Source organism: Mesocricetus auratus, unplaced genomic scaffold (assembly GCF_017639785.1).
Source record: "Mesocricetus auratus isolate SY011 unplaced genomic scaffold, BCM_Maur_2.0 Super-Scaffold_100045, whole genome shotgun sequence".
Classification (NCBI taxonomy): Eukaryota; Metazoa; Chordata; class Mammalia; order Rodentia; family Cricetidae; genus Mesocricetus; species Mesocricetus auratus.
The window spans coordinates 953,426-1,097,604 of NW_024429222.1; the positions used below are offsets into that span (position 1 = coordinate 953,426).

Below are 144,179 nucleotides of genomic sequence, written 5' to 3' on the forward strand. Positions count from 1 at the left end.
TGGGAATTGGTCCAGATGCAAGCAGAGGGGGACTGGCTGTGGGATGTGACAGGCTTGTATTTCCCTCTCTGCCCAGTGGGCTGTGGGATGGGGCTTGTGTTTCTCCCTCTGCCCAGTGGGTTCTGGATCTCTGCGTGGGTGGATGGGAACCCACACAGTCATCTCCTCGTCTCCTCCCAGAGGAAGCCTATCCAGGGCTGAGAGAAGAGAGTGCTTTCTGCTCCAGCTCTCATCCTGAGGGCTGGTACAGCCACACGTTCTCATGGTCTTAGCCCTAACCAGACTCCCTGAGGAGAGCGGGGTAGGAAAAGACTCAGGTATGTCCTCTATCCTGTGACCAATGTTCTGACTAGCAGTTTTCAACCTGTGGGTCATTACCCCTTTGGCAAACCTCTATCTCCAAAAATATTTACATTACAATCTATAACAGTAGCAAAATTACAGTTATGAAGTAGGAAAAAGCAATGTTATGGTTGGGGTCAGCACACACGAGGAACTGTATCAAAGGGTAGCAGCACTAGGGAGGTTGAGAGCCGCTGCTCTAGACAGCCCTGATTCTTGCTTCTTTCCAACCCCCTTCCTCCAGGGGTGGCAGGCACGTCTGGCTCTCCATAGTTCTCCCAACCCCAGGATCTCTTCTGGAGTCATGGGACACATGAATGTTACCTTTGGGAATCCTGACTCGATGGTAAACATGGTGACAGAGGTAGATATGTGTAGAGAAACTTGGGTGGGGCCTTGTCTAAAATGTTCATGGTGGTCATCTTCAATTGAGGAGAGAGCTTGGCTGAGCTTCGATTTACTATTACTATTATTATTGCAGCAACTTAGCTGGGTGGTGGTGGAGGTGCACGCCTTTAATCTCAGCACTTAGGAGGCAGGGGCAGGGGCAGGGGCAGGGGCAGGGGCAGGGGCAGGGGCAGAGGTGGTTCTTTGTGAGTTTAAGGCCAGCCTGGTCGACAGAGTGAGTCCCAGGACGGTCACGGCTACACAGAGAAATTCTGCCTTAAACAAAACAAAACAAAATAACAACTACCTAAATATCTAAATACTGGGATTACAGGTGTATTCTTACTGGTACACCAGGCCCTGATTTTTTTTTAAAGTTTTTCTTTGAGACAGGGTTTCTCTGTGTAGCCCTGGCTGTCCTGGAACTCACTCTGTAGACCAGGCTGGTTTCAAACTCACAAGTCTCGGGCCAGCCTGTGCTACACAGCAAGACACCACCCTACCTCAGAGAGGGGTGGGGAAAGACAGACAGCGAGAGGCAGAGATAGAAAGACAGACAGAGACAGAGAGAGTCTGGGTTGTATGTTTGTGTTAGCGATGAGCAGAGGAGCAAGAACAGCCATGGCTGTGAGGAAATTTGCTGGAAACCCCTGCAGGGCAGGAGATATTTCCCAAGTGTGATGATTCCCAGGGATTCTTGTTAGCCAATTTGCCAGGAAGGCTAGTTTATATCACAACTGGTTAGACCGGGACTGCTTGCTTTGTGACCTCCATAATAGAGATAAATTAACCTCAGAGAAGCTAAAACCCTGACCAAGGCCATGCGAGAAGTACAGTGAGATTTAAGACAGAGACCTCGCCTAAAAATTTCTGGATAAAGCTTATATTGTGAAATAATCTTTTTGTACACTGTGAAGATGTGTCACTCTAGTTGGTTTAGTAAAAAGCTGAATGGCCAATTACTAGGCAGGATCTCCAGCAGAGAGGACACTGGGAAGAAGACAGAGAAGCCAGTCAGAAATGGAACAACTTAGACACACAAATTGGGATGGAGGTAAAAGCCACATGGTAGACCATAGATTAATAAAAATACGGGTTAATTTAGGTTATAAGAGCTAGTTAGGAACAAGCCTAAACCATAGGCTGAGCTTTCATAAATAATAATAAGACTCCATGTCATTATTCGGGGGATGAGGGTCCCGACGAAAAAGTCCAACTACAAGTTTAAGTAGCACAATTTTTGTTTCTTATGTCCTAGGCTGCCCTGGCTTCTGCCCTCCCAGGGACTTATCAGCCTGGCACTTAAGTACTCCACATCAGGGTGTATGACTGAGGCATGCCATGCGTCCAGCCCTGGTCCTTCTGCGGGGGGAGCTCGGAGACCAGGAGGGATGGTGGGCCCTCAGAAGGAAGCCGTGAAAACATGTGGAGAGATCAAGAGGTATCCAGGCTGTCTAGAACTCAAAATGTATACTGAGCTTCCCCAGTGACCACCATTCTTAAAAACACAGTTGGGTGAGGAGGGACACATACCCCGTCCCTAAAGAGTGGTCCCCATGTACCCCCTCCGTAAGAAGTGGTCCCAATCTGTAAACAGGCACCAGCAATAGAGTGAAGAGAGTGAGCAGGAGAGAGAGGAACTATTTTCAGGCTTCTGTTTGATCCAATCGTGGTCTCTCTTTCCTTCTGAGATAAGAGATTTGGTTCTGTTCAGACTGAGAAAACAAAAACAAAGTACCAAAAAATCTACCTTGATTACTAAAGACTCTTTTCTGTCATCTGGATAACCTCAGAGCTGGTGATTGTCCAAGGTGTTTGTGTGGGGTGTATGGCATTTGGGTGGTGTGGAAGAGGGCAAATAGATGCTCAGGTCCCCCTCCCCATTTCTTTCCAAAAAAGAAGCCGGCAAAACTAATCAACACCAACAGCCAGAGTGGGAGAAATTCATTAACAGATCTAGTTTTGCATAATTTAGTCCCTGGCATTAGCAAATTAAGCTTGTATGCATCCCTCATTGTAATGGCCTTGGAGAAGCGGAAGGAATTGGATTAATCCCGCAGAGGTGAGATACTGTTTATACCGGCAGACATAAACTGCTAAACCGCTGCCCAGACTGTGGTCTGCTTCCACGCGGATGCTCATTTGCTCCTTATTGTTCTAGAGGAGGAAGATGGCATGGATTAATTTTCTAGTGAGTGACAGGTGTTGGACTAATGGAGATCATTGTCACATGACCAATGCTTCCCTCCCAACTGGCCACTGCTGTGGCAGGCCTGCTTCCAAAAAGGGTTGTACTGGACATGCATGACAAGGCATCAACTAGAGATGCCGGGGTGTGGGCAGTGGTTTGGGAACTCTGTGGCAGCACCCTTATCTCAGGTGTGGGTTTGTCTTCCAAAATGCCTTAGGTCAGTGGTCCTCAATTTCCCAGTGCTGAAAGCCTTTAGTGCAATTCCTCAAGCTGTGGTGACTCCAAACCATACAATTATTTTGTTGCTACTTCATTACTGTAATTTTGTTATGGTTATGAATCACAATTTAAGTATTCGATATGCAGGGTATGTCATACGAGACCCCCGATGGGGTCACAACCCACAGGTTGTGAGCCCCTGACGTAGGTCAATCATTTCCCCTTTTCGTTGTTGTTAACTGAAATAGGCCCACCATTCCTTGGGCTCCTCTGATGGGCTGGTATATTTGTGCTGTGGCCAGCCCTCCTGAGCCCGCCCTGCCCTCATCTGTGTCCATTGTGCTTGCAGCCGGTGGCCTTGCCGACGAGGGCGGGCGCAGCTGCCTCTGCAGGTGACTCTGCTTTGTCCTGTGGTGATTTCACAGTTCTGCTCTCAGAAGGAAACCTTCCTCCTTGTTCTGCAGTCGAGAAGCGTCTGTCCCCTCCCAGCAGCCCTCCCCTGCCTGTACAGAGAACACAGAGAAACACAGCACACGGCTCTGCCTTCTTCACAGCCGGATGGGACAGGCTTTTGGATAGTGAACTACACTTCTGAGGGCTCCTTCTGGCTCCCCTTTGCCTTGAAGACTATTCAGTTCCAGGATGCTGATTCACAAAGGAGTCAAACCACACCAGGAAGACCCTGGCAAACACTAGCAATGTTGCAGAGAGTCGCCACTGTGGCACCCTGGTGTGCAGGGATCTTTGGGCTTCCAGGGCTCCAACAACCTTGTGTGGCATCTCTCATTCTCAATGCCCTTGCTGAGCATTGCAGGGTCTAGGGTTTTGTCACTTATCCAGACAGCATGGATCCCACTGCTTTCAGCTCTTCCTCCAGCCTGTGCCCAGCGTGGACTTCTCGAGCCTGAGAAGGTCTCTGCTGAGTTAATGAAGGCATGGGTTCTAACGGCACACGTTAGCCAGAAGTCAGTGTCTAGGTCCTTGTTAGAGCTGCCAGAATTTAGCAAGACTCTTTCTCTCCCTGGGTTGGCCTCCAGACACCCTGTCCTCCTTTGTAAAATGGCAAACACCAGAACCCATTTTGCAGTTATAGCATAGATCTCAGAACCAGGCCTAGTGCTCAAGAAACAGTGTGGACTGCTGGAGGCTGAGCCCAGACCTTGTGAATGCAAGCATACATCCTCCCGCTGAGCCCCAGCCCAGGCCCACTAGCTCTTCTTATTCCTGCTTGGTCTCTGACATTACCTTTATTTCTCTTACTTCCTGCCCCTACCTCTCTCCTTGGAGCAACACCATTGCTTCCTTCCAGAAGGGAAGTGCACACAAAGGGCTCTGGGTACTTCTCCGTGAGACACTGTGGCTGGCCTGAGTGGGATGCGCCTGCCCACTCCCCTCTCTCACCTGAGATCTTTGCCTCTTAAGGTCTCTTCAAGAAAGTTGTTCTCAATCACTGACTCTCAGGGTGCTCCCCTGATTGTACTGTGGCTTCTGGGAAGTTAGTGATGGTGGGGGCTGGTGTGTGTGTGTGTGTGTGTGTGTGTGTGTGTGTGTGTGTGTGTCATTCACACCAGAAGTTACACTTTATTTTTGAGGCAGGTTTCTTTGCTGAACACAGAACTCACTGATCTAGCCAGCCAGGCTAGACGGCCCAGGGTCCTGTCTTCATCTCCCCGAGTGTTGAGAAAATAGTCTGGCATAGGATCTCTGTGGATCTGGAGATTCAAACTTAGTCCTGCTGGCATGGCAGGTACTCTAATCCACTGAGCCGGCTCCCCAGCCCTGCCCTGCTCCCCACTTTAGGTCACAGTTACATGCCATCTTTGGAGCCGTGAGCTAAACAGACTTCTTTATAAAAAGGTTAGAACCAGGTGTGGTGGCACGCACTTGTAACTCCGGCACACTGGAGGTGGAGGCAGGAGGATTAGGAGTCCAAGAGTTTGAGTCCAGTCCAGGATACAGAGCTGTCTCGAAATCTTTTTTCTTTTTAGCCTACCTCAGACTGAACAGACTATACAGTGTGTTAATGGGTGTGTGCAGCACGGGATCTTTGATGACTGGCAGTCGTGATACTCAGGGGACATTTGTGGAATAAATTGGGCCTGGAGGAGCAGGACTCTAATCTCTAATCCCAGGGAGGCTGAGGTGGGATGAGTTCAAGGCCTGCCAAAGCTACAAAATGAGTTCAAGGATAATCTCGGCAATTTACTGAGACTCATCTCAAAAATTATGGGCTGGAGAGATGGCCCAGCAGTTAAGAGCATTGGCTGTTCTTCCAGAGGACCCATGTTCAATTCCCAGCACCCACATGGTGGCTCACAGTTCTTCTGACCTCCAAGGATACCAGGCATGATCATGGTGTAAAGACAACATACCTACACATTTAAAAAAATAATTACAAAGGTAAAAGGTTTTAGGACTCAGCTCCGTGGTGGACGGTAACAAGGCCTTGCGTTCAACCCCAGTGCCACAAAAGAAAGCAAACCCTGAGTATTTGGGGAATGAACATTCAGGTCACAAGTGGGGTCTTAATGGATTGACAAGAACAGCAACCTAAAGACAGGTCTGAGGGCATAAGCCAGAGAATGGATGAGGGACATCAAGGCAGTCAGCATCAGACAGCTGCAGTTAGAGCACCCCAGGCAAATGCTGAATTCTGGGGCCTGGGCTGGCTTCTAAGACTCCTTCCTTCCAGTTCTAGGCTCTCTGTTGCCAGTCAGTCAGACACTCAGTGGCTACACCAGGAAGGTCTGAGGTATGAGAGGAGTCATGGGCGCTGCACCTGGAGTTTCTCCCAATGTGTGGGAGCGCTCCATACAGATAAAGGGACTCAGCAGGACTCCACAAATGACCACTGAGACTAAAGTCTAAAGAACAAAATGATGTTACCCAGCCAGAGAAAGAAACCAGACACCTAGAAAAGACATCAGCAGAGAATCTACCTGCATGGTCACCTGAGCTGGTCTCACTGCAGGGTTCAGATCTCTGGCCTTAAATTTCAGGTATCATTTTAACAGCATAGCCATGATATACAAGTTTTCAGTATGTCCAGACCTGGGCAGGCATGTGGTACATCCACCACCGGGAGTCATGGGTGAAGGGAGAGGGCCAGAGAGCCTGTTGTCTGCTTAGAGTCTGCTTAGAGCTTCAGGAGGCCACACTGTGGAGAGGTGGTCGCTTGCTGTTCCCAGGCAAATGTGTGAATGGCATTAAAAGGGAGTGGCAGGAAAGAGCCTGGTCTATCAGGCAGGACAACATCTCCAGGTTTCTGTCTGTGGTCACCAGCTGTCAGGGGAAGATACAGACAGTACTGGAAATGTGTCCAGGGCGATAGTTTCCGGTATAAAAAATTAAACTTCTATTTAAAAATGGATGCTGAGGCTGCACAAAATTATAAACACTATACATGGTGGATGCAACCAATACTATATCATATGCTTGAAGATCCCTGAGTAGATTTCAAGTGTGTGCTAGCTAGATGAAGGGCAAATGGCACTTCTCTCAACTATTTTGAACAACTGACAACCCTATGAGTCTATAAATCATTCAAAACAAAGTTTACCGGGCTGGAGAGATGGCTCAGCGGTTAAGAGCACTGGCTGCTCTTTCAGAGGTCCTGAGTTCAATTCCCAGTAACCACATGGTGGCTCACAACCATCTATAATGAGACCTGGTGCCCTCTTCTGGTTTGCAGGGATACATGCAGGCAGAATGCTGTACACATAATAAATAAATAAATCTTTAAAAAAAAAACCCAAAAAACAAAGTTTACAAAATTAAGACAGGTAAAAATGGCTGGGCATGGCTGCACATACATACAATTCCATCTATGAAAGAGGGTGAAATGACAGGTAATTTGAGCTCAAGAGGTTGAGGTCAGGTTTAGTTATATTAAACAACACAAACACACAAACACACACACACACACTACACAAACAACAACAAAAATGACTAAAGATTTTTTTCAAATATGAAAAAAATAAACATTCCACAATGGAAGGTTAAAAATATAAAGATGAAAATTTATACCATGAACAATAATTTTGCAAAGCTGGACTGAATACATTGATTAGAAAAAAAATCAAATTTCAGAGTGCGAACCACTGCCAGGGACGCAGTGGGTGAGGCTGTAAGGATAAGGGGCTTCATTGCATAGACAAAGTGAGCTTAGAAGAGAGCTGGAAGGCTTGCAACTCCTCTGCAGGGTGTGGAGAGCACGCAGCAAACCCCCAACTCCTGAGGAGGGGGCAGGGAGACCAGAGCAAGACCCAGGCTAGAGACCTACAGAGCTAGTTCTAGGCCAGGCTTAGAGTCAGAGCAAGACCTTGTATCAAAACAAAACAACAAACCGAAAAACAAAACAAAGCAAAAAACAAACAAAACCCAAAACAAAACAAAACAGAAACAGAAAACGAAGGAAGAACTCCTTTCAAAACAACTCCAAACAAACAAATATAAAACCTGACAGAAAAAGAGAGAAAGTAGGCAAGCAGATAATAGTGGCTTAAGGAAATTAACAGCTTTCAATACCAGTTAGAAAGCAATCGGCAAACTAGGGCGGAGGGCAGATGGGCAGTCCACACGGATGTCCTCACCAGGGCAGATCTTCTTGGCCTCTGTCACTAAAAGCAGAATTTAGCTCTTTTAAATTATGTGTGGCTGCAAGCCGTGCACAGAGCTCACAGGGGCCTCATCTCTTGTGGAGCTGCAGACACAGTCGCTGGTGAGTCACCTGATATGGGTGCTGAACTGAGGTCCTCTGCAATGTTCTTAACCACCAAGCCATATTTCCAGTCCCCTAAGTAGAAATTCTAAAAATAAGCAATATTATCATCCAAATTACATACTAATTGTACAGCGGAACACAAGCTGGGTGGTAGCCAAGGGACTATGTATCACAGCAGAAATCAGAACAGATGGGAATGCTGGAAGACTGAGACAGGAAGGAATTTTCCAAAGCTGATAAAAAGCTGTCATAAGAATCATGAAGTCACCAGAATAACACATGTTAGCTTTGGATGCCTTGCTAAACATAATATTATAAATCAATAAAAAACGGAGAAGCAGGTCACCGGCTCCTGGATTCAGATTTACAAAAGCAGCCAGATGATCCTGAAGGGTCCAGAGAGAGCAGCGCTGTCGGGGGAGGCAAGCAGGGAGCACTGCCAATGATTGTGAGGAGATTCTCAGAAAAACCAGATCACCAGAGTCCATGAATGATTCTAAAAGACAGAGGGCAGTGGTTCAGGACAGGGTGAGACGCAAGCAGGCAAGAGAGAATGAACTGATAAGCAAAGGAAACTTGGAATAGTTACCATACAAACAAAACATTCACCGCTCCAAGAGCTAAACAAGATAGAAGAACTAAGACGCTGAAAAAACACACAAGATGGGGACGCTGTTAAGGATTCAGGCATTACGCTGGCCTGCCCCTATCACCTGGCAGAACGCACTCAGGCAGCACCCTGATGAGCCCAGGCTTTCATGACTGCTAGTCTGCACGCAGGTGTAAAAGACCCCTTTAAAAGACAGACTCCCACCCACTTATGCTCTCTTTCCTGCTGTTACCCTGGGGCAGACAGGACTTTCCTGTCTCCCCCTTCTGTCTTCTTTCTGTGTCTCTGTGTCTCTTTCCTTCCCCCACTCCCCTTTCTAATAAAACTTCTCCCTAAGCTCTGTCTGCCTGGCATGTTTGTAATCCTCCCTCCATCACCCTCGCCTGCCATGGAATCCACCAAGGTTCCCCACTCGCTTTATCATAACAGAGACTGCTGAAGGTAAGACTTTATATAATTCTTTATCAGAAAGAGGGTAGAAATATTAATTTAGGTTTTCTTGATTATGCATGAGAAAAATCTGAAAATAATAAGGTTGCTTATTAAGAAAATAAGCAAAATATTTATGAGTTCTAAGCAGCACAAGCATGGCAATTACAAATGCAGGATTGGGCCTTTGGAAAGTGGAGTGGGAAGAGGGAAAAGAAATGGAAATCATATTTGAGGACATACCCCCACCTTTAAGACAGTGTCTTGCTATGAAGTCGAGAGGGAGAGAGAGGAGAGAGAGAATATATCTTTTAGGAACATTCATGTGGGGGTCAGCTTGTGGGAGTTGGATTCAAGTGTTGGTTTTGGGCACCAAACTCAGGTCAGCCAGCAAGTTTCCAAACCTGCTGAGCCATCTCACTAGGCCAGCAGTATCTTTTAAAGCAGGGTTCTGTGTATGGGGTGCTCATTGCTCTTTGTATTTAATCATGCCCGAACTAATTAAAAAAAAAAACGAATGCAGCATCATTGGTGCTTTCATTGTTTTAAATCCCCAGCCCTCCTATAGCAGGGGTGTTTCTCCGGAGGCTCTATTTTTATCTGCCACCCTCCCGCAGGGGACATTATCCACTTTCAGTGGTTACCACTGGGGGGGGGGCAGGTGCTGCTGGCATCTATAGTCAGGAAGGCTGCTCAGTCTTCCTGACAATGCACACAGTAGCCTCCTTACTGCCAAGGATCACCAGACCAACATCAGGCATAGTGATGAGCTTGAGAAACTGTTACAAGAAAAAAGTAAGCTTTTTGAAAATTGGATTTTCTTCTTTTATTTTAAAAGGCATGGAACAGAATTATTACCACTTGGCAGCCTGTTTGCAATGTTTCTTGTGTACATAGCTTCTTCAGAAAGTAAAAATGCTTGGTCAAAGCCACCAGGAAAACTCTGCAGTACGTAGAAAGCATACTTCAAGGCATCGGAAATTCACCTCTGCGTCAGTACCGCGGATATCAGCACCAGCACCGAGGTGCACATCTGTAAGCTCAGGCAAAGAACGAAAGGGCGAGGCAGAGAAACAGTTTGCGCTTGCTGGCTGTAGCACATGGGTGTTCCACAGCGGACCAGATGCTGCAGCTGTCGCTTTGATGTCTGATTAAATTCCCACCTTCCACACTTGAGATGTCAGCCACAGTCCAGTGAATCAGTGCTCTGGGGTTTTAGTCTATGGAAACCCTCCATGAAGAAAACACCTCATCAGGGAGCAAAGAGCAGCAAGCTGTTTCTTTTCTAGGGATGGAGCTTGAAGTAGAACCCTGCTTTGGCACTGTTTTTAAGATGTGGCTTTTGGTAAAGCTAATGTCTGTCTCTAAGAGGCCGCAGTCTACTGCTGACAGGCCCGATCTGCTGGTTCCTTCCTTCTCAGTGCCCGCCTCTTCTTCAGAGAATTTGGTTTGTGTGGTTTCTGAGCAGTGAAAGCAAGGAAACCAAAGCAGATTTTCAGGGCAGGAAGTGCTAAGAGCAGGGCAGGAAGGATTTAACTGAGGTGAATTCTTATGTAAAAGCTAGCTACAGGGCACTCAGAAAGGCATTCTTCGGGCTCTGTATAAGACAAACTGAAGTACTTCAGGAACACAGCTACTGTGGAGACTCAGGGAGTATTGCTGGGAGTCTGAGGTCAAGTCCCTAAGAAACACCACCAGCAAAGCCACAATAACAACCACTGTGTACTGGCTTTATGTCAACTTGACACAAACTGAAAGGAGGGAACCTTAACCGAGAAAATGTCTCAATAAGCTCCAGGTTGGAGGGCATTTTCTGAACAGTGGTTAATGGTAGAGTGCCCAGCCCACTGTAGGCGGTACCATGCCTAGGCTGGTGATCCTGGATTCTTTAAGAAAACTGGCTATGGTTGTTTGAATAGGAATGGGTTCCATAGACTCATTAGTTTTAATGTTTGGTCCATAGGGAGCGGCACTATTAGGAGGTATGGCCTTGTTGGAGTAGGTGTGGCCTTGTTGGGGGAAGTGTGTCTCCATGGGGGCAGGCTTTGAGGTCTCACACATGCTCAAGCTACACCCAGTGTGAGGCAGTTCACTTCCTGCTGACTATAGATCAGTATGTAGAATTCTCAGCCCCTTCTCTAGTACCATGTCTGCCTGCATGTGACCATCCTTTTTGCCAGGATGATAAAGGACTAAACTCTGAAACTGTAAGGCAGCCCCAACTAAATGTTTTTCTTCATAAGAGTTGTTGTGGTTATGGTGTCTCTTCACAGTAATAGAAACTCTAAGACACTGCTGAGCAAGCCATGATGGGTGAGTCAGTAAGCAGCACCCCTCCTGGCCTCTGCATCAACTTCTGCCTTCAAGTTCCCATCCTGCTAGAGTTCTTGTCCTGACCTCCTGATGGACTAAAATGTGAGGGTGTAAGCCAAATAAACCATTTCTTCCCACCCTGGCTTTTGGTCATGGTGTTTCATCACAGCAATAGAAACTATAACCAGGACACATGGCTATTGACTGCCATCTAGAAACTGAAAACGTCAGGATGGGCACTGAGAGTAGAGATTAGTGGTGGAGTTCATGGTTCCACATCCAGCACATCAAAGGGGTGGGGTGAAGCTAAATGAGGGTTAGGAGTTACAGATGGTTGTGAACCATTTGTGTGTGCTAGGTCCTCTGGAAGAGCAACAGCTGCTCTTAACTACTGAGCCATCTCTCCTGCAACCCCCCCCCTTTTAAGGATTTCTATTTTATGTGCTTGAGTGTGTGTGTGTGTGTGTGTGTGTGTGTGCATCACACAAGTGCCTGAAGAGGCCAGAAGAAGGCATCAGATCTCCTGGAACTAGAGTTACAGGTTATGAGCCATCATAGAAGATTGTCTTATCTTAGAAATTTCCAGCTGTAAGTGCGTTTGTACATTAAAAGCTAATGACTAAGAAATTCCTTAACTGAATTTAAAAGGCTTTGATTTTAGAGCTGAGCCAGTTGACTACCTTGTGTTCAGAGCTAATTATCTTATGAGGTGTGCACATAACAGAGTACCAACTCCAGGAAGAACTCTCCTCGAAACTCAATGCAATTTCTCTAAAATCACCAACAAGACAAGGCTGTCCACTCTCGACATATCTCTTCAATATTGTACTTGATGCTCTTGCTAGAGCAATAAGACAAGAAAAGGAGATCAAGGGGATACAAATTGGAAAAGAAGAAGTCAAACTTTCACTATTTACAGATGACATGATAGTTTACACAGGTGACTGGAAAAACTCAACATGGGAAATCCTACATCTGATAAACAACTTCAGCAAAGTGGCAGGATACAAGATTAACTAAAAAAAAAATAGTAGTCCTACTATATACAGATGATAAATGGGCTGAGAAAGAAATCAGAGAAACATCATTCTTTACAATAGCCCCAGACAACATAAAATATCTGGGGATAATGCTAACCAAACAAGTGAAAGACCTGTATAGTAAGAACTTTGAGTCTTGGAAGAAATTAAAGAAGATACCAGAAAATGGAAAGATCTCCCATGCTCTTGGATTGGTTGGATCAACACAGTAAAAATAGCAATCCCTATCAAATACGGGCACAATTCTTCACAGACCTTGAAAGAACAATACTCAACTATATATGGAAAAACAAAAGATCCAGGATAGCCAAAACAACCTTGTATAATAAAGGAATTTCTGGAGGCCTCACCAACCCTGACTTCAAACTCTATTATAGAGCTATAGTCCTGAAAACAGCTTGTTATTGGCACAAAAATAGACAGCTAGACCAATGGAATCTAATTGAAAAACCTGATATTAACCCATACACCTACAAACACTTGATTTTTTACAATGAAGCTAAAATTATACAATGGAAAAAAGACAGCATCTTCAACAAACGCTCCTGGCATAACTGGATAGTGGTTTGTAGAAGACTGCAGATAGATCCATGTGCATTGTCATGCACAAAACTTAAGTCCAAATGGATCAAAGACCTCAACATAAATCCAGCTACACTGAACCTCTTAGAAAAGAAAGTGGGAGGTATTCCTGACGGCTTCCTGAACATAACACCAGTAGCACAGACACTGAGATTGATAATAAATGGGACCTCCTGAAACTTGAGAAGCTTCTGTAAGGCAAAGGACATAGTCAATAAGACAAAAAGGCAGCCCACAGAATGGGAAAAGATATTCATTAACCCCACATCTGACAGAGGGCTGATCTCCAAAATTTACAAAGAACTTAAGAAGCAAGTCTCCAAAACTCCAAAGGATTCAATTCAAAAGAACTAAACAGAGAATTCTCCATAGACAAGTCTAAAATGGCTGAGAAACACTTGAGAAAGTGCTCAGTATCCTTAGCCATCAGGGAAATGAGAATCAAAACAACTCTGAGATACCATCTCACTCCTGTCAGAATGGCTAAAATCAAAAACACCAATGACAATTTATGCTGGAGAGGATGTAGAGAGAGGGGAACACTCCTTCACTGCTAGTGGGAGTGCAAACTAGTACAGCCACTTTGGAAATCAGTATGGAGATTCCTTAGGAAAATGGGAATCAGTTTACCACAAGATCCAGCAATTCCACTCTTAAGCATATACCCAAAAGATGCATATTCATACAACAAGGATGTCTGTTCCACTATGTTCATAGCAGCATTATTTGTAATAGCCAGAACTTGGATGCCCCTCACTGAAGAGTGGATGAGAAAATGTGGTACATCTACAAAATGGAGTACTACTCAGTGGGAAAAAAAACCCAAAGGAATCTTGAAATTTGTAGGGAAATGGATGGCACTAGAAGAAACCATCCTGAGTGAGGTAACCCCGTCACAAAAAGACAAGCATGGTATATACTCACTCATATATGGATTTTAGGCCTGAAACAGGGGAGTGCCAGCTTACAATCCCACAGTCAGAGAGTCTGGGAAACAGGAAGGACCCTAAGAGAGATATGCATGGTACCCCAGAGAAGGGGAACAGGACAGAATCTCCTGAGGAGATTGGGAACACAGGGGTGGGGCGGGGCGGGAGGGTGAGAGAGGGTGGGAGGGTGGGGGCTTCGGGGGGTGGGGAGGAAGCTGAGAGCAAGAGAGGGGGTGAGATGAGGGGAGAGGAGGACATGGGGGAGTAGGAAGGTTGTGTTGGGAGAAGAATAGAGGAGAGAAGGATGAGACATACCATAATAGAAGGAACCGGAACCATAATAGGTTTGAAGAGAGATCTGGCACTAGTGAGATGTCCAAAGACCTACAAGGATGACACCAACTGGCAATCTAACCAACCCACAGAAACTGCTGACCTGAACAAGGGGGAATTCATAGACCCCAGACTGATAGTTGAGAGGCCAGCATGGGTGTCAGGCAACAGATTAGCATTTATCCCTGGCATCCAGATGGACTTTGGGAGCCCATTCCACGTGGAGGGATACTGTCTCAGCCTGGACACATGGGGGAGGGCCTAGGTCCTGCCCCAGATGATATGACAGACTTTGGAGATCCCTCATGGAGGGCCTCACCCTCCTTGGAGAGTGGAGTGGGGATTGGGTGGGGAGTTGGGGGAGGGTTGAAGGGGTGCAGTGGAGGAGGGGAGGGAGAGGGAGAGGGAGCTGGGATTGACATGTGAAGCAAGCTTATTTCTAATTTAAATATAAAAAATAAATAAAATAAATAAAAGAGAGAATTCTCCTCCTTTTCTTTTTCCAAAATTTGATTATAGTTCTCTGAAACACCACTTAACACAATTCTACAATGTTACTAATGAAAAATAGAAGATTTGAAAACAAAGCATGGTTCAATACCTAGATTTCTGATGAAAATTCCTTCCAGCAATCAGCATCCTGTCTCAAAATTGCAAAAAGAAATGTTTCAGTGATAAACTTGCAGGCTGAGAAGACGCTAGCATCAATGCTGTAGACAGAGGATGACAAAGATTGGAAGATGACAGCACTCTCAAGTGAAACCTGACTCGACCCCAGATAATGCAGGAAATACAACTGCTCTGTAATCAGGAGTGGAAAAAATTTCTTAACTCCCTCTGTTTCTTCTTTCCTTGTTCCTGGGTGTGACTGTAACAGTTGGAAGAGGGGAGTTTCTTTCCTTGGCCCTCCCCTCAGTGTATATATACTTCTAGAGATCTATCTATTCATCCTTACTAAGTGATGGTGTGACAGACACACTTGGCATCTGAAAGGAACAGTGTGGGATGGGGATACACTTCAATTATTAGAGCACAAAGCCCTAGTACCCAAAAGCTAGATACGGGAGGATCAAAAGTTCAAGGAACATAATGAACTAAAGGGTAGTATGGGAAATACTAAATCTTGCTAGCAATTTACAAAAGATATGCAATTTAAAAGGATATTCAGTGATTAGAGAGACAGCTCAGCAATTAAGAGTGTTTGGAATCTCCAGCTAGGAGCCCCATTCCAGAAAGCCCGCCATCGGCGGCTCCTCCCCCAGAGACGCCCAGGACCACGCCTATTGGCTATTTAAGACCAGCTAGAGCTTCAGCGTGTGCCCTCATGTTCCCATTTCCTGCCTGAGAGTCATGGGGGGGGTACTCTGCATTGCATTGCCCTGTTTATTAAATCCGAATTTATTAATTTGGTTTCATTTGGCTTATTGCATCGGCGGCAGAGGAACCCAGCAACTGGGGACCTCATACCTAACAAAGAGAGCTGGCTATTCTTCCAAAGGACCCAGGTTATTCCCAGTCCTTACTTGGAGGCTCGCAATTGTGTGACTCCAGTCCTAGGGGATTCAACGACCTTTTCTAGCATCCGCAGGCACTGCACACATGTGATGTATAGGTAGAACACACCTAGACATAAAAATAAAGGACATTAAAAAAAAGATTCACTTTTATTTTTCGTGAAGGTATACCACATGTGTGGGTGCCCTCAGATCTCCAGACGCTGGAGTTACAGGCGGCTGGGAATCCAACTTAAGTCCTTTAGAAGAGCAATAAGGGCTCTTACCGGCACTGCTGAGCCATCTCTCCAGTATACAACTTTTTTAAAAAATGAATTGTTTGTTGTAATTTTGCTTTGTGTTTTCCTCCCTTTCTTGCATTTGTTGGATTTTTTTGGTTTGTTTTTTCTTCCATTTAAGGGATTTTCTCGTATCCTCTTTGAAGGCCTCTATAATTTTCATGAAGGTTTTTTTTTTTTTTTTTTTTTTTTTGGTTTTTAGGAGACAGGGTTTCTCTGTATTGTTTTGGAGGCTGTCGGTCCAGCTTGGCCTCGAACTCACAGCGATCCTCCTGCCTCTGCTTCCCGAGTGCTGGGATTAAAGGCCACCACCGCCCGGCTCATGAAGGTGTTTTTAAGGTCATTCCTTTCTGCTTCATCTGCATTGAGGTGTTCAGGATTCAGAGAATGTTTAAATTTTTTTAGCTTTTATTTTATATATTCTTACTTTTTTGAGATTTTACTTATATCATCCCCTTTTCCTTTCCTCCCTCCAACTCCTTCCATTCGCTCTCATTCAAATTCATGGCCCCCTTTCCTTTAATATTTGTTGTTGTTGTTATGTGTGTGTTGCCTATTTCCCTAAATTAAATCTCTCCCTCTCTGTCTCCCTCCCTCCCTCCCTCCCTCCCTCCCTCCCTCTCTCTCTCTCTCTCTCTCTCTCCCTCCATTCATCTCCTACCTCCCTATCTCCCTAAATATATAGATACAACTTGCTCAATCTGGATAATGTTACTTGTATGTTTGCTTTCAGGACTGACCATGCGATACTGATAAGCAACCACTTGCTGTGCTCCTTCCCTGGGGAAGACTATCTCTCCAGTTCTCAGCAATCCTTAGTTGCCTGTGGTTCTTTGTCTATAGTTGAGGTTGAATGAGTTTCCCCTTCCATGCAAGATATCTACTGATGTCATCTATGTCAGATCATATTTATATAGCTATGTTAGTGAGACTTAATGAATATAGCTTTTCTGACATTTCAAGGAGACAAAGTCTCACAGCAAACTCTTTGTATCTGGCTCTTATAATGTTTCCACCCTGTCTTTCATACAGATCTCTACACCTTAGGTAAAGGAGTTGTGTTGTAGATGTATCAGTTGGGATTGACTTCCACAACTCTGTAATTGTGGTTGTAGTTTCTCCAGTGGTCTCCTTCCACTGGAGAGACAAATTTCTTGAAGAGGGGTGAGAACTGTACTTGTCTGTAGGTATAAGGGTAAATATTTAGAGTGTAGTTAGAGATTGTATTGGTTTAGTAAAACGGCAGTTATAGGTTCTCCTCCAAGATCCATGACTTTACTAGCCCTGGGAAGTTGACTAGTAGGTCTCCAGAGTCACAGATGATTTCCCTCTTGCTGAGTGGGCCTTAAATCCAATTAGAAAGCCATTAGGTATAAACTTTATTTCATGTATTATGAGTGTTTTGCCTGTATGTCTGTCTGTGTACAGCATACATGCCTGGAACCCACAGAGGCCAGAAAAAGGAACTAGATTCCCTGGAACTGGGGTTACAATGGTTGTGAGCTATCATGTAGGTGCTGGGAATTGAACACTGGTCTTCTGGAAGAGCAGTAAGTACTCTTTACTGCTAAGTCATCTCTTCAGCTTCCCAACCTGTAACTTTTTTTTTAAACACCTTGTCTTCTCTCTCTCTCTCTCTTTTCTTACGAGACAGGGTTTCTCTGTATTGTTTTGGAGGTTGTCGGTCCAGCTTGGCCTCGAACTCACAGAGATCCGCCTGCCTCTGCCTCCCGGGTGCTGGGATTAAAGGCGTGCGCCACCACCGCCCAGCACCTTGTCTTCTCTTAATTTGGAAGTAAAAAATGTTTCTTAAGCTTAATACTCATCCAAAGTTGTTTTAACAAATAAATCTCAACTCTGACTATTTTATCTGGGAAGTAACAGATAGGAAATGCCTACTCTGTCCTAGGAAGGGCATGCAAATGCTGATGTCCAAAGTGGCCTAAATATTTTATTTTTATACACTTCAGAAATTGAGGCAAGCAAGAAAACCAAAACAGGAGTTTTTATTTGCAGTTCAAAGGCTAAATGGTTTAAAGTGCCAAATATGGATGAAGTACATGAGAATTCTTACATGATCTGGAAGTGCATCTCTGGTAAAAATGTACAGCTTAAAAAAACAAGTGTAGATAGTATTCACTATACGTGCACCCTCATTGTTAGCTTGGTGGGATTTTTAAGACAGTAAGCCAATCAGAAATATAATCAAAAGTATATTAAAAAGCTTAGTAAAGAAGAACTTATCACCAGTAGAGGTATATAAAACAGTAATTGATGGTGCAGGAAGCTAAAAAGATATCCCAGGTCAGCTTGTTTTCTTAAAGTGGTTCAGAGTCAAATAAGTTTCAAAACTCAAGATGTTGTACCCCAATTTTTAATTCTGTAATGTGCATTGTTTCTTTTAACTTATAAAACATTACAAAAGAGAAAGCACAGACACTTTCTCTTTGGCGTCACTCTGTGTGCTGCTAATCAGCACTGTTTATTAAGAATTCACAGAACTTACATATTTTGCAAGTGCCACAAAACCTGGTAACAAAAATGACAGGACAGCAGTGTATAAATTAAAAAGGGAAAGGTGGGAACCCCAATGTAATCACAGCTTACATTTTAGGTAAGAATAGCTAACAAGTTTTGCATGGGACATCTAGGCTGATGTTTACAAGTTTGTGACTTTTAAAAGCTAAGCAGGGAGGGAACAAGAAGCCAGGGGTGAACACTGGGCTCGGAGTTCAGAGACACAGGAAGCCACCTCACCTTTAGGTTTGGTTTTCTCTTTAGCAAAACTAGACTATATCGTCTCTCTTGGATCTTTAAAAAGAACAAAACCTAAAGTTCCTCCTTTCCTTCTGTCCACAATCAATGTGAACTAGGTATATTTCCTTTAGTATTTGCAATAAAGAAACATGGACACAGAGCAGACAGCATTTTGCAACAAAGTGTAATCTCTGACTGCTTCCTGGATGATAGCCAGGCCTTCCTCCTCTTCTCTCAGCAGCTGGCATGCTCCGGAAGCAAGCAAGCATCCTCACTGGGTAGTGACAGGACGACAGAAGCATACAGAGCCGACTGCAGTTCCTCAATGCTTAGCAATTACACAAAACAGCTAGGACAGTGACAAAGGCTCTGTTAAGTCAAGGCGAAAGGAGACCTTTACAGGTGAAATGTGAGTATCTGTTGGGTTTGTTAAAAAATTACATTGGCTATCTCTCCTCTGCAAAAGGAATAGCACAGTTTATTCCTATGTCTTTAAGATAGTGGATGAATGAGTTGTAGTCTGTGGCCACTGGGAGCTGACAGCTTGTGCTAACCCTGGGCTGGAAGGTGGGGAAGGTGACATCATATAGGGTACTTTGTACTCTCTTGACTGGAGACTTCACCACCTTCCTGCTTTACATTTTTTGTCAGAAGGCATTTTTAGTACTGGAGTAAGTACTCTGAGGGTGTAATAACTCAGATAAGATGGCTAAATTTCATGCCTGCCATTACTAAATGTATGGCTTTACTTTAGCCTCTGAATGCAAGTATTTTTACCATGAAAAGTGACAACTTTCAGGTTAGTTGTCAGAGAATTTAGAATCAAATTACCATCTAAGCTTCTTTTGGCTGCACTGCATGAGATCATGCAAATCTACTGTTGTAGCATCCAGTGTTTTCCATAAACATCTGTGTTTTGTAAGCCTCTTCAGATTTCTTTAAAATAGGATAGTGTTAAAAATAAGATAGTTACAAGGGGTAATGATGTATAAAATCATACTATAAGCTCTACAACCCCAAAATTAAGGATGAGTATGGCAAATATTTTTATAATGGGTATAACTTCATATAGGAAGCATGTTAATTTTTCTTTCTTTATGAGATCACAGCTGTCAACTTAAGTATTTACTATGCTGCTGGGACACTAAGTCACCTAATAAAATGCCTATTTAATCGTTACTGAAAGAACATGGTTATATAATCTTTCTTGGACAGTTAGTTTAGTGATTACTATGTTTTGAAATTTCTTTTACTTTTCCAAGTTCTATTTTTAAGAAGCAGGAATGTTTATTGACTTAAAAAAGTAAATCATGCTTATGCTAACTGTAGGTTTTCCTATCTTATTGATATAATTTCCTTTTTGAAAATAAAAATGTTGTACAGAGAACACACTTTGGGCATAAAGTAGATCACATTGGAGGTCACAGCTGTTAGCAATCTGAGATCAGATTTACGTAGTACTTAAAAAATTAATAAAATCTAGTGAAACCTGAACTTTTTATTTCATTGAAAATATACAGAAAATGAGAATTTGCATCTTTAAAACGGAATTATTTATATTAGTTATCATTAGATACATTGAGTCTTCCCCATTCACAGCTTATCCAAAGCATTCCTGCTATAAATAATGTAATTGAAGGATTATGTAACAATGTATACTTTAATATAAGATTTCTGTTGTGATTTGGAACAATAAATATCACACATGAAAAACTTATCACCAACTAGATACAGCAGCAAAAGAAAAAAAGCTTATGTACATATCACCATGACCAAGGTCTTTATAAGAGTTTATAGTACAGTCTCATCACAGCGTATTTCTACACAAAGTCACTATGAACCCTGTCTTGTATGTCTTAAATCTTGGTTTAATAAAGTTTGTACAGTATCAAATAATATCAAAAGTCTAAAAAACACAATGAGTTTTGATATCATGTTTATAAATTATTGTTTTATATACTTTAAAAAACATAAGGTCAAAAGTGCTTTTAAAAAAAAGTTGAAGTTGCTATTCTTGATGATAATGGCTAGAAAAATGCACTGTTCCAAGCAGAAGCTATGTAAAGGCTCACACATTTCTCAGAGGATTTCTTTAAGCTTCCATTAACTATGGTTACCATGTGTCAAAGACAAACCGATACCAAGAGAACAAATAAATCTTTCTGAACAATGACAGGGACATAGATTGGCCAAGAAGCTCAGCATGGAGCCATAATTAAAGGCCTGCCTACAAATGAGTTCTAGGACCCTGATTCCTGGGTGAATGTCTGTCACTGAATGAGACCCAACAGGGACAACTTCAGAGGTTGCTACACGTTTTTAATCTTTTTTAAATTTCCACTCATGACTAACTGGTAATCATAAACCGTGGGATTATTACTTTTCTAGTATAACTAAGACGAAACATGATTTAAAGGTGATAAATCATTTTATCTACTACTTCCCACAGGAAAACAGGACTAAAGATGCAGCTATTAAAGACAATAGTATAGAAATGATCCACGGAGAAATGAAATATGACTGTCTTAAATTGCCGTTCATCACAGGACCAGCCATATTCTACACATTTAAGAGCAAATCCATGCCAATGTTGAATTAAGTGACACATTACCCACTTATGCAGGAGATGGGAATGGTAAAACTACAGGCAAATAAACACACCAGAGAAAGGAAAGACAAAAGGAATATAAAGAAAAATCTTACTTTTAAATTTAATGTGGGATCAAATTGATGGGGCTGTGCGAACCAAAATAGTACCCTGATGTCAACACCTCCAGGCTGTTGAGCCTGGCTCAATATGACCACTCGCTCCTCCGCTGCTATTGAACTGGTGGTATTTTGTAGATAAGATATCAAGCAATGGAAGATGACTTTTTCCACTGAATAAGATAAGTTCCTTGGTTGGTTTCACATTGATTGCCTGAGATAACAAAATCATCAGCATTATGACAAATTATGAAGGTCTTTCTAATTTTGACAGAACAAGATTGTTGTTGAGACAGAATGGGTGTTGGTGTAGGCTGCATACACATACTTAATACTTAATGCTCTTAGCTGACAATTAGAAGTCGATGGATATGGATGCTTGTGCAGAATCATCTCGCCCTCTGACATAAATTTCACAGGGGATCTCCTCCATTACTCTGTCCTCTAGAGCCTGTTCAGAGCACTCATGTGCCTGTTTGAAAGTATAGCTGCTTTTTTTGAAGGTGCTATTAAATGTTTTCATTGGCTGTGGTTGTGCGAAATCATTTCGGAAGGGAAGTTCCATGGAACTGAGGTTGGTCCTCCTTTCCTTGACACTGGACGCTTGAGATCCACAGTGGTGGTCATGAATGCACCGGGAGGCCGTGGAGGAGCGCCGCATCTTCTGGTAGTTGTCAAGTTCTTCTGACAAATCCGCCAGGTCTGCGGAAATCTCTTTCTCTCTTAGTGAAAACAGTTCATAATGAGGAGGGTCAAATACTTCCTGGAACCCAGTTTTATTAAATGCAGTTTTGCAAGCCATAACCTTTTTCCGGGGCTGTTTCACTTGTACTAAAATAGAAATAATGAGAAGAACCAAGACAATCCCTGATGTAATGCCAATAATTGTTCCATGAGTCTTAGTGATTTGTTCAAATAGTCCAGCTTTCTTCTTCTCTGTAAGAAAGAAATGTTGGGGCTTTCACAATTCATTAATAGGAGTTCCAGCACAGACTGATTAGACATCTTTAGGTAAAACAGGATATTTGGTTCAAATATATCAGAGATAATGCAACTGAAGAATTCTTTTTTAAACAAATAGAAAATACTATTACCATGATTTCTGAGAGAACTAACAAATCACAATATAGCTAGCTAGGAACAGAAAAACTAAAGTACTTGGTTCCCTTACTCAAAAGGTTCACAAGTGCCTAGAATTTGCAAATTACATCAATATAGAAAATGTCAGAAACAAATACTCTTGATCTATTAAGTTTAGTTTTCTGTTATAAGGCAGATTTGAGAAATTCTGTATAGATTCCCATCTGTGGGATCAGGCTAACAATCCAGATACACCACATGGTCTACTGTTATAGAATGATAAATACTTGCATGTCAGGCAGTTAGTGTTGCCTTCAGATTACATTGGCTTACCACAGTAAGATATGTATTTATTCAGCTCTGAGGAAGATGAAAGACATACATTTTATTTATCCAACTGCATGACAACCAAGTTGCAGGTGTCTATTGTCTCTTATCATCACGTTTGACTTTCAGTATATGTTAGAAATAGAAGTAATTTGATAAAGAGAAATAAAGAAAAGCATTCTATATAGGTTGCTTTTATGTCATTTCAATAACCTATCAGTCCTTCCATCCTCAAGGCTATCCTCTAAACTATCTGGTAACCACATAGTTCAATGATAACGTAATACAGGCATGAAATACGAAGACACACTTCTGAATAACTTGACAATACACTCCAGAAAGAAATGCTTTTGTTGCTTTTTTATAACATCCCAGAAGTCAATTATCCTTTAAGAATGCATGCCTTTTATTTCAGCACTCTGGAGGGCTAGGAAGGCAGAGCTCTGAGTTCTAGGTCAGCCTGGTCTACAGGGTAAGTTCTAGGACAGCCAGGGCTACAAAGAGAAACCTTTTCTTCAAGGTTGGGGGAGAATGTAATTATGTATCTAGCTCTGTTACAGCAATTGTATACCAGTAGAAAAAGACATTTTAATTCCTTTCTTATGAAAGGAACCCCAACTCCTCAAGAAATGCTGGCCTTTGCATCAACTTACCTTTGCAGTGATTCTCATCCCAAGGGTATGCACAGTTTTGAACCCCATTACAGACCAAAGAATTGTTGATGCACATGTTGCTATGGCAAAAGAAAGTGCTGCTTGTACAGGGGGCTGCAGGGAGAAAGAAAACAATGTTGCTAAGAACTGTGACATGCAGAGTACAAATCCATTTTCATTTATTTTGTACTTAAGAACTGAACTTTAGCCTGGTGTGGAGATGTATGCTTTTAATCCTACACTAATGAGGCAGAAACAGGTGGATCTCTTAAGTTCAATGCTAGCCTAGATTATATAGGGACCCTGTCTCAAAATAACTAACTAACTAACTAACTAACTAACTAACTAACCAACCTAACTTTGTAAGAGTAATTTCTTAGCTTAAAGATCTTTTCATGAACACACTGTAATATACAACCAGTAAGACAAAGGTCAGTATTCTATAATTCTGGTTCATACAACTTTTTGAATGCCGGACACCAAAAGGTTATTTTTAGTGTAATTACAATATGAGTATAGATATGCCCCATACTTCTTAAGGAATTTCTACATAGGTGAGAAAAATTTTCCAAAACTTTAAAAGACCATGTTAGCAATTGTGATGGCTTATTATGAGCTGATGGGATTCTGCCTAGGAGACAGACCTCTGGACATGTTTGTGATGATGCTTCTGGAAAGGGTTAACTGAGGTACCACTGGCTGGAGCCCCTCACTGAATGAAAAGGAGAAGGTCAGTGTAGTAGTTCATTGGTTGGCTTCTGCTTTCTAACCTTGGACTCACATGACAAACTGCCTCTTGTATCTGCTGCCATATCTTCCTTGCCATGATGGATTGTCTCCTTAGACCATGAGCCAAAATAAATCTATACCTCCTTAAGTTGCTTTGGTCAGAGCAACAAGAAAAGTAACTAATACACAAGACATGGAGGCATTAGGGGCCTTCTATGTGTTGCATGTGGGAAAATAAGCCATAAGATATTGTGGAAAACTGATTCCTTCTCAAAAAGTTGAACACAAAATTATCTCATGATCCAGAAAAGCTATTGCTAACTATAATATATCCAACAGTACTCTGTAGGAGCTCAAATTGGTACTTGAATACTAGTGGAGGGCAGTAGGCAGAAGCAAACCCCCTGTCCATCAATGGCTGAAAGAAAATACGACAATGGAATATTAAGAAATGGAAAGAAAAGAAAAGAAATTGCTGCATACATGGATGAGAGCTGATAATATAATTCTAAGCAAATAAGGCAGCTATTTCAGTTCCCATAATTAGATAGTAATTATTGTATGACAAATACATATGACTTCATTTACATGAGGTACCTGAGAAAATTCAGAGATCAAAAATAGAACCGAGCTTATCAGGTACTGGGGAACAAAAACAGTTTTCAATGGAAAGAGTTTCAGTTTGGAATGATAAAAATGCTTAGGAGCGGCTTATGAGAAGGCTCAGTAAATAAAGGTGCTTGGTATGCAAGACTAGCTTGATTCCAGTCCCTGGAACCTACATAAATTTGGAAGAAGAGAACCAGTCCTCCAAACACATGCTTATCCTCCATACCCATCGGGCTTCCCACATACGTGCACAACATACAGAAGAAAGGAGACAGTAGTAATGGTTGTACACGCACAACAACGTGAATGTATCTGATGCCACTGGATCATACAACTAGAAGTTCTGGGCCTGGGAATGCATATGGCTTAATGGAAGAGTACTTGCCTAGCACGCATGTGGTCCTGGTTTTGGTTCACAGAAATGAAAAAACGAAACGAATTTTGTGTTATTGATTTTTCTGCCAAGATAAAATCCATTCTTTAGAATTACAAAAAGGACCTCTTGCTTGAAGAATAAGACAGATATGAGAAGCCAGGTCATGTATTTTCACACTCTGTAGGTCGTTCTTTCAAGAGGGAATGTCTTCTTTTCTTAAGGGCTACTATGTTTTTTTGCTTTTCAAGAGAATCCTTTTTTTTACTTGTTGGTTTTCCGAATCAGGGTCTCATCCTGAAGGCCAGGCTGACTTCTAGCTTTCAATCCTACTGCCTCAAGTCCCCAAGTGCTGGGATTACATGTGTGAGCCCTTATGCCTAGTTCAAGAAAATCTTCCATGTTTTCCCATATATAAGAAATGCCCTTCATTCTCCTCTGGTATGCTTTTGCAATGCTCCATGCCTCTCTCTTTGATATCTCGCTCGTGTACAGGTGAGCATTTATTATGCTGGGTCATGATGCAGTATGCTTGCTTCTGCTAAGTAAAACTACACTGCAGAAAAAAACTGAGCACAACAGTATCATATAATCCAGAGTGTACACACACACACACACACACACACAAGTCAAGGAGAGAGGCGGCTTAATATTTTCCATCATTAAACAAGATGGTAGAGGTATAACAAAGCCTGTCAAACTCAACTCTTCTAATTTCTAAAGATTGTACTTTTCAACTTATAAAATGTATATCCCACCTAAGTATACTTTTTATTTTTAGAAAGTATATTATTTTTCAAGGAAGAATAGAATATTGTGATCTGTTATGCTGACACACACATATATATTTATATTGATATATTAAAAGTTTCTTTTCTTTTCAGATGGCTTTGGTGGCACACACCTTTAATCCTAGCATTCTGGAGGCAGAGGCAGGTGAATCTCTGAGTATGAAGCCAGCCTGGTCTACAGAGCAGATTCCAAAACAATACAGAGAAATCCTGTCTCGAAAAGAAACCAAAGAGTGTAGTCTTGGGTGATGTTGGAATGCCTGGTCATCTCAGTGCCCACCAGCCACAACTTTAGTCTTTGCCACTGCTAATAGGTATTTATTGGGCTCTCAGAAAACCCTAAACAAACTCTGGAAGTGTGGTTGAATGGAAACTACCCCAAATTTCTTTGCTATGAAAGCTGACTCCCCTATAAGGTGTCATTCACTAAAATAGCTGTGCAACTGGTAATTAATCCATGGCTAGTTATCATGAGCTACAGTATGTTTCAAGAAACAAAGAAATACAAAGATTGTTGGGCATTATGGAGACAACTGTAATTCCAGCACTTGGGAAGCAGACACATTGTGAATGCAGCAAATGTGAAGATAGTCTGGGCTGTGTAATGAGTTTCCCTGAGACCCAGACTCAAGAAAAGAACCAGAGACTTCAATAGCAACAATATATTCCAGAGTTCTTGGTTCTAAGAGCTAATAGAGCAACGCATCAGCAGTCACAGTAACATGGGTCCTTTTGCCTTTAATATAAGTATAAAAAAGGTTCATAACTAATAACTGATTTATTACACTACTAACTTGTAAAAACACCATCACTTAAGGGATTACTCAAGCAAGGTTTCATTATTCACTCAGTCATTGATTTTTGGGTGCTGGGGATTGAACTGAGGGCCTTGTTCATAGGAGACAAGCATACAAGCATTCTTGCCAATTGAGCCTCTAATCAAGTCTCAAGATTCTATGATTCTTCAAAGTGCATGGTGGCTTCAAAACCCATCATGAGGTGAGAGGCATTAGTTATATAATTAAGTCACCAGACTGAAGGTTTTCAATGAAAAAGCACAATTGCAACTTATTTACTTTGTAACATTTGCTGGTGTACTTATTATAGTTGTGCCATGGGTATTATAAAACTGTATCTATAATGAATGCACTTAAAGTATAAAGAATGCCCTAGAGAAACAGCAATTTTCACAAACTGTATTATACACAATGAAAATCATATTTTAATTCTATAACTTATCTTATATAGGTCACAACTAGAGATCCAGAGGAGATAAGTTACTTTTAAAAGATAAGTTGAATGAGGCTATAAACATCATTATGGCTCCTTGGTATTCCGATCTACTTTAGAACACCACGTGACCACATTTTGATGACTTTCTAACTCTGAAGGTGTTGTAAAAGATAGATGAGGAATAGAGTAGAGAACCTATTGATCACTTTTAGGGAAATATTTTTAGTTTTTATTACATATTATTTAATTTTTAAATCACATCTTAATTCATGTATTGGGTGTACATGCCACAGCACATATGTGAAATAAAAGAACAACTTGCAGGAGCTGGTTTTCTACTTCTCCTATGGGGATCCTGGGGATCAGAATGAGGTCATCAGACTTCATAAGCAAGCATCTTTACTTGCTAAGCCATCTTGCCAGCCCATTAGTACAGGTTTTTTTTTCTTTTCTTTTCTTTTTCTTACAACTATTCTCTATATTATTTAAAGTAACCAGGAGATTTTACTGATATAGTCACACTGCTTTGCATACAATTGTGAGTTACATATTTGTAAACTTGTCTCATTGTGATACTTTCATATGTGCATATAGTGTGCTTTGATCATATTTACTAAGCTATCTATAACTGCAAATCTGCTAAGCTTTATGAGTTCTCACTACATAAGCATAGCTGTTTAAGGCGGGTTCAAATTAATAAATGGGATGTCCTGAAACTGAGGGGCTTCTGTGAAACAAAGAACATGGTCAACAAGACAAAATGGCTCCCTACAGAATAGGAAAAATCTTCACCAACTCCACTTCTGACAGAGTACTGACATCCAAAATATACAAAGAACTCAAGAAACATCAAACTACCAAATAATCCAATTAAAAAAAAAGGGTACAGATCTAAACAGAGAATTCTCAACAGAACAATCTCAAATGGTGGAAAGACACTTAAGGAAATGCTCAACATCCTTGGTCATCAGGTGTTGGGGAAGTCCTATGTATATGTTAATAAAGCACTGCTGGCCAATAGGAATCTAGATAGGTGGGACTAGGAGTCCAGGAGGACTCTGGGAAGGAGAAACAGAGAGTCAAGATGTAACGCCATGGGGTAGGAAGCCCGGAACTATTCTCTGGTAAGAGAAATACTTAGATTAACAATTATGGGGTAATTACTTAAGTCAGAGCTAACCAGTAAGAAACAAGCAAGGCCAACAGCTTCATAATTAATATGGCCTCCTGTGTGTTTATTTGGGACTGATGCGACTATAGAACCAGGCTGTCGGGAAGGCTTCTCTCAAGGAAAAGGCTGCCCTTTACATAATGGTGATCAGGAGTGGGATGATGAATTTCCACGTAGAATGACAAAAGCTTTAAAGGAATTTTAGAAACAGAAGAACGGAGGGAAGCACAGATTTTTGATAGCAACATTTTTCTCAGGTGGGCTCTGTTTTGCTAGTGACAAGCCGAGATTCACGTTACTCGCTTACCGGAGTCTTCCTGACTCGGCATAAAAAGAAAAAAAAATCCCAGCAAGGTTCTTTTAAGAGGCTTTGCTAACGATTTAAAGCTAGAAGTGGCAGTGACCACATCTCCAAGCCGGCAGCTGGAGTCACACTTACGCCCGCCATCTTGGAAAAAACGGTAGTTTAAAACAGCTGCGGTTTTCTTTTTGTTAAAAAACTATTATGTATTTAATTTCCAATGCTCATTTTATTGTATAAAATAAATGCAATATAACAGATAATAAAAACTTGAAGTCATAATATCTTTTTTTAAATTTTGATATTGCTCAACTTTAAAAAAAATTTTTTTTTATTATTTTTTTTATTTTTCATGTCAATCCCAGTTCCCTCTCCCTCCCCTCCTCCCGCACTCCCCTTCCCCCCAGCCTCCCACCCTATTGCCAATTCCTTCCACATAGGGGATATCTAGAGTCTGTCATTTCACTCCGGGTAGGGTCCAGGCATTCCCCTAAGAGTCCAGGCTGAGAGAGCATCCCTCTTTGTGCTATGGGCACACAATGACTGTTTGTATTCCAGGGATAGACACTGATCCACTGCTCAAGGCCCCATAGGTTGCCCAGGCCTTCTCACTGACACTCACATTTGGGGGGGTCCAGATCAGTCCCATGTTAGCCTCCCCGCTGTCAGTCTGGGGTCCAAGAGCTCTCCCCTGTTCAGATCAGCTGTCTCTGCTGGTTTTGCCAGCCCATTCTTTGCCAATTTGCTCATCACTCCTCTCTCTCTGCCACTGGGTTCCTTGGGTTCAGTTCAGTGTTTAACTGTGGGTGTTTGCCTCTGCTTCCATCAGTCACTGGATGAAGGCTCCCAGATGGTTATAGACATTAAGTTCATTATCAGGTATGGGCATTCGAGGTGGTCTCTCCACTATTACTTAGCTTGCCAATTGGTGTTATCCCTTTAGATCACTAGAGGTCACTCTGGTGCCTGATCCGTCTTCTAACCTATGATTCCCTCTTCCCCCTATTCTACCCCCACCCACTCAACTTCCTGTTCCCCCATGACCTACTCTCTCTTTCTCTTCTCCCCCTCTCTTCTTCCCAGCTCCCACTCCCCCTTACCCCTCACCGTGATCCCCATCCATTCAGAGGATCTTGTCTCAATCCTCTTCTCTTGGGTACTATGCATATATGCATATCTTTTAGGTTCTTTCCTGTTTCCCAGACTCTCTATCAGTGGAAGTGCAGACTGGCACTATTCTGATCCATGACTAGAAACCATATATGAGTGAGTACATACCATGTTTGTCTTTTTGCGACTGGGTTACCTCACTCAGGATGGCTTCCTTCAGTGCCATCCATTTACCTGTGAATTTTAAGATTCCATTGTTTTTTTCTGCTGAGTAATACTCCATTGTGTAAATGTACCCCATTTTCTCCACCCACTCTTCAGTTGAGGGGCATCTAGGTTGCTTCCAGGTTCTGGCTATTACAAATAATGCTGCTATGAACATAGTGGAGCAGATGCCCTTGTTGTATGAATTTGCCTCATTTGGATATATGCCTAAGAGTGCAATTGCTGGGTCTTGTGGTAAACTGATTCCCATTTTCCTAGGAATCTCCACACTGATTTCCAAAGAGGCTGTACAAGTTGGCACTCCCACCAGCAGTGGAGTAGAGTTCCCCTCTCTCCACATCCTCTCCAGCATAAATTGTCTTCAGTGTTTTTGATTGTAGCCATTCTGACAGGAGTAAGATGGTATCTCAGAGTTGGTTTGATTTGCATTTCCCTGATGGCTAAGGATGTTGAGCACTTTCTTAAGTGTCTCTTGGCCATTTTAGCCTCCTCTGTTGAGAATTCTCTATTTAGGTCTGTACCCCACCTTTTAATTGGATCCTTTGGTGTTTTGGAGACTTGTTTCTTGAGTTCTTTGTAAATTTTGGAGATTAGCCCTCTGTCAGATGTGGGGTTAGTGAGTATCTTTTCCCATTCTGTGGACTGCCTTTTTGTCTTGTTGACTGTGTCCTTTGCCTTACAGAAGCTTTTTAGTTTCAGGAGGTCCCATTTGTTAATTGTCGATCTCAGTGTTTGCGCCACTGGTGTTATGTTTAGGAAGTGGTCTCCTGTACCAACTCGTTGAAGAGTATCTCCCACTTTCTCTTCTAAAAGTTTCTTTATGTTGAGATCTTTGATCCATTTGGACTTAAGTTTTGTACAAGGTGATAAACATGGATCTATCTGCAGTCTTCTGCATACCAGTACCCAGTTATGCCAGCACCATTTGTTGAAGATGCTTTCTTTTTTCCATTGTACAGTTTTAGCTTCTTTGTCAAAAATCAAGTATTCATAGGTGTGTGGGTTAAAATTAGGGTTTTCAATTCGGTTCCATTGGTCTACCTGCCTATTTTTGTGCCAATACCAAGCTGTTTTCAGGACTATAGCTCTATAATAGAGCTTGAAGTCAGGTATGGTGATGCCTCCTGAAGTTCCTTTATTGTATAGGGTTGTTTTGGCTATCCTGGGCCTTTTGTTTTTCCATATAAAGTTGATTAATGTTTTTTCCAGTTCCTTGAAGAATTGTGATGGAATTTGGATAGGGATTGCATTGAATCTGTAGAGTGCTTTTGGCAAGATTGCCATTTTTATTATGTTGATCCTACCAATCCAAGAGCATGGGAGATCTTTCCATTTTCTGGTATCTTCTTTGATTTCTTTCATTAAAGACACAAAGTTCTTGATATACAGGTCTTTCACTTCCTTGGTTAACATTATCCCCAGATATTTGATGCTGTTTTTGGCTATTGTAAAGGGTGATGTTTCTCTGATTTCTTTCTCAGTCACTTCATCATCTGTATATAATAGGGCCACTGATTTTTTTGAGTTTACCTTGTATCCTGCCACATTGCTGAAGGTGTTTATCAGCTCTAGGAGTTCCCTTGCAGAGTTTTTTGGGTCACTTATGTAAACAATCATATCATCTGCAAATAGTGAAAGTTTGACTTCTTCTTTTCCTATCTGTATCCCCTTTATCTCCTTTTGTTGTCTTATTGCTGTAGCTAGAACTTCAAGTACAATATTGAAGAGATATGGAGAGAGTGGACAGCCTTGTCTTGTTCCTGATTTTAGAGGAATTGCTTTGAGTTTCTCTCCATTTAGTTTGATGTTAGTTGGTTTACTGTATATTGCTTTTATTATATTCACGTATGTTCCTGTTATCCCTGATCTCTCTAGGACCTTTATCATGAAGGGGTGCTGGATTTTGTCAAAGGCTTTTTCAGCATCTAGTGAGATGATCACGTGGTTTTTCTTTCGCAGTTTGTTTATATGGTGGATTACATTGATAGATTTTCTAATGTTGAACCATCCCTGCATTCCTGGGATGAAGCCTACTTGATCATGGTGGATGATTTTTCTGATGTATTCTTGAATCCGGTTTGCGAGTATTTTATTGAGTATTTTTGCATTGATGTTCATGAGGGAAATTGCTCTATAGTTCTCTTTCTTAGTTGTGTCTTTGTGTGGCTTGGGTATCAAGGTAATCGTAGCCTCATAAAAAGAGTTTGGCAGTGAGCCTCCTGCTTCTATTGTGTGGAATACTTTGAGGAGTATTGGAATTAGCTCTTCTTTGAATTTCTGGTAGAATTCTGCACCAAAGCCATCTGGGCCTGGGCTTTTTTTGTTTGGGAGACTTGATGACTGCTTCTATTTCATTAGGGGTTATAGGTCTGTTTAGATTGTTTATCTGCTCTTGATTTAGTTTTGGCAAGTGATATCTATCCAGGTAATTGTCCATTTCCTTTATATTTTCAAATTTTGTCAGTTGTTATGTCCCCTTTTTCATTCCTGATTTTGTTAATCAGCATGCTTTTGGTTAGTTTGGACTGAGGTTTGTCTACTTTGTTGATTTTCTCAAAGAACCAACTCTTTGTTTCATTGATTCTTCTCAGTGTTTTCCTGGTTTCTACTTGATTGATTTCAGCCCTCAATTTGATTATTTCCTGGCATCTGCTCCTCCTGGGTGAGTTTGCTTCTTTTTGTTCTAGAACATTCAGCTGTGCTATTAATTCTCTAGTATGACTGTTCTCCAGTTTTTTCATGTGGGCACTTAGTGCTATAAACTTTCCTCTCAGCACTGCTTTCAAAGTGTCCCATAAGTTTGTGTATGTTGTGTCTTCATTCTTATTGAAATCGAGGAGGTCTTTAATTTCTTTTTTTATTTCTTCCTTTACCCAGGGATGGTGCAATTGTGCATTGTTCAATCTCCATGAGTTTGTAGGGTTTCTGCGATTTGTGTTATTGTTGAATTCTAATTTTAATGCATGGTGGTCTGATAAGATACAGGGGGTTATTCCAATTTTTTTGTATCTGTGGAGATTAGCAATGTTTCCTATTATGTGGTCGATTTTAGAGAAGGTTCCATGTGGTGCCGAGAAGAAGGTATATCCCTTTGTATTTGGGTGGAATGTTCTATAGATATCTGTTAAACCCAGTTGGGTCATGACTTCTATTACTTCTTTTGTTTCTTTGTTAAGTTTCTGTCTGGAGGTCCTGTCTAGTGGTGAGAGCGGAGTGTTGAAGTCTCCTACTATTAGTGTGTGAGATTTTATGTGCATTTTGAGCTTTAGTAGTGTTTCTTTCACGAATGTAGGTGCCTTTGTATTTGGGGCATAGATGTTTAAAACTGAGACTTCATCTTGATGTACTTTTCCTTTGATGAATATGAAGTGTCCTTCTTCATCTCTTTTGATTGATTTTAATTTGAAGTCTAGTTTGTTAGATATTAGGATTGCTACACCCGCTTGTTTCTTGGGACAATTTGATTGGAAGATCTTTTCCCAACCCTTTACTCTGAGGTAACGTCTGTCTTTGATGTTGAGATATGTTTCTTGTATGCAGCAGAAGGAAGGGTTCTGTCTTCGTATCCATTCTGCTAGTCTGTGTCTTTTTATAGGCAAGTTGAGGCTGTTGACATTGAGGGATATTAATGACCATTGATTGATGATTCTTGTTTGTGCTTGATTTATTGTTAGTGAAGTTATTTTGTGTAGTTTCTCCTCCCTTTTTCTTTTGGTGTTTTGTAGCGTGGGATTATATCTTGCCTGTGTCTTTGTGAATGTAGTTATCTTCCTTGGATCTAGGTTTTCCTTCTAGCACTTTCTGTAGAGCTGGATTCATAGATACGTATTGTTTAAATCTGGCTTTCTCATGGAATATTTTGTTTTCTCCATCTATGGTAATTGAGAGCTTTGCTGGATATAGCAGTCTGGGCTGGCATCCTTGTTCCCTTAGCGTTTGTAGGACATCTGCCCATGATCTTCTGGCTTTCATCATTTCGATTGAGAAGTCAGGTGTAATTCGGATAGGTTTGCCTTTGTATGTTACTTGGCTTTTTTCTTTAGCTGCTCTTAATATTTTTTCTTTACTCTGTAGGTTTGATGTTTTGATTATTATATGGCGAGGTGACTTCTTTTTCTGGTCGAACCTATTTGGTGTTCTGTAAGATTCTTGTATTTTCATAGGCATATCTTTCTTTAGGTTAGGGAAGTTTTCTTCTATGATTTTGTTGAATATGTTTTCTGTACCTTTGAGTTGTATTTCTTTGCCTTCTTCTATACCTATTATTCTCAGGTTTGGCTTCTTCACGGTCTCCCATATTTCCTGGATATTTTGTGTTAAGGATTTGTTGGTTTTGAGATTTTCTTTGGTTGACGACTCTATATCAACACCTGAGATTCTCTCTTCTATCTCTTGTATTCTGTTGGTGATACCTGCATCTGTAGTTCCTGATCGTTTACCCAGCTTTTCTATTTCCAGCATCCCTTCATTCTGTGTTTTCTTTATCATTTCTATGTCAGCTTTCAATCCTTCAACTGTTTGAGTTGTTTCCTTCATTTTTTTTGGTTGTTTTTTCTTGGTGCTCTTTAGATTCTTTGAGAGATTTGTTTATTTCTTGAATTTTTCCCCCCATTTCATGGATTTTTTTGTTTGTTTTTCTTCAGTTTCTTTAAGGGATTTCCTCGTTTCTTCTTTGAGGGTCTCCATCATCTTCATGAAATAATTTTTAAGGTCTGTCTCCTCTTCTTCGTCTATGTAGTCCTTTTCGGGTCTTGCTGGTGTTGGATCCCTAGATTCTGGTGGGGTCATGTTGGTCTTTCTATTGCTGAGTGAGCTCTTATTCTGTCTTCTTCCCATCTCTTCTTCCAGTGGATGCTGGTGGGGTCTTTCTGTCTCCACTGGTCTCCTTCCTTCCTGAAGCTGAAGCTGGACTAGCTGGGGTTTGGGGCTTGGAAGAGCTGATATCTTTCCTGAAGCTGGACTCGCTGGGTTTTGGGGCTTGGAAGAGCTGATGTCTTTCCTGAAGCTGGACTAGGGGATTTGGGGCTTGGAAGAGCTGATGTCTTTCCTGAAGCTGGACTCGCTGGGTTTTGGGGCTTGGAAGAGCTGATGTCTTTTCTGTGTGGGTGGGTCTTCTGGATGCCAGGAGCGGCCCCGAAGATCAAGGGGATGGGTGTCGGGCGGGGGATCCCAGCCGGAGACCCAATCTCACCTGAAGCTGGACTCGCTCCAGCTGCGGTTTTACAGATGAGACACGTGGCCAGAAAAACGTAAAGATTTACAGTAAAGTCAGTCTTGGATAAAGAAAAGCCTCTAAAGGTTTACAGTGGGCATAGTGGTAAATAAATAGAAAAGCCGGGCATTGGTGGTGCACGCCTTTAATCCCAGCACTCGGGAGGCAGAGTAAGATTTGCTGCAGAGGCAGAGGCAGGCGGATTTCCAAAGAGAAACGCTGTCTCAGAGAAAAAGAAATAAAAGTAAAAGAAATAGAGTAATAATAGATAAATAAATAAGCCACGCAAAGATGGAAAACACACAGAGAGTCTGGATACTGTATGCTATTGTGTTTTTCAGTTTTTTGATTGCTCAGGAAGGAACAACTGCTAAAATACACTTGATTATAAATGCTGCTGAATTAATTCAACTTATATCTTTTGAAAATACCTTGACTTCAAAATTTAAGTATAAGGATACGTTACTTGGGAAAGGAGTTTTTATTTATGTTTCTACAGAAAATGAAAAGCTGAGAATTCCTTCCAGGGTTCTGTGGTTTGATGAACCAAGACCCCTGGAAGCAGTGGGCCAGGTGTTCCAACAATCGAAACAGCTAAGATGATGCAGTCTTACAGACCCCGAAAATAAGGACTTATACAGGTTTCTGAGTTTTGTAATGATCCCCATGGTATGAACAGCGCTCCCTTCCAGCATGAAGCAGTTTGGAATGAGCGACGTCCTAATTTCCATCTTGTTTATAAATCTTTGTTTTAATTTAAATGGGATTGTTTATAATTGGTTAATGATCACAACCAATCTCTTTTTAATGGTAAAAAGGGGAATTATGGTATGGGCATGGTTTTTCATTTGTTGATACAAATTCAAGGTCAATTTTGTGATATGTATATTTTACTCTTGATTTAGTATTGTGCTTATACTGATCTTTTAAAACATAATGCATAATTAAATACAAATTATAGATAGTTACTTATAATAGTCAGAACTTATAGTTAGGTAAGTTAGGTTTTCTAGATATACAGAAATATATTTGAGATAGATAGGCAGTCTTCAAACCTCTCAAAGACCTTCAGAAAATGGCATTTAAAATGGTTTAGGGTTTTTCTTGACAATGAGAAATGTCTGCTCCTGGCAGCACCAATTACGTCTGAGAGAAAGATGGGCATCGAAGAAACTTGTTATGGAGTTTGCTTTCAACATGGCAAGATTAGCCATTTGGGCAAGAAACTGCTCTTGCCTGTACTACTTGACTGTTGTTGTATAATCTGGACATGCAGGATCCACAGGAAAGTGACTGCTGAACTCAGTCTTACAGGGTTCCTACTTCATGGAAGAGTCTACGAGACTTTCTGCAGGACACAGAGAAATGACTGACAGACTGCCAATGCAGATGGACAGTTTTGAAATTTCCTGCTTTGCTGAGAAATCTTCTGGATACATTGTGGCCTATGGGCTGAACATGGATGCCCCAATGTTACAGAGGAACTTCAGGTGACTGTCCAGGTAGTAAGATGTCTCTGTTAATCCTAGTGTTTATATATTATCCTTCTGTGGTCTTTGATAGAGTTGAAGACAGATAGTTATAATTATAGTTTTCCTTAGTTATGATAAAAGATAATCTACATATAGGACTTTTTTGGACTCACAAGGATGGGATGGACATTTTCTTTAAATCTTGCTAAATGTTGATAGACAAAATGTTGTAACTTGCTTGATAGCTGTTCTGTTTGACTATGTTAAAGTTACGACCTTTCTTTTTGTTTAGACAGAAAAGAGGAGATGTTGGGGAAGTCCTATGTATATGTCAATAAAGCACTGCTGGCCAATAGGAATCTAGATAGGTGGGACTAGGAGTCCAGGAGGACTCTGGGAAGGAGAAACACAGAGAGTCAAGATGTAACGCCATGGGGTAGGAAGCCCGGAACTATTCTCTGGTAAGAGAAATACTTAGATTAACAATTATGGGGTAATTACTTAAGTCAGAGCTAGCCAGTAAGAAACAAGCAAGGCCAACAGCTTCATAATTAATATAGCCTCCTGTGTGTTTATTTGGGACTGATACGGCTCTAGAACCAGGCTGGCGGGAAGGCTTCTCTCAGGGAAATTCAAACGAAAACCACTCTGAGATACCATCTTACACCAAGCACAATGGCTAAGATCAAAAACACCAATGGCAGCTTATGCTGGAGAGGATGTGGAGATAGGGGAACACTACTCCATTGCTAGTGGGAGTGCAAACTTGTATCCTGGAAATCAGCATGGTGATTTCTCAGAAAATTAGGGATCAACCTACCTCAAGACCTTACAATACTGTTGGGCATGTACATTTACACCACAAGGACATTTGCTCAACTATGTTCATGGCAACATTATTCATGGTAGCCAGGTCTTAGAAACAACCTAGATGCCCCTCAACTGAAGAATGGATAAAGAAAATGTGGTATATTTACACAATGGAGTACTACTCAGTGGTTAAGAACACCATGGTAAAATTCACAGGCAAATTGACAGAACTAGAAAAAAAAACATCCTGAGTGAGGTAACCCAAAACAAGAATGACAAATATAGCATGTACTCACTCATAAATGGATACCAGACACACAACAAAAGATACCCAGCCTACAATCCACAACCCTAGCTCAAACCCTCTTCCAGAGACAGATGGAAGCAGATGCAGAAATCCACAACTAACCAATGGGCCAAGCTCCTGGAATACAATTGAAGTGAGGGAGGAGTGATAATATGAACAAAGGAGTCAAGACCATGATGGGGAAACCCACAGAATCAGCTGACCTCAGCTAGTGAGAGATCACTGACTCAGGTCTGATAAATGGGGAACCTGCATAAGACCAAACTAGACTCCCTTAATATAGGTGACAATGGTGTGACTGGGACAATATATGAGTTCACAGGCAGTGGGTCCAAGATCTAACTCCAATGCAAACTTAGTGGAGCCCATTCTATATGGAGAGATACTTTGCTCAGCCTAGACACAAGGGTGTGGGGGATGGAGAGATGACTTAGTCCTGTCTCACGTAGATGATGGGACAGACTTAGTAGACTTCCTAGGGGAGGTCTTACCCTCTCAGAGGAGCAGATGGGAGGTGGGGGTGTGTAGGGGGAGCTGGAGGAGAAAAGGGTGGGGGAACTGGGATTGGAATGTAAAATATAAATTAATAAACAAAAGACTTGGGTTTAATCCTTAGCACTGAATAAACTGGGTGTGGCACTATCCTGTAGAATCAGGAGTTCAAGGTCATCTTCAGCTATAGGCCAAGCAGGAATTCATGAGACCTTGCTTAAAAAAAAATCAAAGACCAAACAACAAACAGCATGCCTATATTTTGATTTGCGGGCAGTAGTAGGAGAGACTGTGTACTGGGCATAGCTTGAGCATATGTGAGACCTCAAAGGGTGCCCTCACAGTGACACACTTCCTCCAACAAGGCCACACCTACTCCAAGCCCAAATCTCCTAATAGTGCTACTATGGGCTAAGCATTCAAACATATGAGTCCAGGGGGCCATTCCTTTTCAAACCACCACATTCCACTCCCTGTTCCCCCATAGGTTTTTTGTCCAAGGATACACAGTCTCTCATTTGGAGACAAATGATCATGGACTGGACTTTCTCAAACCATGATTCAATATAAACCCTTCATTCTTATGTTGTTTCTGGCAGGTACGTGGTGATAGGGATGTAATTATCATGAGCTGTTATTAAGTTTTAAAAACAACAAAATTCTGATATATGGGAAAGCTTTTAACGTATTAAACTAAGTGAAGTAAACCAGAAGTAAAGGACAAACATTGCACGATCTGCTTATGTGAGCTACTATTATTAACAGAGACTGGAAGAGAAGAGCTTACCAGAAATAGGGAGAGAAAAAAAAAGGCTATTTAATGGAATTTCAGTTTTGGATGACGATCGATAATGGTGTGGTAGTCTGAATAAGAACAATCCCCATAGGCTCATGTATTTGACTAGTTAGTCATTAGGAGTGGCACTACTTGAGAAGGATTAGAAGGACTAGGAAGTGTGGCCTTATTGGAAGAAGTATGTCTCTGGGGTTGAAGTTTGAGGTTTCAAAAGCCCATGTGAGGCCCAGGCACGTGTTCTCACATGCTCTCTCTCTGTCTGTCTCTCTGTCTCTGTCTCTGTCTTAGCCTGTGGATCAGGATTTAGCTCTCAGCTACTGCTCCAGTGTCATGTGTGCTGCCATGCTCCCCAGCATGATTATAATGAACTAACCCTCTGAAACTGTAAGCAAGACCCCAGTTAAATGCCTTCTTTTTAAGAGCTGCCTTGGTCATCTTGGTCATATTATCTCTTCACAGCAATAGAGCACTGACGAAGACAATGGTAATAACTGTCTAATAAGATGAATGTACTTGAATGTCAAGCACCATTAATCTTCACATGTAAAATGGTTGACTGCAAATTTTATGTATATTTTACCACAGTATGAAAAAAAAGAACTAAACACAAATGAGATACTCTGTTAGGACCATCTTCACAGAGATAAGGGTTAGCAGTTTTGAAATTATCTATATGGCTTGAAGACAGGTTTTTCATAGTAAGAAAAAGAAGTGTGTCTTTAGCAATATGCTTAGTTCTGTGATGATATACTATTTATGATTTATTAAAGCTTGCCTAAGGGTTCAGAATGCAAAGCTAGCCACAAGCCATAGAGCCAGGCAGTGGTGATATACACCTTTAATCCCAGCAGCTATATTAGCCAGCCACAGTCATTGAGCCAGGCAGTAGTGATACACACTTTAAATCCCAACATGCCATAGAGCCAGGCAATGGTGATACACACCTTTAATCCCAGTACTCAGGAGACAAAGGCAGATGGATCTCTGTGAGTTCCAGGTCACCCAGGGTTACAGTGAATCAGTCTAAAAGAGAAACAGTTCACATAAAGGTAACCTCAGCATTTGGGATCCCATGTCTTTAATCCCAGCACTAGACAGGTGGAGACAGGAGAGAGGTATATAAGGAAGAAGCAAAGTCAGTCTCAGAGATTTATTCTCCAGTCACACTGAGGACAGGACAGCCCTTTCAGTCTGAGGTAGAGGTGAGAACTAGTGGCTGGCTGCTTTGCTTCTTTGATCTTCAGCTTGAAGCTTGAATCCCAATATTAGTTTCTGGGTTTTTGTTTTCATGTTACATAGTTCTAAAGCTGGAACACCACAACGAACCTGTTTCACCAAGTAATGCCCTTAAGTTTAGGGTTAAAAGTAATGACTGGCCTGAAAGAGACAGGAGGTAAACTCAGAAACTAGTGGGGCTGAAGCTGGGATTGTATACAACAAAACCCCCATGATTTAGAATGATAATAGTAATATATAATTATAGACTAATAGAATAAGTATCTACACACTCACTGATGTATATAAATTGCTGTATAGCAATTTCTTCTGGGACAGAACCTCTGTCCAGCGGGGAAGCTCTGAAAGCTCAGACAGTGAACAACTCAGACTTGAGGAAGTCTTTGAAACTCACACTATTACCCTCCCTCCCCATGGCTGCATAAGCAGGGAGGGCTGCTGAGACACTCTCAGACCAGATGAGCTGCTTAAAAGGGGCATTTTCCAAGTAACTGAGCTGCCTGCAGGCTGTGCAGTATGCTCCAGGTTCCCAGCTTTGTGAGCTGTCACCATTGCTGCGGTGGGCTTTGATGATGCAGCTGTCTTTGAGTCATCTCTGCTCCTGTAAGTTCCCTAGAAAAACTCATTGGTTCGCAAAGTTGGGTTTTGGTAGCATCTTCACTTTGGTCTGTCATCGATTTTCTCCTGGGAGTGAATAGACATTTGTTCAGGTCTTCCTAGGAACAGTGTTGCACAACAACTGAATATATAATTGAGGGAAAGACTAGACTAGTTTCTCCTCATAGCAAAATTATAATTAGAATATGCAGAAAGAATGATAGAAATTGAAAGTCATCATTATGTAAATACTGAACAAATAACTACTGCAAGTTACAAAAAATTTCAATGGATGCTAAAATTAGTAGTGAAAAGATATTTTTATAGTCCTCAAAAGACCAGCAAGAAAATTTAATTCTATAATTGGGGAAAACCGGCGTAACATTAGGAAAATGGTAGTTAATATGGTAGCAAATCAGCATTAATAAAATGATCTGTATTCCATATCCCAACCTCAATGTCATGATGGATAGAGATGCCACTAAGTATTCTATATAAAATTCATGATCTCAGTCAGTCATTGGGGAAAACATCACATAAACCCAAATCAGTGGACAGTTTATTAAATCACTAACAACTACGCCGCGCCCGCTGTGCAGCCTGTGTCCAAGAATGTGCGGAGGGTGTCGGGGATTGAAGACACAGACCAGAAGGCTCCTCAAGAAGGCTCTCCTTTATTCCTATTCTGGTTCGTTATTATATACCCTGACACCAGAGGTGAGGGTGGGTGGTCTGAAGAGGCAGATAGTCTTTGGGAAGGTCGAGGTCAGGGCAGTTCCCGTGGGCCAGCCCTTTTCAGGAACCTATTGCCCTGGGCATTGTATTGTTTTTAGTAAACATGTTTTTAGTAAACATTGTCTTATAGCTGCCTACTCCCAAGCTGATGGGGAAGTGGGTCTCTGCTCAAGGTCTGGTGTCCCCACACAACTACACTTCACATGTCGAGACTCTGACAAGTAAAGACTGAGCAGTTTTTAGATGGAGAAGACCAAGGATGCTTGGCAACTGAAAGCAATGTGGGACACTACACCATAAAAAGCCATTAAAAAAAGAGGAGGGAAGCCGGGCGTTGGTGGCGCATGCCTTTAATCCCAGCACTCGGGAGGCAGAGGCAGGCGGATCTCTGTGAGTTCGAGGCCAGCCTGGTCTACAAAGTGAGTTCCAGGACAGCCTCCAAAACAATACAGAGAAACCCTGTCTTGAAAAACAACAACAACAAAAAATTAGTGTTTTATGGCATGTAAATCTGTTATAGGCCATTATTTGTCTTTAAATCAAGCTCCATAATGTGACTCCCAAAATCTGCCCTGACCCTCTTCACTCTTGTATTAACTCCTTGACCTGGCATAGGGTTTGTTGTAAGTTAGTGGGGAAAAAAATGTTCCTGTTGAATCAAAAAAGTGCATTGTGATAGTTTATAAAATAAAGTACTTTTTCTGTCAAAAAAGTAGGTATTCAGTTAGCGTACTGTGAACAAGTGAAAATTATACAATAGGCTTGAACTCTTTACTTACGCTCCACGAAGGAAGTGAAGAGCATCCTGAACCTGCTAAGCCGACTGCCTTCATCTGCCCACATCCGTATCACCCCCACTCCTGTTCTCAGCATCACGTCATTAGCCACAGTGCTGCAAAACTTGGCCTTCAGATTTTCAATAGCACTGCTTCCATCATACACCGCCACAAAATTTCTCTTGCACTCATTTGAGTGTTCCATCTGGTAATCTAAGAACCTCAAGTAAATCTGTAATATCAAAACACAACAGTTTTAAATTTTTCTACCTTAAAGTTTTTCTATTTTAAGATCCATAGTCAATATACGAGGCTGAATTATAACTGACTGAAAAACACAGTGATAGAAGGATGATCCCTTAGTAGTTAAATATCTAAGAATAACAGTCTCATTTTTTGGTTGTCTTAATAATGGAGCCAAACATTAAAAAATCTAAAGTTTATGCATTATTTACAGAGGCATTAATATTCTTATATAATTTAATCTCATTATAATGATAATTCCATGGTATTACTATATAAAGGAAATAAAATAATTGCTCACAATTTTGTTATTCTAATAGTCAATGTTATTAGTTGGTGCTTTCAGTTTTTCTTTACTTTCTATTACTTATTTATCTGTTTTCAAGGCGGCATCTCATGTAGCCTAGGTTGACCTTGAACTTCTGATCCCCTCCTTCCTCCTCTCAGGCGCTGAGATTACTGGATGCACCACCGCACTTGGTCTTCTGCAACCCTGGGAATCACACCCAGAGCTGCATGCATAGGAGACAAGTGTCTGGCAGCTGAACTGCACCCCAGCCCTCTCTGCACCTCTCATACCTGAGCTCACCTGTAAGATGCACAAGATAATGCAGCTCACTTCTGTAGTGACACACCACAAGGGTCATTACAGCCTTTACTGCAATCCTCACCCACACAGCACCCTACCATCTATTCATTCACAATCCCACTGCTACACGGTCAAGCATTTTCCAAATTCTACTCTTTGGGGGTAAATTACACTTTCTACGTTTTCAGACAAAGCATAGGATCTGTATTATAAGCACTATTAGCTTTATTCATTTTGTAAAATTGCTATCAGGGACCAACTGATTTATTACATTGTTTTAGTTTACTTTTGTCTGAAGATTTCCTTTACATTTTTACATTCTCAGCTACAAAGACTAAACATTAATCTCTAACATAACCTTATAAAGCGTTACTTATGCAAGAGAGATTCAACCTGCTCAGGCTCAAACAGAGCGGGGAGTTTAAAAAATTAATCTTGTATATTTTTGTGTCTGTCATGTGTATGTGGGTACCGACAGAAGCCAGAAGAGGTTATCAGATCCCTGAAACTGAATGCACAGTGGTGTGCACCACTGACCCAAGAACTGGGGGCCTTTGGAAGGGCAGAAAGTGCTCTTACCTGCTGAGCTATCTCTCCCTCCCCCAAAGGCAAGGATTTGAACTCAGGCTGGTCTGTGTTCAAAGTGTGTGTCTCTCAACTTTAAGGGAAGCCTTACATATACACCTGCATACATATGTTCTCGTTTTTTGTCTCTACCTGCCTAAATGGCTCTATGTTTAAAAATTTCTTGTGTGAAAGTAGTATTTTCTCTCACCTGTCACTGAACTTAGCCTTCCAGCTGTTACTCATGAGGCAGTGGGAGTCTTTATAAAAGGCTTAATAAAACAAAATCATGGCAAAACAACATCAAGTTTTGATCTATTAAAAACTTTCTTTGAAATTATCAATTTGGCATTTTGATGGTTCTGATGAGAAATCAGTAACAAGACAGGTTTTGTAATCTGACCCTGCAAAATCATGCATGTGCCTAAGCAAAAAAGTGACATGTTTTCAAGCTGGATGTGGTAGCATAGGTCCACAGTTCCAGCTCTTTCTGTTGTCCCCTGTAATCCATTTTTTACTTCTCTATCTAGTTAGAGAAGTAAATGAAGGAGCAGGAAGATTGATTGGAAGTTCAAGGTTATCTTTTGCTATACAGCAATTCCTGCCTAGCTTGTACTACCTGAGACTCCTATCTCAAAAAACCCCCAAATCAATCAAACAAAACTACCCATAGCCAAGACCAAAACAAACAGCATAGCAGTGCCCACATGTAATCCTAGCACTTGGGAAGTGGAGACAGGAGTACCAGGAACTTATGCTTGCCTCTTATGGTAAGTTCAAGGGTTATCCTGGACTATATAACAGCCCAATGAGAAATCAAAGTAAAAAACAATATTAATACTAAAATTTAGTTAATTAACATTAATACAATATTAGTATTAAAATAAGAAGTATATTTTAAAAAGTTTTAAAATTACATTTACTATTTGTGTGTATCTTGGTTTTGGTCAACCTGACATAAACCTAGACCTATCAAGGAAATGGGAATGTCAACTGAGTAAATGCTTCCATCAGATTGCCTGTAGGCAAGTATGTAGGGCTTTTTCTTAGTTAATGATTGATATAGGAGGACTCAGCCCAGTGTGGGAGGTGCCATTTCTGGGCAGATGGTCCTTGGTATATAAAAAAGCAAGCTGAGCAAGCCTGTAAGCAATAGGGCTCTATGGCTTCTGTTTTAGCTCCTGAGCTGACTTCCTCAGTGATGGACTGTTACCTGGAAGTGTTCCAATAAAATAAACCCTTTCTAAGTATATAAGCAGCTCTCATTAATTTATTATTTATGCAATAAAAACACTCTGTTCATGGTTCTAACAGTGTAATTGTCTCCTCCATTAGATTGTTAGGTCTTCATATAGAAGGATTATGTACTACATCATAACCTAGCACATTCTTGACCACAGAAAATAACAATTAGTTTTTAAAACTATGAATTTGACCAAGTGGGAGGAGGATGGAGGGAGAAGTACTGAGAAAGACAGTTTTAATTGGGGGCATCTCTGGGACAAGCTAGAGACTTAGTGCAATGAAAACTCCCAGGAATCTATGAGAGTGACCCTAGCTAAGACTCCTAGCCTGAGCTGGCCATCTCCTGTAACCAGGCAAGACTTCCAGTGGAGGGAATACTACACCAACCCAGCCACACAACCTTTGAAGTCTGACTGGGTATACAGACCATATTTAATGGGAGGCCACATGCCCAGAATGACCAACACAAAATGAACTCAATAGCATTCTTGGAGGTCCCTTCTTTTGGAATGCTTTGCCTGAGCATTATTTTCTTTATTGATCTGTTGTGTATATATTATGGTTTCTAGTGTTGTTTTTATGGGATTTCTGTGTGTGCAAATATGTTTCTTGTGCTTTTCTTTGGTACCTTTTCTCCTCGTAGTTTTCATTGTCCTATTCTGGCCTTTTATTTTATTATTATTTTTTAGATGCCTGCTTGTATTCTAATGAATACAAGTGAGTGAGAAAGGAAGGCTATGACTTTGGGTGGGTGGGGAGGATCTAGGAGGAGTGAAAGATCATAATCAGAATATATTATATAAAATTTATTTTCAGCATTGGTGGTGAGTTCCAGGGCAGCCTCCAAAGCCACAGAGAAACCCTGTCTTGACAAATATAAGAAAAAATTATTTTCAATTAAAAATACTTTGAGCCCAGTTTTTCTCCTGCCCTTACAAGATTTTGATCTGCTAGCTGTGGATTCCATGACTTCTGAAGAGACACTTGCCAATTAATTAAAATAACTGCTCCCTTACACAAAAAGTATGAGTTTCCTCTGATAGACTGGTCCTAGGGGTTCAATCACTGGTTTAAAATAATTTGATTATGATGTGTATAGACCATTTTAATTGAGTTTATGCTGTTTGGCAGTCACTGAACTTTTTTCCTGGTCTTTAGAGACAGGGTTTCTCTGTGTAGCCTTGGCTGATCTGGAACTCGCTCTGTAGACCAGGCTGGCCTCAAACTCAGAGATCCTCCTGCCTCTGCCTCCCGAGTGCTGGGGTTAAAGGTGTGAGCCACCAGGCCCAGCTCATACTGAACTTGTCTGTAAGTTTTATATATTTCACCAAACTTGGTGTTGTAACAGCAAATATTTCACGAAGTATGTACTCTACACTAAGCTTTCTCTTCATAGATTAAATGATACAAATGTGAGACCTTTTGAAACTGTCCCACAGGTGCCAGAGGCTCTATTAACTTGTTTTCAATTACTATTATTATTATTATTTTGTAATTCAGGTTAGATAACTTGTAAGTGGAAGGCTTCTCTGTCTTGTCTGGTCCTACTTGATCATTTTCTCTCTGCTCCCTGGGTCCCTACGTCACTTACAAGATAACCACTCAAAGATTTAATATATATTTATAATTGCTTGGTCAATGGGTTGCTAGCTAGCTTACTGGCTAGCTCTCTCTTATAAACTAACCCATTTCTACTAATCTGTGTATCACCAGGCGGTTGTAGCTTACCAGTGGCTACATAGCATCTCTCTGACTCTGTCTTCCTTCCCGGTCTCTTTGTTCAGATTTCCCAGCTAGCTCTATTCTGTCTGGTCATTGGCCAAAACAGCTTTATTCATCAACCAAAAACAAGCAACGCATATTCACAGCATACACGACATCCCACATCAATAATTTTTATCAATTCATGCTTGATTTTACTGATTTTCTATCATTTCCATTTTGATAGACATTATATTCAGCAATTCTGTAAACTTGACATTGCTTCGGCCTGATTTTTAAATTTCAGTTTTTCTGCTGAGCCCTATCCCCCAACACCCCCACCCAGTTTTGATTACATTGATGATTTTAGGTTCTGACAATTTGATATGTGGATACCACTAAGGTGTGGGAATTGTTGGAATCTAATTTCAGAAGTAATTCCATTTTTTTTGGTTGTTTGTAGTGCACTAAAAGAGATTTTTATTTTAGACCTTTTCTGTGTTAAGATAGGGTCTTGTTATGAGGCCCTGACTGACCTGGAGTTTACAGTCATCCTTCTGTCTCAGCACCCCAAGTGCTAGGATTATAGCATGAACTAACATGCTTGCCAATCGTAGCCATTGTGGATATCATGTATCAGGTATCCTGGAGATCACTGATTTTTGTTGTTCCTTTCTGTCTACTGCCTTGGTGGTTCCAACACTGGCTGGATTTAAAGCTTTTGCTGTGCTATGTAAACGTATCTAGGAAATGCTCCACTCAGAGACTAAGATGGTGGCTTATTCTGTAATTTGCCATTTTGTGACTCTGCACATGCAGCCCAAGAGCAGAGAATCAGTGATGTCCTCCTCGACTTTTTTTTTTTTAATCTCTTCTCTAGCTGACTGGGCAGTGTTCCTCCTTTCCCAGTGCACTGGCAAAAATGAGGAAATTTCCCCAGGTTTACCCTCCTAAGCTGTTGTGTGGAGAAAGATACAGGACAGAAAGAGAGGCACAAAGAGGAAACGGGGATATTTATATTTATATTTATATACTCCAGACATCACAATTTAGACTACTTACCAACCTATTAGTAAAATTTTTCCCATGATATTCTTGTGATAATCTAAAACCTCTAAACTGGAGAACTTTAAACAGACAAAATATATAACTACAAAATCATCACTTCCACTTCACTAACACCAATTCAGTTAACTCTGTTTCGTCTCTCATTACTTCTGCCCCATTACAGATTTCATTCGTAAGTACATGCCACTTTGGAAGAAAACTGTGGGGAGATGGTTCAGTCAACATATCTGCTTTACTTTCCACTAGAGTGGAAAGCTGGGCACATTGGGCTTGCAGCACCAGCACTGGGGAGGTGGATTAAGCAGATCTTCAGAGTTGCTGGAGTCAACTTTTCCAGCCTAATTGGTGATCCCCAGGCCAGTGAGAGACCCTGTCTTCAAAAGCAAAGAGGATGGCTCCTAAGGAACCACACTGGAGGCTGACCTCTGGCCCCCACATGCAGATGCACACGTTTACACATACAAATCCTACCCCATGCTGTAGTCAGAACCAATAAACAATGTAGTGATACATTATTTATGATCTATTAAAGCTTGACTGAGGATTCAGAAAAGCAAAGTCAGTCACAAGCTCTAGAAGCCAGGCACACACCTTTAATCCCAGCAGTCAGAAGCTAGGAGGTGGTGGTACACACCTTTAATTTTAGGATTTAGGATTAAGAGGTAGACAGATCTCTGTGAGTTCGAGGCCACCCAGATCTACACAAGAGTGAATCAGTCTAAGAAAATTATAGCTCACATCTTTGACCCCAACATTAGGGAAGTATATAAGACAGAAGGAAGGTCTCAGAGAGACATTCTCCAGCCACGATGAGGAGAGGTTACAGTCTGAGGCTTAGTGAGAGTTTGTAGAGACCGGACCAGCCATTCAGTCTGAGGTAGGGGTAAGAAGCTAGGCTCAGTTGCTTTGCTTTTCTGATAGTCAGTTTGAGGCTTAAACTCCAATACCAGTTTCTAAGGTCTTTTATTTTCATGTTACAAAGCAAACTGCTAATATCAAATACATCAGTGTTCAAATTTCTAATGCTCTTTTAATATCAGGAATCATTTCCTTTTATAGTTTAATTCTGTGAGTTCACTAGATTTAGTATCTTAATCCAGTGGCTCTGTAGTTTTGTGTCTGCTGTTTATCTGGTATACTTTATGGCTGATTTGTCTTACAATAGTTAAAAAAATCTTTATTTAGGAGACTGAAAAAGAGAGCTTAGTAGTTCAGGGCACTTGCTACTCTTCCAGAAGACCCAGGTTTGGTTCCCAGCAGCCACATGGAGGCTCACAATTGTCTGTGACTCTAGTTCTAGGGGATCTGATGCCTCTTCTGACTTCTGAGGACACCAGAAGTGCATGAGGTACACTTATATACAAGTAGACAAACATATACACACAAAATGAAAACCAGACTTTACTTATATTGAATTTTAAAAGATAGGATTTTCCTATGGAGTTCCAGGTGGCTTTAATTTGCTGAAGCTGGCCTTGAACATGTCATCTTCTTGCCACTGTCTCCCGCATTTCACAATTACAAGCATGGACCACACCCAGCTCATTTTTATTATTTCTTTTCTTTTGAGACAGAGTTTCTTGGCTGTCCTGGAATAAAGGTGTGTGCCACCACTGCCTGGCTTATTTTAATTTTTAATAGACACATAGTAATTGTTCAATACAAACAAATATACTGTGTAATGATTAAAACTAACAAGCATATAGCTATTACTTTAAACATTTACCATTGTGTTATAAATGTGAAGATACCCTCTTTCTCACCTTTGTTGTAATACACAGAGAATCCCTGCAACTGTTAGCCACTCTTTCCTGTCCTCTCCCTGTTTCTTCCCAGCCTCTGATCACTGCTCTACTCTCCAATGAGATCAGCTGTTTTTAGCTTTCACATTTTAAGAGCATGTAACACCTGTCTATTTCTGACTAACACAATCTCTTCTAGGCCCAGAATGGCTGCACTTCAGTTTCATAGTTGAATAATTCTCTACTGTGTATATATAACCTTTTATGGTCCATTCATATATCTGTTGACTTCATACCTTGGCTACTGTGATCAGCACTGAAATAAACATTGAAGTGCAATTATCTATTTGAACACTAATCTATTTTCTGTTTGGATATATCTGGTAACAGAGGAGCTAAGTCACATGGCAGTGGTAATTATAGTGTTCTGAGGAAGTCCTACACTATTTACCATAGTGGATACAACTAATACACAGGTCCATAAACTAGGTGAAGGAGTTCCCCCTTCTTCAGCCTCAGCATTTGCTACTGAATTTTAGGTAACAGCCATTCTAATTGGTCAAATTTTGATTTTTGTTTTTGTGATTAATAGAGATGGTTAGCTGTTTGTCAAATCTATTGGCTATTTGTATGCTTTCTTCTTATTAGACAAACAGTTTAGAATTATAACATATAGTGAAAAGAACAAATACCTGGCATGTTACCCTTTGAGGTTCAGGGACAATAAATCAGTATTTCCAGGTGTTCTCAGTGCTTTCAAAACTATATTATTTCAAACATATACCCAATAACCTTTACACTATAACTTCAATAGCTAAAAATTTTGCTTAAAAATAAGACACACAACTAAATATTGTGCTTACAAAGAACTACATTTTATAGGAATATTCAAAGGAAAACATAATTTAAAAATTGGGTCTCCCAGTAACAGCCAGCTCCTCATTGAATCATATGTGGACACTGCTCATTTAAAGACTTATTTAGCACTGAAAATGTCTTATACCTTGAGACAGCATTAAAGGGATTTACACAAATATAGTATATAAATGAACTCATCAGGAAGCATTATTCTTTTTTATAATTTTTTAAACTTATATACATGTGATAACTACATGTAAACTGTTTACTTATATACATTTGTTTACTTACAGACATTATAGACTAGAATTTACATATGAGGAGGATCATGAGGAATTTTTCTGAGATTGGGTGATTATATGTTCCTAAGCCTATTCATTTTTCCTTCAAATCTTGTGATTTCATTCTTATTTTAGGATGAATATCCCATAATATATACTCTATTTTAATTATCCATTCATCTGTTGCTGGGCAACTAGGTTAGTTCTACTTCCTTGTTATAGTGAAGAGAGCAGCAGTAAACATGGGGATGCAAATATCTCTATGACAGGTATGGAGTTCTCTGTGTCTATGTCCAAGAGTAAAATAGCTGGGTCATATGGTAGTCCTAATTTTAGCTTTTTTCCCCAGAATCTCCAAGCTGATTTCCATAATGGGTGTATTAATTTGCACTCCTATGAACCATGAAAAGAGTTCTTCTTTCTCCACACCCTCTCCAATATTTGTCAAATTTATCCATGGTATCTATATCCAGTTAGGTATCTATCCTAACTAGGGAGGGGTGGTATTTTAAAAATAGTTTTAAATTACATTTATCTGATGACTAGGGAAAGTTATTGGTTATTTGCATTTCTTTGAAAACTGTCTATTCCATTCAACAGCACATTTGCTGACACAGTTTTTTTACATGGCATTTAATGTCTGCAGCTCTTTTGTTACCTCATTATCTGAGGTAAAGTTTCTCTCCCCTTCTGTAGGCTGTGTGCTCTACTGGCAGTTTTCTCTGCTGGGCACAACCCTTCTAATGTAGAGCCACCTACTGACACTTGGCGCTACTTCATGTACTAATGAAGTTCTTTCTGGAAAGTTCCTGAGTCTACTGCAGGGTCTTCAAGAGGATTCTTTATGGTTTCACCTAAAAGGTTTCATCTGAAAGTTTCAGTGCTTCAGAATTTAATGTCTTTGATCAATTTTAATTGTTTTTTGTGTAACATGGGTGACATAAATTTCATTTTTCGGCAGGTAGATGTCCAGTTTTATCAGTACTATTTATTGAATAAGCTATCTTTTTTTCTCCAGTCAGTGTTTCTGCCTCCTTTGTCAGTTAGGTGGGTAGAGCTTTGTTGGTCAATTCCTGGGTTCTCTATTCTGCTTCACTGACTGATCTGTCTATACTAGTACAAGGCTCTTTATTGCTATAGCTCTACAGTATAGTGTGAAGCCGGGTATTGCAATGCTTTCAGCTGTATTTTACTTCTTTGGCTATGTGAATCTTTTGTGGTTTTATATGGATTCTTGGATTTTTTTTTAGATCTATGGAATATAACATCAGTATTTTGGTACGTATTGCACTAAATCTGGGATTAATTTTGGTAATGTAGCCATTTCACAACATTAATTCTGCCAATCCAAGAGTATGGAAGGACTTCCTACTGTCTTGTCTTTTTTGATTTCCTTTTTCAGTTTTTCTCTTCTTTAATTAGGTATATTCCTGGGTACTTAATTTTTTGGAATTATTTTGAATTGTGTATTTTTCCTAGGTTCTTTCCTAGTTGGTATATATGAAAGCTACTGTTTAAAAAACACTGATTTTGTATGTTCCAATTTTACTGTATTTATTAAATCTAAGAGTAGAGTCTATGAGATATTTTAAGTATAGAAACATGCACTTGTAAGTAGGGATAGTTTGACTTCCTTTTCTATTTTCATTCTCTTTATACCTTTCTCTTGCTACAGCTCAAACTTAAAGCATTATATCAAATAAACGAGGGGAGAAGGGGCATGTTGTGGGAACTCATTTAGCCAAAAGCCTTTGGGGTACCACCTGATAAGGTGTGGTTTCAGGTGCTATGTGTGGACTGAAAAGAGGGAGAAGAAGCATGCTCTTTGCCAATATTCATTATCTTTCCATAAAGAGGAAATTTCTTCATTAACTTATGGTAGGTCCATTCCTGCATAGAACTCAATTCATAAAGAGAAGTAACTGGGTCCCTTCTCACATTGTATAGGGAACACCAGTATCTGGAGTCCCAACATTCTATACTGGTACAAATAAATGAAGAAAGGCAGGTTACAAATCAGAAAATTTGAGTAAAGTGGCTCAAAGCCCTAATGATTCTGTCCAAAAGTCAGAATTATATGCTATTCTCATGGTACTAACGTATTTTACAGAACCATTCAACATAGTTACTGATTTGCAATATGCAGAAAGAGATGTTTTGCACATTGAAACTGCTGTATTTATACCAGATGATACAGAATTGACTTTATTATTTATTTAGTTACAAGAAATAATCAGGAATTATTATATACATATGTAAAATATACATCTGAGCCTATATGAGCCTGCCAGGTGCTATAGCACAAGGTAATGATGGAACAGATTGATCATTGATAGGAAATATGCTAGAGGCCTCAGAATTTCATAAAAACATCATGTCAATAACAAAGGTTTGAAAAAAGATTTTTTCATCACTTGGCAACAAGTCAAGGAAATAATAAGGGAAATGTCTTGCTTGTGCTTTTTACAACCAAGCTCCACTACCAGCAGGGAGTAATCCAAAGGGTACTCAAAGAAATAGAATCTGTTAGATGGATATGTTCCATTTTGTAGAATTTGGAAAATTAAAACATGTACACCACTCCATTGATACATAATCAGGAGTTCAATGGCAACTGCTTTGAGTTCTGAAAAGGCTGATTCACACATTTGTTAGAAGTTGTGGTCATCTCATAAGAATACCTGTATAAATTAAGACTGACAATGCTGCAGCATATGTATCTAGTAAAATGAAACAGTTTTTTGCTTATTACAATATAAAGCATATTGTAGGTATACCACACAATCCTACAGGACAAGCAGCTATAGAAAGATCAAATCAAACTCTAAATAAACAAAAAGGGATTTTAAAGACCCTCAGAGATAGACTGCATAATGCTTTATCAACTTGGAATTTTCTGAACACTAATGAGAATGACAGCTGCGGAGAGACATTGGATATAGAAAAAACTATGGAATTAAATCAGCCTGTGTACTTTAAAGATGTGCTGACCTCAGAGTGGAAACCAGGATGTGTTACGCTGGGGAAGGAGGCTTGCTTTTGTTTCCACAGGAGAAGAAAAGCTATAGATACCATCAAAATTGATAAAGATTAGATTTCAACAAGAGATACCCCCTGATTAGAAGATGATAGTTAATCAAACAGCGTGGTTGTTGTTGATATTCCGGTTTCTCCCTCGCCCCGGGTCCTGGGTATCCTGACCCTGTTCCTGCTTCCAACTCTTGTCCTTTTCCTGCCTAATGGTTTCTCCTCAGCACCCGCCTGTCACTCCGCATCAGCCCTTTCCTTGGCCTGTGACTTCTCCTTAGGGAACTTTTCCTGGTGGCCCTCTAGAGAGGAATCCCGCCCTGGGATTGCTCTTCTCTGGGCCACCTTCCCTCGCCTGGGGATCCATCTTTGACAGGTGACCGCTCCTCACTGACAGCTGTCAAATGTTGCATGGCTATGCCATGCACGTGTTAGGTGGCTGCATAAGGACTCTGCATGCAGAAACCTCATGGAGCTGGGGCTGTGCAGAGCTGGGCCAACGGCAGCTCCATGACTCCAGTTTCAATGGCCCCAGCTGCTGAGACTCGTTCTAAACTCTCCTGTTCCCTATATAAGCAAGTACCTCCTGCCTGTTCTCTCTGTTTTTCAATTTCTGCTCCAGATCGCTTAACACCGACCCCTCCCTTTGCTCTCTTTCCCAGTAAACTTTGTTAGGTTTGCTGAGTTTGGTGATCATGTTTCATTGCCCAAAACTGCAGCAAAGAACAACATGTTCAATTTAAACTGACTTTAAAACTAACAAATGATTTTCATTTTATCAGATATAACTTAACTTGCCAAAAGGGAACCTTTGTTTTGAAAAGAAAAAAGGGATATATATATATATATACATATATATATATACATATATATATGTATATATATATATATGTGTGTGTGTGTGTGTGTGTGTGTATCAGGATATGAAGGTAGATTACTGAATCTACTCTGAAAAGAAAAAGGGTCTCGTGTGCCTGGCTCCGGCACCCAAGTCTGCCCATCATCCCCTCCCTCAAGCTCCCTGGACCTGCTCCTGGCATCGATTGGACCCGCCCAGACACTACCACACCCTACCCTCAGCTCTTCCCACACCTGATGTGCTGGGCTTCAGGAAGGAGGAGATTTCTGCCATACCCCACTCTTGGCTCCCTCTTCGCCCAGTGAGCTCTACATGAGTGTGGAGAACACCAGGAGAAGCTAGACCATCCAGAGTTGCAGACACTGAAGCCTTGGCCCACATACTCCACAGGGAGACCAGAGGAGACAGAGAGACCCCACCTGCACCCACTCGAAGAAGGGATGGGAAGGCGACAGTATAGGAACACACTCAGCAACAGAAAGACCAATATGACTCCACCAGAATCTAGAGACTCCACACCAGGAAGACCTAAAAATCACAACACAGATGAAGCAGAAGAGACAGACCTTAAAAATTATTTCATGAAGATGATAGAGACCCTCAAAGAAGAAACGAGAAAATCCCTTAAAGAAATAGAAGAAAAAACAAACCAAAAAATTCAAGATATAAACAAATCTCTTAAAGAATCTAAAGAGAGTCAAGAAAAAACAAGCAAACAAGTGAAGGAAACAACTCAAACAGTCCAAGCCTTGAAAACTGAAATAGAAACATTAAAGAAAACACAGAATGAGGGGATGCTGGAAACAGAAAAGCTGGGTAAACGATCAGGAACTACAGATGCAAGTATAACCAATAGAATACAAGAGATGGAAGAGGGAATCTCAGGTGCTGAAGACTCATTAGAGGATATACAGTCATCGACCAAAGAAAATCTCAAGTCCAACAAATCCCTAACACAAAATATACAGGAAATATGGGACACTGAAAAGGCCAAACCTGAGAATAATTGGTGCCCAGGGACGCCAGAGCAGCATGCCAGATGCCCTGGAACTGGAGTTACAATTGGTTCTGAGCCCCAGTGTGGGTGCTGGGAGTTGAACCTGGACCCTCTGAAATAGCAGTGAGTGCTATTAAGCCCTGAGCCACCTCTCTTGGCTATCTTTTTAATACAGTCCAGTACCACTTCCCTGAGAAAAGTTGCCACACACAGTGGGCTGGGCCCTCCTAATTCCTTGAAAAATCAAGACATTCTTTGACAGACATGCCTAGAGACTAGTCTGATGTCTAGCAATCTAGCAATTCCTCAACTGATGCTTGTCCTCTCAGATGACTCTAGGTTGTGTCAAGTTGACAATTATGGTTAACCAGGACGTCAGGTTTTACCTACTTCCGCTTTGAAAATTATCTTTTACTTTCTTTAAATTTGTCATTTTTACTTTTCAAGATGCATATCAGCTCATTAAATTCAAGACTTCCCCCCAAAGGAAGCATGCATAGTTATAAATACTCTGAAAGTATTGTTTTAAGTGTATACCACAATTTTTTGGTATTTTAATTCCTGTGTTTTATGTATTCAAACTTCCGTTCTGATTTCTTCTGTGCTATGTGAATTACTAAGTTAGCATAGTGTTCCATTTCCAAACATTTGACCTTGATGTAGGTTGGTTTAACACACTTAGTCTAACCTTCCTAATGATTTGACCCTTTACTACAGTTCCTCATATTGTTGTGACTCTTAACCATAAAATTATTTTTGTTGCTACTTCATAACTATAATTTTGCTACTGTTAGGAATTGTTATGTAAATATCTGTGTTTTCTTATGGTATTAGGTGACCCTTGTGAAAGGGTCATTTGACCCCCAAAGGGGTTGCAACCTTAAGGTTGAAAACTGCTGGTCTAATACATGCACCAGTTAATAAGTCTATGCTTAGGAAGAACACATATGTAGATGTTGTCATCAGGATACCACATGTAATGTGGATGTTTAGGGGGTATCCTCCTCTCCCTTTCTATCCTAGTCTTTGAGGCAGGGTCTCTCACTAAATCTGCGGCTCACCATTTCAGCTAGAGTAACTGTCTCCTGGGATCTGCCTGTCATTCCCTCGCCCCACCCCACCCCCTCCATCCCAGTGCTTGGGTTATGGACATGCCCGAACTCGGTTTCCTAATGCTTACTCAGAAAACACTTTACTCACCGAGCCAACTCCCAGACACATTTCTTACTTTATCTTCAAATTTTTACACGGTTGTCCTACAAACAGAACTTATTTGGATTTTAAACGCTGCACCTAGGTTGGGCGGTGGTGGTGCATGCCTTTAATTCAAGCACTCGGGAGGCAGAGGCTGGTGGATCTCTGTGAGCTTGAGACCAGCCTGGTCTACAAGAGCTATTTCCAGGACAGCTCCAAAGCCACAGAGAAACCCTGTCTCAAAAAACAAAAACAACAACAAAATAAAATAAAAAAATAAAAAATGCTGCACCTAGTTCATTTATCATTTTAGCCAGAAATCCCTTAGCTTTGCCTTCATTCTTAAATCAGTTCAGACACAGAAATGTAGGCTACCAGATATTGTTTTCCTTACTTTCTTTATTTTTTTATTATATTTTAAATTTTTTATTAGTTTATTTTTTTACATTCCATTCAGTTCCCCCTCCATTCTGCCCTCCCACTCCCTCCCCTGCCCCCCCTCCCACCGCCCATCTGTTCCTTGAAGAGGGTAAGGCCTCCCCTAAGAAGTCTACTAATCTGTCCCATCATCTCATTGAGGCAGGACCAAGAAACCTCTCCCCCCTCTACACCCCCATGTCTAGGCTGAGCAAAGTTATCAATTCCATGTAGAATGGGCTCCACTAAGTCAGTTTGTGCATAGAGTTAGGTCTTGGACCCACTGCCAATGGCCTCATATATTATCCCAGTCACACCATTGTCACCTATATTAAGGGAGTCTAGTTCAGTCTTATGCAGAATCTCCAGTTGTCAGACCTGAGTCAGTAATCTCTTACTAGTTCAGGTCAGCTGATTCTGTGGGTTTCCCCATCATTGTTTTCCTTACTTTCAAAACACTACCTCCTTGAGCTTCTACTTTACTTTGAGAAGGTTTCTAGGGTTGATCTAAACGGCATCAGGCCAGCAAGATGGCTCAGTGGAAAAAGATACCTACTGTGAAGGCTGATGACCTGTGTTTGACTCCTGGGACCCAAGATGAGAGGGGAGAGAATTGACGCTAGCATGTTGTCCTCTGTCCTTCACATGTGTGCCGTGGCATGCATGTATCCCCTTCACGTACATAATAAATAAATACATGTAATCAATGAATGAGTAAATATTCCTTTGGAGGCAATCTTCTTTTTCTTGGGTTGTTTCAATCTTTTTTTCCTGACTGTGGGCTCAATCTACACATCATTTAAACATCTCTTCTTTTCAACAGCCTCCGTGTTATGCCTTTCATCAATTCTTGAAAATTGTCTTAAGATAACTGCTACACATTCCTATTACTAAATTTTCTCAGTTTTTTAAAATAACCATTCCCTTTATTGTTTATGGTCTATACATATAGTCCTTTAAGAAAATTTACCTGTCAGTTTTCTTTCTCATCTTTCTGTTCTTTTTTGAAGGCTATAGTTCTTGGTAATCTAAAACCTAGGAGACTAAACTTTCTTTTGTCTTGTCTGCTCTCACCTCATGATGAACTGTGTGTAGAAGGGCTACCTAATGTGGGATTGGGGGTGACTCTCGGTGGCATTTTATGAGTGCAAGCTCCATAGTATGTTTGGCCATTTTGGATTAATTAATTGCCTTAAAGTTGTTGTGAGCTCAGGACTACACTCTCTTGCTAATGTTTGTGATTTATACTTCCTGGACTGACCAGGGAATATCAATTCATATCCTAAACATAAAGGTAACTTTCTAGGGGTGAAATCACAGGATAATGCCAGGTGTGGTGGTGCACACCTTTAGTCCCACCACTTAGAAGGCAGAGGAAAGTGGATCTCTGTGAGTTTGAGGCTAGCCTGGTCTATAAAACAAGTTCCAGGGCTGTTAACACAGAGAAACCTTGTCTCAAAAACAAAACAAAACAAAAAAACAAAAAGCAAAAAACGAAAAACCCCAAAAAACAAAAGAACCTCACCTCACCAGAGAACAAGCCCCGTAACATGTTTCCTTGCTTACCCTTTCATTTTAGTCATCTCCTCTAAGGGTTCTGGATGTATGGATGTGTAAGCGTCTTCACAACGGACACATAATCTCTAAGTTTTTTTTACCCCTTCAGTGTTACTGTTAAAACCAAACTCCTTATGTCTACCCCTGACCCTTGAGCAGTAATGAGTAACTGAAATCACCAGAGGCTTATGTATCATTTTTATGTTATTGAACTAAAATACAGTTGTCTGTTTTCATAAGACTGGTTTTAGTTTGAACTTATATTTGTCTTTTGAGGGATTCCTGGTAAGTTTTGTATAATATTTCCAAGTGTTTTTGACCTATTTTAAAACATTTCAGGTTATCCATCATGTTCTATAAATATAAGTCTCATTTTCATGTTTTTGTTTTTGTGGGAGGGTCAGATCTTACTTATGTGCCCAGGTTGGTCACCACATCACAACATGTTCTCCCAGTTCCTCTTTCTGACCTGAGTAGGGGATGTCCTTCTGTATATATGTTTCTCTTATTGGTTGATGAATAAAAACTGTTTGGCCAATACAGGCAGGAAGATAGGTGGGACTAGGAGACAAAGAGAATTGGGAAAGGTAGGCAGAGAAGAACAAAAGAGATGCCATGTAGCCAAGGAAGGAGTAGGTCCAGACCCTTCTCCAGTAAGATAAGACCATGTGGAAATACTTAGATTGATAGAAATGGATTAATAATTAAGAGAGAGCTAGTCAGCAAGAAGCCCTAGTCATTGGCCAACAGTTTTATAATTAATATAGTGTTTGTGTACCTTTTTGGAGCGATTCAGTTGTGGGACTTGGCGGGACAAGAAACTCCCAGCAACAAGTAGGATTCAATGTTTGTATTTCAACTGATATGACCAATCCTTTAAGACATATTAACTTCTTCTATCCTAATGTTCCTCACCAGAAAAAGGGGTTTCTTCTGAGGACAGTTTATACATATATGTGTCATGTGTGTACATGTGTAAGCCAGCATCTTCCTCTCTTACTACCAGCTAGTTTTTAAAAAAATCATTTATTTTTGTTTCATGTGCACTGGTGTTTCCCCTGCATGTCTATGTGAGGATGTTAGATGCCCTGGAACTGGAGGTATAGACAGTTGTGAGCCGCCATGTGGGTGCTAATTAGTTTTTGAGACAGGGTTTTTCACTGAACCTTGAGCTCCCCATTTCAGTTGGACTGGCTGAGTAGCAAGCCTCTGGAATCTGCCTGCCTCCCCTCCTCCTTGTGCTGGAGTTACAGACTCGAACTACCACAAAGGTGCCCTGATTTTATGTGGGTGCTAGGAGCTGAACTCAGGTCCTCATGCTGGCACAGCAAACACTTTACTCACCAAGCCATCTTTCCAGGCCCATAAAGCACTTAAACAAATGAAACAAAACAAACAAAGAAAAAACTCAACAAGTGTTTGATCAATACTTGCATTCACTAGTTAGGACTCCATAGGTTTTTAAAAGCCATAATCTTTCAAGATTAAGGTAAAAAACTTGCTGTCCAATCCCAATGACCCAAACTTAATTCCCAGAACCCACATAAATGTGGAAGGAGAAAACTAACTCCATGAAGTTGTCCTCTGACTGCCACAGGTATGCTGAGGCATGTATGTGCCTTTGTGCACACACATAGTTAAAAATTAAAAATTAATATATGTATAATATTTTTAATGAATTATTTCTATCTCAGTTTATTTAACTACAAAACACTATGGCCTCAGTAGCTGCCCAACAGAGTAAATGAAACAAAAAATTTAGAGTTACAAATATTTACATGAATCAAACAATACATTATAGAAATCATGTCTTCTATGTTTTCTCTGAAGTTAAGTCAATATATAATAAACAATACCTTAGCTTTTGGGGTAGCTTTAATTGTCCATATGCAATCAACTGCTTGCCCAGGCTTTGTTTTTTCTTCTTGTTCTACCTGGCTAGAACGTATTATTCCATCAGCTCCTGAGAGCTCAAACTGGCAATCTAGAAAAAAAAGAAAAGATATTCAAAGAAAAATAAAACTAATAAAAAATGTCACAGAAAGAAAGAGGTAATATACTAAACCTGGGATGGGATTTAAAATACCTCCAAGGTAAGTAAAGTCTGGATCTGCAACAGAAAAGAGAAGGAAGTCATTGGTACTGAGCATCTTTCAGACCTAACTTATGTCTAAAGCTTCACTACATAGCAACGTAAGAGGCATATCACTAGTAATTTGTGAGAATGTTTTCATTTAATGAAAATTTGTACACTTTTGATTTCATCATGCATGCTTTATGCTACTGAAAATATTAACTTTCAAATGTAGTAGCTAGTCTACTAACATATGGACAGAAAAATAAAATATGGTATATTTAATACAATGGGACACTATTTAGCCTTAAAAGGAATATATTTCCTTTGTGTTGAACTATAGTAAATGTATTCTAAAATGTTTGCTTCAATGGGTAGTGGTGATATTTGCAAAATAATATAAATATACTCAATGTTACCGACTTATAAATAGTTAATATTTAATCACAGTCAAATGTTCTTTTTAAAAATACTATACAGATGCCTCAACAATTATTTCTAAGTTAAAAGAGGAACCACAAATAAAAAACTGTATATGTAATCTGGAAAACCTAATTTATATACATGGTTTACTCCAAGTAAGAGGACACTCAATTCTTACAAATACTGTCTTTAATTGAAGGTACTCTAGAGAGTTAAAAAATTGCATATTGGAAAGCCGGGTGGTGGTGCCGCACGCCTTTAATCCCAGCACTCGGGAGGCAGAGGCAGGCGGATCTCTGTGAGTTCGAGGCCGGGCTGGACTGACAGCCTCCAAAACAATACAGAGAAACCCTGTCTCGTAAAACCAAAAAAAAAAAATTGCATATTGGAAATAAAATACTAGCTTAATTTCAGATATATTTCAGTGAGTATTCTTTTTTTTTTTTTTTTTTTTTTTTTGGTTTTTACGAGACAGGGTTTTTCTGTATTGTTTCGGAGGCTATCGGTCCAGCCTGGCCTCGAACGCACAAAGATCCGCCTGCCTCTGCCTCCCGAGTTCTGGGATTAAAGGCGTGCGCCACCACCACCCGGCTCAGTGAGTATTCTTTTAGCAGTCCATCACCTTAACCACGTGGCCACCTCGTCCCACGGGCGTTCTTTTAAAAGTAAAACTAAATTCATCCTTGTCATCCTTGTTTAAAGAGTCCACTAGTGAACACCAGCTCTTGCAAAAAAAAAAAAAAAAAAAAAATCAAAGCAGAATTAAAATCCTAAACTGTATTGGGGAAAAGGTATAAGATCTTTTTGGAAAATCAATCAGAATTATTTTTCTTCTGTTTTTAAGCATTTATGTATTTATAGAAAGGGTCTTTCTCTTTCTTCATAGCTTTGTCTATCCTGGAACTCACTATATAGACCAGGCAGTCCTTGAACTCACAAGTATATAGGGTGGCCTTAAACTCACTATGTTGTGTGTAATTGTAAATATGCCTTTAAAGAACATCAAAATAAGTACAGCTGTATTTTAGCCAATTATATCCCATACTAATTGTATGAATTTATTTCCTAAGTTTAAAAATAAAACTGGGGAATCCCTGTCCTACAGTAAAGAAGAAATATGACACAATAGAAAAAATAACCTAGGAAACTCAATCTTGTCCTGGTTTTTCTACTGAATAGAAAAATACCTAATTCCTAAAATTTCTTTAAAACAGGATATTATATAATCCTTATATGTTCATTAGTATAAAATTTAATATAATGAAGATTGTACCAGAAGCCCTCCCTATAAGGTACAAAGATAAAATATTCCAGAAATTCCAAACATTTTAACCTATTAACTGTATAAAATTTCTCACAATATGTAAAAAGAAAAAAACAAAACCACTTTTGTTTAAAGTGTGTGTCTTTACATATAAAGTAAATCAGGTGTATGTGTGGAGGCCATAGGACAACTTGCAGAAGTTAGCTCTCTCCTGCCACCTTGTGGGAGTCTGGGGATTAAATTCAGGTTGCTTGGGTTATATGCAAATACTTCTACTGGCTGGCTAAGCCATCTTTCCAGCTCTAAATTTGGTTATTTTAAAAAGGTTTTTAAAAAGAATATTAAAAACTGTGAATGGGATGTGGAGCTCGGTGGGGGGCATAGGAGGATGGAAAGGGAACTGGGATTGATATGTAAAATGAGATTGTTTCTAATTTAAGTAAATTGTACAAAACAACAACAAAAACTGTGCATGTGAGGCCAGAGGTCTACAGGTTTTGGCTGAACCAGTGGGTCAGAGTCTCTAGGGTTACAGGTGTGGGCCACCACACACAGTTTTTCATTTTTACATGGTTAAACATGGGAGTGTAGGCCTTCATGTGCATAGCAGTTTAACTACAGGAATATCTTTCCAGACCCTGAAAAACATGTTTTGTTGTCTATTTGTTTTTTTTTGTTGTTGTTGTTTCAAGAACTCTAGACTTGTAAAGATGTAACTCATATGTAAGATTTTATAATAGAATTTTATGATACTAATTGATTACTTCAGTTAATTTAGGCTATAAGCATTAAATACCTGACCTATTTAAACAAATCACGTATTTTGTTAAAAACGACTGATTCTCAAACTTCTGTGAACATCTTCACTGCACCTAGTCAGTCATCCTAATTACCCTCACCATTTTGAGAAAAACAAGTTGCCACATTTTACAAATAAAACATACCATATTAACTATGGTTTTTGAGCCAGAGTCTTGCATATAGCCCAGGCTGTCCTTAAGTGTGCCATCTTCCTCTCTCAACCTTCAGAGCAGCTGGATCATAAGTACGTGGCAGCACTCCTAGTTATGCTTTTTTTTTTTGGTGCACAGTCCAGTGGTTTTAGTACATTGACACAGTTGTTCAACAATTTTCACCATCAAAAAAGGAAAGTCTGACCTCATTAAAGTACTAACTTTCTACTTTTTATTTCTATGAATTTGTCTACTTGATATCGGAACACAGTCCGAGAATGGAGTCGTGTGAGAATTCTGAGTGCTTGTGAGAAACTCCAAGAAACCAAGACAAAAACAGAATTGTTCTTGGAATGTGTTTTTGTGCTCTCCCAGGAGTATCAGATAGGAGTGAGTTTACTTCAGCTGTGTTATTCATGTTTTTTGCCATGTGTGATTTGTCCTTGTAATTGAGTATCTTGCTCATGTGATTCTTCTTAACTCTCAGAGTGTAAATTGTCTGATTTCTGAATAAAATTGGCTATTGCATAGGACTTTAGTCCACTTCATTTTTAGGAACCCTATTTTCCAAGTTCATGCCATCAACCAGGGTGGAAAACAACTTTAGGTAACATATAATTGGATTGATACAACGTTTGTATTTTGTTTCTAAATAATTTTCATTAGCATTTATCACAATTCACCTTGAAGCCCTTATGGTAGAGAGAACTGATTCCTACAAGTTATCTACTAACCTCTACCCATGTACTGTGACAAACATATACAAATATACACAATAACTGTAACACACACACACACACACACACACACACACACACACACCACCTATCAAGTCATGGAAAACCCTTACATTCATATAATTAAAGGAAAGAAGTTGACCGAAGAACAAACAGTTCATGACATAGAAATGGGAAACTAATAGAGGCCAGTGGCTGTCAGCAGTTTAGGGGGAGGGAGGAATGTGCAGTGAGTGGAGCATATGGAATTTTTAGGCAGTAAAACCACTCTGATTTTAGTGGATACATACTATTTAACCAAACTCATTGAACATATAACACCAAGGGTGAACTATACTGTAAGCTAAAGACTGGGTAATTATGATGTACCCTTGTTGGCTTCCTGATTGTAACAAATACATCACTCTTTTGGCAAGATGGGATATAGGAGATCGGAAGGGTGTATCTGATAAGTACTTCTGCTCATTTTGCTGTGATTCTAAAATTGCTATTAAAGTCTATTAGACAAGTTTTACTGTTTGAAAATATTGTCCTTTCAGCATTAGAAAGATGATAACTGATACAAAAAGCTTCCATATAATGTTTATTGATTCAGATACAAAGTGGTTTGATTTTTAAGGAATAAAAAAGTTGGTAATAGAGCTGTATGCATAGCATGACCAGTTTTGTAAAAGCAAACTGAATAAAGAAATCCATTTTAAGAAGTAATTACCAAATTGTCAGCAATATTTTAAACATAAAGTGACAGGATTATAATTAGTTTCATTGTGTATTTTTCAATTAACAAGTTTCTTCTATAAAAACAAAACAAAAAGATTATACACTGGCTGCACAGGTTGTTTTTTCATCCTGTTATATTTGTAAACTCCTTGGGCACAATAACATACTGATTTCTGAGTTTCCACATTAGACACATGTACTTGTCACTGAGTAGAGCGTTAGAGTTCTCATAGCATCAGTGTTTTACCTACAAGTGCAGTAGTGCCCAGGTATACCCACATCCAAATCCCTGTGAACTTTACTTCTCATGGTTATAAAAAAAGCACATCAACAAGAATGTTAAGAAATGGATCACTGATTAAGAGCACGTGCTGCTCTTTTCAGGGAAAACTGGAGTTCTGTTCCCAAAACCCACAGGGCAGCTCACAACCACCTGTACCTAGCTTCAGGGGACATGATGCCCTCTTCTGGTCGCTGTGGGCACCCTGTGCATAAGTACATGCAGACAGAGACAGACACCAAAACAAAACCATGTATTACACAAATAAATAAAAATGAAAAAGAATTTTAAGAGAAGCTGTGAAGTCAGAAATTAGAGCACTATGGTCACAAATACAGAAATGCTGGATAGTCTTCCAGACATTGGAAGAAATAAACAGATCTAGCTGGGTGTGGTGATGCAAACCTTTAGTCTCAGCAGAAGTAGTCAGAGTTCAAGGCTAGCATGGTCTACATAGAGAGTTTGAGGACAACTTATAGCTTCAAAGAGAGACTGTCTCAACCTCCCACTCACACCCCCAACATTTCAAGATTCAGTTCCTAGAGGGAGTGAGGTTTTACTGGATTTTTGAATTTTCAGCTTCCAGAACTACCACAACACATATTCCTCTCTTTCTTTAAGTTACCAGAACTGTATTTATTAGTTATGTCAGATCCAGGAAATGAATACAGAAGGTATTACTACTTTACTATTGCTTAAACGTTAGTTACTAGATGGTAGAGAAAAGACTAGACCCAGATTGAGCCCTTTAAAATGCAGGTGCAGTGTTAATTCAATTGTTAAGTACTTTCTAAAGTATTGATGAATGGTTAATAAGTGCAATTAAAAAAATCTGCCATTGTGGAAATTGTGAAAAGACAATGGATTGAATTATTTAAAATTATACATTTATTTTGATGTTGGTCCTAAATGTGTTCCCTAAAAGATATTTAAGAAGAAAATGCAACTTTGCCTGGTCTCCCACAGAATTAGACTGGGAAGTGGTCTACTGCTCCCTATTTTAATCAGTTTTTCACATGTTCCTAGACTGATTTTCTTTTGACTTTGACAGTATCTTTAGTCTTTTTTTTTGTTTGTTTGTTTTTTACGAGACAGGGTTTCTCTGTATTGTTTTGGAGGCTATCGGTCCAGCCTGGCCTCGAACTCACAGAGATCCGCCTGCCTCTGCCTCCCGAGTGCTGGGATTAAAGGCGTGCGCCACCACCGCCCGGCTACAATGTCTTTAGTCTTAATCTGATTACCTTAATCAAATTATTCTTTTCTAACCTTAAGATTCTAAAATGAATGATATACTCAAATACTGAAAGGTATCTTATTTTTAAAGGACGCTTAATTTGTTACCTGGAATGAATGAGTATTTTGCTCGAAATCCTAGTCCTTCAAGTTCTTCATCAGAACTAAATTTAATCCACATGAATCTTCCTGTTGACCTAATTAGCGAAGGGCTTTTCATGCCACAGTAACGATCTATAAGAGGGGAGAAACCAAATGGCCCATCTCGAACTTCCAAGTGATCAAAGCGACATTCAAATGATGGCTCTATATAATAGCGTTCGTCAAAGGTCAGCTCTATCCGTTGACGAGGAGCAGCTATAAGGTAAGAGAAAGCAAATAGCACATGAACAAGACATACATGTATGGACAAGCAAATCCATCAGCTGAGCGCTTCACATCTGAGAATCTTACTGAGAACTGTATGTAAAGCCATAAGAAAAGCCCTTTCACACGGATAATCATGCTATGTCATAGAATTTGAGTAACATTTCCCTAAGGAATATGTAATTTTTAATTTAGTTAAATATACTTGGTTGACTAAAATTAGAAGAGGTGAAAGGTTAATTCTTGTTTATTCCATAAAAAAATGTGCCACATGTAGTGTATCATATGTGATATAGAGAAAAACAAAGGAACTCAGCATGAACAGAAAGCTTAGCAAGGCATGCCAGTGAACTTATATTCCTTATCAGGGAAGTTTCCCAGTGGCACACTTAGTTGAGCTATATTTTAAACAATTACAAATTCCCATTAAAATTAAGTATCAATATTTACAATATTTATCTTTATTATAATTTACTTCAAACACATTTAAATTTTGTTCAAACTGGTTTAAACAAGGTATTTAGCTAATGTTCTCAGTTTTATAGTGAAGTAAAAGTTTATCCAAGAAAAGACAAGAGATTTGTCAAATACCTTCCAAAATATAGATGCACTCCTTGTTTGGTGGATATGAGTCAGGATAATTTGGTGAAGCAAAATGACCTCCATTGCTGGTTCGAACCCAAATGCCACACTGGGTTGCAGGAATGTGCTTGATCCCAATACTCTGTCCATCTTGAACAGAATTTTAAATATCATTTCAGTAAAACATAATAAGAATTATTTTTCCCCCACACTCTGTTGCATATATAACTTCATAAGAACCACTGCCAAATTTAGTATAACTGACTACAGCAGAAGGGCGAGAAAGCTTTTGTTTGTTATCCTTATTCGGAAGGCCTGATAGTACACACCTGCCATCGAGTTGGACAACCTGAGTTTGATTCTTGAAGTCATACAGTGGAAGGAGAGAACTTGAAAGCTGTCCTCTGACCTCCACACCCTTGTGCAGTGGCTCACTTCTGTGGTGAAGGCAAAGCAGGATTGATGGACTAGGGACAACCAGATGCAGCTAAGGGTGAAAACAGCAACTTGAAAAGTGAGAGGCTGGAATGTTAATGAACTCAATGGTAGTCCCAGGTTTCTCTTACTTGGTCTCTTGAAGTAACAGAGACTCTGACAGGAAACAGAGACTTATATTTTGGAATCCAATTTCTATCTAAGAAAGGGTTAAGCATACAGATCAGAGAGTCCCAAATGTCAGTTCAAATCCAAGATAAGACTCAAAGTAAAACATCCTATCCATACCTACAGACAACTCATGATCAGCTTTTTAGTGCCCCTGTTAAGTATTAAGTACATATGCAAGGACAGCCAGGAATTTGAAGAAAGCTTCTAGTATGAAAAATGGGTTGGCACACATGGAATAAAGCAACCCTGAGTAAATAAAGCTTATGTAAGGAAATGAAAACAAACAATAAACCCAAGTTACCAACCAACAAGGAACAACAGGGTTTCAGGCACTTTCCCCAGAGACAGAAAAGCAAATATATTCATAAAACAAAAAGAAACACCTTCTTAAAAAAAAGATAGAAGCAAGCTCCACCAAACAGAGAAAATCAAAGAGTGAGAAAGTTTAGCGCAGAGGTACAATGCCTGCAGGTGTGTGTTAAGTTTTACTGGGCCGTATCAATGACCTCATTGCTGATTTTGGTTGCTTTCACACAACAAAAGAACTGGGCCACTGCTTCAGAGACAGGCTTACAGTGGCTTAAATATTTATTGGCTCTTTCCATACAAAGTTTTATAATTCCTATAATTCCTCAATAAAAATTGAGGAAGTCTCCCAGATTGAAACAAAAATATGTGTGAAAATATACAGAAATTAAATTTATATTTAATTCATTATATTGAATTTCATAATAAACTTTGTATGTTAACTTAAAAAAAAACCTAAGAAGACTGTAAGTAAATAGGAATTCCTGAAAAGACATAATAGAGAAAAGGAAGGAATTTTTTTTTTTTTTTTTTGGTTTTTCGAGACAGGGTTTCACTGTATTGTTTTGGAGGCTGTCCTGGAACTCGCTCTGTAGACCAGGCTGGCCTCGAACTCACAGAGATCCACCTGCCGCTGCCTCACGAGTGCTGGGATTAAAGGTGTGAGCCACCAACACCTGGGATTTTTTTATTATTAATCAATCATTTCCAGCCCAATCAGTTTTCCCTCCCCTCTTCCTCTCCTCCAAGTCCCTCCCCACTACCTCCTCGCCATCCACTCCTTTTCCCTTCCTGGGGAGGAAATTTTAAAAATTGAGCAAAAAACCAAAATATTCCTGAACCTATAGGCAAAATTCATATTGAAAAACTTTGATGAGTGGTTTAAATCCTGAGTACTGATTTTTGCTTTTATTTATTTATTTTTGATGAGATGGGTCTTGATGAACAGGCCAGTCAGACCAGCTTTGAATTTGTGATCCTCCTGCCTCAACCTCACAAGTGGCTGGGATTAAAGGCTTGCACTAAAGGCCTGGTTCTGAATGCTGATATGACCAGAATTACGGTACAATTCTATCTACAAGGATGGTCCAGCAGGAAAGAGGGAATCCTTATATTGAACAGTAGGTATATAAAGGAACTAAACTTTCATGTTTCATGGTGAGAGATTGTTGAAAACTGAAATGACCAAAAAACAGCAGCTATTTAAAGTGTGCTAATTAAAGAGTCTAAAGATAAAAAAAAGTGGCTATTTTGGGGTTAAGATGATTTAGAGCAGTGGTTCTCAATATTTCTAATGCTTCAATCCTTTAATACAGTTCCTCATGTTGTGATGACCCAACCATAAAATTATTATTATTATTATTATTATTATTATTATTATTTTGAGACAGGGTTTCTCTGTGTAGCCCTGGCTGTCCTGGAACTCACTCTATAGACCAGCCTGGCCTCACACTCAAGAGATATATCTGCCTCTGCCTCCTGAGTGCTGGGTTTAAAGAGGAGTGCTCAACCATCACCCAGCCATAAAATTATTTTCATTGCTACTTCATAACTGCAACTTTGCTACAGTTATGAATCATAATGAAAATTCTTTCTGGGACAGAGAGGCTTGGCAAAGGGGTTTCGACCCACAGGTTGAGAACCACTGGCCTGGAGGGTTAAAAGTTCATGCTTTGCAAGATGATGGCATGACTTCAGTCTCCCTAACAAAAGGTGTGGTAGGAGAGAACCCGTTTCCCAAAGCTGTCCTGCCACACAGATATGCGCTGTAGCATATGTGTGTCTATCTTTCCCCACACAAAATAAAGACAAAGTTTAAAGTGGTTTTCATAAAGCAGGGAAGAGGAAGAATAGAATGAAAAATAATTTCCCCAATTATTTAGTATACTTTGATTTTTTTAAACATGTGAACATATAACTTTGATGAAAAAAAAGTTGTACAGAAAATGCACTAAACTCTGACCTGAATTTTTTTTTAAATCACACTAGCTAATGTTCTCTAAAGTCAGACAACAGGACCAAAGGGCTTCGAACACTTCACTGAAAGACTTTGCTTGTTCACACTAGAAAACGCACTTTTTATTTTTCCTATTGATAAAACTGTAAGTTTCATTGAAATTTTGGATATAATTAACAGTGTATTAAAAGCTATTAGTGATGTTGGCTTTTAAAAAGTTTATCAGGACAAGCTTTGAGTAGACAAGTTAGCAGCTGATTCTGGTTAAATTGAGGTCCACAGGTTGACAGAAAGCTTTAGGTCATTGCTATACTCAATAGGGATGTGTTGGTTAGTATTTTTTTGTCAACTAAGCTAGTGTCATCTAAGAGGGCGGCTCAAATTTAAAAAATGCTTGTAGGCAAGTCTGGGGGGGTATTTCTTGAGTAATGATTGCTGTGGGATGGTCCAGCTCACTGTGGGTAGGACCTCCCTGGGCAGTTGGTCCTGAGTGCTGTAAGAAGGCAGGCTGAGCACGCCTTGGGGAACAAGCCAGGAAACAGCATCCTCCATAGCCTTGGCTTCAGTTCTTGCCTCCAGGACCCCACCCTGGCTCTTGCTCTGACTTCCCTTGATGATGGACTGTAGTGTGAAACTGTAAGCAAAATAAATCCTTTCCTCTCCCAAGCTGTTTTTGGTCATGGTATTTTATCACAGTTATAGAAAGCAAACTAAGACAAGGGATTATGAAAAAGTCGGAAGTCTTTCAAACTGATACATTACCTTGGGTCTTTTGGGCCACAGCAATCCCTTCTACTACAAGTACTGTTATTAGTAACACTAGAGAAAGAATAGAAAAGAACAGTTAAAAAGTTTAATTTATATTACATTTTATTAAAAGATTAATGACTAAAATTACTTTTTTGTTTGTTTGTCGAGACAGGGTATCTCTGTGTAGCTTTGTAGTCCAGGCTGGCCTTGAACTCACAGAGATCTGCCTGCCTCTGTCTCCAGAGTGCTGAGATTAAAGGCATGTGCCACCACTGCCTGGCTCTAAAATTACTTTTTAAACATGAGTTTTGTTGTGGAGGCCAAGCTGGCTTTGATCTCAAAATCTGCCTTTATCTTCCAAGTGCTAGGATTATAAACATGTGCCACCACACTTAGCTTAAAAATCACCATTTCTTATCAGCATTCACTACTGAGTCTTTGAAATACTAATTATTATGTCCTTGGGATGGTGAGAGAGCTGGTTCATTGGGTAAAGGTTCTTGCCACTGAGCCTGATAACCTGAGTTTGATTTTGGAATCCATATGGCAGAAGAATGACTTCTGAAAGTTGTCCTCTGACCTCTCATGAGTACTATGGTGGGAACGTGTAAAAGCTGGAACATGCAAACACACACTCACACACACATTCACAATGTACATAAGTGTTATTCTGATTTACTACCAAACAACCAAAGAAAAGCTGTAACTGATTTTCTACTTATTTATATAAGCACTAATAAATATTATGTGGCATTTAAAACTTTTCAATACGAAATAAGCCCATATATATGTATTGTGCAGGTTTTGGCTAAGCCTGACTACTCAATTTACTCCACCTGAAGTGTGTTTATGCATTGGCTAGGTGAGCAGTAGTTATACCAAAGCTCAACTGGATCACCTGACTTCCAGAAGTCAACTGAAACTGCTATTGTGAATCACTGTGCTGCAATTTGTGCTGTAACAGGAAGCCATACTTAGATACTATATTTCACTCCTCACCCTCAACCTAAGAAACAATATATTCTTTTTGTGTGTTTAAAAGGCATTTTTATGAGTGGTACCTTCTTCCATTCAGTGGAAAACATACTACCAGCCTGCCCCAAACTACTGTGTGACTGAAGTAGGTATTCATTTAATCAAATAGCTCTTCTCTACTGAAGGTAAAGACATGGCTAGAGAAATCAGCAAAATGCCTAACAGTATGGACTTCAGGAGGCAGCTGAATACAGGAGTTTAGATTTTGTCTTATACCAGAGTACTAGCTGTGAGGCTTTTAGCTTATTTTACTTATTTGAAAAATCAGGAAGATGTACTAATATTATGACACCAGTCTCAATGGTATGCATATCATATTTTATGTACCAAGCATTCTACCAAATTAATGGTAGACATTAGAACAATTAGCACCTTCCTAGAGCCAGTTGTCAAAGACTACTTGTAATACAGGTGAACAGAAAGATTTAAAGACTGAACAATGGAAACATGGAGAGGGGAAACTGATACTCATTTTTTTCTGAAGATAAAAGAACGGAGTGAGGAAAACATTTGGAAGTGAGGTTTATTCTGGCAGACCTAATTGGACCTGAACTCTTGAGGAAGAAATATGGTGGCATGGCAGGTTAGAAAAAGGCAGGATAAGACTGGAGAAAAATTCGTAAATGCCATGTTGATGAATTTGGACTCTCAGTTACAATAAAAGAAATCACTGTAGGCTTTTGTTTGTTTATTAATTGTGGTGTTAGGGAATGAATCCACAGCCTTGTGCATGCCAGCCAAGCACAGTAGCATTTAGACACATTTCTAGTTCCTCACTATAGGTTTTATTTTTTGATTTACTTTTTTGTTTACTTTGTAGACAAGATTTTATGTAGCCTTGGCTGGCTGGAACTGATTGATAGACCAGGCTGGCCTAGAATCCAGAGATCTGTTTGCCTCTGAATTCAGAGACAGGCTGGAATTAAAGGTACGCACCACCACACCCAGTCACATACTTTTGGTTTTAAGCCAAGAGAGTATATAACTGCATCTAAGTTTCAGACCAGTATTCCTAAAGGAGGATAAACTTATGAAAAACGTCATTTGAGAAGTAAAGTAATGGCGATTTACTGAAGTAGAGAAGTGACTGTGGAATTGGAAGGAGAGAGACTAATGACATGATTAAGACACAGAGTGAACTGCAATTTATAACTTACAAGATGTTAGGGGAGAGGGAAAAAGAGTGATTGAAGACTTTGCCAAATGACACAGAGAGAGTGAGTAACAGCACAGGTTTATTTAATGGCATGCCTTCAGTATCTATTAACAAGGCCATCAATGTATAAAGATATAGTTCTTGTCCATTAGTTTACAACTTAAAACCTAAGTATGTGACCTCTTCATCTTGGTTTCTTGAATCCTTATTAACCTTTGTCTCCTTTCAACTATTTGAACTGCCTTTCCCCTTTCAAAGATATTTACATGAATGATGCATTTTCCACCAACCTGCTCCAAACTACTGTGCGACCTGAAGTAGGTATTGAACTTTCAATTATAACAACAACAACACTGTAGGCTTTTGTCTGATTAGAGATCCCATATCAAAATGAACAATCCTTTTATTCTTTTAAAATTCCCATTTTAGGTGTGGTGGGGTATGCCTTTAATCCCAGCACACAAGAGTCAAAGGCAGATGGTTTCAGTGAGTTCTAGGACAGCCAGGGTTACACTGTGAGATCCTATCTCAAAACAGCAAAGCAAAGCAAAACAAAACACTTCCCATCTTTATACTGGAACCAAGTTAGAGAAACAGAGCTTGGAACTTAAAAACAGTAATCACAACAAAATTAGAAGATTTATGATTAAAAAAAAAACAAAGCAAAACTCCTTGTTCCAAAACATTAGGGATTTGAAATTCAGCAAGTAAAACATCCATTTCTGTCAGTTATCCTCTCAGAGGAATCTATCTCCCACAGTCTATCATTCAGATGACACACAACTGCTCAAAATTTTTGTTTATGTTCTTTTCTTTCATAAATCCCAGGTACAATTATTTATCAGTTTTCAAATTTATAACGCATAGCTTTAAAGCAAGTGACACAAAGACAATGGTCATGGTAAGAAATCAACAAACGGGCTGGAGAGGTGGTTCAGGGGTAAAAGTACATAATGCTCTTGCAGGGAAGCTGGGATTAAGTTCCCGGCACCCCATGGTGGCTCAAAATGCTCTGCAACTCCAGCCCCAGTGGCTCTGACACCCTCTTCTGGTCTCCAAGGGCACCAGGCACACATGTGGTGGACATACATATATGCAGGTAACACACTTATAAATGTAAAATAAAAATAAATAATCTTAAAAAAGTCAACAAACAGAAGCAGGAGATCAATAGTACAACTATGATTAAAAAACTGTCAGAAAATTAAAAACATAGTAGGCTATAAACACTTATACACATACAATAAAATTTAAAAACAAATGGTTCTGGGATAGCACATTAATCATAGAAATAGCTGGGCAGTGATGGCGCACGCCTTTAATCCCAGCATATGGGAGGCAGAGGCAGGCGGATCTCTGAGGCCAGCCTGGTCTATAGAATGAGTTTCAGGACAGTCAGGGCTAAACAGAGAAACCTTGTCCTGAAAAACAAAAACAAAAACAAAACCCCCAAAATCAGACCAAACCAAAAGTAAGTCCCAGATTTGGATGTGTGTGATTAATTTCAATAAAGACAAAAACAAATATTTTTTTTGCAAATTTTATTAAAAACATATATATACTTACTTTACATGCACATGGGAAAAATGGTTGTACCATTTGCAATCTGTACCAAAATGTAAAACCAAAAATAAATCCAGTTTTATTAATATTAAACAATATAGATCTGGGGCTATGGTGATGGTTTAGAGGTTAACAACAGTTGCTGTTCTTCCAGAAGACACGAGTTTGCAGCATTCTCACAGGTCCTTACAGTTTCCTTGGACTTCTGCACACATATGGCACACATTCTCTCTGTCTCTCTCACAACATTTACTCTAATAAATATTTAAATAAAAACATAGTTTTTAATGAAAACAAAAAAATCACTAGGAAAAAATTTAAGGCAAAAAGAGACATTCATCAAGTAGTTTCCAAACTGGGGTGATAGAGCCATCGGCATAAACTGCTAGTGTGATCCAAATGAACAAAGAAGACTTGGCTTATTTAAAGTTCCTGGCCAAGTATTGCTACTGTATTTAAAGTTTAAGGCTGGGTGTGGTGGTGTACACCTTGTTGTAGTTTGAATGTAATTGGCCCCCATAAGCTCATAGGGAGTGGTACTATTAGGAGGCGTGGCTTTGTGTGGAGTGGGTATGGACTTGGTGGAGGATGTGTGTCACTGTGGAAACAGGCTTTGAGGTTTCATATAGGCTCAACCAATGCCCAGTGAGACAGACCACTTTCTGCTGCCTATGAGTCAAGATGTAAGAACTCTCAGCATTTTTTCTAGCACCATGTCTGCCTGCAGGCTGCCTTGCTTTCCTCCATGACTATGATGGACTAAACCTTTGAACTGTAAGTGAGTCACCACAATCAAATGTCTTCCTTTCTAGGAGTTGTCATGGTCATGGTGTCTCTTCACAACAACAGGAACCCTAAGCACTGTAACCCCAGTACTCAGGAGGCAGAGACAGGAGGATCTCTGTGAGTTCCACTCCAGCCTGGTCTACATAGGCCATATAGAGCTAGAGGGAGACCCTCTCTCAAAAGGGAACCATCAACCAAACAAACAAAACAAAATGCACTTTACTGTAGGTCATGTAGCTCATTGGTTAGGTTTGTTTATCTGGGCAGCTGAAATAGGAGTATGACTAGGCATGGGATCCCAAAAGTTCAGCTTGCTATTTCTCCATGAAAATAGTACACATGTGACACCAATCCACCCTTCCACCAGCAAACTGTTACCAGACTCTTCTTGGAGCCGGCTGCCAGTGAGGGCATCGAGTCACCTGTTAGACCTCGAAAATCTCTTAGGTTAATTGAATTTTGGTTTCCTGTTGGAATGAGTCCAGAGTCTTAGAGGTTTTAACATTGTCCCGAGTCTGGTGATAGTCTCTTGTAGTGTCTGTTAAAACAGGTTATGGTGCTCTTACAAAGAAGTCAAATGTCATTACTAATAGGAGGAGGATCATTGAAAGTGGTAGGGCAGAATTTAAGAGGAAACCAGTGCTATATAAGGCACCTTTAGAGATTTATCCAATTTTAAGAACTGGAAAGTTTCCAATTCTATCTTCCTCAGAGTATCCAGGTACAAGCTGAGGTACTTAAAATAGTTCCAACACTGCCCCATGTAGCAAGGATTATTATTTAGGAATATGCGAGCACAGTAGTCCATGGGCAGTGGAACTGTTGACTGTGTTAACAGCACAGGAGGAGACAGTGCGAAGACTCTGGGTAAAAGCACTTTCCAAATAAGGCTAAATTCAATTCCCAGAATAGACTCTTTAGAGTTGTCCTCTGATCTTCATGTGTATGTTGTTGTATTCATGTATAACACAATTCAATAATAAGAAAAATTAAAATCCCAGAATAGGAAGTTTCCAACTCTGTATTCATTCTAGGTGGTTCCAATTCCTAGCAAAGATCCTAGTATTCTTCCATGTTTAGTCCAACCACCAGGTTAATTCCTCCTAGTAAATCATACCCTTAGGAATGTCCATAGCTATTATCCTTATAATGAAGGGTTGGCATCAGGGTAATTGCCTCTAAAATAATTTTGAAAAGCCTCTCTCTACACTGTGTTATTTGTGCTGGGGATAAGTCTATTTGTAAGATGGCAAAAGGGATAGCCAGATATCCAAGAGGTTGGTATGTCTAATCTCTAACTGCCAAGACCTGTTCTTATAGTACAAATGAAAATACACCCAGCAGGGGGCACAAATGAGCCATGACATGTGCAAGTTTAAGATCACTTTCAGTGGAGAGGGAGGTAAGAAGAAAGGAACACCAAGTCAGTGAGAAAGTAACCCAGGTAATACTTCATTTGGCTTGTGGCTTGTGATGGGAGGAGGTAGATTTTCTAGCTGACCAGTCAAGTGAGACGGTTCTTGTTGATAACAATGGAGTTTAGCTTTATAAGTAGCTTTTTTCCAGATCAGCTCAAAATACAAAGTTAAATCTAGAGGCAGGAAAAAAGTTAAGGAAGAAACTTCATAGATCTTATTAAGCATATTTATTCCTGAACATGACATGACACTGTAGAACAGGCTTTGGTGAAGTTGCAGACAACAGAGAGTTATTAGGTTACTCCTAACTAAGGCTTCAGTGGAGGTGTGATGGCGTATCTACTACCTCATTAAGTTCACAGGCAAGATCTGGGAGGTAGATGATGGTGATCTGTGCAGGGCAGCAGGGATGGCTAGGATAGTCAGAGCAATAACAAAAATCACGATTAGATTTCAATGGCAGAGAAGCTGAGTGGGGAAGATGTAAGAATCAGGGAGATGCAAGAGCAGCGGTTCTCAACCGCTGGGATCCTTTACTTCAGTTCCTCATGTTGTGATGGCCCTACCATAAAGTTATTGTTACTACTTCAAAACTGTGTTTTGCTATTGTTATGAATTGTGTGAACCTGATAAGCAGGATAACTGATACGCGACCCCAAAGGGTTGCAATCCACAGGTTGAGAACCGACATGCTAGAGGTTTATGATTTCCTCTCATGGTGGATCAAACTAGTAGTGAGGACCTTTAGAGGACAGTGCTAGCAAGAGGATTAAAGAACTGGAATGGATGCCAGCCAATGTAATAAAGAGACATTGGTGTTATAGGACTATGAAGGAAGAAATAATATTTGACAGGAAGTAGCATAAAGAAAACCCACAAGTTTTCTGCTAGATGCAAATTCATTTTGAAGTTACACTATTCTTATGCTGGTTCCTGGGAGAAGCTGTTTTTTCAGATGTCATTTTATTTCTTTTGGAATGTAGGCTTTCTTTTTAACTTGATTTTGGTACTAGTGGCAGGAGTTGAGGTCTATTTGCTGAGAATAAAAGGGTCAGTAGACCTTTGTAAATGGTACTATTATGGTAGAAGTCCACCCAAGTCCATCCCTATCTCTCTCCAAACCTTGATGCATCTCAGAAAGCCCACAAAGTGATGACCCCTCCCCCAGAGATGCTCAAGACCACTCCCATAGGGTATTTAAACTGACTTGTGATTTTCCAGTCCCTCTTTCCCATCTCCTCTCTGGGGGCGGGGGCTGGAGCATTGTATCCATTAAACATGGAGCATTGTATCCATTAAACATTGTATCCATTAAACATGGCTTTTTCTAATTCAGTTTGATTTGGTCTGATTTGGATTGCTGCATCGGTGGAGACTTATCAGGGTACAGAAACTTTTCAGGCACAACCCTAGAAAATGAACCCCTATGCTTATATCCTTTAATTTAGTTTTATGCAGGTTGAAAACAAAGCTCCCATTGAAGGAAAGATATATGTTAGTTAATAGTACCTGAAGGAGTCCCTTCGGTGGAACTAGAAGGAACCTGAGCTAGTAACGTTTCTAACGCTTCAGGATCTAAAAGTGAGTTTTGTATACTGGGGGCATGCAGTTGAAGGATGCTTTAACAAAGGTAGTAGTACACCACAGGATGTTAAGCAACCATTTGCTGTAATGCACATTTCCTCTACCAAGCACAGGTTGGTGAAGTACTTTGTCTAACACTTAGATGCAAATACATTGGGCAGTCAGCAATGATCTCAAAAAGATTAAAAATGTCTTCCTGTAGGAGTAGAGGGGTGAGGGGAACTAAGGGAAGGACCTTTGGCAATGTCAGATTAATTATCTCACATTCTTACCAACTAGGTGTTTACTTCTCCTTTGTTATGTGCAATGTATCTAGACAACTAGCGATATTAAGTACAATGGAGATACTGATAGGCTGATTTCACAATTTGAATAATTTTTCATCACTACAAAGTTCCTAGAGGATCCTTCTGGTGAATAATATTTTCCATGGTTCTAGACTAGTGGTAAGGGAAATTTCAATTCAAGATGAAAACATGCCAACAATCATCAACACATATTAGTATCCTGTGAAGTGTTAAGGTGAATATACCTTGTCAGACTTCAAATGGACCATCAGACAGTTGGAGATGACCCTGGAAGCAGGATTTGGCTTTCTAGGGTTGTACCAGGGACATATTTACAGAGTCAATATATATGATAAACAGTGAAGAGTGACGGCTTCCACTGATACTGCTTTTCCTATTTGGCCACTTTGCTGATATTCTAGGAAGTGAAGATACAAAGAATAAAGGTTAATTGTGCAGGCTGGGATGTCAATTCAGACATACCCAAAGATGTCTCTTAAATACAATGATGCTCCTGTGCATCCCCTCCCACAGCCATTTCCCACTCATGGCCATGCAGAAAATAGCTTGATGCTTTATTAGCTGGTGGCAGACACCTAAGGTTGAGGAGGGCACAGGGCAGCTTACAGGGGTAGGACATTAATATGCTTGTTTCTTGAAAGACAGACATTTAAAGTTCATGGACTTTATTTTGTTTGAACTCTTAAGTAACAATTTTCTATGCTTCCAGAGCATTCCCAGCATATATATGTGACTCTCCAAATGTACCTACTATCTGTATAAAGGTTGCTATAGTCAGTGAAGGCAGCACTAGCCTTAGAAGAGGGTCTGGATTCTATAATCTAGTGAAAGGAAACTACAGCAAATCTGGTCGGATAGTGACTACTGGATCATCTGAGATAAAATCTTTTTACAAACTGATTGTTGTAGTATGAACTCCACAAAGCAGTTTCTTGTTCATCTAGTAAGGGAGAAGTTGATTAGTCAGGGCAAAAAAGTCAGGAGGGACACCGCAGTCTGGGAGAGGAAGCAGAAGAGCAGCACCCAACACATTCTAACAAGTGATGGGGAGGAAGAAAAGACTTCATAGGTGGGCTGTTAGCAGAGGTACTGGGCATAGGGAGAGCTCCAAAGAGCTCCAACAGAGGGAGGGGCGCAGATGAAAGGAGATCCTGTTCAGCGAGGCAGTACCTCATACAAACAGGAACACAGTCTTTGGGCCAGTAGATTTAGCTGCTGTCTGTGCTGACCCCAATGTTCTGTTTACCTTCCTAGATCTGAGGTAGGACTTTTAGTGCCTTCCTGGCCCATATGTAAGAAGGTGGAAAGGAGAGTGTAACTGGGTGTCACAAAGTGGGGGTTAAGGTCAGTTGCCTCCTCATCTCCTTGAAGAACTATTTTCCATTGTAGAACCATTGAATATGGTAAGGACAGGAATTTTTCAGTCAATTGTACAGAGATTAGAACAACAAAGAAAAGTTTAGTGGTCAGTTCTGGAAGTAACTAGCAAGTTCTAAAAATCCCAAGTTGTCTTTTAGTGCAGGAAAGAGAAGCTAAATGTCTTGAGAGTCATAAAGATAAGATTCAAATCTTTATGCATCAAGAGTTAATTCCCAAATCTGATAGAGGTTTGACAGAATTATACTTTTTGGAGGACAGGCTATGGCAGAAGAGGAGGCTTTCAGTACAGAAGTTTTGCGATGAGGCATGAAAAGACAAATTATTCTAATATTGAAGAATATTAGAACATTAGCTATGACTGCCTGAATTATCTGAAAGAATGAGGCGGGGCTTTCAGTACACTTTCCCAGGTAGACTGCGGACCCTTTCACGTTAGAGAGGCACTGGCTAGGAGGATGTGCTGAAAAAAGCACCACAGAAGCCGCTGGCTTCTCTGGGAACACTGGACAACAAAGCTCGGAGGCCAGCAATCACTGGCTGTTAAGGAAGAGCTACCAGACCTTGAAGAAATCTCCATCCCTTTCCACTAGGCTAGTGGACAGGTAGGATAAAAATACTGCAAGAGCAGATAGAGGGAACACATTGCTTATTTGTGAAATCATCTGAGTTGTCTGCCATCAAGAGACTTTTGCTCAACACTGGGGAAAAATTTGTTAGGATTCACCTGGATTTTACTGGAGATGCTGAATGAATATGACCAGCATCAGTACTGGAATGAGTCCAGAGGTTCTTGGGCAATATACTGGAATGTAGGTAGGTGTGGCAGTATTAGAACATGGCTTTTCGGTGGGATTAATTTTATTACTGTTTCTCCTCTGAGAAGAAAGACCCTGATTCTGTGTTCATAAAATTTCTCCTTAAGAAGTGTTCTAAAATCAACATATTGACTTTCCAGGAGAGACTTGGAAACTGTCAACAGATTGCATAACAATCTCAACCATCTTAAGGAATTTGAAACTCTGGGGACGAGACATGGGTGTCAAGGTTAATGAGCAACAGCATATCCCAAGTGTTGTGCTTTAAAAGAGGATGGCCCTCACAGGTATCCGAATGCTTGGTTTCCAGTTGGTGGTCTGTTTAGGAAGTGTGACTTTATTACAGAGTTACATCACTGGAGGTGGGCTGTGAGGTTTCAAAACCCATACCAGGCCCAGTCTTTCTCCCTTGCCTGGAGTTGTGGATTAAAGTATACTGCTCTAACACCATGCTTGCTATCTGCCACAACACTCCCTACCACAGGCTAACCATCTGAAACTGTTGAGGAGGTCTTTGATTAAATCTTCCTTCTATAAGGTACCTTGGTCATTATGTTTTTTCACATAAGGAGAACAGTCACTAAAACACTATGTCGAACAGTGATTTGATTAGCTGCTCTAGTCAGGTTTTTTGTGACCATGACAAATACTCGAGAAACAAAGTAAGATTTATTCTGGCTCATGGTTTCAATGAATTTAGACCCCAGGCAGACGGCTCCATTGCTTTTGGACTGAGGGTGCATGTAAAGGCAGAGAGGGTGTGGTAGAGTAGAATTGCTCACCTCATAGCAGCCAGGAAGGAGATAGGGCAGAGGAAGGGGCTAAGACAAATATATCCCTCAAAGGCAAAGCCCAGTGGCCTCCTTCCTCCAATAAGGCACAAGACACTATTTTCTTAATAGCCTATTCAGAATAAACACAGCAAATAATTCACTCATTGATAAAGTTACACTTTTATGGTTCAATTACTTCTCAATAGTGCCATAAGTGTTCTGTGTATAGGAGTATACTTAATTTTTGTGTGTATATACGCATGTGTAAACCAGAGAGGTTGATGTCAGGTGTCTTTCTTTTTTTTTTTTTTTTTTGGTTTTTACGAGACAGGGTTTCTCTGTATTGTTTTGGAGGTTGTCGGTCCAGCCTGGCCTCGAACTCACAGAGATCCGCCTGCCTCTGCCTCCCGAGTGCTGGGATTAAAGGCGTGTGCCACCACCACCTGGCTCAGGTGTCTTTCTTAATCACTACTACTACACACACATACACATGTGTATCTACATACATGCATACATATATATGCATGACTATATATATAGTTATTTTTACACCCCTATCACTCCCGCACACACTCATATACATTCTATTGCTGAAACTCTCAATAAGCCTCCTACTTCGACGTCTTCTACTTTTTTGACCCACTGAGGTTAATTACTGTTTGAAAAAGTATGAGTATGGGTTATTGTGTTAAACTGCCTTCTAAATACATTTACACCCATAGCTTAGTGCTGCTCTCAGCCTTTATCAGAGAAGCTTAATTCTGAAGCGAGTGGTCATGAATGCAGCAACTCATTACACAGTGGTTCACAACGGGTCAAATTGTGGGAATGAGCAACTGTGGACTGTTTGCATCTAAACAGGACATCTACAACACCCTCTCTAAGGCTCAGGAAACATCATAGAAAAGGGGGTGCAAAGAATATCAGAGCCCGAGGTTAGGAAGGAGTACTGTGAAACAGAATCTTCTGGACATGCCATGGCCACTGTACTCATGAACTCACCACAGCTGTGGTCACCTACACAAGACTGGACCCATAACCACTTCATGGTTATGGGGGAATGATTTACGAGGACCCACCTCTTACTGAGGGACTGGGAGCTGAGGGAGGGAGCAACATTTGCTTTTGTGGCATAGCCTTTCAGTAGATAAGTTGTCTATCTTACTTTTTGAGAAAAGTTTCTCAATGAATCTTGAGCTGATCAATTTGATTAGACTGGCTGGCCAGCAAGCCCCAGGGATCCTACTGTCGCTGCCTTTCCAGTGCCAGGATTATAGGTATACTCCATAGTACCTTATACTGCAAGCATAGTACTCACTGAGCCACCAGTCTCTGGGTTTATATATAACTACAGCACTAGTTCATCTTCAATTTTAATACTGAATTTGCCTACTTGGTTGGTTTTAAACAAGAATAATGGCCATGGAACATGTCTAGTTTTGCTTGAAGTTAGGAGTGAAGTAGCTTTGTTAGGGTTTAACTGATTGTATTTGAAGCGATTTATAGAACCTAAAAAGAAAATCAAAACCAAGACTTTCAACTAAGATGTGGAAACCATTGGTAGTTTTAAACTGGAGATTCCCTAATTTGATTTGTTTTCTCCTAGAAAAGGTTTGAGTAGTTTTGTGTTTCTTATCATTTTTAACAGAGTTTTGGTTGGCTAAGAGGATGTTTCATAGGGATGCTGTGCTGCTCTGTTGAAATCCTGTGGTTTGACCAGGGTGTTGAAGGCTTTTCAATCTAGCCAAAGACTTAGTTAAAAGTATAGTCTTCTGCACAACTCCGTAACTTCTAAGTTTTGACAAAAAGTGTGTTCTAATATATTAAACTGCTGGAGTGTTTGTGTGTGTGTTATCAAATCCCAGGTGCTCAGCTAGCTTAAAATCTTCAAGAGACTTTGATATTAGGCAACTAGCTTCCATTCCTGATCCTGTCCATTTCCCAAAAACATGAGGTGATAAAATGTATTTCAAATTCAGGACAATCAGTTTGGAGGACTAGGACATTTTTGAGAAATGCTGAGCATCCCAGTTAGTAAAAAGAGTGCCAGCAATATAATTCTAGTTCTAGTTATTTGCATTTTAAAGGGTGCAATAAAAAAAAGGCTTAATGACTGGACAAAGGAGTAGGGAATTTAGGGGAGGAAAACAAAGGGAAGCCTGGAGAATGGAGGGTTGTGTGAAGGGGGGAGTGGACAGCAGAATAGGAAATGTAGATGTCTGACAAGTAGAAACAATGGTGGTTATACTTGCTGTAGTAACTAACACTGATGGTTTAAACTTTGTTGGGGTTAGTTTGTTAAACTTGTTGAGTTTTGGTTTAAAATTATTCTCTCTGAGACAACCAACAGTGGAATCTTACACTTGTTTATAAGCTTTGAAACACTAGTTAAAAAATGCTTCCCAATGCTTTAGCCAAGTTTCCTCCCTATTTTGGAGACAGTTTTGTGTGTGTGTGTGTGTGTGTGTGTGTGTGTGTGTGTGTGTGTGTGTGTGTGTGTGTGTGTGTGTGTAGCCCTCACTGTCCCAAAACTCACTCTGGACCAGGCTGACCTCAAATTCACAGAAATCTGCCTGCCTCTGCCTCCCGGGTGCTGGGATTAAAGGTGTGTGTCACCACTGCCTAGTTAAGTTTGGTATTTTATCTGTTTTAACTGGGCATGCAATAGATAAATTTTAGCTCACTGTGGGTTTTATAGGTCCAGAGACCTAATCAACCACTTTTTTGGATATAACTTTTAGTCATGAAAAAAGCTAGAGTGGCAGAAGGTGATTGATTAGCAGAGATTAAACGCTGGCTTACCCCTTTTGTGTGTACCTCATGGAGTCTCTTTTCATGCAACTCAAGACCTCTACAGGAATCAGAGGGGGTACGAAACAAAAGAGACTTACCCAGTGTGCCTGGTACAGCCAAGGAGACAACTGAATGCAAGTGGCTTCTGTTGTGTATGTGTTGGTCCAGAATACTGTATGAAAACTGGAAGAGCCCCTTGGATCTCAATTCTGATACCACTGAATGTAAATACAATTTTGTTAGGAAAGATTTTAATCCTATAAGGAGGTTGTATTTCAATATTTTGCAAACGGAGGAAACAACAGCCTTTGGTGCAAAATTAAGAAAAAAGAGAGAGCTGGGAGGTAAGACAAAGCTTTGGCTCTAGTCCTACGAAGACTGGCATTGTGAGGAGAGTGCGAGGCTTCACTGGCTGACATTTCAACTTGTTTTCAGTCACAGCTAACTGGTTAGTCCTGGTAAGCAAAGGTGAGACGCATTTCAGGGGTTATTTATCTTTTTAAAAATTATTTAATGTGTGAGTGTTTTGCCTTCATGCATGTATATGTTCCCATGTGTGCTTGGCATCCTCATCAGAGTCCCTGGAACTAGAGTTATAGATGTTTGTGAGCTACCATATGGGTGCTGGGAACTGACCCCAAGTACCCTGAGAGAACAAGTGCTTTTAACCACTGAGCCATCTCTCCAGCCCTGGAGTTATTTTTCTTGACAGTTGAAATAGGAACAGATTCAGTCAAGGACCAAAAAATTCAGTTTGTGGTTCTTCTAAGATAGAATAAAAATGAGCACCCTATACTTGCCAGCAAATGGCTACCAGACTCACTTTGAATTTAAGACCAGTTAGTCTACTAACTAGAATAATTGGGAGTCTTCTAGAATAATTAACTTTTTAGTAAGCTCACCCAAGTTTTGCTAAGGCATTAGAAAGAAAATGTTCACACCTGCCACTGGATTGTAAAGTAGAACAATTTTTTTGATTTATATATGGTAATGTACTCTGATTTAAAAAATATGCAGGTCCTACCTTGCTATTCTATTTCAGGTTTGAGAAAGGAATTAGACAGTATTTTTCAAAGTTCATTTCACACCAATCACCTTCAGGATTATCAGATCAGATGGTGGGTGAATGAGGGTTACTTTTAGCTATCTAGAACAGGATTCAAGAATCTGTATCTTTTTAAAAGTCATTTATTATTTATTTGTTTATTATGTGTATACAGTGTTCTGACTGCACGTGTCCTGCAGGCCAGAAGAGGGCACCAGATCTCAGATCATTATCTATCTATCTATCTATCTATCTATCTATCTATCTATCTATCTATCTATCATGTGTATACCATGTTCTGCCTGCACGTGTCCTGCAGGCCAGAAGAGGGCACCAGATCTCATTACATGTGGTTGTGAGCTACCATGTGGTTGCTGGGAATTGAACTGACTGGAAGACCAGTCAGTGCTCTTCCACTGAGCCATCTCTCCAGCCCAAGAACCAGTATCTTTAACTGCTTTTTATTCTTTGATACTGACAGAGACATGTTTGGGCAGGGGGTGGACTGATCAGTTCTTGTAATGTTGATCAGGTGAACTGCTTTACTGTTTTCTTAAGGCCTTACAAATGTTTCTCATTGTTTCTGACTATCCACACTTGTTATCTTTTTGCACCTAGAAAATCACCTCTACAACGTCTAAAACCTCCTCCGTCTAAGAAGTTCTTCCAGATTAATTTGACAGAATCTTCATTTTCACTTCTGTGACTATTTATTCGATCTCTACCAATCTGAACTTATTACCTTTCAATTTGCGCATTCACATGTTAGCATTAGGACCAGAATATCAAAATGTACAGTTTAACCCGGGTACTATCATACTTCCGACATGAACAAACAAATTGGAGCTAACCAGTCAAAGCAAAGTGAAGGCTGTTATCAGAGAGCCAAGACTATTCTATTTTATTTAGTTAGGCTTCCTATGCCCAAAGACATCTCATGACTCAATGTGGATATTAGGTTGCCAGCCATTATAACTTTCCAAATTTACCGTGTCTGCATCATACTCAACATGCAGGAAAACATGGAATAGACTATTCCCTTTCCCTTAAACAAACAAAACCAAAACTTTCCCAGAATCTAAAATTATCTTAAAACAAAAAGTTTATTATAAATAACAAAGTAAGTTTCCTTTATATGTACATATCATTTTATATTTATATGTACCACCTATACAAAATTATGTGACCATACCTAGCCTTAAGAGAGCCTGGGAACGATTTTTATTGTGAGTAACCATGTTTTTAACTAAAATTTAGAGAACTACTAAAGAGTAAAATGGCTATTTGGTGACATTCTAAAGTTTGTGTTACAGACCTCTGTGGACTACTGTGCATACAGCAGCCAGTTGTCTTTTCAAAGTATAATTCAGATCACATAATAGCTATTTATAAAATCTTCCAAGACTCCTATTACATGTAAACTAAATCCACCAGACATAATAAACATTCTTTTGAGGTCCAGGGCAATCTGGCATCTAACCACTTCTCCTACTTACTCTCTGTAGGTTCACAGACCCCCTGCCCATTACTCCAATGACAAGTAATTCTTGTCTCAGGGTCTAACCCATGTTATATGTCTAGAACCAGTCTCTGCATGACTAATTCCTCCAATCTTCCTTATTTTGTGAGGTTTCTCCATTTTCTCTGTTTTCCTTATCTTACTCTACTGTCACTGCACTTATAATATCTGATTTTTTTCATGTGTGTATGTGTGTTTATTTAGTTTCTACTCACTAAAAATAGGAGTCATGTTTATCTGGTTCACTGACATATCTTCACTGCTTAGACTGGCCTGGCCCATAACAGCACTCCATAAAAACTAGATGAATACATGAAGTGACTAAGCAGGGATCTGATTACACACAGTACTGAAAGAGCTGTACTAATTGACAAACTCACATTTCACTTAAAAAGTAGTATGCACACTGCCTAGCTTTTTATTTGAGTATAAACCAGGGAGGATACAAAAAGAATAGACTTTGTTTTTCATTTTATTCAGATACCAGACACTACTCTTGTTTATCAACCTGGCTCAACTTATCTTTGCTGGCAATTAAACATGTCTCTTTCTAGGTATTCCTGTTGTGAGCATCTAGGCAGTAAATGTAAAGTTTGTTAAATCTAAAATAAGATGATAGAATGATGGCTTTTTATTTGATCAACTATATTCAAAGCACAAAAACTGCCCAAACTTAAATCTCATATATTACTGGAGGAGAAGAAGATGGTGGGTAAACATATCACTGCAGCCTAGAGATGCTGATCTGATCCTCCTGCCAGGCACACTCATAAGAAAGGATGCAGCAGAAGTGCTTTCTCCTTCCTGCACAATGGACACAATGCTGTTAGTGAGTGCTCGGGAGAGCAGGTCTGTAGGCTACATCTTAATTAAGGGAGTCGACTTTCCACATCCAAAAAAAAAAAAAAAAAAAGCATCAAGTTTCATGTGACTAAGAATAATCAATATCTTCTAGTGTTGTAATTTCTAATATATTACTCTATACATATTTGATCAAACCAACTTTAACCAGAACAGAGCTAGGCTTTCTGATTAGTAAGTGGTACTGTGTCATTTTGTAAGAACCATGCTCACATGTTGAAAGGTGGGTGGTTTCCCACCACAATTATAGCATGCTCTCTTAATGTTGTTCTGGGTTTCGTTGTTAGAGTGCTTCTGAAGGGCTCCTGCCATTAAGGAAAGTTTAGGAATCACTGGTTAAATTACCTCGTAAGAGCCTCCTTTCTAACTCAATCTTAGCCTTAAAGCATTCCAGAAAACACATTTAAAACATCAAAAATTATTCTGAAGGAGAATGCATAGGAAGATGATAGATTATGCTGAACAGGTAGAGCCTCTAAAATTTGAAATGTTTGACAAATAGGTATGAAATTTAGAGCCATTAATTTTCTATCATATTCCCAAACGACTAAAAGCAGCTTTGATTTAAACTTGCTTTGTAATGCTCACATTCTTCCCTCTTAAGGAACACTCTGGTTTAAAATGTAAATTGGCGTCTAGTTCAAGATTTATTATAATAAAACCATTGTTTAGAAAGAAATTTCAATTGATAATTGAAACAATTTATTCCAAATTGTGTGTGTATGCATAAGTGGCGTTCAGTTTGAAGAAGGCTGTATTAAAAAGGAGCTTTATTGTGAAGGTGATAGTTCCCCCTGTATCTTTCCTGGGTGAGGTTTAAGACTAAAGAACAGAAGGTGATACTCAATTCAGACACGACTTAAATACACAGGGCTAAGGGACAGTTAAGCTCCATCGTGTCATAAACTTAACCTCAGATTGTATAGCTTTGAATAGCAATGGGTTTAACAGGGTTTTTCTGAAGCAAATGTGCAGCATTTGAGAAGAAACAATTAGTTCATAATCTCAATGGAAGATTTTCATAGGATTATAATGCCTAGCTACCATAGACAGAAGCTTGATTCAAATCTGTAATACCTGAAGTGGTTAATAACAGAAGTGAAGTAGTCACTTTCACTAATATTGGAAAGGCTCAAACAACCTAACAGAATAACTCTTGTTTGAACTGCTGAAAAATAAAAAGAATGGTGGCATCTTTAAAAAGTAAAATTAGGGGCTGGCAAGATGTCTCAGTTGGTAAAAGCACTTGCTGCTAAGTCTGACAATCTTAGTTCAATCCCCAAGGCCAACCTCCCACAGGTTCTGATTTCCACATCCATGCTGTCCTATGTGCATGCACACACACTCTCTCTCACACACACTCACATGTTACTGTAATTTAACAGATCATAACTTCACATTCGTTTCTGATATTTAACGGGAAACTGATCATCATATTGCAAAACAAGGATTTTAGAAAATAGCAACCATATTTATACAAGTGTTAAATAGTCACTTCCGAGAAAAACCTCTTGGTGTGGATAAAATCTGAGACACTTAAGGGATGCTTTTTCATGCCTTGGAGCACAAGTAAAGAGCAGCACTGGAAAAGTATAGTTGTCTTAAAGTACATTTTTAATAATATTATTTTATGTAGGAAATACATGCATTTGATTTAAAAAGCAATTCAATATATGCATTAAAATTCAAGCCATCCCTTTTTCTTTCAGCCTCCAGGCTGCTTTCTCAGGTTCAAATTTTGTTAACATATTTTTTTTTAGTCTTTCCAAACCAAAGTCTAATGCTTACAAAGCATAGTATAGAAGAATTAAAAATAACTTGCTTTCTCTCTAATAAGCTCACAACAGCACAATTATCTCGCGCTATAAAAATACTTCTGCCATGTAAAAATAGTTCAGGTTGAATAATATTTGAAAAAAAAAAAAGGCAGCTACTACACTGTTTTCACTGGAGCTCAGCCATCATCACAGAACCTTTTCCGGATAGGCGCAATAATCCGCGGTGGCCAGAGAGGGCAGTGTGTACCCACTGAAAAGCACAGGCCAGACCGCGGCAATTCCTTGAGTACCCATGGAGATGGCCCAATCCCCTTCAGTTTCGTCCAGTTCGGAAGGTAAAGCTGTGTAACGGATCCAAGTGATTTCCTGCGGAGGATACTCAGCTGGACTTGTCACTATGATGTTGGCAACACTAGCATTACCGTGTTAGTGTTCACAATCAGAATGAAGAAAATTCCCTTAATGCAGCAGAAATCCAGTTGTGCATGTGTTTCGTTTATTATTAAAGAGTGAAACAAAAGGTTAATTTCCAGGGAAATGGCTGCATAAATCAGGGGTTATCAGTAACTAGAGAATTTTGGATTTGTTTTTTATAACCCACTAAGAATTTATGTGTTAACGCAAATATTCACTGGCTAGAAGGTTACTGGTTATCTTGGCAGTCTGAACATACACGTATTGATACATATAGCTGGGTAAGTAAATATTTAAATTCAATGGCTGTAACGTCAATTATGAAACTATGAATATTTGTCCGATTACTAAGTGTAATAGTTAAAGAACGATGAAAAGTAAAGTTCTATTGAACTTTCTGACAAAACAAAAATTTAAAATATGGTGCTAACACGGGCCAGAGAAAACACCAACATTTGTAATTGTGCAAGTATTCAGGTTCAGTGTTAAAACTACATGTCAATGTTAACACTGTCTTAACGTCTCTCTGTCTCTCTCTGTCAATATAAGAGGAGGATTTTAGAAAAAGCAGTCAGATAGTCCATTTGCAATTAAATCATTCATTAGAGGAAAAGGAAGTCAGTTAGTGAATGGCGTTGCTTTTCCCCGAGATTTATAAAAGGATCAATCCAGGACGAGTTCCGGAATAAACTTTGCCTTCAATGTAAACGATCTAGAAATATTTATCTGACTTAACACCTCGGCGAAGAGGCGGCCAAGAGGCTTTCCGAGCTTTGTGCTGTGGGCCGGCCGGCCGCTGAGGACGCGGTTTCATCCTCCGCACAAGACTGGGCAGCAGGACCCTGCGATCCCTCGCGGGAAGGCGGCGTGGGGTGTGCGGGTCGCGGGCAGGGCGGCCGCACGCAGCCCCGGAGCCCGCAGTGGTGCCGCAGCCTCCCCGGCCGCAGCAGGTGGGACCCGCCGGGGGCGCGGGCGGGCGGGCGTCGCGGGGCTTCTCGGAAGCCGCTCCACCGCGTCCGAGTTGGGGCTTTTGTGGTCTGTGCGGAATGACTTTCTGCGGTGGCGACCGGGGACCGCCGGCCTTCGCGTCACACACTTTGCGAGGCACGGCGTGGAATTCTCCGAGGCGCGAGGCAGTCGCCGGCGTCCCCCGGCCTCCGCTCCCCCTAGAGCTAGCTCGCAGCGGCGGCGGGCCGGCGGCCTGGGCCAGACAAAGGGCGCGAAGGCGGCGGCGGCGGCGGAGCGGAGCGCGGCCTGGCCCGCAGGGGGCGCCGTCCGCGCCCGCGCTTACCTTTGAGGACCGCGCAGAGCTGCTCCAGGGCCATGTTCATCAGCGTCGGCACTCCGGGAGCGCCCGAGGCGGCGGCAGCGGCGCGGCGGTCACGGCCCGGCGCGGAGGCTCCGCTCGGTCCCCATCGCCGGACGCCGCCGCCTCCCTGTAGCGGGAGCAGCGCCTCAGCCCGCCGTGCCGGGTCCCCGACGGCCGCCGCCTCCCGCCGCGCCGAGGAAAGCTGGCGGCGCCCGCTCCCGCGGCTGGATCCCTTCAACTGGCGCGCGCCGGGAGCCCCGGCTCATTTAAGCAGGGAGCGCAGCGCCGCGTGCCGGCCGCGCGGTCACTGCGCACGCGCAGCCCCGCCCGCCCGCGTGCCCCGCCCGCCACTCACCTCCCGGGCCTCGCGCGCGGCCGAGCCCTCCCTGCCGGTGGCTCCTCGAGGCCCCCGGCCCGGGGCTGTCTTTCCAGCCACTCTCTGCGGACCCCAAGCCCAGGAGCTTGAAAACGTCTGCTCAGCTTTGCTGATCTCGGTGGAGGGGAGTCCTCCGTGGGGGCCCTGGACGTGCCCGGGTGAGTTACTGATAATTTCCACAGCAGTTGTTGAACCCAAGCCAGGCTGCCAGGCACCGTGCGGCTAGGGGGATCATCGTTTCCAGTCCTCACCACAGTGGGCTGGAAGCTCTACACCAGCTAGAGAAATGAAACTTTTTGCCCTAGCTGCAACGAAGACGGGAGGCAAGACTGAATCCAGCGAGTGCCCACCCCCCCGAGGCCACCCCTAACCATGGCCAAACAGACCGACTGCTGAGCACCACTGAAAAAAAGTTCCACATGTGTTAACTGTATAGTTTGGGCATTATCAAGTTTTCCTCCAGGACTTGTGCTTTGAAATTGCCTTGGTGGCAGAGCTACCTCCATTCCATTCCAAGAGAAACCACTTGGATGTAGGCATGCTACAGTCATTATTAAACACATCACATACTTATTGCTATGAGTTATGTGCGTATATAACAATGGCTGCCGTCGGGGAGACAACTAGTATTAAGCCCTACGGTAATAGAGATGACATGTAAATGCTTATCTAGCAAATTATAGCTAAGTTACAATGTTTGGCAACTGAACAAAATATTCCAAGGGTGTCAACTTCTTTGTTGTCTTGGATGTCTCTAAGAAAGGCACAAAAGTGTGAGAGATTCACAAGTTTATAAATAAAAAGAATTAACACCAATTAACATAAAGTTGTTTAGCCCTTTGTAATGTCTTCAGTGGTTATGAAAGGTGGGTGATTTGAGGTTTCTAGGGTAATCACCTCACCTGCAGTTAAATTAAAATTGCACCCAAGAACCAGCCAATAAGGCATTTCAGAACCTTTCCCACAAGAGACATAATGATAAACGGGGACAGTAAGTACTGGGCAACAGTGGATAAAGAAACTGAGAAGACCTTTGAGCTTCTGGATCAGTAATGCATAGCTGTTGACTGAAGAAAAAAAAATCAGCCTGTGTGGTCTTACCAGAGAATGCCTTATGAAAGGGAGAAAAAAGAATGGAAAAGCTTTGGATGGCAAGAGAAGATGAGAGAGGTAGAAGAGATTGTCAGGTGTCAGGTAAGGAGCAAGTGTGAGCACTGAATTTGGGATGTGGCATTTTCTGGAACTAAAAATAAAAAATACGGTGGACTTTTAATATGCAGATACAGTCACTTCTCAGTGTCCAGGGAACACCTGTCCCTTATCCCCATTGGCACATCAAGTCCTTCAGAGGGAATGCGGTGATCATGTAAGCTACACATATCCTCCCTTAGGTTTTCAATCATTTCTAGATTAATTATCATACTGAGCACAATGTAGATGACATGTAAATAGTAATTACACTGTATTGGTTAGGGAATGATAATAGGGGAAAAATCTGCGTGCTCAACACGGGCACTTAGAAAGGGATGTTTGTTCCATTACTGGTTAAATCTTTGGATGCTGACACATCAGGATAAGGAGGGCTGGCTGGACTTGCTTCAATGTTAAACAGCAGTTGTACTTTGAGTTATAGGTCGGGAATCATCTCCATTGTGGAGTCATAGAGGTCTGTGAAGATTAATCTGGTGACTGAGTTGAGGGGGGTAAATAGGATAGATTAAGAGAAACCATAGTAATTAAAAGATGTCTTGTACTCACTTAGCTTTGTAGTTTTTACTGATAGTATCATGTTGATGGAATCTAGAAAGACTTTTCTAGTCTGATGGCTTGGGAGTAGACTTCAATTGAGAATGCTAACTTAGTAGCCTATCTTAAGACGCTTGTCTTTTAGGTGTACTGTGGGAAATTTTTCAAGAAATGTAATAGAGCATAGATCATAGCTGAGACTACCATGTGGCCATGTGCAAGCTAAATCGAAAGGAAGGAAAGCAGCTTGCCTTCTTTGTACCCAAATTATTATTCTCTGCAGTGACCACGGAGTAGCACCCATTCTGTCCCCGCATTGCCTGACAGTTTTTGTTTTTGCAGTCTCATGACCAGTCTTTTAGGTGTATGGTCTCTGCCTATTCACACAGGATCATTCCTGTAGTTCATATTTGGTTTTCTCTCACGAAGTCACTTATGACATTTTAATAGTGCGGTCTGTGCTGGGCAGAATGGCACACCTAGAGAGCAGCCTAGTCTACATTGTCAGAAAGAAAAGAAAAAAAGGGCCACATTTCATTGACTTACTAATGAAATGCATCGTTAAAAGATGTGATGGCACATGCCTGTAACCCCAGCACTGGGAGGGTCGGGGCAGGAGGATTGAGATGGAAGCTGCAGCATTTTAGCTGAATGTTTCTATACTTACTGAATTTTGTGGTTTCTTTTTGTTTGGGAGTTCTAACAGTTTATTAAAAGATGGTCTATAAAGGTGAGTTGCTATGGTTAGAGTCTGTTAGGGAACAAATGCCTTTATGTTCTGTAAAACTTGTAAGTTAGAACCCTTAGGAAGTGTGGATTGTGTTTTGAGATAGGGCCTCGATAAATACTGAAGGTTGATTGAGGTTGTAAGGCAGAGCTCTGAACTGTAAGAGCAAAGAAAGCTTGTTCTCATCATATCGTCTCCAAGGAAAGGTCATGTGAGGACAAGATAGTCATTTGCAAGCCAGAAAGAGAATCCTCGTAAGAAGCTGAATTGGCTGGTGCCTTGATGTGGGACTCCAGCCTCCAGCTCTGTAAGAAAATACAGGCCACTTTTTAAGCCACTTAGTCTACAATATTTTGTGGCAGGCCAAACAGACTAATTCAGAAACATAGCCAAAGGAGACAAAAGGATTTATAACTTACCAAACTCTGATACACAGAAAATCTTTTTTTTTAATTAAAGAATAATATATGTATATAAAACTGCCCTTCAGTAGTATGCAAGTATGATGAAATTTAGTGAAAAACCAAAATTATATAGGATCTTAGTGAGTGAAGATTTCGCTGTTATAGCTGTGGTGGGGACAGGTTTAGGAATGGAAAGGGAAAATTAGAAATGTTTTTAAATGTTTTGGATAGACTACAATCCCATGCCATGGGATGTATATAAATGTATATAAAGTTAAAATTCACCCAAATTTCTGAAACTACTTTTTAAATAAAATACATAACCTAGAATTTGTGATGAAACTCATTTCTAAGTATATTTATCTAAAAAGAGATCTTTGAGAAAAATTTAAGATCATTTTAGGGCTGTGACTGTAGCTTAGATAGAAGTAGATAGAAGCATTTGCCTGAGATATTTGGGTTCAGTGCCTCAAACAGCAGCAGGCAGGGGAATGAAGTACAGTTGTGCCCTAGAGTTCATCTCTTTGGAGAAGCTAGACAGAGATGTGAATTTGCAGGAAACCTTACCACAAGTAAAAGCAGCCATTGTTTAACAAGCCCTCTGAGAACCCAGGACTGGTTATCCATATCCACAGCAGCGTTTGACTGTTGTCAGCTAATAAGAATGTCACTCTTTTTGCTCATTTTTTTATTGTTTTATACTTTTCTAGTCTAAATTCTATATGTTGGGTCCTAAATACTTGTATAGCATTGAAAAATATTATATTCATTTTGTCTTCATCCTTTTTATAAAGGATGCGATGAACAGAGGTCGTTAGTGCATTCCAGTATGTTAAATAGTGCCTTACTGGTTGGTTCTGTTCTTGTTTCGGTTGCTGCTGTCTTGAGCTAACTGCCTGGTTGTGTAGCTAAGACAGGCCCTCACCATTGGCTCCTCTGGCCACAGCCTCCCATTCTTCCTAGGTGTTTACTGCCTTTTTTGACTTGGAAGCCAGATTCTCTAGGATACTCATATTAAGCTATACATAATTATTCTGTAATACCTACAAAAGACCAAGAGTTCAAAGCCAGCCTAGCTGCTCAAGTCTTTCAAAAACCAAGCTAGTTCAAAACAAAAAGCCCAACCATAGTCACCCCAACCTCCAAAGACCTAGACGTTTATAAATTTACATATCAAACTTACTCTTGAGAGTTAGGGGAAATTATTAATTTTTAGTCTTCATGTAATTTGTTTCATTAACTGTTAAACCATTCTTCTTGATCTCTTTACCAGTGCAATGGTTAACATGACATTTAAAATTTAGATTTACTATCCTTGAGAGACCAAAAAGACTTTAACATATAAGCCCCTACCTTGTATAGGTTGTAACCCAGGCCCTCTTTTTTCCTCCAGATGTTGAAGACTATTTTTTTTACATTACAACTGATTTTATTTATAGAAAATATAGGATAAATATGAGATCTTGCTACCACATTGCCTATATAAAGATTAAAGAATTAACTCTTAAAGATGTGATGATCATTTTTGGTAAATATTATATCTACTATGAATCCATCATCTGCAATTTGGATTGCAATAGGAAACTGAAACTCTTACAGAAAAAAAAGTTGATTTGCATATGTAATCAGTAGCTCTTTGTAGGATAACTCTGTTTTCTTTTTTTATATATATTTTATTTTTAAATTTAAATTTAAATTAGAATCAAGGTTGCTTCACATGTCAATTCCAGGTCCCTCTCCCTTTCCCTCCCCTCCTCCTGTGCCCTCCCACCAACCCCCCCAATATCCCATCATTTCCCCAAGGAGGGTGTGGCCCCCCATGGGGGTCCATAGTCTGTCATTTCATCTAGGTCAGGGCCTAGACCCTCCCCCAAGAGTCCAGGGTGAGAGTGCAGCTCTCATTGTTGGATGGGAGCCCAAAGTCCATTTGTGTACCCAGGATAAATATTGATATACTACCCAAAGCTCAATAGATTACCTAGGCCTCCTCACTGACACCCACATTCAGGGGGTCTTGATCAGTCCCATGTTGGATTCCCAGGCATCAGTCTGGGATTCAAGAGCTAACCCTTGTCAAGTCAGCTATTTCTGGGGGTTAAACCAGCCTAGTCTTAATCCCTTTGGTCATCAGTCCTCCCTCTCTGTCACTGGATTTCTTGAGTTCAGCTCAGTGCTTAGCTGTGGGAGTCTGCCTCTGCTTCCATCAGCCTCTGAATGAAGGTTCTGTTTCCCAGACTCTCTGACCATGGGATTGTAGGCTGGCATTCCCCAGATCTATGTCTAAAATCCATATATGAGAGAGTACATGCCATGTTTCTCTTTTTGTGACTGTGTTACCTCACTCAGGATGGTTTCTTCTAGTGTCATCCATTTGCCTGCAAATTACAGGATTCCATTGTCTTTTTCTGCTGAATAGTACTCTATTGTGTAAATGTACCACATTTTCTCTATCCACTCTTCGGTTGAGGGGCATCTAGGTTGCTTCAAAGTTCTGGCTATTACAAATAATGCTGCTATGAACACAGTGGAACAGACATCCTTGTTGTATGAATGGGCATCTTTTGGATATAAGCCTAAGAGTGGAGTTGCTGGGTCTTGTGGTAGGTTTATTCCCATTTTTCTGAGGAATCTTCATACTGATTTCCAAAGTGGCTGTACAAGTTGGCACTCCCACCAGCCATGGAGGAGTGTTCCCCTTTCACCACAACCTCTCCAGCATAAATTGTCCTTGGTGTTTTTGATTTTAGCCATTCTGACAGGAGTAAGATGGTATCTCAGAGTTGTTTTGATTTGCATTTCCCGGATGGCTAAGGATGTTGAGCACTTTCTCAAGTGCCTCTCAGCCATTTTAGACTCCTCTATTGAGAATTCTCTATTTAGTTCTGTAGCCCACTTTTTAATTGGATCCTTTGGTGTTTTGGAGACTTACTTCTTGAGTTCTTTGTAAATTTTGGAGATGTAAGCCCTCTGTCAGATGTGGGGTTGGTGAATATCTTTTCCCATTCTGTGGGCTGCCTTTTTGTCTTGCTGACTCTGTCCTTTGCCTTACAGAAGCTTCTCAGTTTCAGGAGGTCCCATTTATTAATTGTTGATCTCACTGTCTGTGCTACTGGTGTTATGTTCAGGAAGCTGTCTCCTGTACCAATTCATTCAAGGGTACCACCCACTTTCTCTTGAAGACTATTTTTAAGTAAGTTGATCTTGTTAAATTTGTTTTAGCAAGATAGTAGATCATAAGGCTGTTATTTTTGTTTTTGTAATCAAGATTGTTTACTCAGTTTAAAAGATGATTAAGACAACTGTAAGACATGTATGTTAAAATTAGTGCCTGTCTACTTGTAGGCAGAATGCATGTAATCTTGTGGGTTTTGCCTTTATAAACCTTGGGCTGATGTGGCTACGGACTGCATCTTGGGAGTGTTCTTGGACACCAGTAGTAAATAAAAAGCCTCTTTTTATTAAAATTTATTTATGGTCATGGTGAATCTTTGAGGGGCCCTAGACCTATAACACTAGTCCCATACTTTATTAATAACTATAATTTAATATATGATAGGATAAGTCCTTGTTTTTTTTCAGTGTTATCTTTGCTATTTTAGCTCTTCATGTTTCTGAACATATTTTAGAAACAATGGGTCCCAGTAAGGTGGCACACACCTTGAATTTCAGCACTTGGGAGGTAGAGTCAGGTGGTAGAGCCTGAGTTCAGGTCCAGCCTGGTCTACACAGAGTTCCTATCTCAAAAACAAAAAAAAGCAAACAAAATAAGAAATAGCTTATTAATTTCAGGAGTAACAATGATAGTAGTTACAATCCCCTCTTGGAGTACTGGGTAGAGTTGGGAAGAAGTTGTGGTCTATAATTTTGATTCTTATAACCATGGTATGGATTTGTTTAACAACTCTTTTAGTATCTATCAATAAAGTTTCATAAATTACTTCACAGAGATATGGTGCATAGTTTGTTAGATCCTTGATATTATTTTTGTGTGTGCTTGATTCTCTTTTTACATGCCTGTAATCTTAGCATTAGGGAGGTTGAGGCAGGAGGATTGAAAAGCTAAAGGTCAGGCTGGTAGGCTGCAGGCTTGTTAGGGTTTCTATTGCTGTGATAAAACCAATGACCAAAAGCAACTTGAGGAGGGCAGGGCTCCTTTATTCCTACAGCTTACAATCCATCATCCAGGAGAAGTCAGTGCAGGAACTCAAGGCAGGAATCTGGGGGCAGTAACTGATACAGAGACCATGGAGGGATGCAGAGGCCACGGATCAATGCAGCTCACTGACTGGTTCCCCTGCCTTGCTCAGTTTGGACCAGCTACCCAAGGTGGCACAACCTCCCTGTGGGTGAGACCCTTCACATCCACATCTATCATTGAGAAAATGCCCCATTGTAGGCAGTTTTTTGTTGGGACCACCAGCTCCCCAATAAACACACAGAGACTTAATAATAGTTATAAATGCCAGGCTAATAGCTTAGGCTTATCTCCAGCCAGCTCTTACAACTTAGATTGATATCTATGCGCTGCCCCAGCCTCATTTACCACATCTATGAATTTTCCATGTTGCTTCTGCATCTTGATCAAGACTCCTCACATTCTACCTGTCTTCTTCCCAGCATTCTCTCTTCCCTGAAAATCCTGGCTATTGGCTAGTCAGCTTTTTATTAACAACAAGAGCAGCACATCTTCACAATGTACATAAGGGCTGCCTCACAGCACCCCATAGACTTGCCTATACTGATAGATGTACTTTGTCAGTTGATGCTCCCTCTTCCCAGATGATCCCAACTTTTGTCATGTTGACAAGAGAAGTAATTCGAACTGCTGCATCCCAGACTAGTCTAAGATATTTAGTGTGGCTCAGTCTCAAAAATCAGAACAAGTAAACAAAATCTCTTTAACAACAGTCTTTGTGTATGTGTGCATTGACATGTGATGCGTGAGTGTGCGAATGTGTGTGGTGCATGTACAAGAGTGCTCATGCGCATCATGTAGAAGCCGGAGCAGGACACTTGAGTGCTATCCTGTATTGTTCCACCCTGAGACAGACTCACTGAAACAAAGCGGAAACGAGGTTTTGGCTCAGCTGGACGGCCAGGGAACTTTCGGGATCTGCCTGTCTTGCGCAGCCATGCCACATTTGAAAAAAAATATTTTAAAATGTTTTCTTATTATTTTATGTGTATGGGTGTTTGTGCCCATGAAGGCCAGAAAAGGGCATGGGATCCCATGGGCTGGAGTTGTGGGTACTTGTGAGCTACTATGTAGGTTCTGGGAATTGAATCCTAGTCCTCTGCAAGGGAAGCTAGTACTACAGCCATCTCTCCAGCATGGTGAGGGGTTATTTACAGAAGTATTGCAAGTCAGTAGTGACTAAACCTAGAAGAAAATATCACCTCTCCCCCAGTAACCACTTTCTTACTGCCAGTCACCCCTTAGGGAGGGACTGAGCCTCTTGAGCTCCATCCTGTAAACAATCAGGAAGTGACCAGTAATCTTGGGTTAGTATGCTCTCTTTAGATGAGGCTGAGAGTGAAATACTGTTGGCAAGTTGTGTTCTGTGTTTTTAAAAATTTATCTTCAAGGTAGCAAAGTATTAGGGTTTCATTATGGCATCCTCGTGTGTGTGTGTGAGTGTGTGTATGTGTGGTGTGTGTGTGGTGTATGTGAATGTGTGTGGTGTGTGTGTGTGGTGTGTTTACATGTGTGGTGTGTTGAGTGTGGTGTAAGTGTGAGTGTGTGGTGTGTGTGTGTGTGTGATTATACTTTGTTCTTACTCAGTACCCCCTCCCCCAGCTGTCTGCCCTCAGTCCCCTTTCCCTTGTTCTTGCTGGTCTTCTTTTTCTAGTTTCATGTCTCATGAATTTCATTATTCTTACTATCTTCTTGTTTCCCATAACTCTGTTACTCCTAGTAGAAGGCCTCAATACAACATCACAGAATCAACTCGAGGAGAATTCCATATTTTTCTTTTGGAGTCCATTTTGGTGACATTTTCCTAAGAATCAACCAAACAATTTTGTATAAACTAATTGGTATAAAATTATCCTTCTAAAAACATTTTTAAAATGTGCAGTTTTTATTGCAATTCATAATGTTTCATACTGTTTCCTGCTCCTCATTATTTTTCTTGGTGGAGGTTTCTGAGCTGATGACATGGGGGTAGAATCCAGCTTTGGACAGGTCAGGAGAGAGGGTGCCATCTCATCTTGTAGTGCTCTGTTCAGTGTACAACATACCTCCATTTCTGTCCCAGCTTCATTCCTTCCCTTTTTGGGTACAGCTGTTATCACAAGCATCTTTTGATTGTTATCTGTCTTACTAGCTTAAAAAATAATCAGGAAGTGGAAAGTCAGGCTGTCAAGTCACTTACCAGGACTAGTTTACCACCAAGGCCTCTGGGACATAATTTAACTTTGGAATTTCCTTTGAAGTAACTTTTAGGTTACTGACAGGAAATGTGAGGTGCTAATCCGAATCAACAGTGCTTTGCAATGTGTTTCCAGTAATTTATAAGTAATCATTAAGTCTTTCTAATTTTTTTTTTTTTTTGGTTTTACGAGACAGGGTTTCTCTGTATTGTTTTGGAGGCTGTCGGTCCAGCCCAGCCTCGAACTCAAAGAGATCCGCCAGCCTCTGCCTCCCGAGTGCTGGGATTAAAGGTGTGCGCCACCACCGCCCGGCTTTAATTTATTTTATGTGCACGAGCGTTCTGTGCACAGTATGTTTATACCACATTTGTACCTGGCGCCTGTGGAGGTCAGAAGGGGTGTAGGGTCCCTGGCACTGGAACTGTAGATGGTTATGAAACTCCATGTGGGTGCTGGGAATTGAATCTGGAATATCAGCCAGCATTCTTAACCACTGAGCCATCTCCCCAGATTGATGGTCAACCTTAATTCCTCAGGAGGACCACTGAAGCACAGCCAGTGCAGAGCACACCAGGAAGCCATGGGGCTGGAAGGGGAGAACAGAAGCTGCATCTTCCCCGCACCTTCTGTATACACTGCCATTCTTGGGCTCTGGAAATGGTATTCAGGGCAGGTGCTTCTCATTATCCTTGTCTGACTGATGAAGAGACCAAAGCTTGACATGAAGTCACAAAGTTGGGGTGGCCTCCGAGTACAGTTATGTCTGCTTCCTCCAAAAGAACATGTAAAATCAACAGAAGGATCGTTGCTGAATAGCGTAATAATACTCACCCCCTCTACCCCCAGCAGGGTTTCTCTGTGTATCTCTGGCTGTCCTGTAACTCACTCCACAGACCAGGCTGTCCTTGAACTCACAGAGATTCACCTGTCTGTGCCTCATGAATGCTGGGATTAAACGTGTGCACCACCAAGGCCTGGTCTCACACTTTTTTTTAAAAACCTGCTATACCCAAAAAATGTATCAAAGTTGTGTTTGGTAATACAGAAATGTTATTGTCACTAACATCTTATCTATAATACTATTTCTTATAGATTCTGATTCCAAGTGAGTTTTAGAATTCATGTTTTACCAATTGCCAGGTACTAAGCTCAGCTATCTCTGTGTGGGCTGACCTGTTCTGTGACTCAGAGGTGATAGGCAGGTCACTTCATTGTCGTCGCGTTCACATGATTTCTACTGTTTTCTTTAAAGCTCCAAATCAGGTACTCAAGTGCTCACCACAGTCCTTTCATTCAGGAAGGAATATTTATTAAGAAGATATATTAACATGCTTAGATAGAAAGAAAACTGGACACATCCTTCAGTGAACTGTAATGAAGAAGATAACATGAACAAAACTCAGAGAAATTTATAGCCATAGCACGTCTTAATAATCAGAATATTGTTAGCTCTGATAATAATTATACAACATCTCTCCTGACCTCTTGATTTAAATAATTTTACAGTAAATTTTGGCAATGCAGAGTTCACAATATAAAATCCAAGGTCTGACTAGAAACGAGATAGACTTTTCACGTATTTGATAACAGAGATATGGCACATGTAACCTCCAGATTCTTGTCTATATATTAGTTTTCTTTTAAGAGAACAAATGCTGTTCATTGTTGCAAGAGGGTTAGTATTAAAATACAAATTTTTAGGACATGTTTACTCTTGGAGAGTATTATAATTAGTTGAACAAATTATTTTTATAAGGTATGTATCACTAAGAATTTAAGTTTTCCAAAGAATATGTTCTTATGTCTAAGATAACTATCTTATATTATGATAATTATCTACAGTAGTAAAATAAAATCACCTAAAATAGCAATAATGACAGCTACTGCTCGATGAACACTTATTTAATGCTTAGGCCCTGAGCTAAGCACATCATGTACATCATACAATTTAATGTTCACGATAATTCAAGTGAGCAGGCAAGTTAACCTCATCATATAAACAAAACTGAGGCTAACAGAGAGGTCAAGCAATAGCCAAATTCAAATAACTTAGATTGTAGAGTCAGGTGTCTAAGGCAATCTGTCCTACTGTGATCCAAAGCCAGGCTAATTAGTTTCATTCTGTGTCATTCATGAGAGCTCTGATTTGATGTGATAAATGTTAGTTTAACAACTTTATTTGCCACATATTTGTGAAAGCATAGTTTGCATTTTTAAGATGTGAAGCAAGATCACTTCAGGTGGAACTATGCCTCTTCCCCAGCTCCCTATTATATCTTTTTATTTACACGTCTTTCCACCTTCATTATTCTAATAAAATTATAAATGCAAATACACAGAGTACATGCAACATATTCCACAAAGGAACAAAAATGTTCATTACTACTGAATAAAGAACCCCAATTATTACATACAAAGTGCTTAAAAAAAAGACCCTATGAGATATCCAGACCATATTTATTTTAGTATTTTCCAATAATTGACAGTGAAGGCATAATTTATAAATATCTCAAATCCATTATTTTTTTACTATGAGTTGAGATTTGGTATTTCATTAATCAAGCAAGTGCCATTATGTACAATTTGATCAAAGTCACATAGCATCAAAATGAAACCGATGTGCTTCCTGTCGTTTTTCTCTATCGTCTGCTTTCTGCAAAAGAATTTTAGAGTCATTTAAATGCTCAGAAAATATTAAGATTCATTTCTGAAATACTTTTTAAAATCCTAAAGAAATTCAGTACATAACAGTTATGATTTTATAGTGTATTAATATTATAAAATACTTTTGTAGATCTAGTTGCTATTTTATAATTAAAGATACATTACTTGAATTTAAAAATCAAGAAGAAATGTTCCATACACACTTACATTATCATCACTTATTATCTACTTGAAAGTGTGAGAGTAAACATTAGATGCAAGAAGAACAGAATCACTGCTAACACTCATGTTAAGCCAACCTAAACGAACTATATTAAGATGATGACTTTTTAGTTAACCTATTGATGCAGCAGATATTTACTGACTATCTTCTATCCTAGTCAGACAGAAGAATTAAACAAAAGACAGTTTTGTATTTTGTTCTTCAAGCACTAAGGCCTAGAAAGGATAAAAACAAAACCTACTATGTATCAAATTGACCCTAATTGTATTACTTTGGGTTTGAGTCAGGAAAGGGCAAACTGAACATATTGTTTATGGAAACGGGAAGGGACATTCATTTAAAACGCGGAGTTTAGCATAAGGAAGCGTGGCGAGTGTAGGAGGTGGAAGACACAGGACAGCAGGACATGTTGTGGAGTGACATCAAGGAAGGAGTGTGGGGCCTGGGCAAGGAAAACGTACACGTTTTAGACAGTGAGCAAGAGGGTGACACAGTGTGGAGGGTAATGGGTCTAGTGCGGTACAAAGGGGAGAGGCCTAGGTCACCGGAACCCGCCTGCATCTAAGGTAGGCCTCAAGGGAAGAAGTGGCAGAAGTTAAGGCAGGCGGGGCAGCTACAGACATCCTCAGGAAGGTGGCTGGTAAACACTGACATGAGAAAGAAAGGGGAGAGGGGAAGCTTTTAATATTGGCTTTGAGGTGAGTAATCCTGGTAGAGATCAATGTTAGCTACTGGACATGGAGAAAGAAACTTTTAGAGAGAGAGAAGAGAAAATTTGAGATATAATAGTTGATTTTAGATGAAATCAACTGAAATGTAGAAAGAAGAGGGCTTTTGGCAGATGTGTAGAAAAGTCTCATTGTGAGAATGGAAAATAGCAGCAGCTGGGAGAGATATAAAACTGGGTTAGAAACAGGACCAGAGCCACAGGTGACACAGTGTGTGCATGCCTAAGCGGTCACCGTAGCTACTGTACCACAGCTGCTGTAACCCCACAATCATACCACAGCCAGCTCTCCTATGAAACCCTAGTTTCCTGTCACAGGTTAAGAGATGTATTTTGGATTGTGTTACTTTTAGACAAAGTATAGAGTCATCCTACAATCTTAAAGGTAATTGAATATATAATTTTTGGTTATTATTGCTGATATATGAGTGATCTTTCTTTGGAGTGACAAACCTATGAATATTTATCTGAATAATCAACATGTTCGCCTTTTCAAAAGTTATAAGAACAGTGGGATAAAATGATTCTGGTAGGCATGACAGTCTAAAGAAGAAAGAAAAAACTCTTCTTTGGGACAGAAGCCTTTTTGGATGATATTGCTGGCATCTATGGCTGAGTATTTGACATTACATTCTTCTTTGTGTGGTGTTATGGATTGAGCCTATGCCCTCGACCAGAGTTATATCCCAGCTTTTCAGTTATGAAGAGCAACATGCTATGATAATAAACTAACCAGAGTTACACTGAAAGACAAACCTTTTCCTGCCAATGTAAAATGGCAATTATTGCCAAGATGAAAATGCAGACACCAATGAGGGCTACTGCAGTCAGTAAGACAATGTTACTTGGTGTAAGATACAATTTGGCACTCCAGCTGTAGATAAAAACAGAACAATTAAAATTGTAAATTTTAACATGACAAGATTAAATTGAGATCAGAAAGCAAAGCAGCTTATTAATTAGTGAAATTTCACTGGTTAAATCATTCCCTCCTCTAGCAAAAACAATTAAATTTAGATAATTTGAAGAATACTGACAATTCTAAAGTGTTCATTGCTTTCTTAGAACTGAACTAGAATTTTCTTTTTCCTGTATGGTTTTGGAGATTAAATCCATGGTTTTATGTGTGTAGTGCCAACACTTTACAACTGAAGTATACCCTATCTCTCTGAAGTAGAATTGTTGATATCTAATATTTATGTATTTTAAAGTGATCTTCAGAATTATTAAGTAAGCTTACCAATAGTACTTTAGATAATCAAAGATGTCTTTTGAAAATAACACTTGTTTGAATTTTGAAATTTTAACTCTAAAGGCTCTGTAAGTCACATGATTTCATTAAGCCCATAGCATCTTAGTTTTTGATGCCCCTGTCCACACATATAGTACAAGTAAAACAATCATATGTCTGAATGGGTGTTTATTGATAGCTGTGTAAAACTTGCTCCATTCGTGTTATGTTGGATGTTTTAAATTATTACAATAGCTCGTATGTTGGGACTTACAAAGTCAATTAGCCTCCCCGATAATGTCAATATATAATGTCATCAGCATTAACATAATTAGGTTTTCTCTCTTAAAACACTATACATAGTCCAGCCCCTGTAAACACTGCAGAGCCTAAATTTGGGGTCTTTATTACTAACTCTGTGGGCAGTTATGCACACATAGCTTCTTGTTCTCCCTGGAAACAATAAATGACTGTGTTCTCATTTTAAAAGATTAATAAGGGCAAGATCATTGTAATGAACAGCAAGTAGCTATTGATTTATTTTGACATAATTAAAATTTATTGATCCATGGTTACTCTTTAGTCAGTAAATCTCAGAATGCACCTCAAACAAAAATCAATTAGGGTTTTTATTATGTATATAAATTTGAAAAGGGCATTTCTTTGAAAAGAGAAAGAGAAAAACAAAAAGTGTTCTGATTATGGAAGAAAGCTATGACAGATTTTTTTCAGAAACTTAGAAGACTAACCCTTAAGAAAATGAGTATTGTTGAGTACCTTACAGTAGAAAACAAAACTGTGTTGTTTTTCTGAGACAGGGTCTTGTTGTTGCAGCCCAATGTATCTTTGAGGTTGCCGTCATCCTGCCTCAGCCTCTTGGTACAAGGATTATAGGTGTGAGCTACTACGCTCATAAAAAGCCAGCTTTAAATAAACCATTACATTCGAATTTTTTCTGTTATTTTGTGCATGTGCATGCATGGCTATGGGGACAGAAGAGGAACTCAGATCTCCTAGAGTTGGAGTTACATGTGGTGTGAGCCACCTGGTGTGCGTGCTGGAAACTAAACTCAGCTCTTCTGCAAGAGCAGCAATCACTCTGTCATTGAGCCATCTCTTTAGTCCCTAAGCCTGGCCCCCCCTTGAGGTTTTTTTTTTTTAGTTATTTTTTTAAATAGATTTTTTTCAAAGATCAAGATATTTTTCAATTTGGTTAAAAGAGAAACATATTCAGGAGATTTCTTACATATTCTGTCAGAGATATACATACATGAGCATATATGCAGATATCTTCTTTTAAAATCATAATATGTATTTCTCCATTTGCTTGTTTTCTCTTTCTCCCTTCCTGTAACATACTGTACTATGTCCGTGGCAGTAAACATAAATGAGTCATTACAGTGTAGTCTATTGGTACTACATTTTCTAGTTTTCTTGTTCCTCATTCAGATTATATAGTTGGTTGTCAACTTCATGTGGAGAAAGATACCACTCATATACAACACTGGATCATTAAGACAAAATAGAACAAAACAAGAAACAGGCACAGGGCCAGGCATAGTAGTTCTAGGTACTCAGGAGGCTGACATGGGATGGTTGCTGGAGCCCCAGAGTTTCAGATCAGCCTAGGCAACACAGCAAGACATTCTCACAAAAACAAAACGAAACCTTAATCCACTCCAACCCTGAGCCAGGCAAATAGCTATTTTTTGTTATCTTATATATACACTGATGTGCTGGCCAGTTAGCTGTCTAGTAGAGTGGGGTAAATCTGGTTTATGGCATTAATTATTTTTCATGGAGTAAATTCTCTCACAGTAACAGACTCTAATATGACTTTACTGAATAAAGAAAGAAGATGGACATAGTGAACTCATGAGATGGCATGAACTGGTTCTAGTGTACCACCCAATGTAAAAATTGAATAAACACTGTAGCAAAGAGAGTAGCTCACTGCTAGAATGCTTGCTTGGCATGCACAAGGCACTGGGTTCAACGCTAAGCACTACAAAAACAAAAAAAGAAAAAAGAAATAGTATTTGCAACTAGTGAAAATTAAACATATATAATATGTATAAATTACTAAATTAAGCTGCCTTTTGTCCAACTAGGAATGAATATATTCCTTATGGAATACCAGGTAGATGTGGTTAACAATTTGAAATTGACTAAGTTAATTAAGTGTTGGGCACTAAGGAAAACAGAGTAGGCAATAAAGATGACAGCTTATAAAAAACACGCCATTGGATATCTACTAAATTAAGTTCAATCAAGGAAGGCTATTACCTGCGAGGGACATTGTGAGGATAAGGAATGACAATCAGCTGGGAATTTGGAATGATTGCTGTCCACTCTTGTTTTCTTATAGACTGAAAAGAGAATTTAAGAACACTTAATATATATATAAAAAACAATTATTAGTCTAAATGTGAAAAAAACCCAAACAAACAAAAACACCAAACCTGCAAGTACTTTTAGATTTGAAATCCTAGGTATGGAGGATTATATTTGTATGATGAATTCATTTACTCAACAAATACTTACTGGAAAGTTTTAGCAGGCATTATTCAAAGTGCTACAGGTAAATGCTGATTGGAACTAAACTTCAAGTCAAGAGATATATATTAGATGTGTATAAGTATAATAATGCTACTTTTATGTTAACAGATACTACTTATGCACTAAGTGATAAAAAAATGTTAAGAAACAGGTTAAGAGGATAAGAAATCACAAAGTTTAATGGAGAAAAAAATGGAAAAACTACATAATAACAAATTATGGTATGCTCTAAGATGCGCTTAGACAGGTCACTATGAACCAGTTTTTTTTGTTTTGTTTTGTTTTGTTTTTTACAAGACAGGGTTTCTCTGTATTGTTTTGGAGGCTGTCGGTCCAGCCTGGCCTCGAACTCAGAGATCTGCCTGCCTCTGCCTCCCGAGTGCTGGGATTAATGGCGTGCGCCACCACCGCCTGGCATGAACCAGTTTTTTAATTACTTAAAGGCAATAAAATATCTGAATTTGAATTCAATTATATTCAAATTATTAGACTTAAATGTTTAAGTGGTAAGTATTAAAACAGATTGTCAACAAACTGTTTACTTGCCTTCTCTCCAGATGGACGGGGAATACCAACAAAAAGATGGTCCAGGAAATTGGCACTTCGGCCTAAACCAAGTACATTGTAAGGTAATTGGAGAGCTAAGTGTGCTGACTGGCTGAGCTGTCCAGCTAGATTTATGAAGACAAAACAAACAAACAAACAAACAAAAACACCTTTGAAAACACTGTACTCATCAAGTCTTGAAGTCCTAAAATGTTTAATTCAGTTATAAAATGTGAGATGAACATTTAGTTAATTAATATTAAGGATTCATGGTTCACAAAAAGTCCTTTGACATACAATTCCCATTCTATAAATGATATCCACTTATAAAGTATGGTAAAATGGCTTTGAGACTATTCTAAGCGTTCACCTCAGTGAGAACAATGTAATTTTAGGATATTTTAATGACTTGAAAACTTGATACCCAAGGCAGTACTCTTGTCGGCAGTGCTACACTTCCTGCTGTAGGCAAGCTCTCTCACCTGCCTATTCTGAAGACTGCATAGAACACAGTCATGAAATATATGGACTTTGTAACTGGCTTCTTTTACTTGATATGTTCTCAAAGTTCATACTATAGCATGTTTCACTACTTGATTAACTGCCAAAGAACATGATACATACTATATTTTGCTTCATTAATTAATTTCATTAATAGACTTGGGTAATAAACTTTGGTTATCATATAATACTACTATGAAGATTAATATACAATAATATACATTTTTGTATTTACTAGATTATATACCTAAGAATATGGATGATAATTAATTGCCAATTAGGCACCAGAGATAATCTCTGGTGTTCTTAACATAAAGCAATCATAAATGTTTCAGGTGTTAGATTTGCCAGTTATCCTGATGTAGTCATTATACATTATATACACGTACAGAAAGGTTACATTGTACCCCATAAATATGTACAATTATATCTATCAATTAAATGCAGTGTATGTAATGATAAAACGTACCTGTCCCATTTCATACTCATACAAGCAACTGTATGTATGATGGTCCAAGATTTTCCATATCCTAGTGAACACTTATCACCATCTTGATGGCTGGGAAGCAGCATCTCTGATATCAGAGTTTAACTTGTATTGCCTATTAACAAATGATACTGAACTTCTATCAAGTACTTGCTGTTCAATTGTATATCTTTTCACCTTTGTGAACTTAGTAGTTATCTATTTCAAACTGGATTTTTGTCTTTTTTTCTGATCAATATAAGTAAAGACTTGCTAGTTTTTAAATGTTTCAGAAGTATCCTTCGGTTTGCTGTTTCTCTATATTCTCTGTTTCATTTATTTTCTGTCTTCTGATTAGGCTTAGTTGCTTTATGTTTCCAGTTTCTCAAGGTGAAAGATTACAATACTCATTCCAGACAGCTATTTCCATGAGGTCTCTAGCCCAGGCTGGATTGGAACTCCCTATTTTTCAAGAATTATCTTGAATTCTGCATCTCCTGCTTTCACGTCCAGAGTTCTAGGGTTACAGGCATAAGTCACCAAAACAGGCCTCAGAGGTGCTGGGGGGCAAATTCCGTGCCCCTTGCACAGCAGACAACTATTCTCCCAGCTCAACTATATCCCTGTCTCTGTTCTTTTTTAAATGTAGGCATTTGGAGCAACATATTTCTATGTAAGAAAGATGAGCTGCATTCTAGATTTTAGTATGTTGTACTTTTTATTTCACATTTACTTCAGAGTATTTCCTCATTTCTTTGAGTTTTTAAAAAAACATTATTTACTTTGGAGTGTGCTATTTGATTTTCATGCATTTACAGATTTCTAAAATATTCGTGATTTTTAAAGAAGACTTACTTACGAATGCGTGCATGTGCCTTTTGATGGAGTGCTTCTTTCATTTACTTTTAAAACAATTCCTGATAACAGAATTTATGTCTGTGCCTGCATAGGTCAGCCGAGGATGTCAGACCTCTGGTCACTGCAGTCACAGACACTGTCGGCCACTACGAGGGCGCTGGGAACTGAACCTGGATCTTCTGCAAGAGCAACAAGTGCTCTTAATGACTGAGCCATCTCTCCAGAACCTCAGTGTTGTTTTTTTAAATATATTTTAAATATAAAGTTAAATATATTGAGTGTCACTATCTCTTGTGGTTGCCCTGGGGATTTCAATTAACTGCACAGAAAAAAAAATCAAGTTCAGGTTAATAGTAATCTAATTCAACGGTCATATAAAAATTTGCTTCAGTATAACTGTTGATCTGATTTGTATGGATTTAAATCGCTGTCTGTATCAGGCTTAAAGGGATCTATTAGTGTTCAATGGGGGATGTCCTTCTGTATGCTGTGAATATGTGCTTCTCTTATTGGTTTAATAAAATGCTGATTGGCCAGTAGCCAGGCAGGAAGTATTGGCAGGGCTACCAGACTAGGAGAATAGCCACCAGAGAGACACCATGTAGCCACCAAAAGAGTAACATGCCTGAGCATTATGGATACGCCACAGCTTTGTGGCAATATATAATTTAATAATTAAGAGAGAGCTAGCCAATAAGAAGACTGAACCATCAGCCAAACATGATTTATGTAAGCCTCTGTGTGTTTATTTGGGACTAAACAGCTGTGAGACCAGGCGGGACAGAACTTCTGTCAACACCTTTCAGCATATATAATGCATTATCCACTACCTTCTTGCCTACAGATGATGTGATAGTTTACTTTTTGTTGTTTTCAAGAATATTTCTTTAGAGTATGCCTTAGTATGGGTCTTTGGGTTTATCCCATTTGAAGTTTGCAGATTGTCTTGGATGTAGTCATAAAATTTGGGTGGTTTTAGCAATGACTTACACATTATTTCTGCTTTTATCCATCCTAAAATTTGTATTATCAATACATTGATATCCTTGGTGGTATCTCCACAGGTCTCTGAGACCCCAGACTATTACTTTTCTTTTTTCTATAACTTAAGACTAGATACCTTCTGATGGAAGCAGAAGCAGCTAAGCACTGAGTTGAACTACTGGAATACAGTTGTATGGAGAGAGGAGTGATGAGCAAAGAGGTTAGGACCATGCTGGAGAAACCCTCAGAAACAGCTGACCTGAGCAGTGGGAGCTCACGGATTCCAGACTGACAGCTGGGGAACCTGAATAAGACCAAATCAGGCCCCCTGAATATGGGTGTCAGTTGGGGAGGGGGCTTGGGCAGTCTAAGGGGCTGCTGGCAGTAGAACCAGTATTTATCCCTAGTGCATGAATAGGCTTTTGGAGCCCATTCCCTGTGGAGGGATCCTCTCTCAGCCTAGATAAACAGGGGGAGGGTCTAGGTCCTACCCCAAATGATGTGACAGATTGTGATGATCCGCTATGGGAGGCTTCACCCTCTCTGAGGAGTAGATGGGGGTGGGATGGGGAGATGGTTGGGGGGGGTGGGAGGGCAGGAGTGAGAGGGAACTGGGACTGATATGTAAAACAAGACTTTTTAATTTAAATAAAAAATTAATAAAAAGGGCTAGATACCTTCAACCGATACATATTCAAGAGTTCAGATTATTTTCCTAGTATAAACATCACAGAGCCAGCTACTAATATTTTCAAATACTGTACTTTCCAACTACAGAATTACTTACTACTTGTTTTTTTTTGGTAGGTCTGAGGCCTGAACTGAAGGATGCATACATGCTGGGAGTTACTATTACTGGGCTGCATTCCTACCTCTATCTGATTGAAAAATGACTCTATTTATTAGTTTCTTTTAAGACTTTGAATATTGAGATGGCTGATTTACAGTCTCTATCTACTAAATCCAGTATCTGGCACCTTAGACATATTTTCTCTTTTGGTAAGTATATATAGTACACTTCTGTTTCTCTATATGACCTGTAAATTTTGTTGAAAATGAACATTTTGGGTAACACAACAACTAAAATGTATATTTATCATGACCTCCCTCCCAAAGTTAGTTGTTTATGCTGTACTGTTGTTTATTTATTGACTGTATTTGGCACTGCATTTGCTATGACAAAATGCCCAGCAAAAAAACTTAAGGAAGAATACTTTTATACAGATGTAAAAATTCTCAGTAAATAAATCATATACCATGATCAAACTGGTTTCTTTCCTAAGATTGCTTCAACATATGCAAGCCAGTACGTACAATATAGCATAGAAATAGACTAAAGGACAGAAAACACAAGGACAGCTCAACGGTCTCTGACAATGCTTAACATTTCTCCATAATAAAACCTCTGAAGAAAGTAGGGAATAAAAGGAACACATTTCAACATAATAAAAGGTCACATATGACAAATCTATAGCTATAATTATATGGAAAATGAAGACCATTTCCTCTAAAAATCAGAAAGACAGTATTCCCTCTCCTCACTGTTATTCAGGTAAAGTGCTGAAGTCTAAGTTAGGGTAAAAGAAACAAGAGGGTTACAAACAGCAGTCAATTTATTTCGTTTGCAGATGTTATGATCTTGTATGTCAAAGACCCTAAAGATCCCACTAGAAAATCCTTAGACTTGTAAACACAGCAAAGTGGCAGAATGCAAAAGCAATATATAGTAGAAGGTCTCTATAAATGATAAACTTGCTGAGGAAGAAATCAAGGTTCACAACTGCTTTAAAAAATATCCAGAATAGCCGGGCCGTGGTGGCACATGCCTTTAATCCCAGTACTCGGGAGGCAGAGACAGGCGGATTTCTGTGAGTTCGAGGCCAGGCTGGACTGATAGCCTCCAAAACAATACAGAGAAACCCTGTCTCATAAAAAAAAATCCAGAATAATTCTAAGGATATAAAAGACTTCTTTTTAAGACACTGAAAAAAAAAAGACATAGGAAGATAAAAATGCATCTAAAACTTATGGATTGTCAAAATAGTATTGTGACAATGGCTATATTATCAAAAGTGATACAGATTCAATTCTGTGCCCATCAAAATCCCCATGGCATTCTTCACAGTACTAGAGAAGCAATCCTAAATTTCATAGAGAAGCAGATAAGATTCCACACAGCCAAGGCCATCCTTAGCTGAAAGAACAATCAATACTAGAGGCATCTCAGTTTACCTGGTCTCAAATTAGAGAGCCACAGTGATAGAATCAGCATGGACCTGGCACCAAAACAGACACACTGACCAAGAGAATAGGAGTAAGCTCACACAGCTATCACAAGTGAGTAAAAATAAACACTGAGCTGGGTATTTGTGAAAGCCCATGTCTGTAATCACAGCACTAGTGAGGCTGAGGTGTGAGGACTGTCATGAATTTCAGGTCGGCTGAGTATATAGAGTAAAGACCTCAATGAAAGACTTGAAAGTGGAAGGAGAGGAATCTTTTAAGTTAATGGGCCCAGGCCAGGGTTCTCTGAAAAGAACTTCAGATCATAGCAACCGTCCAAAGAACTGTGTTACATGAAACTAAAGCTTTTGCTCAGCAAAGGAGACAGCTTCAGAATGAGGAAAAAAGAGAAGCTTTTCCAACTCCATGTCAAGCATGGAAATAATATTAAGGATCTATAAAGAGCTTCAAAAATTAAACACTAGAACCTCAAACCATCTAACCAATAAATGGGCTAATGAACTGAATAAGCTTCTCATAGAATTACAAATGGCCAATAAAAACTAAAAGAAGTGTTCCAACATTTTCAGCCATCAAAGAAATGCAAATTAAAACTACTTTGATATTCTACCTTAACTCTGTTCAGAATGGCTTTTATCAAGAAATAGGACATCTGCTGTGAGACTGTGTCTTTCATATAGTTCAGGAAAGCTCAACAGTACAGTAGCCTAAATAAGACCGGGCCAGTGGCAACACCAGCTGACATGTCAACATGCATGGGGGAAGCATCTCAAGACTCCAACTCCAGACGAAGAACTGCAGTAATTAATGACTGTTGAGAGACAGGGATAGGCCCATAATTGTTATCCAATATTAAGGTGCCAGTCCTAAAAACATACACATATGAGCAGCAGTAAATGAACCTAGCAGGAGTGTGTGTGTAACAATAATGAAGAAAGAAAACAACAACTAGTGTGACAGGTCTGGTAAAGAGTAGCTCTTACTGCTGGTGAGATATGTGTAAACTCAGATGGCCACTGTGGAAATTATAAATTATAAATCATTCTCACCACTCCCCCCCAAAACAAACCCAAATCCAAAACCTGAAAACAGAGCTGCCACATGGCCCATCTATAACACTGTGGGATGGTGTGTGCACGAATATACACACAGATGTATGAGATGGCAAGTCAGCATACCACAGAGATACTTGCACATCTATTTATGTTGCTGTACTATACAGCTAAGAAACAACCAGACTAGATGCCAGTCAACAGATGAGTAGATGAAGATAATGATGTACATACACATGATGTTATTTTATAAGTAAAAATGCAATCATGACATTTTTAGGTAAAATAGAAACCACTTTTAAAATAAGTCAGACCAAGAAAGTCAAATACAGCATGCTTTTGCTCTCGTATGTGGAATCTAGATTTAAACATGTATGTGGTGGGGAGAGAAGGAAGAGATTTGAAGGGGAGGTGAGAAAACATAATGGAGTACAATTGGCATGAAAGAACTCCGTGAGAAAGGAGGGGACAGAGCAGTGTGTGTGTGTGGGGGGGGAATTAAAAAAGAAAATTCATTACTTTGTATGGTAACCTAAAAAAAATAAAAAGGAACATGGTAAGACTTGGGATAAAAAGGCTAATGATACAAGTTGAATAAAATGATGTTTTCTATAGGACCTTAGAGCATTTCCATGGAACCACCACATTTTAGAGGATCTTTAGTTTTAACTGTACGTTGTGGTAACAAACATGGATGCAAAATTTACCATCTTAGCTATCTATACCAGTGCCGTCACAGAGCACCAAGCATCTTCATACAGTTGTATAGCCATCACTACTTGTCTCCAGCTCTTTTTTTTCTATTTTTGGTTTTTCAAGACAGGGGTTCTCTGTATTGCTTTGGAGGCTGTCCTGGAACTCACTCTGTAGACCAGGCTGGCTTTGAACTCACAGAGATCCTCCTGCCTCTGCCTCCCAAATGCTGGGATTAAAGGTGTGCACTACCAACACCTGGCTCCAGAGCTCTCAATTAAAAATCATTATTGCACTTAGCCCTATTTTCTTGCAACCATAGTTGTACTCTCTATATATGGATTCTGCAATGAGGCTATCTCATATAAACACAATCATATAGTATTTGTCTTTTTGTGACTGGATTATTTTACCTAGTACAATGTTCTATAAATTCATTTATGTTGTAGCATGTGTCAACATTCCTTGTAAGTCTGAATATTTTTCATTTGTATATTCTACATATTGTTTATCTACTCATCTATACATGGATACTTTTGACACTGTCTCAATAAACTAAAACAATAAGAACAACAAAGAAACTTTGGTTTTCTCAGGAAAACTGCTTTGCATGAAATCTCCAGCAGTGGATTTATTTCACAACATGGTGATTCTATTCACTTCCAAGGCATCAACACACTGTTTTCCACAGAAGCTTCATGGTTATTTTTTCTTCACCTTAGTCTGCACCTGTTAACTTCTTGTGGGAGGGTGTGGGTGGCAATGGTGGTGTGTGTAGAACTTGCATGCGAATATCTGGATATATGTGCCTGTGCATGCATAGGTCCATTATTGTTTGCTTATTGCCTGAGATGAGGTCTCTCACTGAACCCAAAGCTTGCCATTTTGGCTAAGTTAGTTAGTCATTTAGCTCTTGGAATCTGCCTGTTTGTAACCCCCAATGTTGGGGTTACAGGCACTATATACTTTTTATGTGGGTGCTGGGGATTTGAACTCAGATTCTCATGCTTGCAGAAGAAGCAGTCCTACCCACTGAACTATTTCCCCAACCTCGAATTCTGATAGCGCCAATTATTCTTTTATTTACATGAGTTTGGGTATCTTTTCATGTGCCTTTTGAATACCTCTGTATGTTTTAAGATCTTTTTGGGAGGTGATAAGTATATGCACCCTTATGTTTAATTTTAAAGTAGTTATAATTGCATAGACTCTGTGAATACTCACAAGTGAGAGTATGAAAAAAATCAGTGCTATGAGGAATAGCAGACATTTTAAAATTAATTCAAAATTTAAGAAGTTCATTCAGTCATTTTTGTTTCAAATATCTAGTTCTCTAAATTGAAAACAAAACTAAACTTCTAGTGTTGGGGCAAAATTCCATTTTAATAGTAACAAGTTAAGAAACCACTATTGTCTACTTTTCTAATTATTTTAGTGGTTTCCACTTATGTGAAAGACAAATAAGTTGCCTTATAATAATGAGTATCTAACTCACTCCAGGAATGTTTCTGATGTGACCGAGATTATAAACTATTTATTGTTCATAGAAGAATGCTGGTTACTTAGGGAACATAAAAGAATGGCATAGGCAATAGTAGGTAGTAAGAACTGCATGAATCCTCATGTCATTCCTCAGGTCTGTTGCTGTCAAGACACCACCTGGCAACTCATATACAGGGAAGCATTTAATTGAGACTGGCTTACAGTTTCAGAGGTTTATCTAATTGTCATGGCGAGAAGCATGGTGGCATGTAGGCAGACATGGTACTGGAGAAGGAGCTGAGAGATCTGCAGACATCAGGAAGAGAGAGCCTCTGGGCTTAGCTTGGGCTTTTGAAACCTCAAAGCTCACCCCCCATGACACAGTTCCTCCAACAAGGCCACACTTCCTAATCCTTTCAAATAGTGCCATTCCCTGATGACCAAGCATCAAATATACGAGTTTTTGTGGGCTATTCTTATTCAACCACCACATACATTTTTTTTCAACCCCAAGAGAGCATTGTGCCTTACTGAAAGTCTTAAGAACTGCATTCAACAAATACTTGGGTATCCTTGAATGGATGAGAACCATAGAGACAGATTAAGATTTAGTCTCAATGAGGACTCATGGGAGGTTAAGATGGAGAATTACTAATTGATACAGGCCCCCTCTCTACCCTATGGCAGATATCACAGAAAAGTACAAGATAAAGTTCTATAACACTTTGTGTAGTTTATTTCTAGTTTGGGGAGTGGGTTTAGCTACTATTGTCAGACTTAAAAGTGTTAAGGCATAGGAATGAGAAAAGGTGGAGACTAGAAAGATGAAAGGGCCTGGGACATGGAGATAGATTAGATGTACGGGAACTCAAGCTGGACATGTATAACACATATAAAAGGAACAGAAATGAATACAGATGATAAGGAGTTCAGGGTTCACTTCTCAACAAGGAGGAAGGTACTTGGATAAAAACTAAGCTTTGCATTAGAAAGATTAATTTCTACAACTAAGCTTCTAGGATACTTCAATATTCTGAAAGTTAACCTTTGATACTGGAGATGAAATGGAAACTTTTATAGTGAACTAGAACAGAGGTAGTGAGAACAAGAGAAAATACAGACACATGATTTGGTCAGTATATGGGTCTGGATGGGAGCTACGGGCACTGTGCTGTGCAGGCACAGTGAACAAGTCTGTACTATGGCGTTTTGTTTTTGCCTCTGACTCTGTATGCTATTGTCAAGTTTGTAATGCACAATGCACAAGGAAGCACAATAAAGAATGTGTTTCAGGGCAGAGCCAAACTGAAAGCTCAGATGCCCACCAGGCAGATGACTTACAACACGATTCAATTAGTAACTTCCTCTTAGTTTATGTTTTAAAATTTAGTTGAATACCTCATTTAAGTGTAATGCTTTGTTTCTAATAAACTTAAGATAAAGGTTACAAATTAATAAAGGTGATGGCCGATTGTTATTTTGTACATATATTACCCTACTGTACTTAAGTTTTAAGGTTCAGTTTATAGGAACCGAGTTCTTTATATGGCATTACTTATAGTTAACTATAGTAAAAAATAATCTCATGCCTATGCATGCCGAGTGTTTCCTATGCTTCAGGGACTTCTACACGCCATTAAGTCTGTGATTTCAACCTTTACTGTTGTACATAGCTGCTTTGCATGGTATACTGACAATAACCAAATCTGAACTACTGCAACAAAACAGAACATACCAGGAGTGTTAAGAGCAATATGAGACATAATAAGATTATTTCACACTAAACATATTTACACAGTAGAGGAATTATTTCAACAGAGTGTAGCAGAAACAAGTAATATTCCTTTTCTCATCTCCTATTCCCAAAGATGCTCATATTGACTGTAAATATTTTACAAGAAATTAGTCTGAAGGGTTACTTTGGAAAATGGCAGATGACGGGCATAGTCTGCTAGAATCTTTAGGGAGCACACTGGAGAAAGTTGGACAACAGCCATAGAAAGATGAGTAATGGCCCTAAATCTAGTTTAATAGCAAAGTAAAATTGGAACCCTTACAAAGCAGAATAAGAAAAAAGCTAGTGTCCATCCTGGAGGAAGGAACTGATGTGTTTGGGGAGCTACTCCTGCCTCTAGACTATGGAGTGAGGTCTGCACACAATGTTCAGCAAGGTGGAAACCTGGTTGAAACTAGGGTCTGTATTGCAACACAGGTTACAAGTGGCACTCCTGACATCCTGAAGAACTTCTCAGGGGTGAGTACAGTATTCATGAGACCACTGGTATGACCAGCCTTTATGATCTGGCCGGTGAAAAGCTGCCCACCAATGGGATCAACATCCATGATGTCTTTACAAAGAACTGCTCAGGAGCATGACAGCCATCATGGAGACAGAAAAAGAATGCTCAGAGTCAAGACATGAACCACAAAGCAGGCAAGAATCTCAAGGTAGAAGGGCTGAACATTTACACAATGGCCAAGATAAACTATGAACAGAACATTTAAGATCTATAGGAAACTGTAAAAGATCAAATTTACGACTCATAGGCATAGACAGAGAATTTAATGTTTAATGGCATGGAAAACATCCTCAAGTTATGATCATTCAACCCTCGAAGTCTTGTTATACTGTGATGAGAAAACCATTTTCCAATAAAATAATAGATTTCTTAAATCTAGAGAAAGAGGTGTCCATCTGGGTACAGGAAGAATTTAGAATACCAAATACACACCATCAGACGAAAAACTCCCCCACATCACAGCCAAAACACTAAATATATAAAACAAAGGACATGTCCTCCCTGACAGCAGGAGAAAGAAGTAAAATATAAAGGCAATCTCATCGAAGTAACAGCAAATTCCACAAAAGAAACTTTAACTGAAGTAAAAAAACAACAAATGCTCAGCGAGGATGTGGGCAAAACAGAACACTTAGTCTTCTGGTGGAAATGTAAGTAGTTCAGCCACTATGGAGATCAGTATGGAAGTTCCTCAAAAACTAAACCCACATCTACCATATAATATAGCCCAGGTCTCACACTACTGTGCCTTTATTTATCCAAAGAATCCAAGTCAATACACCACAGAGATCTTTATTGCATATGAATGTTTATTACAGCTCTATTCACAAGAATTAAACTATGGAACCAACCAAAATGTCCAACAACAGAGGTAAGGAATGGGTAAAGAAAATATGCTATTTATATACAATGGATTTTTTTCCAGCCATGATACTATGCTGCTTAGAGTCAAGTGGAAACAAGTGGAGATAATCATATTACATGAATTAAGCCTATCTGAGAAAGAGAAATACTTTATTTTCTCTCATTTTGTGCTCCTTTAATTATATACAATGTTGTATATATATATATATATAGGTCATGAAAGCAGAAGTAATCCAGTCCAGGGGAATTATTATATGGAGAGAGTTGTGGTGAGTACAATAGAGACATACTCAATGTACATTTGTGCTTTTATGAGAATATCCTTACTGTTACACAGTATTATGTACAATGAAAATATACAATGAGAAAAGAATCCTGATTTGAGCTACACTGTAGCACTTTCTGGGAAGCATCACCAAGAATTCTCTCATGGCAGTGCTTCTAGCTGTCAGTGCTTAAGTATTTCATTTTGAAAGTTGGTGAGCAGCCTCCAGTTGTATTCATGCACTGCACCTGTAACAGTACCAACTTGCTAGTACATTTCTCTCCACTGGACACTACATTCACATGTCCTTAGTTTTTCTTCTAGTCCAACCCATTGTTTTATGTGCTTTTCACAGTGCTCCCAACAGATGCTTACAGTTGCATTGTTTTCATGTAGTGAAGAAGCAAACACAGTAGGGGGCTGACTAGCATAGATACTGTACCTCAATAATAAAAAGCTCAGGAGAAATCAGGACTTCTTGTGAATAGGTATATAAAGATATATTTGGAATATAATTTTAAGGATAAGAGTGGGGCAATACAGGACTTTAAGATATTAGTTTATAGTTGTGATAAGTAAGAGACTTTCTCATTTTAAAATAAGTAACAGTCAGTCCTAAGACAATCTCCCTTGTGTTGGTGTGAAATAAGTAGTTATTGAAGTGTAAGTGGATTTAAGTTGCTGATGAGTAGATATGCGTTTCACTGGTAATTCACTAGTGGAGGTAAGTTTTGGATCTGGAATGTGCTAATTTGCCTGAGTTTACTAATATTGTGAAATAAATGAGTCTCAGAGCATCTCACTTAGCAGTGAAATTACTTGATATTAAGAAAGAATTAACAGACAATAAAAATATATGTACAGGAATTAAACTTAAATGACTTCTTTCTTGTAATGATACATCAAAATATTTGACTGTAATAGTCTTATTGGAATGTTCCTTAAGTTTTTAGAATTGTTTTTGTTTTTTACAGAATGCTTATATGCTGAAGTAACAATATGATCCCCCCCATAGGGTTTCTCTACATGTACCTGGCTGTCTTGGAACTCACTTAGCAGACAAGCTGGCCTGGAACTCACAGAGATCCCCTGACTGCCTCTGCCTCCTGAATGCTGAGGTTAGAGAATAAAAGGCATGTGCCACCACACTCACCACAATGACTTCTTAAATGCTTATAATTAGCAACAAAATAAACTCATTGTAGTACATTTAATTCATGTAAGTTCATTATATAATACAAAATTGGCCACTAATATTCTTTCTGCTTATTGTAGCAAGCCTGTTTATAGGCAAGAGTCTAGGATTCACAAGAAATCACACAAAGTTGGGATTTTATTCTTTAGGCAGGTAGCTGGATTTACTGTAATTAGAAAGGATTTGAATCTTGGGTATCAGTCACATGCAGACAGCTTTCAGTCTTTTTCCTTTTGTCTTGACTGAATTTCTCCATAGTATTTATTGCAATGTACAAGCAAATTGTGCATTTATAAAATTATATCAAAAACATCTCTCTAAATTTTAGACCTCTTATTACACTTTTGAAAATATAGGATTAATGTAGATTTGTAGTATTAATTGATTTCTAACTTCACTTCTCTTAAGATAAGCTAATTTATATGATTTACCAAGTCAATCTTTAAGATAACTCATTACCTCTCATTTTCTGTTTTTCAGCTGAGAAGGCTAATAAGTTTGGTTCATCACAGTAATAATAAATGCAGAAATCAATGTTGATATTTTTGTTTTGAATGGTTCTTGAAATTTGTTAATGTATGTCACGGAAAAAGTACAATACAAGAAAACTTTACTCAGAGTTGTGACACATGACTTTTGATAGCAGCTTGCCTTTCCTGTATATTGAAAGAAGATGCCTTACATGTTGTAGGTATCCCACAGGGCCTTACCTGAGCCATTTTTCAGATATCCATTTGCATCAACTGTTGTGTACATAATATAAGGTCCAGGCTGATTCACTCCAAAGGGCTGCAGTAAGAAAGGAAATAATTGGTCTTGGAAAATAAGTGAATGATTTATATAATTAAAAAAAAAACCAAAACCAAAAATGAAGAATATTTACTTTTAGACACATCCATACATTTGCACTGTATCTTGATCATATCCAACCTGGTTCTCCCCTCATAGCTCCAAAGCTCCCAGTGCCCCACCCCACTTTTCATTGCAGGATTCTCCGAGCTCTACCTACTGATTTGCTATGGGTCTCTGCATTTGCTCCTATCAGTTGCTGGGTGAATCTTCTCTGATGACAATTATGCTAAACACCGGACTGGTTACATAAGTTGGCTCCTTCAAGTTCCATATCCCCAATTACTAGGAGTCTTTACTAGGGTCACCATCATGGATTCCTGAGAGTTTCCATTGCATTTCACCCCTGAAATGCCTCCCAATTCCAGTTGTCTTTCCCAATCTCTCCCCACCAGCCACCTAATCCTTTCTGTTGCTATCCATACTTGCCCCAAGTCCACCCTTGACATCTCTATCCCCTTCCCAGGGAGATGCATGCATCCTCCCTTGAGCCCTTCTTGTTACTAAGCCTCTCTGCATCTGTGGGTTGATAGTAGCACGATTATCTGCTACTTTACAGCTTATATCTACTTATAAGTGAGCACATACATGTCATACACAAACCAATTCTTATGTATGTCTTAAATAATCATTAGCTTCCTAAAAGAACATTTCCATAAACAGCTAACAGTTCAAATTAAACCTGTTGGTGGAAAATTATTAACATTACAGTTCATTATTATGTGTGTGTATGTGCAGGTATTTGAGTGTCACAGTGCATGTTTGGAGATTAGAGGACAACCTGCAGGAGTTGGTTTTCCCTTCCTCCACATGGATCTTGGAGATCAAACTCATGTCATCAGGCTTGGCCTTTACATGCTAAGCCATTTCACTCATTGGCCCTAGCAGAAAAGTCCTAATATCTTATATTACTTGATAGTTGCATCTATATAGTGCAGAATTTTAACCGAGTATTTTAAAGACCAAATGTTTCTGCTTTATAAGGGTATTTTAAGCAAACTTTTCTTTACTATTCTGGTTTTATAGGGAACAAAATGACAAGAGTTTCAGAGTAAGGGATGCAGGCTGTGGTAAAGTGCCTGAAACACTGAGTTTGATTACCAGTACTGAGAAACCCTCAAACCTGGAAGCAGTTTTATCATTATATTTTTTCTTTTGTCTTCTTCCTCTCCCACTTATTTTCTTCTTTCTCTGTTTGATTTTTTTTTTGAGACAAGGTCTTTCTACATAGCCCTGAATGTCCTGGAACTCACTCCCTAGACCAAGCTGGCCTTGTATTCAAACCTGCCTGCCTTTGCCTTCCAAGAGCTGGTATTAAAGGTATACATCACCACACCCATCTTGTTATATTTATATTGAATTGGACATATGCTACAATTTCTTACTAATGCATGCAAATGATAAATTCTACTTACAATTATGATAGTGAAAATACTATTAGTCCTATCATATGTATACTTTTATACATTTAGAGAAAATTAATTCCTGCTTTGTCCCTGGAATCAGAGCCAGTGAAAGAAATACAGCCTGGCCCTAAAACTAGAGCCAAAAGGCTAAAAAGGACCAGTGAAAGAAACACACTTTGGCCCTGAAACCAGAGCCAAATCTGACCCTAAACCTGTGCAGAAAACTAACCAATCCCTGAATAGGAGATCTAGCCATCCTAAACTCAGGGATTGAAATCTGACTAATCCCCACCTGGAAAAACTCCCCTCCCTAAGAATTCCTATATAAACCCTGCTCAGCTTGTGGCTGTCTGGCTGCCTGGCTGTCCTCTGCCAGAAGGCAGCCACTCTCCTGGATTCTTCCGTCCCAATACATCTCTTGAATGAAGTTTGGGTGAGACCTTCTTTCCCCAGAGGAGAGAAAACCCAGACCAGATCTTTTTGCCCAGGGAAACCTTCCCTTGGCTAAGCAAAGATATTACACCCCACTCTCCAGGGGACTGGAGCTGAACTGTAACAACTTTGCCCGGGGAAACCGTCTCCTGCTGGAGCAGAGCTGATACACTCGGAAAGCCTCTCCCTGAAGCAGGGCTGGAATCTGTTGTGCTTACTGTGACCTGTGGTAATTCGTGGCTCCTAATTGCCAGAATTCCCTTCCATCCAAGCTGTAACACTCAGTATTTTGTGACTCCCAAGTGCCAGAATCCATACCTGTCTATCCCATCCGATCCGTCAAAATGCTTACAATTTCCAAACACAGAATAACAACTTTGATTATAACCCATGACTATTATGTGTATATTTATCTATCTGAAGAGAATGAAAAAAGATTATTTGTATATTGATTTTATGTGCATGAATGTTTGCCTGAATGTATGTATATAGCACCCGAGGAACCCTCAAGAGCATGCCAGATCCCTAGACATAGAGTACGGATGGCTGTTGAGAACTGAACCTGGGTTCTCTGCAAGAGTAGCAAATGCTCTTAACCACTGAGCTAACTCTCTAGGTCCCTGAAGAAAATTTCACAGAAATATTTGTGATGAAGAATTAAGTTTACTTACTGTTATTTTACGAGGACAGTCATTAGAACACAGACCACTAAGAACTGTGGAAAGATAAAGAACAGCCTATTACTACTGTTATCAGCTTACATTATTTTTAAGATCTAAGATGTAATTCCCCCAAAGTCTATTAATACATTCACTGAATCATGATCACAGAGAGGAACCATTTCAATTTCTGAACAAATTAAATTTTACTTTATACCTATATATCTTTTAAAAGTAATTAAGAAACATTAAAACCTGTTTACACATATGTTCATGCGTGGGGATGTGGATATCTATGTGACAAGTGTATGTGGGAAGGTTAGAGATAAACTCTAATAGCTATCTTCCAATTTCTGATAAAAACTCTCAGTACACAAGGAAGCAAGTGAGCCTTTTACATATGACCCAAGGAGAAGCCCTTGTATAGCTAATTTGCCTTATGATGCTCATGAGGGGAAGGAGGCAAAGATGTTCACTCTTATTTTTCCTAGCTAGCACAATAAAGACATAAAAGGCATGGAGATTAGAGAGAGAAAGAAAGAAAAGTGTTTCTCTTTGCAAATGACTTTCTATAAAAAAAAACTCTCCCAAATTATTTAAAAAATACCTTCCGTTGGGTGGTGGTGGCGCATACCTTTAATCCCAGCACTTGGGAGGCAGAGGCAGGCGGATCTCTGTGAGTTCGAGGCCACCATGGTCTACAGAGCGAATTCCAGGACAGCCTCCAAAGCCACAGAGAAACCAAAAGCAATGAAACAAACACACACAACCTTCCTAGACTCAAGAAGTGAGTTCAATGCTGCTGTATTCAAATGTTTATTTCCACATACTAAGAAGGAGCATGTAAAAACTAAACTGAAAACACAATAGCAGTATTTAAAGACTTTGCAGAGAATGGCGGCACACACGTAATAAAGGCCTTTATGAGCACAGACAGCAGTGAGAGGCGCCTGCAAGGAACTGGTTACAGAGAAGACAGCACAGGAAGTGAGGCGAAAGTCTCACTGCTACAGAGGACACACGTGGAGAGATGGAAAAGAACTTGAAAGTATTGTGTTGGATTAAAAATGGAAGTAGTGGCAGGATCCATTGTTTTGTCAGACATATGACTAGATGAAAAGGCATGTGAAGCCTGACTTCTATTTTCCGCTTTTGTCCAAAATGAACTTGGAGGAAATGACAAGCCCTAACAGGTACACCAAGCATTCAGAGCCTGGGTTTTGCATACATGGAGAACTGCGTGTTGTATAAATGAATTTTGAATGCCAGCCTATGAATGAAGAAGGATGGGAGAGAGCTCAGCAGTTAAGAGCTCTCACAGAGAACCCATGTTTGGTTCTCAGCACACACATGGTGGCTTACAACTGTAACTCCAGTTCCAGGGGACCATCAGAATCCTCTTCTGACCTCCAAGGGTTCCTGCATGCATGTGGTACAGATACACACACTCAGGCTCAGGCTCAGGCATGCACACACACACACACACACACACACACACACACACACACACACTAATAAATAAATGTGAAAAATAATGTAGAAAGAATGATGGCAGAGCAGAATCATTATGTGACAACAGTTGAGGCAGGGGTTATCATAGCCTTCAATGGTAGCAGGTAAAAGTATGATCCAAAAAGGATACAAGTAATATCAGAACTCTGCCTGTAGGAATAGGGAAGAGAAAACATTGAATATGGAGATAAAGCTGGTCATCTTGGGGCTGGAGAAATGTCTTTGCAGTTAAGAGCACTGGCTGCTCTTCTAGATGACACAGGTTCAATCCCCAGTCCCACATGGCAGCTCACAACTGTCTGTAACTCCACTTCCAGGGAACCTGACACCCCCACACAGACACACATGCGGTCAATACCAATGCACATAAAATAAAAATAAACCAATTAACAAACAAACAAAAACTGATCATCTCAAAGCTGGAGAGACAGCTCAGTGGTTAGGAGCACTGTTCTCAACAGAGGACAAGATTCTGTTCCTAGCACCAACATGTGCTCACAAAATTCTCTAACTCCAGTTTAAGGAGATTCAATCCCCTCTTATGTTCTCTGAGGGCAACTGGCACGGATATGATACACTTAATTATATGCAGGCAAAACACTGGTACACATATAGAAAAACCAAACTGTCCATCCCTGTGAGCAGGTGAGCAGCGTGCACCATGTGCCTCCTGGTCCAATGACCCGAAAGTGCAGAACTTCTGCTCTGTAATTCCTTGCTGTGCAGTTTTGCCAAAAATGGGTAACTTGAGTTAGATACTCAGGAAATACAATTATCTAACAATATAAAATTTGAATTCTTTAAAACCAATGAAGGTAAAAATAGAAAATGACTGAAAAAGTGTCCTAGATTGAGGAAGTCTGGAAAGATGTGAAAAATTCAACATATCCTGGGTAGAATACTAAACTAGTAGGGAAAGAGAGTCATTGTTGGGACAGCTGGTATATTTGAATGGGGCCTATGTATAGCTAGCACGATGTTCTGCTGAAGTTCATTTCCTGATCTGGAGGGCTGTACATGCATTACACAGGAGTGTGCACTTGTATCAGGAAATGAGTAGAAGGGAAGAGAGCGAGAGAAGAGGGGAGGTGGGAGGAAAACAAGATTAATGATGACATCTGAAACACTCACCAATGACTTTAACGAAATAAGCATCTGCTTCAAAGTTATTTTTGAGTGTATGAATGGCAGCGTCGTTCTTGGTGTATCCTTTACTCAGTACTATAATGTCCAAGATTCCCTGAGAAAACAAAAATTTAAGAAGAACTACTAGGTGAAAGAGAAAGACCACTGTCTGACTTGTGCTATAGTTTGAATAATAGTTACAGCAAGGGCTGACATGTTGAAGACTTGCTTGGCAGCCTGTGGGAGGTGGGGGGAACTTTTGGAGGTAAGGCCTGCACATGGGTATGTTCCTGATGTCCCTGAAGGGACACTGTGACTTCAGCTTCTTCCTGTCTCTCTCTGCTGCTGGGCTACCACAGGTGAGCTGGCCTCCTCCACCATGTGCTCCTGCCATGAAGCTATGTATGCTACATGGACCAAGAGACAAGATTTAGTGACTGGGGACTGAAACAACTTCATTCTCTTAAGTTAATTTTCTTGGGCAGTTTGTCACCTGTAGGTTGATGTTTGAAAATGTATGCACACAATTTGAATAGGAAATAAAAATAAAGCAGTGCTGGGAAGTAACTGTTAGCATTTTGGTGTATTTCCTTCTGGTCTCACTATATAGCCTTGGCTGGCCTGAAACTGGCTAGCTAAGTTTGTAGATCAGGCTGGCCTCAGACTCACAAAAATCCACCTGCCTCTGCTTCAAGAGTATTAGAATTAAAGGTGTGTACCACCACAATCAGCCCTAAAAGTTTAGATTCATTACTGTGTGTGTGTTGGTGTATGGGTGGGTGGGGTAATGGGGGATGGGGAGTGTAATGTGAAGTCAAGGACAACTTTGGGAATTGATTCTCTGTTTTCACACTAGGTATTGGGGATCCAACTCAGGTTTCCAGACTTTTGGAGCACATGCTTTTTACATGTAGTAGCAGTGCACTACTTAGTGTAGGAATTTTCAGATCCTCTGCAAATTTGGCCAAGTTACCTGTTGTGGTGCTTGTGGCACTGGCTCTACCTTTCCCCCTCCCTCTTTTTTTTTTTTTTTGGTTTTATGAGACAGGGTTTTGGAGGCTGTCAGTCCAGCCTGGCCTCGAACTCACAGAGATCCGCCTGCCTCTGCCTCCCCAGTGCTGGGACTAAAGGCGTGCACCACCACAGCCTGGCTCCCCCTCCCTCTTTAACAAGTAGAAATTCAGTTCACTTTATTGAAGAAAAAAACCATACAGTCATCTAAAGCTGACACTCTTCTGCATCTCAGGATGCTACTCATTTTTTCATTTTATAAATGTTAGCAACATTTTTTTCCTGTATATTGACTACATTTTTCTAGAGAGTTTTGGTGACACACCAGTTTCTATGAATACTTTTACATTAGTGATATGAATTATTTCACTCACTTGTAGCATTTCTATTTTCTATATTTAAAAATAATTAAAATTTCATTTATTATGTTTTTTGACGTATAGAAATTAAAAATTGATTTGTAGACAATTTTGTTGATTTTTTTCTCTTGTATATTTCTATCAATTACTTATGCTTGGAAACTGCTAATGAAAAGTGAAATGAAATGAGATTTGGCAGCAGGAAAAGCAGAAGGAAATGTATGTATCAATAACTCATCATTGAGCATAAGCCTCTTAAACCCAAAGCTAAATAGAACAACAAAATAAAAAGTTAATGAACATATAAATGCCCTAATGGGCTTTTACTTTTTATAGTAAATTATCTTGCAAGGATATATGTGGATAGATATATTCTTCAAAAGCTTTTTCTTCTTCTTCTAAGTAGTAAACTAACTCTCTCTTCAGACAGGTGGATGCCAGGTCCTACAGAGCCTTCTGCCAGCTCACTTGCCATAAAGTGACAGTAGAGATGTGTTGTTTCAGTTTACAAGCGTAGTGAATGCATCTTCTGCACTGTGCAGGTACCCGTGGGGTCTGCTTGTGGTCAGCTGATGAACATGCAGATCTGCTAGTCTGAAAGCACAAGTCAGCAGCAGTTTCTTCCAAACAAGCACAAGAAGAGGTGGCATTCCACATTCAATTACAGAGATCACCATTACTATCATTAGTAGCCCCACCCCATTTAACTTCCAAAGGGATTTTCTTTAACGAACCATTCTCATTCCATTTTCTGGTAAAACTTATGAGGCTACAGTGAGATGACACAGATGACAAACTCTAAACACACAAGATAGTTCTGAACTCACATCTTCATAGATATCAAAAAAGGTGGCAACCATGGCGTCTTTGATTAGATTTAGGCCTGCTAGGTCCCAGTAGACTTTAAACATCCGATGTACTTCCTCACAGCTCGCATTATTGCACGGAACATTCTCCAGTAAAAAGGCTTGCTGATTGCTGTGTGACAGACAAGAGGAAGAACTCAGTTAAAATCAGAGCTGTGAGGCAACAGCTGTGCTTTATCTCCCAGATACTGCGAGTGAAATTCTGGGATTACTGGATGGGATGAGACATGCTCTGTCCTCTTTAATGTGGAGTTCCTACATCCAGCCCTCCTTTATGTTTCCACTGTCATCCACTCTGCCTTGCATTTTAAGTTACTGGAGTAACATTTCTAGTTCTCCTCTCAAACTGAAGCATTCTCTCCTGGAGGAGGCTCATAAGACTCAGTAAAAGTAAAGGAAATTTACAAATCTCAGGAGGATCCTGAAGGTTATTAAAGAAAAAAAAAGAAAACGGTTAGGGAGAGGAGGCCCTACAATTAGGTAGAGCTGTCTGCAGAGGCTACAGTGATAGGGCTTATGTGAATCACTAGGCATGGTGGGCGGGCTATTTCATGCTGGAGCTGCATTGGAGTCACCATGCTCCAGTTAGTGACCCCCACTTACCTATGATCTTCTAACCAACCTCAACACAGACAGTGTTCTTTCGAGAATGAACAGATCTTTGCTTTCATCTCTAAGTCCCACACAGATGTGTATTAATGATCAATAAATACTTGAATTTGAATCACAGACTCTTGATTTCCCAAAGTCTTATCATGCTGTTCACAATTTCCAGTGTAAAGTAACAGTTTACAACAGAAACCTTTAGTGAAAGTCATACAATTTAAAATGCCACCCTTAATGGTTAATATGTGTTTCGTACAGGGAAAGTCAGCATCTTACTTTTAAAAACACAATTTAATTTAAATCTCACAGAGAAAAACTATGATCAGTTTGCTTCTGAAACCTTGGGGAAATGGTCTTGATTCAGTTTGTCTGTATTTTTGGCAATTATATATAATGTACCATTTTAAAATTGTTTTATTCTCAAAATGGTTATAGGAACTATTATAAAATTCAGGCAACAGAAACAATTAAAAAGTGAAAGTAAAAAAATAATTTCTTTCACAGATAACCACTGTAAATGCATTGGCATGCATCTTTTTAATTGTGGAAATACATTGAGAATAATACAACAATAAATGTGGATGTTCAAGTATCTCTATCCCCCTCAACAAAAAAACAGCAGACTTAGTTAGGTTCTGCTACACATACTCTATAACTTTATTTCCTTTACATAATATAGCATACTCATAGAGAAAATGTATATAATCTGATGGAAGAAACAGCTTTGGCATTAACTGAAAACTCCCTCTACAGACACTGCATTATGTTTATCTCCAACCTCCTGGCTGGTCACTTTCAATAGCAACTTCATTATAGCAATAATCTGTCATTTATTTTAACATCTGACCACCCAGAGCTAGTGAGGTCATGCATCTCAGAGGAGAACCTACTATTCCCATTTCACTAGACCAGTATAATTCTCAGTTGCCTTCTAACCCTTATCCTTGCACTCACGGGTAGGTCTTATAGCCCACAATGGTTATAATCAACTGATCTGGGGAAGATCAACCTCAGTGGATGATACATCAACAACACAACCTGGACACCTAAGGCTTAGGGACACTGATGAAGAGGGGGTGAGAAGACTGCAAGACACGGACCAGGAAGTCTCCTGTGAGACTGTGTCTCAGAAATGACAAGGAAACTACACCTACAGTATTTCCACAAAATGGCTGCCTAAAGAAGGTCTGATAACACCACCACAACAGGCATACTTATGTGGGGGAAATCTCACAAGGGTCCCCACAGATAAAGACCAGCAGTCAACTAATGGCTTCCAAGAGAGGAAGAATTAAGTGTCTCCCAGGGGTGAGCCCCCTAATTGGTTTTCCAATACAAAATGGTCTGTCCTGAAATCATATGAGCAATAATACCAAATGGGCTTAGCAGGTTATATTTATATACTTATTGCATCTCCTCATCTCCCTCTCCCCCCCCCTCTGTGTGTGTAAAATAATAATGATCAAAGAAAATGAGACCATTATTTTGACGGGGTCATGGAAGGGATTGGAGGGAGGAAAAGGCAGGGGAGAAGTGATGTAATCAGATTTTAATTAAAAATGTAAAAATGCATACAACAATCTACTTTCCTGTGTGAGTGTGTGATCACACATGCACTGAAACTGGAGTTAGAAACAGTTATGAGTCACCTGTGGTGGGTGCTGGGAACCAGACTGGTCCTGTGGAAGAATAGCAGGCATTTGTAACCACTGAACAATCTCTCCTGCTCCTGTATTTCTTCTCTTGAGAACAGACTATTCAGTTCACCAGCCTACTCACTGACTGGATGATTAGGAATTTGAAGGTTTAGTTTTTATTGTTCTTTATATATTTTCTAGATAATAATCCCATGCTGATATGTTGGCAAACATTTATTTGCATCCTATATGTTGTCTTTATACTGTGCTGAATATTTCCTTTGCTACAAAGTAGCTTTGTTTTTTGTTTTTTGTTTTTGTTTTTTTGTTTTGTTTTGTTTTTTTTTGGTTTTTCGAGACAGGGTTTCTCTGTATTGTTTTGGAGGCTGTCTTGGAACTCGCTTGGTAGACCAGCTTGGTCTCGAACTCACAGAGATCCGCCTGCCTCTGCCTCCCGAGTGCTGGGATTAAAGGCGTGCGCTACCACCGCCCGGCACTACAAAGTAGCTTTGTAACTTCATAGAATCCCATTTCTCAGTTCTTGGGATTATTTACCGTGCTACTGGAGTTCTTTTCAGAGTATTAATTGTTGTGACTTTGGTATTTTGTCAGCACTTCTTCCCATGCAGATCTACTCAAAACAATGAAGAGCATCGAGTGCACACACGGTCAAGCATGCAGACAGATATGAAATGCCCAAGTAAATCACAGCAACCAATAAAATGACAGATATGAAATGCCCAAGTAAATCACAGCAACCAATAAAATGGGAGGACGTACTGGTAAGTTGTTACTTATTAGAGATGTGAATTTATAACATCACACTTTTCAGTATGCCAGCTGGCCAGATCCTCCCACCCTTCCAATACTCCCTACTTTGTCCTTTCTGGGGTGGCCAATGTTCTCAATGTCTCTCAAGAGGTTTTGGAGAGGAGGAAATAACAACATTGAGACCTATACAGGTCTTTCTACTTTCAAAACTCACCATTAGTCACCCCACTGGAGAGATGTGGCCGTGTCAAGTGATAGAGCTTCTGGGTTTTGACTCTGCAGCAATAAACCTCACAGTGGGTAAGAAGTTACAAAGGCTGATCCAACCAACAACCTAAGGTTGGGTGTATCAAACCCCAGCTCTTTGACATCTGGTCTTCAGAACCAAAATGGCTATCTTTCATATGTACTATACTAACCGCCTGGGCGGTTAAAGGGGTTAATAGGGAAACATGAGGCTGGGAAGGGTTAAGAAAATAGATAATAAGAACAAGAGATGTATGAAAAAGCCCAAGAAATCCACTGCTTCATATAGTATCTTTAAAAATTAATAAAACTAATATAAGTTCTTGGGAAAAGCCTCAAAAAGCTGAGTTAACTATGTATCCCTAAAGGGAATTAGCATACTAGTGAAAATACATTAAAATAAGATTAAACCGGGAATGTATAAATTCATCTACTAAACCCATTATTAAGTAGAGGACAAAACATTTAGATAATTGACTAAAACTTGGGTTGAAAGAAAAAACAAATGTAACAGAATTAGTTCTGAAATTCTCTCTGCCTCAGGTGACCAGCAAGCCAAGTTACATTGCATCATTACCCAAAAATGAATTGAAAAAAAAAAAAAGATCATGATGGCTTTAAAACTGTCAAGTAATAGCACACAACAGTGAAATGTGACTTCTGTGTTAGTAAATTCATGCTGACAAATAAGTTGTTGAACCACAGAAAAGCACAACTATCGTGTGAAAAGGTTGTAGGTTTAATATATGTTCTGTGGAAAGCAAGTCTTTTTAAGGTGTGGCTTTCTAGCCAGCACCACAATTCCTCCTTCAGTCTTTTTTTAAAGACTATACATTAGCATAGAGATACAAAGTATGAGATTTTAGTATGACATTTTCAAGCAACATTCCTTTTCCTGCCTCACCTTGTCCCCATCCTCCTGCCCAGAGCCGTCTCTCCACTTTTGTCACATATGTCCCTTTGCCCTCAGCACTCTCTTCTTTGTGGGTTTAATCTACACAGAAAAATAAAACCTACATCTTTGCAGAGAGTCCTTCAAATACTGTTAGTTTCATAGCCTACACACATTTACATACACCTACTTCTACACAAGCCAGACCCCCCCACTCATTCTGTGAGTGAGGACCTACACATCACATGCTCAGAAAGATACAATTTCTGTGTGATTCTTCGCACTCTTTACAACTGTGTTACAAATTCCACAGCATGAAAAGCAGCAACTGAAGCTCTTCTCACCTTTATCTTCTACGTGAGTTCACATATGGGGTAAAAGAAGACAATTTTTTTCTGCTTGGGTTTATATTTTAAATCATTTGCTAAGTTCCTGAGCAGGTTATTTTTGTACCTTTAGTTGACATTGTCTACAGAGTCCTGAAAGGGTGCAGACTCAATAGTACATTCTATCAGAATGTGAGGATCCTGGTCTTTCCTCTTGTTATAACATTTCTTTACCTACTGTTTTTGTAGTACAAACTACTTCTACATTGATTTTAAAATGCCAATTATGGGCCTAAACAAGAATGACAGCAATAAACACACAATAGTAGGTATTTATAAAGTATAGTTATATATAATAGAATATATTTTAATAAAAGTTTACATCTTACACAAGCAAAGGCTTTCAAATCAGTGTGGTAAAAATCATGTAAGTATTGGAGTTATTTCACTTTTGAATCCAACTAAAATATAATGCTTGGTACACTGCAAGAGATCAATGAATAATTTGTGGTTATTAACAGCAGAAGGACAGACAATTTTGCTCTCATAAGCACTCTTCTCTATTGGCTGTCACAAAAGAGGGATGATTACACAAACACACATGTATACCTCAACTTTGTGAGGGCCCGAATACATTCCTTTTTTTTTTTCAAGACAGGGTTTCTCTGTGGCTTTGGAGGCTGTCCTGGAACTATCTCTTGGAGACCAGACTGGTCTTGAACTCACAGAGATCAGCCTGTCTTTGCCTCAAGAGTACTGGCATTAAAGGTGTGCGCCACCACCGCCCACCTTCAGAATAGACTCTTAAAAGTAATTTTGATGTTTTTAAATTCCAAAATCTAATTTATAATTCTCCTATGTACCAAAATGAAAACAGTGATCAACTCTGAGTGATGTGACTGTGGGGAATTTTAGCTTATTTTTATTTATACGAACAAAATTTCCATGATTTGTATTAGAAAAACATCAGTAGCAGAGTGCATTTTCATCATGCTTGAAGCCCCAGGTTCAGTCTGTGGCACTATAAAATATTATAATATGTTATATCTAATAGTTATATTCAATATGTAATAGTTCTTTTATTTACTAAAATGTGAACTCTAGCTCCAAGGAATCCAACATCTTCTTCTGGCCTCCACTGGTACACACATACTTGTGGCACAGACTCACAGATATGGACCTCTCTCTCTCTCTCTCTCTCTCTCTCTCTCTCTCTCTCTCTCTCTCTCTCTCTCTCTCTCTCTCTCACACACACACACACACACACACACACACGGATAATGAAATGGATATAATAAATATTTAAAACTCCACTAATTTGTAAGCTAATAAAATGATATTTAAAAAAGGAAAGGCTGGAGAGCTGGCTCAGTGATTAATTGCACTTGCTGCTTTTGCAGAGAACCCGAGTTTGGTTGCCAATACCTATATGGTGGCTCACAACCACTTGTAACTCCAATTCCAGAGGATCTGATGTCCTCTTCTGGCTTCCATGGGCAATGCATGCATGTGGTGGAAATACACACACCAATGCAAACACTCATACACACAAAATAAAACCAAATATTAAAATAAAACCCTTGTTTAATCATACGTGAGTTTGTGCTAATGAGGCCAGCTCTTACATAGCTTTAGAGTAGCAGCTGGTTCTCAGGATATCCAAGCTTACATTGGAGGGTGGGAACTTTTGGCAATGCCATGTAATACTCAGGAAACGTAGCAGGGACTAGAGTCCAGTTACCAACAAATGCCCTTTAATCAATTACACCTATGTAATGAACCCTCCCTAAAAACTACATGACTAGGTTCAGACAGCTTCTGAGCAGTCACATGTATACCTGTGGAGACACTTTCTCACCTGCTCGTCACCTGGCTGACTGTAACTTTTGAACAGAAATTAGGGCAGCTTGAGAGCTAGGACTTATGACAGTAGTCTGAAGTGAGAGTGGCCTTAGAACTGAAGCCTGACAAATGCAGAGTCTGACACTAACTCTCAAAGAAGGACTAAATTGCTACAAAAGAAAATTAAGTGCTGGAGAATCAGATAAATGCAACTTGTTAATACTTTGTTGGGGAAATCTGCCTTTTTGTTCAAGAAAAAAATAAGACATTAGCCTTTAGTCTCTATGGTTATAAAATGATTGCAGTTGAATTTTGGGGGCAATATAAGGTATCTGGGAAAGCTTAACTGAACATGCTTTAGCAATTGTTCCCACCATATCTAACACTGAACATATAACTGCTATTATCCAAATGTGGTATGCTGTTTCCATGTCGTCTAACAGATAAGATTTAGATTTTATTTTTCCATGTAGATTAAAATTGATGCCTGGCATCTTGCACATCCTTCTGTAGGAATTAGCTGGGTAAGACTGCATGTTCCTCCCCTCCATGCACCTTTCCCAACTCCCCAGATCTAGACTAGGCTACACATGCAGTTTGTCAGCATAGTCTGGTCACCCCTACATGCATCTCTATCAATCTTCAGCCAGGATCCTCACTCCCTACCTCCATCCACAGGCCTCCCCAATGCCACATCCAACCTCGAGATCTAGCAAGATTCACCCCCCAACATACACTTCAGGCTTGGACTAGAACACACATCCTATATATCATCCCAGGCCCTTGTGTCCATCAGACTTCATTTCACCCAAGCCATCTCCAACCTCTTGGCCCAACTTGACATGCACATCCTCTGTTCTGCCTCAGCCCAGTCTGTCCAAATCAGACACAGAGCAAATAAAAGAAGTCCATATGCCAAGATATCACTGCAAAAATACAGACAATATGAAAGATCAAGATAGTATCTCCTCCCCCAAGTTCCCAGTCCCATAGAAATATCTGCTGATGAGAATTACCTCAATGAGCCCCAGAGCAGAGACTTTAAAAGAACAACCATAAATTTCAGCAAAAAAAAAAATTCAACCAGTTTAAAGAAGAAACAAAGATAGTTCAATGAAATTTAAGAGAACGAGCTTTGGGAGAAAAAACACCTGAGTGATGACCAAGAAAACACAAACGCAAGGCTGATGGAAATGATCAAGACAGTCTAGAACTTACAAACAGAATTCAGTAAAGAGAAACACAGAAGGGGTGTCATTTGAAATTAATCAAGCCAGAGACACAATATCAAAACTAGAAGAAAAGTAGAGAAACTAGACAAAATAAACAGGGGATATGAAAATTTAAAACACATAGGAGGGAGGCTGGAGAGATGGCTCAGCAGTTAAGAGCACTGGCTGCTCTTCCAGAAGACTCTGATTTAATTCCCAGCACCCACATGGCAGTTTGCAATTGTCTGTAACTCCAATTTCAGGGGGTATGACACCCTCACACATGCAGGCAAAATACCAATGCACATAAAATAAAACTTCCCCAAACTAAGGAAAGACACAACCATACATATATAAGAAGCATACCGAGCACAAAATAGACAAGACCAAAAAAGAAAATCCCCACAGCATATCAAAGTTAAAGCATACAGAACAAAGAACGAGTATTGAAAGTCTTAAGAGAAAAAACACAAGTCACATACGAAGGAAAACCTACTAGAATAACAGCTGATGTCTCAATGGAAACTCTGAAAGTCAGAAGAGGCTGGAACAATGCATTTCAAGTCTGAAAAGACTGCAACACTCAGCCTAAACTAATGTACCCAGCAAAAACTATAAGCTCTAATTGAAGGAGAAAGAAAAACTTTTTTACAATATAAACAGCCTAAAAATGTATATCCCACAAACCAAGCCTAAAGGAAATACAAGGAGGCAACATTTCAAGCTGGAGAGAGGAATGAGTACAGCTAAGAGACGGTGGAAAGAATTGAAGCCATAATTACTAGACATAAAGAACACCAAAACTCAACAACATGACTGCAATCAGTCATATTTCAACAATAACATTAATTATTAACAGCTTCAACTCTCCAATAAAAAAAACAGGATAGCTGTTGCCTACAAGAAACTTATCTTCCTTTAAAGATAGGCACTGCCTTAGTGATGGACAAGAGTACTTCAATCAAATGAGATCAAGAAACAAGCAAGTGTCACTATTTTAATGTCTGACAAAACAAACTTATAAACAAATCAGGAGAGAAAAGGGGTACACTTCATTCTAATCAGGGGACCAAGAAGACATTATTATTCTAAATATATATTCATCAATATCACCAGTGCCAAATTTCATAAAAATTTACTACTGGAATTAAAGACAGAGTAACATTAACCCAATAATAGTAGGTGATTTCAGGACCATACTTCCTCCAACACACAGGTTCATGCAAGAGAAGCAGAAAAGCATCAGAATTAAGTGACATCATACATCAGATGGGCTGAATACATATCAACAGGTTAGTTCACCCAAATACCAAAGCATCCTATTGAAGCTTCACTAAAATAGACCCCACCCTGAGACACAAATAAATCTTTACACATTCAGAAAGATTCAAATAACTCATGAGTATCCTACTTGACCATAAAGCAGTTAAGACTTAAAACTGACAGCAAACAAATCTCTAGTAAAACATAAATTTATCTGAACTGAACAATTTATTACTTAATGGTGAATGGGTCAAAGAAGAAATCACAAAAGAAATAAAATTCCTGAACTAAATGAAAATGAAAACACAACACAATAAAAACCTCTGGGACATATTGAAAGAAGTCATATGAGAGAAATTTATAATGTACAAATAAATGACATTAACGAATGCAACTCAAACAACTGAAAAAAAAAAAGAACAAACCAAATTCAGACCAAATAGTAATAAAAATCAGAGCAGAAATTAGTGAAATTAGTGAAACAGAAACAAAGAAAACAATATAATGAACAACAGACCTAAGACCAGATTCCTTGAGAAGATAAACAGGACTAACAGACCTTTGGACCCCTAAACAAAGAATGAAAGAGGATTCAAACTAACAAACTGGAAACAAATGGAAAATTTCACAACAAGCATTAAATTTTTTTAAGGGAATACTTTTAAAAATCTGTACTCTATTAATTTGGAAGACCTAAAAGAAATGGACAACGTTCTAGATTTAGCCAAACCACCAAAATTAAACCAACAAGAGAGGAATAGCCCAAACTGACAAACAACCAATGAAGAGACTGAAATAGCAATGGAAGCCCAACCAAAAAAGGCCATGTTAGATGGATTCAAAGCAGAATTCCATCAAAGATCTTCAGCCCATCCTCCTCAAACTATAAAAAAAGGAACAGAAAGAAGAGACCAAGCCCCACAGGAGTATACTTTGATGAGAATCACTCAGCTGCAGCCACTAAGAGCACCACCTGCGCACACTCACTACTTCTCCTTTTAAAGGGCCCTGCCCACCTCCCATCTGCCCCCAATCTCTCTGTTCCTTTCTCTTTCTGCCTGTCATGCCCCCCTTTTCTCTTCTACTGTTCCTGTCTCCAGACGCTGGTCTCCCCCTTTCCCTCCCCTCTTTTCCCCATTCCCTTTCTCCTAATTAAAAAAAGCCTCTACATGAGCTGTCACATGGCATCTTTCTCTTTCACACAGCTTTTAAAATCACAACAGTCATTGCTTAAACAGGTAAATGCCCCATAATAGCAGTGTCTTAAAATTAGCCAACATCCTAGTAAGTATTTCAGTGCCTTCTTCAGCTACCTGTCAGACTAATTCCTAAGTCAACCATGCTTGCCTTCCCCAGAGCTAACCTCATGGCAACTCTGTACTCCCTGCAGACTCAAGAGAGGAACGAGTGCTATTTTTGATACACATCTTTGAAAAACACGTGCTTGATATAATTCATGGAAGGATAATTTTGTTTCTGAAACTACGTGGTGCTTTTAACATCTCATCAATAACCAAAATATCCTCAAGTGAAGTATTCCTCAACTGATTGGAAAGCTGATTTCACTTAAGTATTTTTAAATCTTGGGATGGACAATCAAGATTCTAAGATTTTCCTGAATCATATGTACATTTCAAAAATTGCTCAGTGAAGTATTTATTCGGAAGAAGTGAAATTATTGAAAACTGTCACAACTAATGCAATAGCAGCTTACTTACAACCAAAGTTGAAAGAAACTTGTCCAGTATTATACTCTCATATTACAAAAGAATATAAAAACAATTGCAACCATTTTGCTGAATTTCAGTCATGTCATACACACTATTTCTTACAATTTTCTTTATGTATATTCTATCAGACAATCTGTCTGGGCCTTGGTAAATACTGTTCTTCCTATGTAGTAGTATAGCCATATTTTGTATTCAAAGGTAAGTTATATCTTTTCTTTGTTCCTTTTTTTCCTTTTGAGACAAGGTCTCAAACATGCTATGTAGCTGAGCATGGCCTTCATCTCCTGACTCTGTCTCCCAAATACTAGTAAGATTAAAGAAATATGCCGCCATACCCAACAAGTTATGTCTGATTCCTCTCAGATTCCACTTACATATCAGTTCAACTCAAGTCTTTCTCGATCATCGGCTCCATAGAGCTGTTCAGAGGAGGAGAGCAACCATATCAAGCCTCTTGAGTGTGAGTACCATGCATTTAGAATGGTGACCAGGGAGGATAGCACTAACCTAATGATTGCTGTGTGCTAGGCCTCCAAGGAAGGAGAACAGAGATGGACCACTGTCTTTGAGGAAGACAAGGAATCAGGGTAGTTAGAGGGAGCATTCTGACTGTGATCCAGGGGTTTCAGTTAGTTGGTAGGGGCTCTTCAGAGTCCCAGCAGGGTGTAAGTGTAGCTCCTGCACTGACTAAGTGCAGAGGAGAAGTATGACACTGGACTGGAAGTTTCCAGACAGTGCTAGTACATTTGTGCTGTCAGATGGGCACTTCCACATGGGTTTTGAGACTATGTGCTGAGAACACATCACTCACTAGATTGCTTATGTACTATTTACTGGGTACAGAACAAGCATACTTTGTTTAGCTTTATCCTTATAATCTTATGAGGTACAAAATATTACACCTGTAGTACTGGTTGTGCTTATGAGGCTACTACGGCTGATGGGTGCTGAAAAATTTTGCAAATAATGCTCTTTCTGTTAGCTTTAAATTTTGTATAGTTTACTTTCAGTGATTGTTCACCAAGTATACACAGTTGCTCAAAGTTTTGGGCCTGAAAGATTGTAAGAGCCAGTATAGATAGAGTACACCAAGGAAACAAGGGCTTCTGAACACAACAGGAGTCGATGCACATATGAACTCGCAGAGACCAGCAGCATGGGCAGGGTCTTCACAGGCCTAAGCTAGATGGGGTTCCACTCCTGAGAGAGGAAATGGACACAGGCCCCCATTCCTAGTCTAGATGCTATCTCTAATTGATAACTGCTCACAAAAGAATAGTTAGTTTTCTCCAATAGAGTCTCACTGGGTACACAAAGCAGACTTAAGCGCAGGCCATATCCATCAGTAGATGATAAACACAAAATGAACTCAATTTTATCTTTGAGTTTTTTTTTAAATCTGGCATCTTCCTGTCCCTTCCTCCTCCCTTACCCCTTTATCCCCCCCCCCCCGCCTCCCCTGCCCCCATTTCCTACTTTACCTTACCTTACAAACCTTTTGCTTATATTTAGCGTTTTATTTGGTTTGTTTATGTGAATGTGTGTGTCTCAACTTCTATATCTTCTATATGTGTTTCTTATGCTTTTTTCTTAGGCTTTTTTTTTTTTGCTTTTTTTGTTTTATTCTGGTTTGCTTTATATACTTTATCTTATTACCACTGTTATTTTAGATCCCTATTTGTATTCTAATAAGAGAGAGAAAAAGAATGTGGATTTGGGTGGGTGGGGATATGGGGAGAATCTGGAGGAGTTGGAGTAGGAGTAATCAGAATATATTGTATTAAAAGTCTGTTAAAAAACTAAAAGGTTTGGCCTAGTTCTAGTTTCATTTCTGTTGCTGTGAGAAAGTCCCTTAGCAAAAGGGAACTTAGGTAAGCAAAGGGTTTACTTGGCTTACAATTCCAGCTGACAGCCCATCATTAAGGGGAAGTTATGGCAGAAACTCAAGCCACTAGTAACATTCCATCAGTCAAGAGCAGAGAGAAACACACATATTCATGCTGTCCATTTCCTTAGCCCAGCTGTCCCCACTCTTTACACAGGTCAAGATCCTCTACTTAGGAAATGGCACAGTCCAGTGGGCTGTGTCGTCCTAATCAATCCCTTACAGGATGTGCCCATAGGCCAACTTGACCTAGATAATTCCTCAAATGAGAGCCTCTTTTCAGATGATTCTAGATTGTGTGAGTTGACATTTTAACAGTTAGAAACACTAACATAATTTGTGACATAGGTAACCACAATTAATGTCTAAGTCATGTGATGAGTTCATGGATTACACAAGGAACCATGAGCTGAGCCTATCAATTCCTCCTTGGAAAGACTGTACCAGATTAATTGCTGTCAGTCACAAGTTGCTGTGGTAAAGACATTTTACAAGGGTCTGTCATGCAATTTACTCTCCATACCTTCCAGATGTATTCCTTAATATAGCAAGAGCATCTGGGTAGCCATCCATGTTGTAGTCTCCAATATGAAGGGTGAGTGGAATTGGTATTGAAGTTGGTTGTTCTTCATGCAAAAATGGCACAAAGCCCCAGAGTGTACCCTTATTGCTGAAATCCTGCAGCACAGGAACCCACTAAGGATAAAGAGAATAAGATTAATCATAATCACTTTAGAAAAATAGTCATTTGAAAAAGGAATGATCTATTAAAAATGTTGAAGACAGTCATCATTTTATTTCATCTCCACACAATGATAGGCTATTATAATTTTCCTTGATGAATGTGTAAGACACTGGTGAACTAGTCTTCATAGGTTTTGTCATGAACATCTTTGCGGCAACAGCACACAGAGCCACAGGTCCCTCAGAGCATGCATTCGGCCTTGGGAATGAACAAGCTGCGTTTTCACCTGACAGGCACTGCACAGACAAGGAGGATGAGCTATGACACAAAACAGTTGCAAGTAAGCAAAGGTTTCAGTGACTCTTCATATTTCTATGACGACAAAGAAAAGAACAGAAAAGAACAGACTGCTTTTAAGGGAGCTTCTTCCTTTCTCTTCTGATTGCACACTTCTTCTCTCCTCGGTAAATTACTACACCACTAGAATATGCAGAGTGGAAATCATGGCATTACAGACGTGCCCATGTTCCCTGAAGAGTCACTGTGCTTAGCACTGAACCATGTCTTGAACAGCTGACTTCAAATGCCAGGGGGTCAAACATTCCGACACATGTATTTTTCCCCCTTCACAAGCAGCTGATTAATTATATTGCTGCAAACTAAACTATATTAAAAACATCTTTAAAAAAGGAAGGTCAGCTGGGCAGTGGTCATGCACACCTGTAATCCCAGCACTCAGGAGGCAAAGGCAGGTGGATCTCTGTGAGTTTGAGGTCAGCCTGGTCTACAGAGTGAGCTCTAGGACAGCCAGGGCTGTTACACAGAGAAACCTTCTCTTGGAAAAAAACTCAACCAACCAACCAACAATC

At 39.7% G+C, this 144,179-nt stretch overlaps 2 protein-coding genes and 1 long non-coding RNA gene across 7 annotated transcripts in view; 1 reads left to right on the top strand and 2 right to left on the bottom strand.

Moving 5' to 3' along the window:
* Nucleotides 1–17,877: 17,877 nt before the first annotated feature.
* Nucleotides 17,878–91,773, bottom strand: Neto2 (neuropilin and tolloid like 2). Of its 3 annotated transcripts, XM_040735394.1 has the most exons (10): nt 91,501–91,538; nt 70,994–71,050; nt 67,692–67,849; nt 67,372–67,512; nt 66,523–66,771; nt 60,796–60,840; nt 60,587–60,714; nt 42,392–42,620; nt 23,414–23,527; nt 17,878–22,289 (listed from the first exon to the last, which is right to left on the bottom strand). In XM_040735394.1, exons 3-10 carry the CDS (start codon nt 67,732–67,734, stop codon nt 21,709–21,711), a joined length of 1,530 nt encoding a protein of 509 aa, XP_040591328.1. In that variant the 5' UTR covers nt 67,735–67,849; nt 70,994–71,050; nt 91,501–91,538; the 3' UTR covers nt 17,878–21,708. The 3 variants fall into 3 exon arrangements, with proteins under 3 accessions (XP_040591328.1, XP_040591329.1, XP_040591327.1); XM_040735395.1 differs by lacking the exon at nt 67,692–67,849 and having other exon boundaries at nt 91,501–91,773; XM_040735393.1 differs by lacking the exon at nt 67,692–67,849 and having other exon boundaries at nt 60,817–60,840; nt 91,501–91,762.
* Nucleotides 91,774–102,430: 10,657 nt separating this feature from the next.
* Nucleotides 102,431–144,179, bottom strand: part of Itfg1 (integrin alpha FG-GAP repeat containing 1) — a 128,869-nt gene continuing 87,120 nt past the window's right edge. The window contains exons 10-19 of one of the 3 annotated variants that reach the window (XM_040735390.1): nt 143,149–143,321; nt 130,178–130,328; nt 129,819–129,944; nt 127,987–128,095; nt 125,356–125,399; nt 122,708–122,786; nt 109,094–109,218; nt 108,275–108,357; nt 105,514–105,631; nt 102,431–103,796 (exon numbers count right to left, since the gene is read on the bottom strand). In XM_040735390.1, coding sequence (XP_040591324.1) covers nt 103,737–103,796; nt 105,514–105,631; nt 108,275–108,357; nt 109,094–109,218; nt 122,708–122,786; nt 125,356–125,399; nt 127,987–128,095; nt 129,819–129,944; nt 130,178–130,328; nt 143,149–143,321 — 1,068 coding nt within the window. In that variant the 3' untranslated portion in view covers nt 102,431–103,736. Of the gene's footprint in view, nt 103,797–105,513; nt 105,632–108,274; nt 108,358–109,093; nt 109,219–120,464; nt 121,051–122,707; nt 122,787–125,355; nt 125,400–127,986; nt 128,096–129,818; nt 129,945–130,177; nt 130,329–143,148; nt 143,322–144,179 lie in introns of those variants that run through there. The other 2 variants (XM_040735391.1, XM_040735392.1) reach the window with 2 other exon arrangements.
* On the top strand, nt 110,332–113,163 carry LOC121135964. The gene is made up of 2 exons (XR_005873077.1): nt 110,332–112,122; nt 112,710–113,163. It is a non-coding gene; the product is annotated as an uncharacterized LOC121135964 (long non-coding RNA).

Coding starts and splice junctions, on each gene's coding strand:
- Neto2 (XM_040735395.1), bottom strand. CDS start 91,540: ATGAACATGGCCCTGGAGCAGCTCTGCGCGGTCCTCAAAG. Junction 66,772..67,371: donor GTGCATCTATATTTTGGAAG/GTATTTGACAAA, acceptor CTTACCTTATAG/CTGCTCCTCGTCAACGGATA. Junction 60,841..66,522: donor AAAATACTCATTCATTCCAG/GTAACAAATTAA, acceptor TTTCTGTTGCAG/ATCCAGACTTTACTTACCTT.